Source organism: Meriones unguiculatus, chromosome 6 (genome assembly GCF_030254825.1).
Source record: "Meriones unguiculatus strain TT.TT164.6M chromosome 6, Bangor_MerUng_6.1, whole genome shotgun sequence".
Taxonomy (NCBI): domain Eukaryota; kingdom Metazoa; phylum Chordata; class Mammalia; order Rodentia; family Muridae; genus Meriones; species Meriones unguiculatus.
In genome coordinates, this window is record NC_083354.1 from 17168723 (window position 1) to 17312059 (window position 143337).

Below are 143337 nucleotides of genomic sequence, written 5' to 3' on the forward strand. Positions count from 1 at the left end.
GAGGCAAAATAATAGCCGTTCAAGTTACTGGGGGGGAAATGATACAGAGCAAGGATCCCAGTGGGTTTGGTGAAAAGCGTGAGGCCTAAAGAACAGGACACGCAGAGCCCGGACCCACAGTGTATGCAGGAAGACTGGATAGGGGGGATACGAAGAGGATGACGCTCAACTACGGGGAGAAAATGTTGCCAGACGAGTCTGGAGAACCTTCTTTGGCCCCGCCCCTCCCGGGCCCCTCCCAGACTCCTCCCCATGCCCGGCTCCAGCCCCGCGGAAGATACGGCCTCCAGTGTCTGAGCCTCCCCCGCGCAGGGTGCGCCCGCCCCGCACACTTATCCTGCCCCGGAGCAGCGCGGGCACCCAGCCCTCGCTCCACAGCCGCTGCGAGATGCTGCGCTCCACGTCCACCGTCACCCTGCTCTCAGGTGGCAGCACCAAGTCGCCCGGGACGCCTAGTAGGAGGGTGAGTAGCTAGCTGGAGGTGCTGCCGGGTCTCCTTCACCCATCCCTGTCGCCCCCTCCGTAGGGATGTGGGGAGGAGAATGCTTGCAGCTGCTGGCTGCCCACACCTCGTCTTGGCTCAAGTTTCCCGGCCAGTCCCGGACTCCACAGTGACCCTATCTCTGGGTGCAACCGGCGGCTGGAAGAGAGGGTTTAGGGGACTTTGTGGGATACCCAGAACTTTCCTCTGGTTTGTGTCTCCCCTGTTAAGTCAAGTTTGAACGTGACACCTGTTTAAAAAGGCAAGGGGGAGTGTTTCTGAGGTCTCTACCCTGAGATGCACAAGTAATGAATGTATTTGAAATGTGAACTTTCCCACGTCTCTCGGTTGGGAGCATCCGTGTGTCCACCCACCCGTGGTAGATCGCCTCTAATTCAGGAGCAGGCTCTGCTAAGGTGGCTGCTTGTGTGCAGGCCACAGCTGAAGCAGCAGATCACCCCAGAGTCCAGCCGTGCAGGCACTTTCTTCTTTGTGGCGATGGAGCCGGTCCTAAAACCCTGGGCATCATCTCCAGGGAGCTTTCCCTGAGGAAATCTGTTTAGCCTCAGTCTTGGCTGAATCTGTTCTTACCCTCCCCAGATGCTCTGGGAAAGAATGGCCAGACTTGTCAGGTTCATGTTCCATGCCCCTTCAACATTCAGGGACTCAGAGAGCAGTTAGGAGCTTGGCGTGTGGCCTTTAAAGTTCTTCTGGTATCATGGCATTGAATATGCACCTCTTCTCTAATTGTTTTCCCATGGGTCATTCTAACAGGATAAATCCTCTTCCAAAAGGCTCTTCTGTAGTCAGAAGTGTTTGACTGACTTGTAGTGTTTTCCTTACAAAGCTATCTTGCTCTAGCTATACAAGAAAGACATTTTGTGCTTTTGGGTGAGGGCCAAGGGATGGTAGTCTCCTCCCCCCCCTTCTCTCTCTCTGTCTTTCTGTGTGTGTGTTTGTATTTGTGTGTGTGTGTGTGGGAGACACATAGGCTGACAGAACTCTGGTTGCTGGATCATTGGCTTCATTTGGTAAACTTCACATTTGATTAGTGGGTTTCCAACCACAGGCCTACCCTTACTGCAAGATGGGCATTTGGCCTTTTCCTGTGGAAAGCTTTGTTAATTAGAGCAAAATTTTGGTCGAGAAAGAATGAAATCATCGAAAAGGCAGCCCTGGGCTGTGTGTAGCACCCCCACACCCAGGGGGACTCAGGTAGTTCTGGGATTTTGTGGGTGAAAACAGATGTAGCTGGTTCACTTGGTAGCATCTTTGAGATTTTCCCCTGGAATGGTGTTCGGACACGCTGTTGGGAAGGTTTTTGTCTCTTGGAAAAGACTGCCTCAAAACCTTGTGCTGAAGAACTCAGGCTTCCGAATTCAGACTGTCGGACCGCCTGGAGCATCCTAGCACTTCTTGTGGACAGATTATTTCTAAAGGCTCCAGGTGTGTGTGTGTGTGTGTGTGTGTGTGTGTGTGTGTGTGCATTGGCAGGGCATGTGTTGGGAGCTATCGTGTGTTGATTGACTAACTGACTCACTGAGTATTTATAGCTCTGTCTCTGGGTGCTACAGGGCTGAGCACTCAGCTCTGAGCTGCTCCCTGAGGCAGACACTGTAACAGAAGATATGCCGTGATGATTTTTGTAGTGAGCAGGGTGTTTCCAGGGTTCAGTGATGCTGAAAGGAAGGCTCTCCCTGAGGTGTGTGAGGCAAGCCTCTCCCTGCAGGCAAGCTGCTACTTGGTGTTCCCAGCAGGGGCAGGAGTTTGGAGGGCAGTTGACACAATTAGTTGTGAGAAGAAATCTATCATTCCTCTCAGTGGATACTTGACACAGACTGCATGATAATGTGTGCCAGACCTGTTTTGGAACAAAGCGCTTATTAAAAGAAAACTTTTAAAAAGTACAAGAAAATAAAACTATACACTAAATAAATAACCACAAGAAATGTTTCTGAAATTGAAGAGTTTTCAACAAGTCCTGCACCTTCTCACCTCTTCTCTGATGTTGGAAGGAAGATGGTCTCAAAGTGAACCTGTCGGTCCTGGGCTGCATGTGGCCAAGGGCGGCTCTGGATATAGTCAAGCTCAGAATCATAAACGTTCTTAAGACTCCGTGAGATGCCTTTGTTTGTTTTGTAACTCAATGGCATGGTTCTCAAGTGTGGACTTTGTCAGGGGCCATGCCGTGCCTCAAAGTCAAAAGGTCGGCTGGCTATTAAAATAGATCGGTTTTATCCACAGGGCTTATCAAAGTAGTGGCTGTGGGAAGAACCAGCCTGTGCTGTCTCTGAGTTCAGGCCAACCAGAAGTGTCGGTGGCGGCTGACGTTGTGCAGGAGTTGCCCTGAGTCAGCCGCAAGGGCAGTGTCTGACCAGGCTGTCACAGGTCACCCTTTGTTCAGGGACTGCCACCTGCAAATGTACTTACTTCCCTCTGGACCGAAACCATCCCAAGGGGGAGGAGGGAGAGTGATTTCTGTTAACCTACAAACAGAACTCTGAGAGGCGTTCATATACACTCATCAGTGGGAATTAAGAAAAACACAACAAAACAAAACAACAACCTGCCTTCCAACCAGTTGTGCACCAAAAACAGTTTTCTCTATGGCCACAGTGGAAAGAGAAAGTGTTTGTGGAATAGGGATGATGACCTTGAGGGGTATGGAGGTGTGACACTTGACTTCAGGATTTTGAAAGGAATTTTGTAATTGAAGGTTAATCCCACGGCACAGGCCTTCAAAGTGAAGTCAGTTGTGTGGCCGGGTTGTGTGCCTGGAGTGGAAGGCACAGGCTGTCTCCTGTAGCCAGGTACTTTGAGCTCATCACCCGGGCCGGAGCAGAATGTCACGATTCTCTGCAGCATGGTGCTCTCTTGATAAGAGCGTTGGCTGCTTGTGTCTGGGATTATGGCCCTCTGCTGCTAGCATTAGAAACCAAGTGAATGAACAACTAAAACAAAAGACAAATCCAAACAAGGCCATGGGGTAAGACTGTCCCCCGGCCAGCCCTTCCCTCGGCAAAGGCTTTCTCTCTTAAAACCCAGGACAGTCCTGCCCATCATCACTTCCTGGCTGACCTGTCCTCACCACAGTCTTATACCTTCCATGTTGGTTCAAAGTAAGGAATTCTCTGTGACTGGCATGTGAAAGGGGCTGGCAGGTGTTTTCCTAACTTCCTCTTTTCAGTGGAGGAAGCAGTCTATAGCTCTGCATCCTGTACCCTGTGGAATCCAAGGGGTGTGTGCGCATAACTCCACCTTCCCGTAGGACCGAGGAAGGGATTTTGGGGGAATTCAGCCCCTGATGGAAGGAAGCTGGTTACAGTATCCACTGGGGTAAGAGGGAAATTTTCACTGTGTTCAGAAAACTGCCTGGCTCCTGCTTGGGATCCTCCTGAGCCAATTCCTGACAGGCCAGGCTGTAGAGTTTTAGAACCATGGCATCACCAGGACTTAAGCCAAAAGCCTCTGCCACTAACACATGACAGTTACAGGCTCAGAAAAACACCAGCCTTTTTTTGTTTTGTTTTTTTTTTCTTTTGTTTCCCCATCTTGCTTTGTTCAGTGTAGGCTGGTCAGACTTGGGGCTCTGAAGGATACTTGGTTTATGGAACACTTCACGTTTATTCTACGGAGTGTATGGAAGGAGAGTCTAGCCTTGTTCCTAGGCCATCGCAAAGGCCTAAATCCGGTCCCTGCTGATGTTTCTCCATACCATGCATCCGCACTGAGCAAGGGCGTGGAGCTCTGTGTCCCCACCAAGCTTCTCGGTGGCTGGCACACCCTTCCAAGTCAGTGAGCCTCACTTGTCTGACTGAGTTCAAGAACTGGCTCGCTGGAGCTAAACCTGAGGTGCTTCAGCCGTTACCTGCTTTCTGGTTTAAAATGGCCCCGGTACTTTTCCATCATGCGGGAGAATAACCGTGGCGCTCGCCCCTTTCTCTCTTCCGATGAACTGCGTGGCTCCTAATTGTAAGCCATATTGCTGACTCACATCCATTCTTTGTGGAAAAGAATGACCTTTTCTAAACATGCAAAGTCCAGCCACCCAGTTCTGCTGCTCCAGGGGCCTCTGAAAAGCCAAACTCCTCACATAATGTCCAGGTCCTTGTCTGTCCTGTCCTCTGTCTTTCTACTCTTCCCAGGTTTTTCAAACACCTCCCTCTCCGGAGCTTCTAATGCTGTTTTTTGTTGTTGTTTGCTTGTTTGTTTTTTGTTTTGGTTTTTTCTCTTTTCTTCATGCTTCTCCCCTAATGAGAATCTGTATCTGCCCTGAACCGTCATTTCCTCTGCTTTGTGTAGCCCACAGTTGTGTGAAGCATGATTAGTTGAGAAGTTTTAGAAACCTTGGAGGTATGCTCTGTTGACATAGTGTTCCCCACACAAATACTGAGTTCAAGCCCTAGAAACCATATATATGTGATATATATATATATATTTGTATATATAGATCTCTTTCTCTTAGTCTCTCTCCCTCTGTCACACACACACACACACACACACACACACACACACACACACAGTCATGGAGGCTATGTGTGCTCATAATCTCAGCAATGGGGAGGCAGACACAATCAGATCTATGGGGATTGCCAGCCTACTGGGTGAGTTCCAGGCTAGTGAGAGACCATGTTTCAATAAAACCCAAAGTGGGTAGCAGGGCTATAATGGCAGCCAGGGTCCGAAAGAAACCTCAGTTCACATACATTTGGAAAATGAGAACTTGAGAAGAGAAGGCCCGGGATCCAGCCGGCCTGATGCCTCCATCCTACCTGGGAGGGAAGCAGGTGACAAGTGGGTGGGAACGCTGGCCCAGGTGAGAAGTTTGCGGGTTCTGGGACGGTCCCCAAGGACTCTCCGGGCCTCTTCCTCTGCCACACTTGGAATTTTATTTATTGGTTTAAGTTGGTGGTTCTCAACCTTGGTTCTACACAGAGTTACCAAGGCAGCATAAGACAGTTCCATCTGGGTCTCCCTCAGCACCAACTCAGGCTTTGAACTGTATGGAACACAGCCTGAAGACTGTTTATTGGGAACTACTCCATGTAACTGAGTATGTAACTCCATGTAACAGTTGAGGATAAGAGTGTCTATAGCCATTGCTTCCCCTTACAGATTTCTTGGAAAGGCTGATATTCTGAGGCAGCCAACAAGATCCCTTGGGCCTTGTAGATGGCCTTCAAGGTGATGGATGGGGCAGGGCCAAAGGGTCAAAACACTGCTAGATATACTGGGATCCCTGTGTGCATTTGTGGACTTATGCTTTCTTCTCAGCTCTTGGCATTTGGGCATAATACAGACGTGATCCAGAAAGAGCTGAGTGAGCAAGGGAGGCCCTGGTCTTCCTCTTGGTAAATTTTGTGAGGCAGCAGCTCCTTCCCATGAAGAGATGGAGGGGAGGCTGCATGCTGCTCCCCACGCAGATCTGGCCTGCTCTGTTTTCAATGTCTCTGAGCTAAGAGTGTATTTCACTGTGGCCTACAAAACTTGAATGGTTCAGTATATATATATACATATATATATATGTATATATATATGTATGTATGTATATATATATATATATATATATATATATATATATGTTGATCCCACCTTGATATAGATAATGAAGCTACAAGTTCAGGGTCACAGCAAGCCTTATCTACATGGTTTGTGTTCCATTCCCACCTAGCCTGGCTTGCAGGTTCCAAAGGTGGCATACTTTTGTTTCCAGCAGGGGGTTGGGGTGGGTCCTCCAGTCACACCCACCAAGGCCACACCTGCTCTTTTTCAGGGCAGCTTGGCAGGGCCCCACACTAGGAGTGGACCAGACCTGAGGGAACCATAAATGCATTTGGTTCATTTCCTTAGGGATATCCAATTTGCAAACTGATTAGCAAAACTGTCACCTCCCTGGATCATCTTCTCCAGCCCTTGAGACAGATTTCCTCTCCCCCTTTGGTGAACTGCAGTTTCAGAGGCTGAGAGCAGAAAGGTGGGTGAAAACCCCAGTGTGCCTTAAGATGAGGACCCCTGCCTCCACAAAGGGGTCACACAGAGCCCCAGAGGATGGCCTGGATTCCCCAGTGTCCTGAGCTACAAAGGCTTGATTGTACCTTTTCTTTTTTTTTTTTTTTTTAAAAAAAAGACCTGAATGCTAGCTGTTTCTCCTTTGCCTTTCCTCCCAGGAGGGTGGCTTTGAAAGCAATGGAAGAATCTCTAGGGAGTTTCAGGTCTGGTCTCCTTTGTTTGAGTTCACTCCCTCAAACAAATTCAACCCAACCACATTGATAGACTGGTAGGCCCTGGAAAGGCTATGAAAGGCATCCTGGTAAAACACTTGCCTGATCTCAACCTGTGTCTTCCTTTCCATCCATTCTGTAGTGCAGGAGACACTTCATTATTCAGTTGAATGTTGAAATGAACTCATATTTCAGTGTTAGTCTCTTTATCCATTTTCTGTTGACTGGAAGAGTTTGGCCCTTAGCTCTCTGTTTACGTTCATCTGCTAACCGGATAGCTCAGGTTGTATGTAACATGTCACTCTCTGGACATGTCAGCATCGAGCTGCACCTGGGCTATCTTGGAATATCTTGTCTTGGAGATGTCTGTTGTTTGGTGATGATGGATCTCCTAGACCTCACCGAGCCAAAAAGGACCTCTCTGTCCTTCTATACCCAGCTCATGTGGCATGTCTAGGTGCTGCCTTTCTCATAGAGTCCTGCTTCCAGTTAAGACTAAGCTTCTACTTCCTTTATCAGCACAACAAGAAACTTACACAATCTCCAACTTGTGCCAGAGACTGCTCAAAGCTCTTAACATGTGTCAGCTAAATTCACCACCACCCTTGAAGAGAATACAGCGTTGTTAGCTTTATTTCACAGCTAAGGAAACTAAAGCACTGGGGCTGAAGCCACTTTCTTAAGGTTTCACAGGTAGTGTCAAAGCCATAACCCAGGAAATGCAGATCTCCCCATGCTTTAGTCTCCAAGCTACCCTGCATCTCAGTACAATGCATTAGCTATGTCAACCATCATGTTTTTGTTTGTTTGTTTGTTTTTTAGTGGCCTTGTTTGAGAATATTAATAGCTTACAAGGTCTTGGGGTACAGCAGCTTCTTTGTCATCCTGTTCCTTTCTAGCCCTTAAAAAGTAATTTCCAAGTCGTAGGAACTCAGTGCTCAAGAGTGGAGCATGCTGTGCACAGCTCCTTTCTTTGATCCACTGCAATAGACGGTTGCTTCCTGGGCTGGATGCTGGGACACCAATAGTGTGTGAGCTGCAGTTCTCCACATTGTTCAGAACTCCAGGACTGAGCCAGCTGCTGAGGGGACACCTGGGGACGAACTGCAGTAACTACTTCTTGGCACTGTTTAGCCTGGGGAAGCTCTGGGTTCCAGGAGGCTGTAGCGATTAGTATCATAAAATACTGAGATAAGCCATGTTAGGTTGACATTACTCAGGGGAGATTCCCCATTGGGAAGATGGGTAGAGGGAGGTGGACTATCCCCAGTCACCTAATGGGCAGGGTTCAGAGATCATATCCCTTATCAGAGCTTTTATCAGGAATTCAGAATACCTCCCAGGCCTCTAGCATACTTCATTTGCTGCTCCTGAAGCTATCCACTTTAGGGAGAATGAGCTAGCACCCCGTCCACACATATCCTCTTTTAATTTTTATTATTGTTGATTGTGTGTGTGTGTGTGTGTGTGTGTTTTCAGCTATGCTCAAGCAATCCATGTGTCTCCATCCCCCTCAGTGTGGACAGGGTGCCTAGCTTGTTGCGTGGCTGCTGGCAGCTGAACTTTGGTCTTTGTGATTGGGGGAAAATGCTTCTAATCATTGAGTTGCCACTCCAGTTCCTTTATTATTTTAGTTTAAAAACTACTTGAAATGTTGCAAGCCACATAGACGCCTCTCCCCCGCCACCTTTGTGATAAACAGCATTAACAGTTGTGGTTCATTAAAGGTGTTTTTCTCCCTTTTAAATCTACATTAATTATAAGGGTGTGTCCAAAAGCAAAAATGGTACTAGTCTTAACATTTTGTTCTGCAACTTCCTTTTTCTTTCTTCTGTTTTTGTTTTTCAAGACAGGGTCACTCTGTGTAGCCCTGGCTGTCCCGAACTCGCTCTGTAGACCAGGCTGGTCTCCAACTCACAGAGATGGGTCTGCCTCTGCCTCCCAAGTGCTGGTATTACAGGCGTGCACCACCACTGTCCAGCAAGCAACTTTCTTTGTCGCTGGGACTATATATTTGCTAGGGAGGTGTGGGATCCTGCTCCAGTCTGGGGCTAAGTTGCTTACATACCATCGACAGTGGGTCATCAGCATCTATTAAGAAGAGCTGTGTTCTTTAATGTTCCCATCAAAGCGCTCTATTGATGAGAGCAGATGCTTTGGGTAGGACCCAAGGGTGTAGCTCTAGGCATCTGCTGTAACTGCTGAATGGCTTTGAAGTCAAAGCTTTTATTTTGCAGGCTCATTTCATTTTTAGCTATTGTGTTTACTGGTGGCTTTGTGCACCTCAGGGTGGCCATGGTGCAATCAGCCCAGCCTGATGGGCATGGTGTAGGTGGCCCACTATGAGAAGAGTGCATGAAGGAATGTCAGAGTTCTGGGAGGGCCAGTGGAGAAGGGGTTGAACCATACCGAAGCTCCATCTCACTTTTGGCTGAGCTAAGGCAAAGGTCTTTTTCTTTAAAATCATGGCCATTAGGAAAAATGTCTCTCTACAGCATCATCAGCCAGTGAAAAGCCATTGTTTACTATCTAGTGTCCCACATTCCATTGACCAAATAGTTTCCATGGAAATGAGGGTCAGGAAGCCAAGCGGACCTGTTTTGTTTTGGAATGCGTAGGTTGAGAGCGCAGTGATAGTATCTAGATACTAATAAAAATAGTGCTGGGGAGGTCACTCAGCCAGGAAGGCACTTGCTGAGTAAGGGTGAGGACCTGCGTCTGAATCCTAAGAACCCACTTACCAACTGTAATTCAGCAGCCTTACAGAGAGATGGGAGGCGGAGGCAGGAGGATCCCCGGAGGCCTGCTAGCCTGGCCCCTGGAGCAGCCAACAGCCAAGATGCCTCACACATGTTGGTAAAGGTTGCCTAAGTTTGTTCTCTGACTTCCACACATGTCCTGTGGCATGTGTGTGTCCATATTTTTGTACATAAATGTATGCATGTATGCGGAGACACACACATACAAACACACAATCTTAACATATTTAGATGCATGCCTTCCTTTTACTCTCGTCTTGCTACTCTTGGAATTCAGAATCCATAGCCGCATAGCCAGTGGATGTTAGAGCCTGTGTGCATGTATGCATTTGTTCACATGAACACACATACATGTGTGTACATCCCCATGTATGTATGGGATGTGGTGCAGTAAAATAAAAAAACAAAAACCTCCTTTTTCCTGCCAACAGATATGCCATGGCTCAGATTCAGCCTGACAGAAATGATCACTGGGAATCACAGATTTGCATGGTCCACCTGGCCTGGCTTATACTTTAATGTTTGTAAATGTCAGTCTGGCTTTAGCCAGGTGGGATGGGCTGCAGTTAGAAGGTTGCCTTTCTCCACAGGCAACACCCGGTTTCCCGTTACTGCTCTCTTCCATCCAGGAAGAGAGCTACCTAATAGAATGGCTTGCTCTCCTCTTAGCCAGCCTATCTGGCTGTGAGCATTGAAAGCTGTTGTAAAGTTGGTCAGGACAAAGATAACCCTGGGTGTCCAGCCAGCTACATCCTGAGGTTACTGGGTGATGAAGCTTGCCCAGAAGAAAGTAAGAATGGAAAGGCACTTGAAGCCTCATCATATGTTTAAAGAACCAAGGTAAATATAGCCATAAACAAACTCAGGGCTTTGTGCATGCTAGGAAATAAATTTTAGTTTTTTTTCTTTTCTTTTCTTTTCTTTTCTTTTCTTTTCTTTTCTTTTCTTTTCTTTTCTTTTCTTTTCTTTTCTTTTCTTTTCTTTTCTTTTCTTTTCTCTTTTCTTTTCTTTTCTTTTTTCTTTTCTTTTCTTTTCTTTCCTCCTTCCTTCCTTCCTTCCTTCCTTCCTTCCTTCCTTCCTTTCTTTCTTTCTTTTTGTTTGTTTTCAGGCAGGGTCTCACTGTGTAATCTTGGCTGGCTCGCAATTTGCTATATAGACTGGTCTTGAACTCACAAAGATACCCTACCTTTATCTTCTGGCTGCTGGGATTGAAGGCATGTGCCACCATGCTCAGCCTGGCAGTTTTTTTGAGACAAGGTCTCACTAAGTTGTTCAAGCTGGCTTTGAACTCACTTTGTCACCAAGTAGTCCTTCAGCTCGCCATACTCTTGCCTCTGCCTCCCAAGTAGCTGCAGGTATGGACCAGTACCACCATACCTGAGTTAGACGGGCACTTTCATGGTCATGAGTATTCTCCTTATCCATCTGTCTCTGAACTTTCCCTTTTTACAAGTGTCCCAATCATTTTAGATAAGGATTGCATCTGTGATCTCATTTTTACGTGATTGCCTCTGTAAAAACCCCATGCAGCTTAGGTGACAGAACTTGCCTATAGGATACACAAGGCCCTAGTGTTCTGCCCAGTTCGTGAACCCCAAAAGACCAGGAATAAACAGATTCCGCTGTAAACACATGAGGTTCTTTTTATTATAAATCATTACAAGCTGCAGCTTGGGCTCACACCCACCACCACCAAAGCTATGAGAGCCGAGAGCCCCGTGCTCAGGTTAGTTGGGTGATTTAAAGATTCTCATCCCTCCCAACATGCCCAAGGCAGGGGCGATTCCTGCCTGGCAAGCATTTATTGGTCAAAATGCTGCATTTTGAAATGATCGGCTATAGGAAGGTCCCCAAACCATTAATAATCTGGTGTCCCTCCTTAGGGGTATGGGCCAGTTTCCTAGCAACTGTATCTCTAGTGAGTGGGGAAAAAAATGCAGTACAGTGGGTTCTTCCCCTCAGGGCATTACTGGACCTCACCCAGCTAGTTCAGGCCTTAAACTTTAATAATAACAGCTGATTTTTAATCTTTTGGTCTCTCAGTAGAACTACCCAGGCAGGGTGGTGCATGCCCCATATGACTGGCACTTGGGAGGTGGAGGCTGTAAGATCTGAAGTTCAAGATTCTCCAGACCAGTCTAGGATACATGGGACCCTGTCTTGGACAAAGCAAATAAATAAACAAACAAATAAATAAATACCCTATACTAGCAGTTCTCAAACTCTGGGTCATGACCCCTTTGGAAAACCTCTATCTCCAAAAATATTTATATTAGGATTCATAACAGTGGCCAAATTAGAGTAATGAACCACAAACTAATGAACTGTATTAAAGGGTTGTGGCCTTAGGAAGGTTGTGAACCACTGACCTATACTTACATAATGAGGCCATATATTCTGAGATTAAAACAGATATAGTGGACCACAACGTAATGTATATTAGGGACAAGCAGGCCTCCTTCCCATGAGTCAGGCCTATATGGTGTTTCAGGAGCATAGTGTTGGAGAATGTGAATGGTAAGAACACAGGCTCTGCAGATCCACCAGGTTCAAATCTTAGCTCTGCTATATCCCAGTGTCACACACACACACACACACACATACACACACACGAGACTTAGCTTTCTTGTCACTCAGTGGGCCTGTTAAGAGGACCTTTTCCAAGAGGATGTGCTGAAGATTAAATTAATTTAGGGCCACTTAGCTGGTACCTGGCACACAGCTCGTATGAAATGCATGGCTCACTTAGTGTCCCTGCCTTGTCACTCGGACACCAGTCTGTGTCTTGTCTCTTTTAACTTTCAACAAACATGAGCAGCTTTTTTTTTTTTTTTTTTGGCTTCTTTTTCTTTCAGTTCCAAAACTAAAATACTTAAAACATGATATTTGTCACCGTAACTGTCCTGAAGTGCACAGGCGTGTGGCTCTCAGTGCCTTTAACACTGCTGTGGCTCCATCGCCACTGTTATTTCTCTCATCTCCTCAAACTGAAGTCCTACACCCAGGAACACCCACTCCCCACTCTCTGTGCCCTCAGCGCTTGGCAGCACCTTCTGCCCCCTCTCTTGATGAGTGTGACAGGTGTGGGTACGTCATACAAAAGAATTGCTTTGCTCTTATGTTTTTGCCTTCGGGTAGTACGTTTTCAATGCATCAGGACCACCTTCCTCTTCAAAGGCTGAGTGATATTCTATTGAATGTATGTATTGGGCCCCTCCATCGGGAAGTAGACGTTTAAATCCCTTCTTCCTGCTGTGAGTAGTGAATATGAACATGACTGACAACACTTTACGAAAGCTGTGATCGGGCTGGTGGGGTGGTGGCCAAGCAGGTAGAGGCACCTGCCGTGGCGTGCCTGGTGACCCGAGTTTGATCTCCAGGACCAGCATGAAAGGTGAAAGGAGAGAACTGATCCCACAAAGTTGTCCTCTGCCCTGCCACCTGCGTGCCGTGACATGCACACACAATGCATAAGATAAAAGCCATGTTTGCTGTAGGAAAGTTAAATACATGGGCTAGAAAAGCAGAAAATACTTCCTACCCCATCACTGGAAGACTTAGAATTTAGACAAGAAGTGACTTGCATTATATATTTTGGCATTTATCTGTGAAATGGGATCATTTTAGGCATTTTGTTATGAAACTTGAGCCACTTCTAAATGTTAGAAGGTTTTGAAGTTATTTAATAGCTTCTTGTTTGAACAGCAGGCTGCTGGTGGGTACCGTTGGTGGGTGCCTGTGCCAGGCCATGCTGGTCTTACCATGCTGACCTCCTTCTAGTGTGATCAGTATGGTACATTGAGCCCATTACTGTGGAATAGGCAGAGAGAAGTCCCAGGGCCCCTGGCTCTTTCTGCACCCAACACTCATCCTCATTGGACTTCCCTCTCCACCTCTTTTAGGCAAATGTCTGCAGACTGCGGCTGACTGTGCCCCCTGAGAGTCCGGTGCCCCAGCAAACAGAAAAGAAGATTGAGAGGAAAGATCAGGTGAGCTGTCTCTGAAGCCAGGGCCTACAGCTGGTCTTGTCTATTAACATCTTCTTCTCCATCCCTCGCCAAGGCCCTTCTCCAAGCTGTGCACTGGTTGCTGCTGCTAAAAAGGCACTCAGCCTTCCACACTGCTCTGCCAGCTGCCTCTGCAGCCTTGTGCTCCAGCCCTTGTATCCTAGGGAACACGGTGGCTCTGTGGAGCCTCCCAGCTGTGAGGACACCGGACTTTTAGTGACAGGTGCTATGGCAGGGAAGGTAGTTTTCCTGGAATGGCAGGTTCGGTGGAGTCAAAGGGCCTTTTGTGAATTGCAGGGACTGGAGCAACAGGCTGGAGGCCGCGCTCTAGCTGGCATGAAGAGCCCAGCGGGCAACTGAGCATGTTCTCTTGGCTGGTTCTAGGACGAATTCTGCAAACATTTCTGTGTTGCTTCTGAACAGAGTCCTGGCACTGTACAGATAAGCATGACCTTACCTTTGCTTTAAAGGGATTTGCAGTTTTTCAGGTGGGACCAGTGTATAAATAAACAGTGGTGATGTCATGCCCCATTTGTTCCTATCTGGGAACATAGAGATGGTGCTAAGTGACTGCAGGTGGTAGAAGGCTCAGCAAGTAAATGGGAGGGCCTGCTTACCCTGTTCCAGGTGACACCATTTTTCTCATTCCTAAGCAATGACTGGTACCTGCTAAATTTCATCCCCCAGGACTACAGCGGCGAACATAGCAGTAAACAAGGCAATGTCTGTCACCCACGGAGCTTGGATTCTAGTGGGTTGAGAATGAAAGCAAACAAAATAGTGATGTGTTTTCTGTAGGGAGAGCGTAAAAGAAAGGGATAGGCATGCCAGAGACCGGGCAGTCCTTCTGGGAGATATTTTCTGTGAACAACAACAACAACAACAAAAATGAAATAGTAGGTTATACATTTCATGGGTGGAATCAGGAGATTGTGACTTCTTGAAATGCCAACTTTAATAACCAGTGGCATAGCGAACCATAAGCAAGGAAGCCTCTTTATAGACTGGTGAGAGGCCAGTCATGCCCCAGAGTTTACTTTATATATCTATTCTTCCTTTCCCATGACACTCTTCTCTTGTTGGTTTGTGTGTGTGTGTGTATGTGTTCATGTATGCCCATGTGTGCCTGTGGTGGCCAGAGGTAGACATTGGGTGCTGCTTTCTTCCTTATTTCTTCTTTCTCTCTTTCTTCAAAAAATTTCAAATTTTATTTTACACGTATGAATGTTTTTGTCTGTATGTATGTATGGGTAACACATGAGTGCCCGGTGCCCTCAGAAGTCAGAAAAGGATGTTGGATCCCTTGGACCTGAAGTTATGGATGGTTGTGAGCCATTGTGTGGGTGTTTAGAACTGCGCTGTTGTCCCCTGCAAGAGCAACATGGCCCTGAGCCATGTCTCTGGCCTACTTTTTCCTTTTTCAGGTGGGGTCTATGTGTCTCTAACTGCCCTGGAACTCACTCTGTAGAACAATATGGCCGCGAACTCACAGAGATCTGCCAGCCGCTGGCTCCTGAGTGCTAGGATTAAAGGCGTGTGATACTGTGCCTGGCCTTATTTCTTAGTATGGTCTCTCACTGAACCCAAAGCTTACCAAGTTTGCCATGGTCTCTCTTACGGGTCATCCCAGGATTTGTCTCTCTCTCTCACCCCTGTGTTGTTTGTTGTTTGTTTAATGTGTCTGCTGACCCAAACTCAGACCCTCATGACTGCACGGCAAGCTGAGCTGTCTCCCCTGCTCCCTCTTCTCTGCTTTCTACCAAAGACAAGTCACCAGCGCTGAGGCAAGTGGCAGATGTTAGGCAGAGGAAGTAGGAAGGAAGACGAAGTTATGACTAGAGAGCTATGAGAGAATGTAAACTCACTGACCTGGTTCAAAGGAGAGGAAGCATCTCACCAACAGTACCCGGAAGAATGTTCAGGAGGGGGGCAGGCCAAGCTAGCCCTGAGACCCCTGGTTCTGGAAATCCAGGCAGTACCAGCAAGGTCCTAGCCAAGACCTTAGGAGCTGATTTTATTTTTTTATTAAAGATGTGTTTATTTTTATCTTATGTGTATGTGTGCCTTGCTGTATGTGTGTCTGTGTGCCACATGCATTTAGAGTCCATGGAGGCCAAAAGAGAGCGTCAGATCCCTGGAGCTGGAGTTACAGATGGTTGTGAGCTACCATGTGGGTATTGGAAACCTAACCTGGGTCCTCTGGAAGGGCAGGAGTTGCTCTTAACCACTGAGCCATCTCTCCAGCTCTGACAGCTCTTTCTGGTTAAAATGGACATAGCTTGAACACCAGAAAGATTAAGATCAGTACAAGTTAAATAGGCCCTATTATTATTATTATTATTATTATTATTATTATTATTATTATTTTGAGATAGGGTTACTCTGTGTTCTAGCCCGGGCTGTCCTGGAACTCACCTTGTAGTCCTGGCTAACCTTGAACTCACAGAGATCAACTTGCCTCTGTGCTGGAATTAAAGGTGTACGCCTCCACTGCCCAGATGAATAGCCCCAATTTTATAACCCTCGTAATGAGTTGGATTTGGGGACACTGTGGATTTTGAATTTTGGCAGGTTAGATATGCCTAACTGTTAAAGTCTGTACAAATATTCCCAACCAAGTATAAGGAACGCCAATATCTGAATTTCTTCCAGTCCCAAGCATTTTGAGATAAAGGACACTCAACCTACAATGGACTGTGATGTAGTGAATAATAATAATAAAATCCACAATAGTAGTAATAAGCAGAAAGGCATAGAGGGAAGGGGAAAGGCTTGGTATGGAACACTAATTAACAGTTAGCCTGGCTCTCTGCCATAAATCTGACGATATTAAAAACAAGATGAACTTCTGCTGTTGGAGAGATAGATTAAGAAACCGAACCTGAGATGTCATGAGTGAACCTTGGTTAGGTCTTGGGCCCCCAAAATTTGTCAGACATGCTGACGTGCTTTTCAGATTTGCAGTACGAGCCCCATGCTAGCTATTGGATGAGTGTGATTTTCACGTATGTGGAATGTGACCAAAGCTCTCTTTCAGCCTCCCCATAGCTGTGACCGTTCAGCAGAAGAAGTGCTTAGTGGCTGCATTCATTACTTTTTTCCTTACTGTGGCAAACTGTGACAAAAGCTACTGAAGGAAGGAAGCGTTCACTGTAGGCTGATGCCCGCTGTCATGCAGAGGCCACGGTGGCATGGACCAGAGGCGGCTGCTCACAGGGCACCCACACAGGAAGCAGGGAGACATGGAATGCTTTCTCCCTTTTCTTCAGCCCGTGGGATGCTCCCACATACAGTCAGGATGGGGATTTTTTTTTTTAACCTCCTTTTACCCAATTCAGAAACTGCCTCACAGATGTACCTAGCACCTAGTACCTAGTATTAGTGCTTCGTACTTGATGACCTAGGAACAGGGGCAGCGAGGCTTGAGCTACTGGGCTTGGGTGGTGACCAGGATTGAATGGGGTCCTCTTGTTGGGGGGCCTTTTCCCCTTTGTGTCCTTACCCTCACTTTCCCTTTTAGAACTGATGGCATCTGAGAAAGTTTAACAAAGAAGCCCAGCCCAGAGTGAGTGACTAGGCCAGGGTCATGGTAGCTGTGTCCATGCGCACGGTAGAGCAACAGGGAATGAGCTGCAATAGGGCAAGCCACCCTGGAGCGGTTATTCTCATGGGGGAACCAAACACTCCCAAGGAAAGAGCTGCAGCTATGGAGTTCATATCCAAGCTGTGTGCCCATCTTTTGTCTTGAAGAGTGCTTCCCAGATTGGTTGAGACAATGACTTTTTTTTTCTTTTACTGTAACTAAGCATCCAGCATTACTTTTATTCATGGAGAGAAAAACGTGTTAAAAGTTAAAATGAAAATCACAAATAGTTTTATGCAAATTGCTTGAGTACATATTGACAGTATCATTTTATCTGAGGTCACATGCTTATTGCTGTAACTTGCACTAGAAGCCAAAGGAATACTTTTTTTTTTTACGACAGATACTCACTCAGTGGGAGACAGGTGCTCAGGAACTCAGGCTCCAAGGAGCTCGGGAACCGTGTACCCTGACGCCTCCCACACTGGGCGCCAGGCGTGAGGTCCTGGGTGCCCATCTGTAGCAAGCTGGTGACTCACTGCGGAAGAACTGGGGTAGAGAGGAGGGTGAGGCTGGCTTTGAAACTCTTGGGTGGTGGCAGCACCCAAAGGTTCTTGTGGCAACTAGGAAGATAGTGATTTTGACACCGTGTCCTGGCTGGATTCCTGGGTGTGAGTCACTGGGAGCAAAGTTCACATACCAACTAAGGTTCCCTGAAGGAGCCACTTCTGATGTGGTTGCCGTGTGTCTGCCCCTCCCCCGGGAGCCACGGAATTGCGAGGTACCCAACATGCTGCATGATCGTTCTAGGCTCAATGACTTTGATTCCTTTGAAGGAGAACCCATGGTTTGCCAAGCCAGCAACTGGGACTGGATAGGACATGGAAGTCTGAGGATGTGAAATGGCCTGACTGACTTCTAATGAAGTGAAACTACTCAGGGAATTTCCTGGCCATTAGCGCTGCCGCTGGCCAAGGGCAGTTGGGCCTTAGTCACTGACACTGTCACAGCAGAGGTCAGTGGGCAGCTGGCCAGATGTAGACCCACTGCCTGCTGGCTATTCTTCTGTCTGTTCTCCGTTTATTATAGAGAGGAGTTCCTCACAGCTCAGAAGTACCGGAGAAAGCACACTTTGCCCTGTTGCATGGAGGTGTGTTGGGAGGATGCTCAACGCAAGTTCAATAGTGAGCACTCTTCCCGGAGTCATGGGATCCCAGGGTGTACTGGAGAGGCTTCCTTATCCTAACTCAGACGCTTGCCTTCCTGCTGCTCCTCGTCCCCTTGAGAGTTGTCTGCGGTCTGAGACTGCGTTCTGTTTTCCACCAGTCCTGGAAAGCAGACGCTGATTTCCTCTGTAAGCGGGCATGGTGATGCCCAGCTGCGAAGAGCAAATGAGCTGAGCAGGGCTGCAGAGATGGCTCACCTGGTAAAGTCCTCATGTCGCAAGCTTGAGGACCCGAGCGGAAGCCTTTTGCTCGGGTAATAGTTCTGTGCATGGAGATGGGTGCTTGTAATCAGGGCAGAGGCAGGTGGGTGCCTGGAGTTTGCTGGCCAGGCAGTCTAGCCTAATTGGTGAGCTCTGGGTCAACGAGAACACTTTTCTCACAGGCGGTAAACAGTGTTCTTGATAGTGACACACATAAGGTCATTCTCTGGCCTTTGCACACATACGCACATCCCTCTCCCCACATATATGTACATAAACATTAAAAAAATAGACTAGTGAGGAAAAGGTACCCTCCACTATGTGTGGCCTACAAGGAGTCACTGAATACCACCTCTGCCTTTTGTAGGTCAAACCCCGTGGCCTTGGCTTTGGCCTTGACCTCTCTCCTTTTAGCTGTCTTGGAGTCATACCCATCCATGAAGTGTTGTCTTGTCTCCCTTCTTCCTCTTGGGATATGCCTTCTTCATTCTTTCTAATGTCATCATTCCACTCTCCTCCAGAAATCTGAGCATCACTATACCATCACCTGGTCCAATTCCCCTGCCCCCACCTTTTTTAAAGATCTGTTGGTTCCCACCTCCCCTCTCTGAAAATATCTACCTGCCCCCTCCTCCCCTCTCTCTGTGAAGACCCAACCCTAGAGAGCTCACCTTTTTCTGGTTCGGAGACAGTCTTACCAGCTGTGGTCTCTGGATCCTATTCTGGTAAAGGCCATACTGGTTGGTGATGTGATTTCTGCCCAACGGAACAATGATAGTTTATCGGTGTTGCAGTTCTACTATTTTCAAATTTTAAAAAGTTTTAGGCAACATTGGAACTTTGAATGGGACATTCTGGCTGTAGCCCTCTGCACCTGACATTCTTGTACCCTGATCACTGGAGAGAATGGGGATTCTTTTCTTATGTTCATTCGCTGAGTGTATTTCCCTCAGAGCCAGTCTGGCTCATGCACTTCCAGGGAACCTAGTGTGGTCTGACTTGGGAATGGATCTCAGGCTATTATAGGGAATAGGAGTTGATAGGATAGTTAATGGAGGTGGGGAAGGAATGGGGGCAGGTTCCTGCCCTACTCTGAGATCTAACCATCCCCATGTTGAACAGATTCTCTCCGTCCCCTCCTCTCATACCCTGTCTCAAAAAAACCTAAATAAATAAATAGTAAATGAGTTTATGTAGTGTCCTTCTTAAAATCTGGCCTCTGAGGTGGGCTGGAGAGTCATGACACGAGGTATGAGGCTAGAAAGTGGATGGGTGATGGTGAAACCATTGCTCTTGAGTCTGTGTGTTGGTTTTGTGATTCTGCTCCTGTGTGGCATCACTGGTTGGGCCCTGCCAACTAGCTGTCACGGGCTCCTGCACCTGCTATATCCTCCCTTCTTAGAACCCCTGCTAAGGTCCGTTCTCCTACTTGCAGTATCTTCTTAACAACTGTCTCTCTACTTACCCATTCTGCCCCTCCAACAAATGGCTTCCTTCTCCATTGAGGTCTTCCCTATCTGTCCTGTGCTTCCATGACCTCCCCTTCCTTAGTCAAACTCCAGGTTCCAAACTGCCCTTACGGCTTCACCTGTAGCATCCTTTGGTCATAGGAATGGATAAACATTTCTGTAAATATTCAGATGTGAAAATAACGTTGAGTTAGTGTAGAAACACACAGGGCACAAAGGTCTGACTCTACTCTGTCCTTATAGAGCCTTGCTCTCTGCACGCAGTAGGTGTTTAATGACTGTGACGATCAGTTTCCTGTTAGTTTCAGAAGTTACCATAACAACACTGTAGACTACATGGGCTGAACAACAGAATTTTATTGTTGCTTTAGTTCTGAGTCCTAGAAGCCTTGGATGGAGGCAGGCCCATGTCCCTTTGGAGGCTCTGAGGCAGAACCCTTCTTTAACTTACCCAGAGTCTGGTGGCGCTTGTCAGTCTTTATCTTGTGGCTGTGTAACTGCAGTCTTCACAGATGGAGCTCTTCCTGTGTGCACATCTGTGTCTGTCCAAATTCCTTCCTTTTTGTAAGGACGCTGGTGATGATGGTGTTGGGCCCACTCTAATGACCCCATTTTAAGTAGATCTTGTCTCTAAGGAAGGGCAGATTTTGAGTTACTAGCAGTTAAGACTTTAACATGTCTTTTATTGAGGAGTGACACAGTTTAACCATAGCAAGTTCTTTGAAATGTGCAAGCAACCCAGGTGAATTAGCTTTTTGTTTGTTTGCTTGCTTGTTTGTTTGTTTGTCTCATGTAGCTGAAGCTGGCCTTGAATTACTGATCCTCTTGCCTCTACCTCCCTAGGGCTGGGTTTACAGGTGTGTGCCACCACCCCTGGCTTTTTGTTTACATATTAAGCATAATAATGTGGTTTCTTATGATCACAGATTTCATGGAGAGGGATTAATAAATGTGGAATGTTCTTAAGTATGGTTAAACTTTAGGAATACAATTGACAGTAGATCATTTTGAAAGTAAATACTCTTTTCTGTCATTTTCAAAGAACTCTGTAACTCTGTATACCCTGTAACCCTGTGAATAAGCACTCACAGAGAGAGGGAAAGAGAGAGGAAGAAAGAGTGTGCATCACACACACACACACGCTCACACGCTCACAGAAAGAGGGGGGGTGGAGAAGAGAGAACAATTCTAGCTATGGCAGATGCAGCACGTTGAATCGGAAATGTGGCTGCATAGTCTTATCTGGTTAGAGCTGGTTCTGTGATCTTCATCATGAGCGAAACCTTGTGCATATTAATAGACTAGCTAGAAGAAACAATATTATGAGAAGCTGCTAACACGAGGTAGGAAGGTCATTATGTGTCCTTCTGTGACCTTTAATTACTCTGAGACTTTGAGATGCTAAGTGAGTGTGTGTGTGGCTGCAGAGCCCAGGACTCCTGGAGCCAGTAGTTTGTCAGAGGAGGAAACCCTCCCTGGCAGATTTTATAGCCTCTTTCCTTTAAAAGCCTGGATGAACAAGCCTGCTGGTTCTTGTCCTTGGAGAGCCTGTTTATACAACATCCTGGCTGTTGCCAGGTGAGCGGGTATGCTCCCATAATTCACGGCTGCAGCTGGGGCTGGGCTGCCTCTGTGATAGTGCGCAGGGCCTGTGTCTGTCTCTCATTGAACCCTGAGGTTCTGATCCTGGAGCCTTCACTAACCTCTGCAGGTCTCCTGTCTCAAGCCCTCCCGAAGGGACCCAGGTTCCTCTTCTAGAACACAAGAATGTTCGCCCCTCCCTGTAGTGAGAATGCTGGAATTTTGGTTTCTTAAAAAACAAAACAAAACAAACAAAACAAAAAACAGAACTATTATAAGAACGTGCTCTTGTTTTAATCCCAGGTGTGGGGATGTGGGGCCTCTTTGGACTGTTCACAGCAGCTGACTATGATTTGCCTTGTGCTCTAGCAGAGGCGTGGTTTTTCCATGTGCAGATAGTTTCTGCAATTGTGTGATGTTTGGAATTCTGGGAACTTTTCAGAGGTATATAAATGCTAGAGCCCGGTAGGATGGGTTGGTGGTTGCTTCAGGGGGTGTTGTTTACAGTTTGTTATTAACCGGTATTAAAGAATAAGCAAAAGAAAAGAAATTAGCTTCAGAGCTCTCTCTCTCTCTCTCTCTCTCCTCCTTTTTCTCCTATCTAGTGATAGGGGGTGAAACGGGAGGGGGAGGGATAAAGGGTGGAAAACAGAACCCACAAAGTAGCAAAGACCAGCTGTACCTTCCCAAAATTTCTTCAGCTGTGGAACTCTTTATTCGCATTGGTACAGTCACATGAAATAATGTCAGAGCAGTGTCTTAAAAGAGATGAACGGTATTCCTGAGGTTGACACCCTCTCTGGCCTCTACACATGCACACACTCATGCACATGCATAAACACACTGACCTGTACCACATGTGCACCTCCCCATATATGATAGCACACAATCCTCCCCATCTTTGTTGAATGTCTCTATATGCTGGGCATTGAGGTGCAGCTGGGAGCTGTAAAGGTAATCCACCCTCTGCCTTTGTGGAGTTTGTTGTCAGATCACATGTTCTAATTTAAGAGGTGATAAATCTAGGCCCTTGTCACTAACCTAACTAATCCAATGGCCAGTGAATCCCTTAGAGAATTTTATAGGGTTTTAGACTGGGTTCCTTTTTGTGGCTTCTCATCCTTTTCCAGCCCAGGGAAAAGAGCTGTTGCCAGAGCCTGAGGTAAATCCTGAGCTGTGGGTGCTCATGGGAAATCACCGACCACAGCCTCCCTCTGTGTTACTGTGTACACCTGCTCTTATTCCTGCTACGTCTCATGTGGGGTTCATGGAATGCCAGTTTTGTGTGTTGTCTCCGCTCCCTACTGTGGTGGGAACTTTCTCTTCATCTCAGCACTTTATATGGCTTTAGTTTTCAAGGAGCTTGTGCCTGGCATTGTTTTAGGCCCAATATATCCATAATAGGTCTGACACATACATATTCTTTTTAGAAATATTTGATTTACTGTTTCTAAGTTGTGTGTGTGTGTGTGTGTGTGTATGTGTGTGTATGTGTGTGTTTTCACATGGATGCAGGTGCTCTTGGAATCAGAAGAGGGCATCAAATTTCCTAGAACTGTAGTTATAGGTGGTTGTGAGCTGCCCCAAATAGGTGGGTTCTGGGAAACAAACTTGGGCCCTCTAAAAGAGTCATTGTACACTGAGCCATCTCTCCAGCCCCAAACATATTTTAGATGTTTTTGTTTTCTACATCTATTTTGTGCACGCGCACATGCGTATGCACACACACACACATACACACTGTGTCTATCTATCTCTGTGTGTGTGTGTGTGTGTGTGTGTGATATGGCATGTGTAGAGGTCAGAAGACAAGTTGCAAGAATCAATTATTTCCTTCTGCCATGTCGATTCCCGGGATGGAACTCAGGGTTTCCGGCTAGATAGCAAGCACCTTCTGCAGCTGAGGCATCGTGCCAGCCTCCACATGTAATTTAAAACTTGCTTTTTAAAAGGTATAAAGAAAGCAGCATCCTCAAGCTTCAACAAAACAAAAGAAAACAAAACAAAAACAAACAAACAAACAAAAGAAACCCAAGACCTTTTAACCGTGGAGAGTTTGAAACTTATACCAAGGGAAACCGAAATGTGGACTAAGCTACTAGCCTTTGACTCAGTAGCCTTCCACTGTCATAAATACGTCTGGATGCTTCTCTCAAAGATAAACCCTGCCTTTTGAAACTACCACAATACTTTCATCATGCCTAAAAGTAATACTCACTTTAGGGCTGTTGTAAGAGGAGGGAAAAAAATGAACTTTAAGCATTTGCAAACATACTAGCTCTTTTTTTTTTTTTCCTCTGTGTTCTCTAGTGATCTTGAGCATGTAGCTATTTACTAAATAAACATGGTGGCCCCACCTGCCGTCCTGGGACGCCTCCAGATTCGTGCTGTGGTTGAGGTTCTGGGCTGCTGATTGCCCCTTGCTCTCCGAGGGACAAAGGGTGTTTCCTTCAGCTGGACTGTGTTTGCATGTTCGAGGTGGTTTCCCCAGCACCTCTTCTAGCTTCGAAAGCTCCTCCTGTTCATCAGTAAATATTTGCTGAGAGTCACAATGTGTCCATCGCCGCTGCCTGCTGCAGCTGAGAGTGGGAACGAGGACAGATGGGGGATTGGTGGCTGCCAGGGGAGCAGGCCTCTGATCTTACAGACACGTGCAGTCACTCAGGCCTGGCTGTGGTCGTGGGGAAGATGGGCATGAGGAGTCCTAACAGTGCTGAAGGATCAAGGAAGTAACTCTGGAGGAAGGGACATTTCAGTCTAGCAGTATGGCGGAGGGAGGAGCCTTGTAAGTGGCATGAGGTAAAAAGGGAGTTGGCAGAAGAACAGAAGGGCCAGGAGGCTAGGTGGGGAAGTGGAGAGGAGCCCCTATCTCTGGCCCGACTCTTTTAAATGGTTCTGGAACTTGAGGGCTAAGCTCCCAGCCTCTTTGTCCCCTGAGACTCTGGGATGCCACCTAGCCATCTGAGGTCCAGTTCCCTGCTGACTCTCCACTGGCTTGGAGGCATAGTGGTTGGAGAAGTTCACATTTGCAAAGACAGGGGCAGAAACCTGAATGCTCACACCAGATGAACCAATAACGTTTACACAGCAGGGTTGTGAGGACTGAAGGAGATACCGTGTAATAAAAAACACTAAATGTGCAGCAAATGTTTTCCTCTTTCTCCTCCTTCTTACGTGCCCTTCCAGCCTTTCTCTGCGTGGTCCAGCGCCTTCCCCCAGGGAGCACCATGCTGCTGGCCCTGCTTCTCAGCAGAGCCCTGTGGCCTGGCCCTTTTCCTGGAGGTCTTTTGTTTTAGATAACATTTTAATGATTTTTACTTTTACTTTCCTTTTGAAGATTGAAATAAAGGGAGACTGGAGAGATGGCTGAATGGTTAGGAATGTGTCCTGACCTTGCCGAGGACCTGAGTTCAGTTCCCAGCATCCACGCTGGGTGGCTCAGAACTGCCTGTAATTCTAACTCCAGGGGATCTGACATCCTCTTTTAGCTTCTGTGGACCCCTGTGCTTACATGTACACATACCCCTACACGGATACATGCCTATACAGATGACTAAAAACAAGTCTTTAAACTGATACTTTACTAACTTTTTGAAACTTTCACACAACGTATTCGTATCATATTCACCTCTAGATCTTCCCCTACTCATCCCCACTTCACTGTCCACTCAACTCAATGTCCTCCTTTATTAAAAAAAAAAAAAAGGCAATCCGGTCCAGTTTGTGTTGTCCAAATAGTCTTGGGTGTGGAGTTGTCTCCTGGAGCGTAGTGAGCCTACCAGGAGCCACACACCCCTAAACAAAACTGACTCTCTCGTCAGTTATCCAACGCCGAGAGCTCCAGCTAGGGGCAGGACTTCATGTCCACCTCCAAAATAAATCTTTAAAAAAGTTTACGTAAAACTGATTCAGCAATAACAACAACAGCAACAGGCCAGAGTGGAAAAGAACACAAAGGGAAAGGCGGTGTCCAATCCCCTGAGATTGTCACCAAAGGTTTGGATTGTGTCTCTGTAGAAAATCTCCGCACCCGTTCTTAAGACAAAAACAGGAATGTAGAATTGATTCTTTTCCACTCAGCGTATCTTAGACATCTTTCAACGCACATAAACCCTTTTCCTTGTTGAGTCAGGGGCTCACTCTGTAGCCCAAACAGGCCTTGAACTCACTATGCAACCCCAGTTAGTGTCAAACTCAGGTCAACGCCCCTGCCTCCGACTCCTCAGTGCTGGGATTGCAGGCCTGACCCGTCCTCATCCCCCAGGACCTCTGTGTGTGACCTCCTCTTTGCACCTTGCTGTGTTGCGCATCTCATCAGGGCCATGTGTCAGCAGCCTGTTTTTCAGGAACTGGGTGGGGCCCGGGGCTGCAAGAACAGCTTCTGTTTCCTGGTCTGTGGGGAGTTTCATTGGAGCTTTTCCTTTTCCTAATTACGTGTTAGCAAATTGGGGATATCTGAGTGCCAGAGTCACTCCACGCGACAGTCATTGGAACTGACAAACACATTTCAGACTAGTAGTAGCGCCCACGGGATCAGGATCCCAGTGCCTGGGGTGGGCATACAAGCTGTTCCCAGAAACCAAACACCAAGTGTCCCAGACCCTGACATCCCATCGCTTCCCCAGTTTGTACAGAAGAGTAAAAAGCATTGGGTGTGTCCCCTCCTTGTGGTAAAAACACTCACACAAACAAGCACAGAAGGAAGAAAAGTCACCCCTTTGTTCTCTCACCCATTTCACTGTCCCTTCCTCAGAGGTGATTGCCATTAACCATTTGTCAGGAATCTTTCTGGGTTTTATTTATTTATTTTTATTTTACAAACTTGGAATGAGCTCAACACTTGTTATTTTGTGACAATAAATAATTTAGAATGCAAATTACAGTTTCCTATTTCAAAAGAATTTTCTGAAGATCTGGGGGTGAGGGGAAACTACAAAAAGGGAATCGAAAATGTTAGCTCGAGTCTGGTGTGGTGGTTGGTACAGCCCTTTAATCCTAGCGCTCGAGAGGCAGAGGCAGGTGGATCTCTATGAGTTTGAGGCTAGCGTGGTCTACAGTGAGTTCCAGTCCAGCCAAGGCTCTGTAGCAGGACTCTTCCTCAGTAATGAGAGGAAGGAAGGACGGAAGGAAGGAAGGAAGAAAGGAAGGAAGGAAAGAAGGAAAGAAGGAAAGAAGGAAAGAAGGAAAGAAAGAAAAAGATTGTTGGAGGAGGGAGTTGCCAGGTGTAGGCTAGGTACTGGGTCATCTCCTTGTCTCTGAAGTCTTGTCTCTGGGTCTTGTTTTTTGTTTTTTTTGTTTGTTTGTTTTTTTTCCTCTTTCTTTTTTTTCTTTTAAAAGTTATTTCTTTAAAAATATTCCTGTTCCATTTTATTATTTTTTATTACTTTTGTTCGTGTGTGTGTGTGTGTGTGTACGCGCTCGTGGGTGAAACACAGTGCCCACGTAGAGATCAGAAGACAATTGTAGCAGTTAGCTCTCTCCTTCCACTGTCATGTGGATCCCGAGGATCAAACTCCCGAGCTTGGCGGCACCTTTCCTGGCGGAGCCATTTCTCCAGCACCCTCATTCTCTTCCTCTTTTTCTCTTCATTTCCTTTGTTTTAGGAGGTCCCTGCTATCTCCCCACATCTAACAAACCTGCAGTGTGAGGCGCTGGGCCCAACCCCAAACAGGGTTGGCTTAAATGTGATTGTGTGCTCATGCGCAAGCTATTTGGGCCCTTTGAACTTCCACGCCCTCCGCTATGAAGTAGACAGGAGAACTGTTGGTAAATGGCTACAAACATTACACATTTGAAGCAATTTTTTTTTTTTTTTTTTGGTGGTCAAAAAAACCCACTTTTTTTCCTGCTTCCTGAAGCCTTCATCTTCCAAAGCTGTGTCAGATTTGGACACACTACTTTTGAATTGCAGTTTGCTGATGATTCAAGCTTTGACTGCTGGAATTAAAGACCAGCTAAGTGGAATGGGAAGATTCTTCAGGGCTGGAGTCACTCCACCTCTGCTTGGCTTTTCAGAAATGTTTCGTAAATGGACACAACAGGTCGTGGGCTAACCCCACCTCTTTCCCTCAGATCTTGGCTGCAGAGTCAGCCCTGCCCTCATAGGACAGTTTTGCTACCAGATGAGGGTCAACCCCAACTTTCCACAGTTCAGGCTGTGTGGTTAGCGAGGCAGCTGAAGTCATCAGAGGAACTGGCACACTGCAGAAAACAGTGTCACCTCAAAGCACTGTCACCTCAGTGCAGAGTTTCATGGTATAATTCCTCTGGCATCTTTGTGAGTTAGAAATGGATGTCTCCTTGGGAAAATGGAGTGTGAAGGTTCTTACCAACGAGAATGGTGGGCCAAGGCTTGATAGGAGTGGGCAGTAGATGCTTTCTCCAGTCTACCTCAGCCCATGCCAGGCACGGTGTGACAGCAGACGCCAGGTTGGGGGTCTGCCCCCTCAATGCTTCTGCTGGGGTACCCAGGGCCAGGCACAGCCTGCTTAATCACACATGGGTGCCCATTATCACTGCTGGGTTTGTAGGACTTACGTTCTCTTTCCTGCCTTCTCCTAGCCTCCAGAAGTAAGCAATGGGGAATCTACCAGGAAGCTTCCTCAGGGTGTTGTCTATGGTGTGGTGCGGAGATCCGATCCCAATCAACAGAAGGAAATGGTGGTGTATGGCTGGTCCACCAGTCAGCTGAAGGAAGAGATGAACTACATCAAAGACGTGAGCGACCCGAGGACATTTTGATTTTCTGTCCTTTGAAGCAGAAGGCGGGGGGGGGGGGGGTGAGGTCAGAAGCATGGATGAGAATGCTAAGCAGGCATTTTGGAAGCCTTATTTGGGATGGAAATGTTTCTCCATTTTCTTTGTGGTGATGTTAAAGGTACAGGTATAATTTTTTTTTTTTTCAACAAGCTTCTCTTGGGTGGTTGTTACAGGCGGAGGGATCATGAGACCCAGGGCTTCTGCTGGGTGTGGTGTGGAGGCTCCTGGGTGGTTTTGCATAAGATACCAGACACACATAATGTTTAGGTTCGGGCGGTTGTATAAATGTGGGTGTTACTGGCTGCTCGTAAGAGAACCGCCAACTCAGAAAGAAATGTGTTTTCCCTGGCGATGAGTCTGGAGGTAGGGGATTCTGGGCAGGTGCAGCTAGGCTCAGATGGGCTCTGGGTCTGCTTTTCTGTATTTCTTCGGGCCCTTTCTTTCTTCAGCCTCAAGACTGGGTCTCTTCTCTACATTGGATGTTTGGAGAAAGAAAACAGGACACCCGCTTCTGTACGATTTTTGAAGTTGCCCAGCTCCAATTAGACATTCCCTTACATGCCGTCTTGGCCAGGGATGGTCACATGCCCAATCCCATACCAATCACTGACGTGGAGCATGGGCAGACTCGGCAGGATCACAGCAACGTGGTGTGGAGCGTGTCTATGTGAAAAGTGTGTGTGGATGAGTAGATTCGCTCTGAGTTCGGTGAGAGACCCTACCTCACGTCATAAGGTGTCGAGTGATCAAGGAAGACAGCTAATGTCAAACTTTTGGCCTCCAGACTTGTGCACGCATATGCACACACACAACCATACACTCATATGCACATGTGCACATGGACACACACACACACACACACACTTATACTCACACACTATGTATTACAGCCACTAGCCTTCAACACCCAGTTATCTGATCTCTTAAAGTAGTTTTTTTTTTTTTTCCTATCATGCAGAATGTTGCATCCCAGATTGTTTTAACAGTTCAGGCCTTTCTCAAGGAAATATTTAGACCTTCATTTACATGCTCCATAGAACTTGGGATTACTTTAGAAATAAACCTTCAATTTGAGAGCTCAGACTCTCAAATTGCCCAAGACAAAGGCAAATACAGCAGGTCCAGGCTATTCCTCAGCTATAAATGACATGCCCTGTGATCACAGAACTGGTTCTGACCCCGAATTCCCAACCTCCACTGACTTTGCAATACAAAGTTAATCTCTAGGCCCCACCTTCAATGGCTGGTTTCAGATCCATCCCAGCCTGCTCATTTCCTCAGCGTGTTTATGACTTTGTTGCCCCTGTTCCCTGATGGGAGACTCCCTGCCTCGTCGGCTTCCTACACTGTTCAGTGGGAGCAACACCCAGCTCAAGGTCCTGCCCATTCACCTCTGGTGACAGATAGCACAAGAGCCAGCCAGGGTGATATAGAGTCATTCGTCCTCTGGAATGAAGAGGCATGCTTTGAGGCTTGCGGTCAATAGCAAGAAAGTAGACTATTAGAATTTATCTGGGTAGGGGCTGAAGAGATGGCTTAGGGGCTAAGGTTTCCTATTACAGAGGACCCAGATTCAATTCCCAGAATCCACCCATGTCAGGTACCTCACACATGTCTGTTCTGGGGGATTCTACAACTTCTTCGCCTTCCACTGGCACTTGTGCTTACAAACACACACACACACACACACACCTACACACACACACACACACAGAGAGAGAGAGAGAGAGAGAGAGAGAGAGAGTAAATCTTAAAAAGCACAAACAAAAGAAAAACTTCCTCTGGGGAATGCCTGAGGTCTTGATTCCTCTCTTCTAACTCTCTACCAGTATCCATTCTGAAATAAAATGTACCTCAGTGTTAGAGTTCTTGCCTAGCTTGCGTGAGGCCTTGAGTTCAAATCCCTAGCACAAGAAATAGAAAACAAAATCTCAAAAGCAAACCAAGTTTTTTCTTACACAAATATACCTTCAGTATCAAGTCTTCTGGCACGGTCCCTAAACACTGACACTCAAACCAAGACTGCTTCTCATTGGTAAGCCAGACAGCCTGGAGTTGGCCTGGAGGAAGCTCCCTGGAGACTTCTTGATCTGTTGGAAGACTCCCAAGAACTTTACTACACATCTAAGAGGATGGAACACCAGAAGACAAGAAAACAGGGTTGTGGATCAGCCTCCCACTTAATACTCTTCTGATAGACACCCCACAGCCCACACTTGCACAGTGTCTGTATGAGCAAGGGTTTGGGGAGCACTTTCCCTGTTGTTACACCAGTGTGTGTTCTGTTGGTAATTACTGAGAAACTGACGTCTGAATTTATGGCCCCTTCAGGCCTTACATTTTTCCACCTTGCATTCTAGACGTTTAATTGCTTTTTGGCATTTGGAGCAGAGAGAGGGGGGGAATTAGAGGTTGCTGCTTGCTTTGAGGTGTTTTCATCCATATAGCCGTGTGTTTACAGTTGGTTAGTTAAAAACTTCCTGCTTGTAAAAACATGTGATTGGAAGGGGTAAACTTGGTTCAAGCAGGGTTTGAGGGTGATGGGTGAGTTTTAAGGAAGTGGTTGTTCTTTGGTTTACTGTTTGGATAACGGAACGTTTGTTAATCCTGATCCTCATATATGATACACATTACTGTTCAGATAGTCTCCATTGTTTTCAAGAGTGATTCTGTCACTTAATCTGCTACATGTTTTCTTAAAAAAAGAGATAGGTTTATTGATTACATTTAGTGTTCTGTCTGCATATACACCTGCGTGCCACAAAAGGGCACCAGACCTCATTATAGATGGTTGTGAGCCACCATGTGGTTGCTGGGAATTGAACTTAGGACCTTTGGAAGAATGGCCAGTGCTCTGAACCTCTGAGCCATCTCTCCAGCCCCTACATGTCTTATTCTTAAGATGTTTTTGTTGGTTTTTCTCTTATTAATAAAATTTCCAGTATCTCTCATGAAGGTATTGTAACCTAATAATTTAACTAGTGTTTTTGTGGTCGCAGGTGAGGGCCACTCTGGAGAAAGTGAGGAAGCGGATGTATGGAGACTATGACGAGATGAGACAGAAGATCCGGCAGCTCACCCAGGACCTGTCAGTAAGTCGATGCCTCAGCACCGCAGCCGTGAGAGGATCTCAGAGTTCGGGGCCCACGCTCAGTGGCCTGGAGATGTTTGAATGGCTCAGGCTTTTTATGAGTGGAGCCGTATGTTAATCGAACTGAGAGGACAGACATCTTCTGAGTCACAGCTTGAACTTCACTGTTTAAAGGGAAATGTCTGGCAGTCTTCCTTGGAGTTGCATTACAAGAGCGGTGCACACTCTTAACTGCTGAGCCATCTCTCCTGCCCCTACCCGGGCGAGTTGTAGATAATGTTCTACTTACACAAAAGAGTTTTACTTTTAAGAAAGATGGAGTCTTGTGTAGTCCGGGTGGCCTCAAACTCGCATAACCTTGAACTCGTCGTGCTCCTGGTCTGGCCTCCCCAGCGAAGGGATTATAGGCGCGCACCACCATGCTTGGTTAATGGGGTGCTAAGGAGCAAACCCAAGGCCTTCTGCATGTCCTGCCGACTGAGCCGCTCCCAGCCCTCAAATTCTATTCTTAAGAATTTATTCTACAGACAAGCTCCCTACATGCAAAATGACTCATGGATGAGCTAGTGTTTTGTTTGTTTGTTTTTTGTTCTTTAAGATTATTTGTAATAGTTTTTTTTTTAAATGGAACTTGAAATACACATCAAGAGTAAGAAAGTAGGTTCTCTCTCTCCCTCTCTCTCTCTCTCTCTCTCTCTCTCTCTCTCTCTCTCTCTCTGTCTCTCTCTCTCCTGGCAAACACTTTACCAACTAAGCTAGCTCCTTGGTCCCGGATGTTGGTGTGTAATCTATAGTTTTACTGTAAATATCCCTGAAGATGATGTGGCTGCTCCCTGGAGTCAGTGGGGTGTGGATTGGCTTTGAGTGACTGTCTTCCTCTCTCCAGGTATCCCATGCTCAGCAGGACTATCTAGACAGTCACATCCAAACCCAGTCATCAGCTCTGGACAGCTTCAATGCCATGAACTCGGCGTTGGCATCAGATTCCATTGGCCTGCAGGTAGTCCGCTGCTTCCTCTTATCTGGGAACTGTCCCTTACAGGGCAGCTGGGTATAACCAGGAGTGGGGCCTATTTGCAGAGAAGTCACAGAACTTCCCGTGGCCAGTCATGGTCCTTTAAGCACAGCCACGGCAATAGTAGTTTCTGGAAGGCGGGGAGGAAATGCTTCCAGCTAAGATGCTGTGCTTCTGTCAGGTGCCCTTGTCAATGGGGCTTTAGATTCAGCTCTAGGAAGGAGATGTTTCCTGCTCCTTGGGTACCTGAGTGGTCCACAGTGTTTGTGTCCTTATCCTTATATCTCTGGGGCTTCAGGAAGTACCACTTGGTTACAGAAGAGACACATTTACCCAAAGACAAAATGTAACCTTTCATGGGAGGTGGCTCTCACAGAAGCACCTTTTCCTGATTTAGAAAAAGAGCCTACATTGGAAAAAGTCATGTGTGATCTGGAGAATGAAGACATTCTTAATTAAGACATGCTACCAGAGACTGGCTCTGCGCTAACCACTAAAGGGCTCTCACTCTTTATCCTCCCAGCTGAGCGGTCCCCTGCCCAGCATGCAAGTTCACTTGAAGGTGTTCAGAGCAGGCCTCTTGGTCTTTTCAAATACACAAACAATCCTTTCTGCCATCCTCGAGTTTGTCTGGCTTATCATTTTATGTCCTCTTAAAAATTCAACCCACTCATTTTTGATCCTTTCTGGTCCTATGGAAATAGTTTTGTGGATAAGCAGACAGACCGCCATACTGGGCTCCCCCGCTTCCCATAGAATTTAGCATTCACCAGCCACAGCTGCCGGGGCTCCAGAGGCAACAAAGCTCGGCTAGCTTCCAGCAGTAGGTGGGGCGGGGCTGTGTTTGGGTTTGTCTGGGATGCCCATTTCTGGTTGGGCAGCAGTCCCATGCTTTTCCTGGCTCACTTTTGTGTATGCCAGCTTCCCCCTGGCCTCTGGCCAAGCCCCTGCTTTATTCAGGAGCCCTTTATTCCCTTTCTCCCGACACCAAGGGGACTTGACAAGGCTCACTTTCCTTCCCTCTTGGAAACCACTTCAGCTCCCCAGCCTACCAAGGGGGGCTTTGCCCCACCTGAGTTTAGACCTGCTTGTACCTGTCCTATGTCTCCGGGTTTTCTACCCAGAACAACAGTATATTTTTAGGCAAATTCTACTCATGTGCCAGTTAGCCGACGATGTAGGCATTTACCCCATAGGTCACTTATTAGAAGAGTGTTAGCCCTAACCCAAGGACCCTTAGTCTCTTAGTCTTAGGCTACAGAGCAGAGCCACGCAACTAGAAGAGGACAGCATTGGTCATATCTGAAGGTCTTTGGCTTCTTGCTTATGCAAGATCCTAGCGTCTGCTCGTTTGTTATTATTGCAAAGACCAGACTCTTGGCTTCGTTTCTTAGAGCAGCAGAAATAGACAAACTGTGGAGATGGTCTCCAAATCCTGACTTTGGTGGGTAAACTAAGGCCAGCAGAGAGCAGAGACAGGAAGTGTCTAGCTAGTGGCAGAGGTAGGATTAGACGCATCTGGTCTCCTGTTCAAGGCTAAGTGTTTGTGCATCTGTTTTCTCCCAGAAGGATTTGGGCATTAGGCTAGATGTCTCTTCATATCCTTTCACCTCCACTGATGGCTTCTAAAGTGGTTCAAGTAGGCTTAGGGACAAGAGGCATGCTGTCCAATGAGTCCTTCAGAGGCCAGTCGTCCACCAGAGAGGATAGAGGAGATACAAACGCCTTCTGGGACCACGTTCTGAGTCTTGAAGTTGTAGCTAATGTCCATTGTGTCCAGTGGTGAGAGTCTGGGGATTATGGGAATCATTTCTCTTTAATTAAGTAGAAATGGAAGCAATAAACAGGAGCATCATTACTTTAATTAGTTCTGACCACCTGTCTGACCTGGAGCAGCAGGCAGTCAGTCAACAGCATCTCCCTCTCCAGCGGGGAGCTCATTACGTACCCCAGGATGACCTTGAACTTGGTCTTCCTGACTCCTTCTTTGTTGAGTGCTGGGATCACAGGCCTGCTGGGCTACCACATGTCACATATGCGGTGCTTCCGATGGAACCCTGGGCTACATGCACGCCAGGTTCTCTCGTTGTTTGTTTGTTTGTTTTTTGTTGTTTTTTTTTTTTTTTTCTATTGCTGGGATGAAACATCCTGACCAGAAGCAACTTGGGGAAGAAAGGGTTCATTTGGTTTACTCTTCCACAGCACAGTCCCGTCATCAAAAGAAATCAGGGCAGGAACTCAAGCAGGGCAGGAGCCTGGAGGCAGGGGCTTAGGCAGAGGCCATGGAGGAATGCTGCTTACTGGCTTGTTCCTCATGGCTTGCTCAGCCTGCTTTCTTATAGAACTCAGGACTACCTGCCTGAGGGGTAGGGGTGGTACAGCTCACAGTGAGCTGGGAGCCCTCACCTCAGTTATCAACCAAAAAGAATTCACCACAGGCTTGCCCCTAGGCCAGTCTGATGGAGGCATGTTCTCTGCTGAGGGTCCCCTTTCCTAGATGAACTTGGCTGGTGTCAAGTTGACTAAGCAACGCACGAGCTAAGCACTTCAGCATCTGAGCCAGATCCCCAGCTGCCTCCACAGGCTGGTGATACTTGTCAGGCCGTACTGTTGGAATGTATCTTTATTCTGTAAAATACTTTGGTCCACTAAACTGTAGTGAGGCAGCCGCTATCCCCGGGGGCTCCCATCAGGGAGCTGCTACAGCATGACACACAATGCAGCTATGTGTCTGGGTTTTTCATTTTCCCCCCTAATAGAAAACCCTTGTGGACGTGACCTTGGAAAATAGCAACATCAAGGATCAAATCAGACATTTGCAGCAGACCTATGAAGCGTCCATGGACAAGCTCCGGGAGAAGCAGAGGCAGTTAGAGGCTGCTCAGATGGAAAACCAGCTGCTGAAAATGAAGGTAAAGCCACCAGACCTGTTCCCACTGACCCTCTCTCTTTAATTCATCTCCCTTTCCCCGTTCTCTTTCTCCCCAGACTTTCTCACCCACAGGCATGGTCTGAAGGTGCTGCGGAGGTGTCTGCTCACAGCTTCCCCCTAGGGTTGGGATGCTGCGCAAACGCCCCTTTGGGGCATGCCTTTCTCAGCCTACAGTGGCCTCAAGGGCTTCCTAGAAGTCACTGTGACATTGTGATCATGCTATTGGGAAGGCCAGCAGGTTGCTTCCTGGGTCTAGAATACACTTTCGAGCCTTGGTGAGCTCTCCCTTCACTGTGTGTGTGCTCTTTAATGTCCCAAGGACTGCCTCTGCCCTACACATGTGCATGCATATGCTCTCTCTCTCTCTCATACTCATACATCAAAGATCTGTCCCTTTCAACCACTGGACTAGGTGTAGGCTTAAGCTAGACTTCTAAAACCTTGAAATCCAGTTGGCCCTCCCAAAGTTTTCACTCAGGCCTGTGGGGTTCGGTTTTTAAGTTTTCAAAAGTGCCCGTTACATAACAATGGTTTCCATGTGACATTTTCATACATGTATGTGTGTATTTTGATCCCTTCCTTACTCTTTCTTATCACCCTCCCTCAACTCTCACTGATTGCCTTCCTTGTCCTAGCTGGTCCTCCTTTTGCTTTTATGTCTTTTTGTGTATATGAGTGTAATTAGACTTACCTATAGGAGTATGGGTGAGGGATTATTTTTGAGAGCACGAGTAATTTACCAGTGGCTACACCACTGAAGAAAATGTCTCTCCCAGCCACCATCAACTGCCTACAAGAAAGGGTGTGGCCTCAAAAGTCTCTCCTCTAAGACTGTGGTTTTCAAATTGTGTTCTATACAGCCTTAAGCCATTCTGTGGATCATGAATAACTTATTGCCTAAACCACAGTATGCTAGTGAAAAGCGGAGCTGCTAATAATTCAGTCAGGAAAATCATCCCGCAGTGCATCTTTCCTCACAGATGCCATGCTGTGCTGTAGACTCTCTGTCATCCTCCTCTGGGCTCCTGCTGTTACAGCCACCCTGGAGTTAGGCTTGGGCAAAATATCTCAGCCCTTCTTTGCTCTCTCTTCAAATAAAGCATTATTTTTAATTATGTGTATATGTGTGTAGCTGAGTGTGGGTTTGTGCACCTGAGTGCAGTGCCCACAGAGGCCAGAAGGGGGCATCAGCTTCCTCCAAGGTGATTGTGAGCCACTTGGTGTCGGGACAGGGAACTGAACTCAGGTCCTCTAGAAGATCAAGTGCTCTTACTCTCTTCAGCCCTAAGTCAGTCTTTCTTTTTACAATTTTATATATCCTATTGCTCACTAGGAGTTAGTTTGAAAATTAAAAAGATTGTTGTGGAAGAAGTCAGAAGTTCCTGAATTGAACCTTTGTATACCTATTTACTCCACAAGCACTTATAGAGCATACTGTTTGGGTCTGTCCTGTGTGTTCCTGTTTGCTATTGGGGTGGTATGTCACTAGGCATGACAAGGTAGCCTGAAAGTCCAGATCTTTTGTGTCCAGCCTACAGTGGCCAGTTTTAGAGAGTAATGATGAGTTTGGTCCTGACCACTGGAGCTCAAAAGGTTTATTTATTTATTTTTTCCCCACTCTCCCCTTTATTTTCATCCTTCAAATTAAACATGAAAGAAGTTGTAGAGATTCAAGAAGCCTCACATGACTGGAATGCAGCATGGACAGGTCAAGGGTAGAACTCATTTCCATGACCCCTGTGCGGTAGAAATGGAGTATGGAGTTGACCTGGATTCTAAGTTAATGATAACCCTTGCCCGGGAATGTCCATCCTGTGGCTTTTCAGTACTGACATTTGCCTAGTGATGAGCATTCAAAGGTGTCAAAAGGGACTTGTTCTATCTGTGGAGTAAACACTACACAATTTATTTAGGCCAGAGGGTTCCTCCCTTTCCCAGAGGTGAGGTTCTTGCAAGCTCAGTGCCTTAGATAAGCAGAAGCCTGGAAGGAGGGGCAAGGACGCGCCCGCAGCTGCATCGGGTCAGTGGTCTGAGGTCCTTGCTGAAAGTCGGAAAGGGAACACCATCCCTGGAGCCTCGCCCCACCCCCCTTAGCTCCAAAGACTCTCTCAAGCTGCCACAGGCTCCAAGTAGCCACTAAAAGCTCTCAGTACAGTGGCCCCACTAGGCCAAGATGCTTCCTAAGACAACAGTTTGGAAAGCACAGAGTGTGGGAAAGATGAATATAGATTTCTTATTTGTGCTTAACGAGGCCTGACTCCGATGTGGTCGGTCAGTGCCATGAATGGGATTGAATGGAGAATCGATCTTGAAAATAAATTAAATCTGTGCACGTATGGGCACATAGCTTGTGTGTGTGTGTGTGTGTTTGTGTGTGTACCGCACTTGTGTCTACGTATGGGTGTAGGTCCGAGGTCAACTCTGAGTGTAGGTTACTCAGGAGCTGTCCATCTTATCTGCTGAGACAGTCTCTCACTGGGACCCACACTTCCTGTTTTAAGGTGGTCGGTGAGTGAGCTCCAGGGAACATCTACCTATCTGTGTCTATTTAGTGCTGGGAGTTCAAAGACAGCCACCGCACCTGGCTCCCCTTCCATTCTTCCTTCCTTCCCTTCTCTTTCTCCATCTCTTCCTCCTCCTCTTCCTCCTTCTTCTTACATAAGTTCTGAAAAAAAATGTTGCCAACTAAGCCCATCTCCCCAGCCTCAAGATGTCATCTTCTGAAAAGTTTCCTCTCTGAAACACCTTGTCCCAGTCATCCTGGATAACTTAGTGTTCTGTGCCACACTGGTGTATGTGCTCTACCCTCTCTCTCTCTCCCTGCCCTCCTGCCTGCTGCTTCCCCCTGGGGGTCATGCTCTGACCTCTGTGGATAGAGATGCCAGAGGAGCAAGGCTCAGGCTGCAGTTCTGCAATGAGACTCTTTGCAGGTGGAGTCATCGCAAGAAGCCAACGCTGAGGTGATGCGGGAGATGACGAGGAAGCTGTACAGCCAGTATGAAGAAAAATTGCAGGAGGCCCAGCGCAAGCACAGTGCGGAGAAGGAGGCCCTCCTGGTACGTGTGTGCCCCAAAACAGAACGCATAAGATGTGGCTGGCAGATATAATAGGAGGGTTTTGTCCTTGAAGGGAGTCACGAGGTTGGATATAAAGAGGAATCAGGGGATCTATCCATCCATCCATCCATCACCTATTTCATTTGTTTATGTGTGTGTGCAGGTACTCACAGAGGTGAGAGGTTAATGCTGGCAGCAGGCTTCCGCCATTGTCCACCTTCTTTACTATTTCCTTATTGGGAAACAGTCTTTTCCCTTGCCATTTAGTCTAGGCTGCTGGCCAGCAGTTTCCCAGGCTTCTCCCACCCCCCCCCCCCTGGCTCCACATTAGCCCCTGAAATGCTGGGGTCACAGGCATGCACTGTCATGCCCAGCTCTTACTTGCATGCTGGGATCTGAACTCAGCTCCTCCTGCTTGCACGGCAAGGTCTTCATCCACTGAGCTGTCTCCCTGGCCCAGCGGATTTATTTTATTATTCATTCTGTCTGTTTTCCCTCCTTCTGGAATAACCTGCTGTCTCTGCCTCAAAAATCACATTTCCCCAGCTGATAGGACCATTCACCCAATCCATGTAGATCCTGTGTTTGTTTACTCCACTTGTTTCTCCTTCTGAAACTTCCCACTTCCCATCCTGGATTATACCATTGCTTCCAGCCCCCAGCCTTGAAAGCTCCACCCTCCCCATCCTGATGTCTGCCATTCCCACATCTAGAACTGACCTTTATCCCTTCCTCTTCCTGGCTGTGGGGTTGCACCTGTGCCTCTGTCCAGAGGTGAACTCACAGTGTGGCCTCTCTAAGGCAGGACAGGGTCATTGAAGGAGTCCCTCTGTTTGACTGGTTTTTCTGTGTCCTTAAAGGTTTAATCAAGGCACCAGATGTTCCGGTTTTCCCTTAAGTTTGTGCATTGCATTGTGGGAGGAAGATCTGGGATTTCCTCATTCTACTTCAGTTGTATGTTGGTCCACACATTGACACTTTAGTGCAATGTTATTTAAACCTTCACAGGCTGTTTTGTTTTCTTTCTTTTTTTCTCTTTTTTTTTTTTTTTCTTACACCTTTGGAAAATAATCTCTCAGGAGAGACCGTTAGTAGGCCCATTGAAAAGCCACACTAGGGGGCTAGTGAGATTGCTTAGCACAGTGGTTCTCAATCTGTGGGTTATGACCTCCTCTGGGGGGGGTTGAAAGACCCTTTCACAGAGGTCACATATCAAATATCCTGCATATCATATACTTATGATTAAGTCCTAACAGTAGCAAAATTATAATTAGGAGGTAGCAATGAAAATAATTTTATGGTTGGGGGTCACCATAACATGAGGAACTGGATTAAAGGGTCACAGCATTAGGTAGCGGGTAAAGATGCTTTATTGCCAAGATAAGCTGAGCTCAGTCCCAAAGCCCACATGGTGGAAGGAGAGAACAGACATATGAAAGCTCTCTTCTCACCTCCACACGTGTCCCCTCAACACACAAAGTAAAATACATGTACATATTTAAATAAGGTTAAGGAGGAACAGCTACTCGAGGTGCTTTGTGAGTTCACTCTGTGCGAGGCACACGGGTCCCAGGGTCATGCTTTCCCAGGGAGAGCATGGCGCAGTGCGGCGCTGTCTGGGCTTAGACGGCTGGCCTGGGTATCCGGGCCATGCTGAGGGGAGTGTGTGCCTGTTGCAGGAAGAAACCAATAGCTTTCTGAAAGCTATCGAAGAGGCCAATAAAAAGATGGAGGCAGCTGAGCTCAGCCTGGAGGAGAAGGACCAAAGGATCGGGGAGCTGGACAGACTGATTGAACGCATGGAGAAGGTAACAGATGCAGACTGGGCCTATTGCCTGCCTGCCTGGTCTCTGGCCCCACAGTTCCCCTGAATGCCTCCCTAAAGGGTCAGAGGCCTCAGGACTGACTCCTCTCAGCTTCTCAGTTTGCAGTTGAAACACATCCTGTAAAGTAACACAAAAGGGAGCTGAACAAAGTTCTTGCCTTCCTCTCTGGTAACTATTTTTTATTGTTGTTTGTTTCCATAGTGCTGGCAGTTGAACCCATGGTCTTGAGCGTGTCAGGCAAGCCATTAGCTCCAAACCCATTAAGCCAGGCCCATCAAAATTATTTTGATACATTTAAAAGAATGTCACATGTGACATTCTTTCTGTAAATTGATATTGCAGCAGCCAGCTTTGTGGGTGCTCTGGATGTGTTCTTTATTTAACCCGATGAGGCAATGTGTCTAGAGGCTCTATCAGCACCCCACCCCACCTTTTTCTGGGGCATGTGTCTGGGGCAGGGTGACTTTTCCATGATACGCCTGGGGCCTGAATGTGGGGAGGAGGCAAACTCCTGTGTGTGTGTAGAAAACAGGCTGGTCATGGGGCAGGGGCTTACAGGGCTGGCAAGCCAGTCTAGAGGCAGGGACAGGAAGTGGAAGAGAAAATACAGGAAGGAAAGACCATTGAGCAGTTGACAGATGACTTTTAGGTAGGCTTACTGGAGTTGAGGGCCAAAGCTAGGTCTAGTTTCTGGGAAACAGCTCTCTAGCTTCACTGTGGTCAAAGCTAGCATGGACCCACCACAGACTCGCCATCATTAGCACCCAGTGCCAGGCTCTGCATGCTGGAAACCTCCAGCTTAGATAGAGCAAGGCCCTGTCTGGACTTCAGGTAGATCCGAGGATGGCCTCTGGCCTCTCCCTGCTAGCTCACCATCCAGGTCTTCAGACCTCTGGAGAGGATGCTTAGAGGTTCCTTTCCCACTGGTGTCCTCTCTCCCCGCTTGGAAAACAGAAGCTCACCATTTAGGTTTGGAGCCTGTATAACTTGTACAATTTGGGGGGTATATTTGCTGAGAGTAGAGATGAGGAACAGCCCTTTCAGAAGTGAGCACCCAAAGCAACATTCCCCCCCGCCACCTTAGCTGGCAGGGCTCAGCAGACGTGTTTTAAGGGATTTCACTATATTAATATCTGTAATGTATGTCTACTCCAAGTCAAGTGATGACAGATGCTGTGCTTTTATTAACATTTTCCTTAAGTGTTAATAAACTAAATAAATGTTAAATTGAACTTCTATGTTCAGTGAAGTGTACGAAGCATATAGCTTGACACACACGTTTCTTATTGTTACCAAAATAAGTTGCCATGGTCAGCGGCTTTCAGTAATGTGAATTTGTTTCTTTTGGTTCTGGAGGTGAGAAGTCCCACAGTGAAGATGTTAGCAGGTTTTTGGGTTGGTCCATAGGACATCACCAGAATTGCAGAGCCTCTCTTTGCTGGATGATTTTGAAAACAACTAGGAATTTTAAAAGACCAAGGGCCACTGATTTGTGACGTGGATTATCATTATTTAGAACTCTTAAGTAAGACACGTGAGCCTGGGCTGGCACTCATGTGCTTTGACTAGAGTGCTTTGTCTAATCCGTAAGCGTGTCTGTGCATTGGGCCCCTTTGAGTAAGTTAAGTATTAAGCTCTGGGCTAGTGGATGTGTGAAATCGAGGGAGTGATGTACAGACTTGGACACACCGGAGCTGGGTGTGCCAGTCTTCTGTCTGGCCGAGTCTGGATCCATTGATTATGTCTGTTTTAGGAACGGCATCAACTCCAGCTGCAGCTCCTTGAGCATGAAACAGAAATGTCAGGGGAGATCGCAGATTCTGACAAGGACAGGTGAGGCGAGCTGACCTGGACTTACAACAACTCAGAGGTGGATAAGACATTCTTGAATGTGTGTGTGTGTGTGTGTGTGTGTGTGTGTGTGTTCTTGCACACAGAGGCTGGAGGACGATGTCTGGTATCTTTCTCTTATAACTTTCTACCTTATTCTCTTGCTCCACGGTCTCTCACTGAAACTCCAGCTAGGCTGGAAGCTAGTAAACCTCGGTCATCCTCCTGCCTCCCCTCCCCCAACACCCTACACCACAGCTATGCCCAAGTTTTTTAAATGGGTATTGGGAATTTGAACTCATGTCTTCATGCTTGCCTAATAAATCCTCTTAGCTATGGAGCCATCTCCCCAACCCTGTGTGCCCTGTTCGGATAGCTCGTTTGACTCTCGTGTTTTCATTCACGTGGTCTTTACTTAGTACCAGCCTGTGTATCGTGACACTGGCTGAGAGCACCCAGTGTGGATCCAGTTTCTTTGGGAGTTTGCAGTCACACCTCGCTGCTGGCTGTTAGTTCAGCGGGACACGCCAAAGACGGCCACAGCACGGAAGATCAGCCTGTATGTGCGCACAGTCCCGAGAGCCACAGGGTGCCCCTTGTTAATGAGATAACTCATCAGTGGTGACTGACACCATTTGTCGTGGAAACTAATCTTAAAATGTTGCTTGTTTCCAGGCCTCGCTCGCATTGCCCTTTGGCCGTGAGCCTGTGAAACCCTGGATGGAAAAGACAGCAGTCATATATGGTCTTTTCTAGAAATCAAAAGGCAGAGAGGAAGGAAAGCAAGGCTGGGCTGATTGCAGCCCTTGGGCAAGTTACCTGACCCCTGACCCTCTTTGCCTAACTGGGATGGAAACTCTTTGTTTCTTTATGTGGATCAGGTGCCCATCCCTTTGGTTCACACTGTAAGGGAACTTTGACCTATGGCCTGGTATACAGTATACGGTGGGGAAAAGAATCCATTTTTCTTCTATTTAAAACATTTTGTTTATTTATTGTGCAGGTGTGTGTAAGTGTTTCAGGCGTTCCATGGCACGGCATGACAACTTTCAGAAATTCTTTCTTTCTTTTCATCCTGTGGGTCATGTGGGGAGTCAAACTTAGGTCATCATGCTTGGCAGCAAGCACCCTTACCTGCCGAGCCATTGTGTTGGCTGTTCTTCTATAACTTGAGGGTTTCCAAAGTCGTAGGGTTCCTCGGCAGTTTCTACCTTGGTGCTAATGAGGGCCCTGGTATTGCCAGGAAATGGGACGGAGACACTGAACATTTCTTCCAGTGTCATCCACTAGCTCCTTTGGTTGGTTTGAGCCAAGCCAAGACAGAATAATGTCTCTAAGGAAGCTCAGAGATGTTCCGTGGTGCGGCGCAGTGGTGCAGTGAAGGGCTTTTCTTACGTGCTTGTTTGTCCAGTAAGTAATGAATGCAGCAGCTTTCCCGGATTCCACCCTTGATTTCAGGGGCTCCTGTGCTCCTAGACCCTTCTCTGCCCCTCTCCCCCCATTAAGGTCATTGACTGCAGGTTTCAGCCTGTGTTAACCCCCAAGGAAGCCTCTTGTACTTGTCAGTGGAGGAAAACTTTCTCATTCTGCCCCTGGGAAGTACAGACATGTCATATGCAGACTGAACTCAACGAGGGGCCTGGGGAAGCCTGTGCTCTCTCTGGGGTGACAGTGACCCCGAGTTAACCCCTACATTCCAACGAGAAGAGCTCGTGGCTTCAGTTTGAGTTTTTGTTCTGGCTTCTGTAAAGCTGTGGCAGTTCCTGCTGCCAGGTTCTTCTAAGTCAGTGCTCAGAGCCCTCTCCTCTGCCGTAGGTACCAGCAGCTGGAGGAGGCATCAGCCAGCCTTCGAGAGCGGATCAGACACCTGGATGACATGGTGCATTGCCAGCAGAAGAAGGTGAAGCAGATGGTAGAGGAGGTAAGCTCTTGCAGAAGGCCCGCCAGGACAGCATCCTGTGGTGGGGAAAAGATAGCACTCTAGTCCTCATGTCACTTTGCCCCAGCCACTGTCACCATAGCCCAGAGGGATAGCTCCTCTTGTGGACTGTGTGGACCAATGGTTGTTCCCCCCAAAGGAGGCTGTCCTCTAGGCCAGACGGTTGGTCAAGTATACAGTTCACAGAGCACACACTGTCAAGGGACAGTGGGGCCACATGACAACGTGAGTCCTGTTGTTTAGGGGACAAAAGGTGACAGAGGTAACCTTAGGCCCTGTGCCCTCATCTCCTGCACCAGCCTCTGTGCCCTTGCTCTGCTTCTGGGTGCACCTCTCTCTTCTGCCCCTTTCATTCCTTTCCCATGATGCTCTGCTCCGTGTCCTCTGTCCTTCCTCTCTCTTCATCTCTCACTCTTGTTTCTCCTCCATCTTTTCCCTCCTCTACATCCTTCCTCTCCTTAACCGTATATGTAATATGAAAAGTTATATATTTAATCTTCTGGGATAGTTTATCAATCTATTTTTTTTTTTTTCTGAAGGAGAAGAAAATCAGGTAGGTTGGACATTTGCTTCTCTAAGAAGAAAAAGAATGATTTTTTTTCTTTGGCTTAATGTGGTCTGCCTCTCTTTCTTGCAATACACAGTAGGAAAAAAAATCCATGTGTGGTTAAAGCTGGGCACATCGTCACTGTAGATGGTTCTTACTTAATTTTAAAAATTGGTAGAAAAATCTGATAGAAAAAAATAACAGACTTATAAGAATATCTAGGTTCTAATTCTCTAACTTGAATGAAGCCAAATGAATTAAAATATTGGTTGACAGAAGAAAATAAGAAAAAAACCTTTTCCTTATAATAATCACTACTTTAAAATATGCTTATTTTTCATATGCCTGTGTATGTGTGTGCTCATGTATGTGAATATTCCATGCATGTGTGCATGTGCGTGGAGGCCTGGAGGCTTGGCTGTTTTGCCTCATTTTGCCATATTTTTGGAGACAGGGTCTCTCACTGGCCTGAAGCTTGCCAACTAGGCCAGGCTGGCTGGCCAGTGAACCCCGGAGCAGGGATTTTAAGTGTGTACCAGCACACCTAGCCTTTTTCGTAGGTTCTGAGATAGAATTCTGATCCTTACACTTGCAGGAAAATCACATTACCAACGAACTGAGCGTCTCCCCAGCTCTATGACTATTTCAAAAGGAATCATTAATATTTAAAGTATATGTATTTCCAAGAAGTTGTACACATGATAGGTGATGGAAGTAAAAGCATATCTACTTTAGCAGTCTAAGAAATGCCGGGGTAGTAAGGGTAAGGTCGGGGGATTATGAGGATGGGAGGGACACTGTTTTTTTAGGTCTAGGGTAAACATTCACAGTAGATAAAATCTTGTCTCCAAAATCTTGTCTCGTGTTGAGTCTTGTACGGCTTGCACATGAGTATCTAGGAAGTGGGACCACAAGCTGGGGAGGAGCCAGGCTGCACCTTTCCAGACTCACTCATGTTGGGAGCACCAGCGGCCGATAGTGACGGGTGGACTCATCGGAGCAACAGTGATGAGTGGAAGTGTGTTTGCCAAGGGGAGGCGAGGTTCATGTCCAAGGAAGCTTGGCTATCAGAGCACACCTTCTCCACCACTGGGTTTCCCACATTTGAAGTTGGAGGCAGGGGGATGCCTTAATTTATGTGATTCTAACTGGGGCCGCCATTTCTCCTTCCTTACAGCAGGGGTGTTTGTATGACTCATGTCTAGTGTAAGAGACAGAATACTGTCTTTTATATTGTATTTTCAGAGTGTAATAAATGTTCCTAACAAAAGGGAGTGAAGGAAACACACACACACACACACACACACACACACACACACACGTGCCCTATAGGAGTTCACTATTTGTTTTGATCAGTAGAGGACATCAGATCCCCTGGAACTGGAATTACACGTGGCTGTGAGCCACTGGGCATGAGGTCCCCTGGACGAGCAGCAAGTGCTCTTCACTGCTGAACCCCTCCAGGCTGGCTTCTGTGTTTTAACTCACTTCTAGATTACGTGTAATACTAAATACAGCGTACATTATTGTATTCTGCATAAAGGTGAGGGAGAAATCTGTACATGCTCAGCACAGATGTCATTTTTTAAAAACTGTTTTTAATCTGAAGGTGGTTGACTCAGAGAGGGCTAACCCTGCGTGTGGGGGGTAGTGTTTAAGCCAGGAAGTGTGCAAAGACTGATGTCCAAGCCTCTGATTTCTCGTTTCCCACGCTCAAGCTTCTCAGAGTGTAGACCAGCGCTGTGAGTGGCACTAGTGCCACCTACCGGCTGCCTGGGTTTTAACAGCAAAAGGAGATTTTTTTGTCGTTTGTTTTTTTTTTAAGTCTGTATTCTGAATGCAAGATCTTTTAAAGAGTGACGTGGACAAGTGAGTGTGTCCAGAGGAGCCAGCAGGCTAGAGAAGAGGTAGGAGCTGTAGGAATTCAGAGGGAGTTGGGGGGGGGGGGCGGGGAGGACGTGGCCACGGAGGGGAGAGGGAGCTGACGGGTTCTTGTAGAACAAGGGGGTCTTGTTCTGGTGCAAGGCCAGGCCAGGGCCACCGGGTGGCGCCCTCGGTGAGTCGCGTTCCGTAGAGAGACAGCGTTTCTGGTGTTGGCTGCTCTGAGGAAGCCCTTTGCCACAGGCCCCAGGTGCACCCCTTACAAAGGGAGGCGGGTGCGCCCAGAGCTGGCTGGCGTTGCTGCAGCAGCATTCCGTGGGCTCCAGGGATCGAGTCCAGGTCTCCAGGCTTGGACAGCACGGTGTCTTCATCCACAGAGCCATCTCACCGGCCCCACCGTGTTCTTACTAAGGAACTCTCTTTTTGTCTGTTGTGTCTGTTACTGGGACCTCAGCTTCGTCGTTACTTACGTAATAAGAGTTCACACAAAAACACCTCAAAGCCATGGTTCGGATGGCCAGGGCCTGGAAACATGCATACACCAAATGCTATGTTGCAATGTGGTTGTTACGGTTTGGTGAAGTTTTTATAGTTACAGGACCAAAGGAAGTCATGAATCAAGGCACTTTTCACATGTATTGTTAGGAACCTCGGACAGGCAAGGAAGTCTCTGCTGTATGATCCAGGTACCATCTGATGACGCTTGGAGCTTTGGGCTGTTGAAAGCCAATGGTCAGTTAAGTTAATATACCTCAGAAGGTTTCACACGGTAGTCACAAGGACTTTAGGTCAGACACAGCTGGGCAATTAATAATAGCCCAAGATAGTCTGGCTCCGGATCTGCAGCATTCCTACTCTCCGCAATCAGCATGTTCTCATCAGCCTCGCAGGGGCTTTAACATGGGTGTGGCTTTTTCTGAGAACTCCGGTTCCCTGTACAAAATGAACAGCATCTCAAGTCAATCACCCCAGCTCACCCGGGCCTCGTTTTGAAAGCTTACCTACTGAATAAGTCACCAAGGAATGCTGAATTCCCACTTGAGTGGAGAAGTGTATTTTTATCTGTCAGCGCCTGGTACCCAGAGAGAGAGGCACAATGGAGCTAGACTAGGGCCAGCTGGTAGGTGCAGCCAGGCCTGTTTTCTCCTCTTTCCCCTGAAGTTCAGAAGCTTTGCCTGTGTCACAGCTCCACCTTCCCCAAGGCTGGGACTCTTGGGTGATGGCTCCTGCCTTTTTTTTTAAATAAGAGTGTCTTCTTGAGAGGCTGTTGTGGGCTAGAATTAAATGAGATTAAATTAAATTAAATAAATGTACATATATATATGAGATTTTATATTTCTATCTATCACTTATTATATTCATTGAAGCAACATGGAAAATACTCAGTGAATACTAGCTACTATTAATGTTACTGCTCTTAATAACTGGTTGCCTGTGGTACAGACACACAGAAGGTAAGTGATCAAGATATTTGGTTGATGGCATCCGCCATACTCAGGGCTAGCCTTCTCTGTGGGAGTCTTGGGAACCAAATTGGATCTTTGGGCATGCCTCTCTTCTTTTCTATGCTGTGTACTACTCTGTAGCTAAGCCGTTAAAATACTTCTTTGGTTTTTTGTTTGTTTGTTTGTTTGTTTGTTTGTTTTTGAGCAGGGGCAGGGTCTCAGGTTGTCCAGGCTAGCCTCAAACTCATTATGTAGCCAAGGATGACCTTGAACTTTGGATCCTCCTGCCTCCACTTCCCAAGTTCTGGGATTGCATGTATGTAATCACACATGTGTGCGTCACTTTGCCCACTTTATTTAGTGCTGGGGATTGAACCCAGGGTCTCATGCGTGCTAGGCAAGCACTTTGCCAGCTGAGCTACTTCCCTCATCAGGTTCTTGAGTAGAATAGCCAAATTTCTCCAGCTGGAGAATCTTCCATTTTAAGTGGATTAGCTAGTTGCTGGCACACAGTCCGCCTCAAAACCGTCGGGAGATGCGCTGAGGTGGGCAACACAGAAGGGTGCTCTGGGCAAGTGGCCTGCGTCCCCAGCACTTCCCATAGCTGGTAGTTAGGCCCGCGGGGAAAAAGCCCTGAGCCCTGGAGCCTCAACCCTAACCCACTCGATTGCACTGTCCCCAGATCATGTCGCACGAGCTGTTCTCCACATTTAGTCTCCGGCTCTTTGGAAGATGATCAGATGGTAGAGGCAGAGGTGGCCGCATCTCACACTCTGCGGGGAAGAGCTGGTGCTTATCTGTGCTGAGCCTTGGAACAAACAGGAAAGACACGCTATTCAGAGGAAACCTTGGCCCCTGTGGGGCCCTCGTTTGTGAAAACACTCTCAGACAGTAGCCTCCATACATGTAACCTCAAACTGCGGATCAAAGAGACCTCAGAGATCCACAGGATAATTTTTTTTTTTTTTGAACTTGGGTTTCTAGACATCAGAGCAAGAACTGCACTGACAAAAAACAAAACAAAACAAAAAAAAGACTATTAAAAATGATTCAGGAAGTGCCAGGTGCAACAGCCGCAGAAGATGAGGAAGAGAGTCGAAGAGCGTCAGAGCTCTGGGAAGGAGGCGCCCCTCCCTGGATCACAATCCCCCAAACGCAGATGAGACCAAACGTCCTCATGGTTTGGTTGTATTTGTATATGGTGGACCTCACATTTGGAGATGGCGTTCTGGGTGTCCTTTCCGAATGACTGTCTGTAGTCAATGTCAGTTCTTGTCTCCCTCTTCTTGTTTAAGGAGAGTTCAGTTTGTCCCTCTGGGCATTTTGCCTGCACAGAAATGGCTCAACCCACTTCAGGGAAAGTGGGAGTATGCCCAGTGAAAAGAGAAATACACCTAGCCAGCATGTATGGAAGTGGGATGGTCCAGGAGCGCTTTGCAAATGGTTTATCTTCATAGAGCCCTTTGCTCGTAACCAGTATGCTGTTATTTCATCAGAAAGGGGTGCTGGACACTAGTGGGTGGCATGGTAACAGTTTTAGTTAAGGGTGGTATTAACTTCCCTAAGCCAGTAGATTGGGGTGATGGAGTGAGTGAGTATCCCTCTAACCTTGGCATTTCTGCAAGTGTTTTGTAAGAAAGTGTGTTTGTTGGGGGCATGGAGGGAGCTCCTGTCCCATCAGTGTTTGCCCTTGTTTTTCCATGTTGGTGCTCTGGTCAATTCCAGCAAATGAGACAATTCCATGCCTTGGTGGAATGAACATGAATGTGGCCCATTTAGAGACAAACCGCACATACTCAGGAGGAATTTGGGGGGAGCTGGAGTCAGAGTGGAAAATCACACATCCCCCTCATGACAGAGGTGGTGACTTGCCTGCACTGTGCCTAGGGACTCAGCCTTTGGCATGTCTTCTGGAACAAATCATTACCCAGTTTCAGAAGGGGAAAATCACAGGGCTGAAGGGAGTGGCCTGGAACCTCAGAGAAGGTGGGTGTGCTTTTGTCTGTCTGAAGTTTCTCATCTTGGGCTGTGGTCAGTCCCTGGAAGCCAGAGGTGCCTTGTTCTTCGGAGCAGATGTGCTGTGAACACCACTCTCCACATGTTTTGTGAAGGCTGCTCTCTCCTCCTGTCCTGCCCCTGGCTGTAGGCTAATCGGTCATCTTAGATCTGGGTCCTTTGCTTCTCAAGGACTTCTTACTTCCCTGTCTTCCTACCTAGGTTGGCATGGTATCAACTTTGACCTAACTCACTACCACACCTGACTCATATTCGAACCTTTATCACCCTATTCCCTTCTTTCCTTCCCGGGGTCTTATTTGGACCTTTTGCCTGGACTCCTAAGGCTGCATCTTGTCTCCTGGCTGCTCTCCATCCCATCCAAAGGAGGTACTGCTTAAGACTTGAAGCAGGATTTATTTATAGCTGGTGTTATTGTTTCAAAGTCTGGTGGTTAGCATAGTATAGTCACTTCTTTATTTTAAAATATTAATACTTTATTAAAACATGAACTTTGTAGAAGTGTCACAAAGAGCACAGTTGGGTCAGCCTTTCTTCCCTAGGTATTCTAGAAAATGAAAACAAAAACAAACACAAGAGCAGACAGGTCGGGCATGGTCAGAGCATTTAGGGCATCATCTTTGTCATCTGGTAAATGCTCCCTGTGGATGGGAGGCAGAGTGTTGTTCTCTGCTGGCCGGCCAGGCTACTTCGGGAACAAATGCTCATTTCCTTCACTGAGTTTTTAAATCAGTTTCTTTATCGCCCCTCCTGGTAATTTGTACAAACTCTCTGTATTGTTGTCATGGAGCGTTTATTGAAAAAATACTTGGGCAACGTTATCACCCGCTGCCAGTCAGTGGGATTCGTTTGTGACATCTCTTACATAAATGCTGAGTTTTTCTAGGCTTATAGTTACCGATTTTTCCACTGTGTTGTATTTCTTGTTTGTCATTTTCTGTAATAGTTTTAGAGTTTGTTTGTCGTCTTTATCTTTTATTGCAACCCACGTGTCTGTCCCTCCCCCTTTCCATCCACATTTTTTGTCTATGGCGCTTATACCATATTTGGTGTGTTTTGCCCTTGTTCCTCTGTTGCCGTTCTACTTGTTTTGTTTGTGTCTCTCTCCTTCTTGTAGAATGGAAGCTCTGTGAGGGCAGGATCTTTGGTCTGTTTTGTTCATGACTGTATTCCTAATATGTAGAATGATCACTGGTATCCAGTAGGTGCTCAATAAATATTATTTTTGGACAAATAAAGGCTAAGCCATCTGGAATTTATTTTTGTGTCTCTGATGTGACCAGGGCTCATTTTTTTCTCTCTTTCTGGCTCATGAGAAGCTTGGTTTTCATCATCATTATTCACTGATTTTTTTTTTTTTAATATATCACCCTTGTCAAGCTGGAGTACTTTCCCCTGTACTATTGTCTTTGAATATTCTTGTTCTGCACCTCTGCCAGAGCCTATAAGAAAGCCCAGTCTTTAGACTTAGGAGTTGGGCATGGAGAGGAGGGAGAGCCAGGGCCAACCTGTCAATGGCTCCTACAAAGATCATCAGTGAGCGTGCAAGAAGAGCCTTCTGTAAATCAGGTGGAAACATGGGCCAGGTTCCTGCTCTCAAGGGATTTTCTGAGTGACATCCAAACTCATCAGAGGCTGAGGGAGAATGTGGTAAATGACACATCCAGTTCTAAGCCGTGTGCTCTGGGCAGCATATCCTAGACTCTGAGGAAAATTCTGATTCCTTTTCAGTAAAAGGAGTCACAATGGCGCCTGCCAGGAGGTGGTGGCACAGGCTGACTGATCTCACGAGTGCCAAGTGCTTTTCCCACAGGGCCTCCGAATGTGGACTCATTCTCCTGCAGGGAGGAGGCAGCGTCTGATGGGCGTCTTGCAGGATGGGTTGAGATTGAATGGGTGGAAGAGGTCATGCCAGATAAGATACAGGGTAAATAAAACTGAAAACATGAAGACCGGAAGGGACGGGGTGAGCCCAGGCATGGGTCTCGTTTGACTGGATTAGACGAGGGAGTGGCAGATGGAGAGGCTGGCAAATGTGGGTTGAGACTCACTGTGGTGGGTGGTGGGCACTAAGCCAAGGATGAGGTCATTACCGCTCATTCCTCAGTGACTCCTACTGCTTGAATGGGTCTGAACCTCGGAGTGCTATCCCGGATGCTGGGCTAACAGCAAGGAAGAAAGAGGGCTGGGAAGGTAGCATGGCCAGGGTGGGCAGGGTTCATATTCACAACACATAAGGTTTAGGGATATTTTGAAAGGCCCATTTTTAGCGTCAGTTTTGTGCCAGCTGTGACTAGATGCTCTTTGCCCTACTCTGAGTCAGCCTCCCTCCCAGATACTCCTGTTCAGCTTCTGGGTTTTTTCTGTTTTTCTCTGAAAGTTTATCCATCCAGGAAAGCTCAGGAACAGATAAGCAAACTATTGCTTCCTTTCTCTGTCTCGATTTCCTCCCAGTGGCTAAAAGGGACAGCTTAAAGCATCAGGGCCCCTTCTGGGCATGGTGGCACGTATTGCGGCCTGTAACCCCAGAACTTGGTATACGGAGGCAGGAGGATCTGAAGTGTCGGGTCACCATCCTCAGCCTGGGCTGATGCGACCCTGTCTCAGGAAACAGTCAGTGGGGGTTCCCGGGGAGATGGTTCAGTTGGCACAGTGCTTGCCGTGAAAGAATGAGGACCCGTGTTCAGATTCCCCAGCCCTGACAAAGAGCTGGGTGTGGCAGTACCAGGCAACACCAAGGAAGATCCCTTGAGCTTGCTAGCCAGCCAGTCTGGCCTAATTGGTGAGATCCAATTGGTGTGAGGAAGACATCTGGCATCAACTTCTGTATGTACACATATATGTGTGTGTGCACCAACACACATATGTACATACAACATAGACAATACACACATACACCCCCACACACACCTGAGAGCCCCAACAGGTCCTTTGTAAAGGCAAATCCCACAACACCATTTTCTCCGGTCCACCCTCTTCCCCAGGCCAAGGACCCAGTGCCCACAGGTATGGGCCTCAGGACAGCAGCAGATGAATCCCCAAAGAGCAGGATGTAAATGAGAAGAGCCCAGGCCTCAGCATGAAGGAGGCTGGGGCCGAGATCTCAGCTCTTGCCGGCAGCATCTTGAACCTTGGTTTCCTGTTGGCGGTGATACCCACATGGGGTTGTCTGCACGCATACCTGTGAAGCCACCCAAGGCCTGATGGCCACACAGTGCAGCTGCCATATTCGTCCTTCCCTGACATTTCAAAGACTAAGTCATTCGTAGGTACCCAGGAGCATCTGCACGCTATTCTAACTCCTGAGAAGTCGAGGATAGAAATCAAACCAAATACGATTATGTTAGCTCAGGGGCCCATTTCAACTGATCCTTTTGACTAGCATAGTTCTATTATTATATATTACTTCAAACTTAATAGAAAAAAATTGATTAAAATATGCACCCTGTTCGTATCCAGCCTGGCTGAATGCCACAAGACACATTAATTGAAAGTGGATTTCCTCTGCCTACTCAAGCCCCATGAAGATGAAAAATGTGCCTTTCTCCTCTGGGCCTTCATTGATTTTTCATTTTCTCCACTCAGAGCTTCATTTAGCAATTTTTCAGTTTCATTTGGTTGGGGCCTTGATTCATCCCATCCCATGAGGTAATGCACCCTCTTCTTCATCCTCACGAAGCCATTCTTCCTGGCTGTGTTAGTGCTCAGAAAGTCTGATCTTGCCAAATTGCCCTGTGCATCATTATTTTCAGGCTAACTAAGCTTTATCGTTTTTACCTTTGTATTTCTTAGCAGTGGCTTTTCCTTTGTCAAGGAGAAAGAAGTTTACATTTATAACTGAAAGAGGTAGAGATGTAGCTTGGAGGCAGAATGACTACCCACAAGGCTCGAGGTTTCAGCCTCATCATTGTAAATAAACCAAACCAAACCAAACCAAACCAAACTCCGAAATATGACAAGGAAATGCCAGCATGACAAAACTTCCAAACTAGAATCATGGGGAATTGTGCCAAACTCTTCAGAAGAAGGGTGTAAAATGCTAACTGGGTTCACGTTTTCCTGGTGTGGTAGAGGGGATCAAACGTGACTCCTGCTTTGCTGAGGGTGTGGGTAGTGAGTGACTCTGTCAGATCCTGGAGCAAGAAACTGGGTTGAAAACAAGGAAGGCTCTCTCAGGACAAAAGGAAGCAGAAGAGAGGGGTGGAGGCTTGAGTAGATTCTAGAAGGTTCTTCCCTGTCCTGTCCCATTCTTGTTCTGTAAGATCCCTGACTCAATGGATCCCTAGTGGTCTTGAAGACGGTATTGGTGTAGGGGAGGCGAGATAACTGGAGAGATGGTTCAGTGAAGAACTTGCTGCTTTTGCATAGAATCAGGGTTCAATTCCCAGAGCTCACAACTACCCTCAACTCCAACTCCCTCTTCTGGCCTCACGGGGCACCCGCATACATAGGGCGCACTTAAAACCCATGCAGTCGCTACACATAAAAATAATACATTATGAAAACGGTACTGAGGGTCTGAGTGAGTTCCCTGTGGAAGTTTTAAGTTTTTTTGACAACATTCATTTTCCATGAGAAGGCTGTAGGGACTCATAATAAGGTTTCGTGTTATTTTATTTTGACTCAGAATTCAATTTCTGAGTACTTAGAGACACGGAATAGCACTTACACATCCTTAACAAATGTTTCGGTGAGAGAGCGAACAAAGTTTAAAGTCAGAAGCCCTGGTTTGGGGGGCGCGGGTATCCTCAGGAAGGAAGGGATAGCACAGCAGTGCGTTGCTGATGGCAGGTGTGGCTTCTCCCTTGACTGCATTCCTCACAGCCCTTCAATCCCCGCTCTTAAATACCTGCGCCTGTAGGCCTTGTGGCTGTTCCTAAATTGAAAAACAAACATCCAATAAAACAGATTTTAAAGGAAATAGAAAAAAAAATGCCATAAACAAAGCCTGGGTTCTTTCAAGAACTTAAAACAGTTGAATCAATGCGACTATTGATTTTTGTTTTGTTTTGTTTTGTTTTGTATTGTTTTGTTTCCAGCTCTGAGAAAGCTGTCATTCATTAATTAGGTAGCAATGTTAGGCAAGTGTTTCAGTCCAGGGCTTCATGAGGAACACGGGAGAAACGTTCTCGAGGTTGTCGGAAGCAAGACAAAGGAAATATTGAGACGTGGGGATGTAGTTTTGTTCCTAGACTGTCTGCCTAGTGTACACGAAGACCTGGGTTTGATCCCCAGGGTCAACCAGGCTTGGGGGAGCACTCTCTTAAGTGGAGGCAGAGGTCAAGTTCAAAGCCTTTCTCAGTTACCTAGGGAGGCCAAGACCAGCCTGGGGTCTGTGAGGCCTTGAACCAAATTAAAAATAAAGTGTGTGTGTGTGTGTGTGTGTGTGTGTGTGTGTGTGTGTATGTGTGTGTGTGTTCTGTGCGCACATGAGAGAAAGAGTTTGGTTAAATTAGAAAGTGCATAGTTAGAAGTCAGTTGGGGGTTTCAGATCTCTGAAGCCCCTAGCTATAGGTTCTGTGTGGGTTCTGGTGGAGAACTTGCTTCTGATGGGTAATGCTCCTAATTAAAGGTAGGCCGTTGGCTCTCGATTAAATTAGAGTTTCTTTTTCTTAAAACGATCTTGACGGGCAACTCTTCAGGAGGCTGTATTTGCTTGGATCAGAGTGGCAGGCATCAAGCCCTGATTATTTCAATACTTTCCCGGTTTGCAACCTCTCCTCTGTAGGAGTTTCACCCAAACCTTGCTGTCCATCACCATGGTGGCCGCTTTAGCTTTGTCTCAGTGTAGGACCGCTAATTATGCCCAGCAGGGTGCTTATCCTTGTTAACTAATGGGGCCTTCCGCTGTAGCTGGTCTGGAATTCACTATGTGGACTCTGCTGGCCTGGATCATGTGACAATCCTCCTGCCTGGGTCTCGAGGGCTGGGATCGCAAGTGTGAGCCGCTGTACCTCCCCTTGACTGCGGCTGTTGTTTGAGGGAGACTCATGTAGTTCAGAGGTGCTACAGACTTACCGTGTAGCTGAAGAGAACCTTGAACTTCAGATCCTCCTTCGGGTCAGTACCCCCAGTATGGGGATTACAGGTGTGCACCACAACCCAGTTTTATGAGGTTCTGGTGATCAGACACAGGGCTTCATGCATGTTAGGCAAACCTGCTACCAATAAGCTGCATCCCAGCCCCTGACCACCAGTTTTAACATGACTTTGAGAGCAATGACTGTGCACGGGGCTCTGGGACATGTCATCCAGCTGGTAGGAACCCTGTATGCACTCTGCTTCCGTGTGCTTCCTCTCTTATGAGGCATTTTCCACAGATGTTATCATTTCCCAGCTGGGATAAGAAAGTACCCAGGGAATAGTTCTCAACAGCCTGTGTCGATTGTGTCTGATATCAAATGCTTATTTGAGGCTGTATTTCTTCTCTAGTTTCTCCTCACAGTTCTCAAGTTCCATATTGAGTTATGCTTCCTGAGCCTTGAACAGCTGGGTATTGGTCGCATAAATCCAGCTATGGAGGGTGTCATTTTCCATCATCTAACATAAAATGACCTGTATCCTACATAGAATCTGCTCTAAACTGTGTCTGGGGTTGTGTGTGTGCTGTGTGCATGTGTGTGTGTGTGCTTTGTGCATGTGTGTGTGTGTGCTGTGTGCATGTGTGTGGTGTGCGGTATTTGTATGCATGTGTGGTATATGTTTATTTGTGTGCTCTGTGTGTGGTGTTTATATATGCTTATATGTTTTTGTGGTGTGTGTGTGTGTGTGTGTGTGTGTGTGTGTGTAAGAGTGAATATTGTGTGGGTGTACATCTCTATGTGCATGTTTATGGAGACCAGAGTAAAACCTCTAATTTCAATGTCATTCATTCCTCAAGAGCCGTCCACTTTCATCTGTCTGTCTGTCTGCTGAGACAAAGTCTCTCACTAGCCTGAAGCTTGCTGACTAGGCTGGGCTTGCTGGTCGCTAAGCCCCAGGAATCTGCTATCTCCTGCTTCCCAGCACTAGCCTTACACAGCTCAGCACCGGCCCTGACTCTTTAAAAGCACACTCTACGGATCCAGCTCAGCTTTGTAACTACTTGACTGACTGAACTATCTCCCGGACCCTGTTCCTAAGTTTTTGCATAATTTCTTCTTAGTCTTGTTGGTAACTCTTTTTTGAGGAAAACAGGGAGGGATCCTTTCACGACAGTAATCTGTTTCCATAGCAGCTCATGAAACCGTGCACTTTGTGAGCCCTGCCTCCCCAGCAATGCCAGTATGTGGCTGTGCTTAAGAGTGATGGCTTAGCTCAAACTACAGGTGCAAGTGTCTCAGCTGCTGCTACAGGGAAGAAAAGTGATGATCAGTTATAACCAGCTACAACTGTTATTTCCCTTCTCTTAAAAAATAACATTTTTGTGTATGTGTGCCTGCTTGTCTGTGTGTGCACCACTGTGTGCAGTACCCACATAGCCCAGAAGAGGGCATCAGATCCCTCGGAGCTGGAATTCCAGGCAGTTGTAAGCCACCCAGTGTGGGTGCTGGACACTGAATCCTGGTCCTCTACTAGAGCAGTCGCTGCTCTTAACCATGGAGTTATCTCCTCACCTCTCAAATTACTCTACAGGAATAGAAACTTGGCATCTTGAAAGATCTCATTAGTGTAAATCATCTGTTCAGTGTGGTGCAGAGCCATGCTGGTAGAGACAGGGGTTAGAAAGCAGGACTTTAACCTCAGATTAAAATTTCAAGATACCAAGTAAGATTATCTCCAGAAGGCCTAGAACTGGACCTCAGTATGGCATTTAAATCCAGCTAATATAACAAGAGTAGGTCTTGTGGAAGTCACCTATGAAAGTGGAAAGTGAGTTGCCCTGACTTCCCACAGCTTAGTACCCTGACTTGAGCCCAGTATTTTGGGTCATTAAATGCAGCTTTTCTGAAGAATAATTTAACCTCCTGAGGGTTAAGTTACAAATGGGAATAAGTCACAGAAGGCCTTGGATGGTAGAGCAGGTCTGTAATCTCAGCACTCAGGGGCTGGAGGCAGGGGGATCAAGAGGAGTTCAAGGTCTTTGGCACCTAGTTCCTAGCCAGTCTGGGCTATGTGAAACCTTGCTCCAAAAGATAAGTAGTGACAGAAAAGAGGGGCGAAGTTGGTAGAGTGCTTACACAACATCCAAATAAGCCGAGGTCTGTCTGTCTGCTGAGACAAAGTCTCTCACTAGCCTGAAGCTTGCATAAGCCTAGTTTGGCTGCATATGAAGAGGGTTCAGTTAGCATGGTATCACCATCACTGCAGGAAGCACTCTGCCAATGTCAGAGGCCTCTGCAGCCCCTGAATCCTTCTCACCCTCTCTTCTTTCTCTTCCAAACCAAAGGCCTCCCCAGCGTGACATCAGCCTTCATCTTTCTCAAAAAATAGCTCCCAGAACATTTTCTGATAGTATCTTTGCCATTAATTGATTTACAGCCAATGTTCCATATCTGTGAGCGTCTGGTTCTGGAATCCCCCATGCAGACTCCAAATCCCAGAATTCCAAGTTCTGTTAGGAAACGGTGTAGTAGTTATGCAGAGTCTGTACCCACCTAATAAAATACCAACAGAATGTGAATAGTTTCTATGTATCATTTTGTGTTATGTTATATTTGGAATATTAGCAAGAAAACAATCTGTCCACATTTAACCCCAAACACTTAAAAAACAAAACAAAACTATTTCTGGCCTATAGTTTGAATCTGAGACCCATGGGATATGGAAATCTGATGTCATCAGGGTGGTCTGTATCTTCCCGTTAGCTCTTCATGCCCCAAAGTCCTGCTGTTCCCCAGGGCCTGATTTTAGTGCTCAAAGAAACCACATCTCTTATTTCCTTATTCCCCCAAGCCATTCAAGAGTCCTTCAGAGGCAGGAAGGCTGGGTGTTTGAAGTCGCTTTTTATGTTTTTTAATGGAATTTTTCTCCTTACCATAATTAGGCCCTCAGGTCTCATTTTGACGGTCCCCTAAAGGCTTTACTCATTTTAGGACCAGGAATGTAGCTCAGTAGTAGAATGCTTGCTAGCACGTACAAAGCCCTGGGTTCAATACCTAATACCACCAGAAAGGGAAAAACAGAACAAAACAACAACAACAAATAAAACTGGCTAAAGGTTCACTTAAAAAATCCTAAGGGCTATGAAGCCAGTTGGTAAAATACTTTCCCTGAAGGCATGAGGACATGAGTTTGAATTCCTGCCACCGGTGAAAAAGCTGGCCACGATGGACCGGGCTTGAAGTCCCAGCTGGGATGAGATGGGAAGCCTGTCCAGTGCAGTCAGTAAGCTCCAAGCTCAGTGAGAGATCATGTCTGAAAACGGTGGAAGGTAACAGAGAAGACACTCAGTGTCAACCTCAGGCCTCTGCGTGGATGTGCACACACAAAGTCCGTATGTCGATACGCAAAACAATCTTACTACTGTAGTAAGGAAAGACAAACGAGCATTGTGGGGTGATTTTTGTAAGCCATTCCTTTACAAAATGGAGAAAAATTACACAGTTTTTTTCCCCCTGGGGGAGGGGCCACTATCCTACGCCAACCTCAACACATATTTTTCTTCCCTAATTTCTTCAATGACTTTCATTTTCACTTTGGTGAACTTTTGTTTTTCTGTCCCTCGAGGCTTTTATATATATACACAGCTCCCCACTTTGCAATGTGTTTGTTTCTGGCGTTCGTGTAATACACTCCATCATGCTGGTATCTCGTAATTTATGGCCAGTTCCTTTAGTGCGAGGCATTAACGTTATTTCCATTTTCTCTCTATTATAAATAATGGAAGCAAGAACATCTCTCTACATGCAGCTTTTTTCCTGTGTTTGAGTTATATCTTTAGGACAAATTCCCAGGAGTGGGATTAGCGGGTCAAAGGGTCTGAGCAGCTTTATGGCTCTTAATATTTATTGCTAAATTGCCTGAAGGGTCATTCTAATTTACAGTGCCACCTGCAGCACAGGAGAGCCTGTCCCTCCCAGGCTTGCCAACATTGGCCTCTTCAGGCTCTGCTCTGGGGCAGATTTCAGAGGCATTAAGGTAACTTGTTACTCTCTTTAATTTCTATAGTTATTAAAAACGCTGGCCATTTTACCTTAGTTATACTTACTTGGTTCTATTTTATATGGCTGGCTTTTCTTCCCGTACGGCGATATATCTTGATATCACACGAAATTTAAAGTATCCTGTAATAAAATGCCAAACGCAGGCCTAGGATATAGGTCGGTTGACAGGCTGATCACCAACCGGGTATGCAGGAGGTCCTGGGTTCGATCCCCCGCACAGCATAAAACCAAGTGTGATGGTGCAGTCTGTCACCCTAGCGGGGGGGCTAGGGGTGTGAGGTTATAAGCTACCTAGAGAGTTTGAGGTCAGCCTGGGTTAGAGACTTGGTCTCTCACTGAATACGTGCTCAGTCCACCCAGCACGAAGCTAAAAAAAATCAGCAAAGCCGGCTAGGCTCATTCCAAGCTCAGCAAATGGCCGTTCAGCCACATTGGTTTCTTTACTCCTCTTCTCTCCTTTCCTGTTTCCATGTTAAAGCAAATCCTACTTCGTGCATTTCCTGCACACTGCACAGTGCCTGTCTAAAGCGTGCACTTGTTTCAAGATAACCATTACACCATCATCACGAACAAAATGACAGTGCCTTCGTATCAGTAAATACCAGGCTCTAATACAATTTTCCAAAGTATCTTTTTTTTTCCTGTTGCTTTGTGCCAGCCATCACGCACATTCTTACATTTCTTCTTTTTCTTCTTCTCCTCCGCCTTCTCCTCCTCTTCTTCCCCCTCTTCTCTTTCTTCTTCTCCTTCTCCTCCTTTTTATTTTTTTGTTTGTTTTGTGTTTTGAGACAGGGTTTCTCTGTGTAACAGCCCTGGTTATCCTGAAACTTTCGGTTAGACTAGGCTGGCCTCGAACTCACAGAGAACCACCTGCCTCTGCCTCCGAGTGCTAGGAATAAAGGCACGCATCACCATCTCCTGGCTATATTCTGATTTATTTTTTTTTCAAGTTGGGGCTAGAGAATGGGCTTAGCAGTTAGAGCACTGGCTGCTCTTGCAGAGGACCCAGGTTCAATTTTGAGCAGTTCACCTTGTGTAACTCCAGTCCCAGGAGATCGACGCCCTCTTCTGGCCTTCTTGGAGAGGCCACATATGTGGTACACACATACATACATTTCAGGCAAAACACCCAGACAATATAAAATTAAATTTTAAGAAGTTTCTCATATCAGTGATCTTTACTTTTGAAGGGTATCTAGACCTCCACTGGCAGGGGATAGTATAGGTTGTTCAACTAGCCACTTACTGATGGAGTTGGTTTCGTGTTTTCTAAAAACAAAAAAACGTATGTCCACGTTAGTTTATATTTTGTCCAATGTATCTTTGGGATCTATGTCTAGAAACAGAATTTCTGGATCGAATGATCAACATGTTTATGCTTCCGGGTGTCACTGGGTCCCCTTGCATGGGAACTGGATCAGTTTGCACTGAGGGATTTTTATGAGTGGATGTCTGAATGCTCAGATGCACAAGCTTGCTGGAAAAGTCGCATACCATTGACTGACTCTGCATACTGATCTCACTTTTGTTCAAGACATAACCAGGCACAAAGTACCCTGGTTTTCGCTTTTGGAGAACCTCTGTTCCGTCCTAGGAAACATGATGTCGGAATGAAAAGCCAAGAGGAATCCAGGGTGTTGCATGATGTTACAAAGGTGGCAGTGCAGCCCAGGTCTGCTCAGGGAGCTGGTGCTGCTTGCTGTGGTCCTCAGGATCCTTAGCCCCTGAATTCCATGAAAACATTTATGATCCTCAACCCCACACAAACTCTTGACACCTGATTGGCCAGTACTAATATATTAAGAGAAGTAACCAAAGGTTTGAAGTGCCTGTGCTTTATCAGTCCATGAAAGATAACTAATCTCTCTTTTCGTCTACCCTGAAGCACACTCACTCCCTGAATGAGAACTCAATAACCCTGTTATCAAGGCCCATTATCAGGGTCCACAGTCAGTGTATCGAGGTTGGCTAGAGGACATCCCTGGGTCTCAGAATCCCCTGCTATCAAAGATTCTGAGGTCAGCAGTGATCTAGGAAACAGAAAAATCCCCATAGAAAGGCTGGGAGGTAGCCCAGTGGAGTAGAATGTTTGCCTAACGTGCACAAAGCCCCAAGTCCAGAATTTCTGGATCGAATGATCAACATGTTTATGCTTCCGGGTGTCACTGGGTCCCCTTGCATGGGAACTGGATCAGTTTGCACTGAGGGATTTTTATGAGTGGATGTCTGAATGCTCAGATGCACAAGCTTGCTGGAAAAGTCGCATACCATTGACTGACTCTGCATACTGATCTCACTTTTGTTCAAGACATAACCAGGCACAAAGGTTCCATGCAAACAAGCAAAGCTATTTCTGCCCACTGATTGGTCACCCTGAAGTTGTATTTCTACCTTGCAGTTCTGCATTTTTGTCTGACCGAAATCCCTCTTGTCTCTTTCTAGATTGAATCATTAAAGAAAAAAGTGCAACAGAAGCAGCTCCTAATATTACAGCTTTTAGAAAAAATCTCTTTCCTGGAAGGAGAGGTAAGAGGGTATGGCTCTTTCAAGCTGGTGTCTTCCCTGCCATTAAATTTTATGTTGCTGATCGTGCTGTGGACACTTAATTAAAAATATGGCTATTTCCTGGCCTTATAAAATTGATTGAAGGTTAACTGCCAGCTCTGCAAAGGATCTCTTGACAGCTCTATTTTCTCTACCCTCTCCCTCTCCATGCTCCAGCCTGCTGCTGGGGTCTGTGCTTTCAAAGGTCTAACGTGTCTTCCTCAGGAATTCTCCCAGCAAGTCTAACAAATTCTCATGTGTATAGGGCTTTTTAATTTGTGAATGGTCTATGTGTATGTCCCTCGCACAGTTACTCGGCAACTTTTAAAATGACTCAGGAAGGATTGTGATCACTGTGAAAAGGGAAGACAGAGGCAGAGAAGGGAGGTGGTATCGCCCAGGCTCATCCAGCCTAGGAAAACCCAGAGCCCCGGTGGAGAAGAGATGTCCAGTCCAACATTTGCCTTCTGTTACTTTGAGGAAACCTGTTTTCGAGGTGACTTAGTTTCTCCAGCAACCTGGAGTTGCCCCATAGTCTTGCCTCTGACCTTTTGAAAGGCTTTTGGGGGATTTTGTGGCAGTTCCAGGGAAAGAAATTATGCGTTGGAAGAATCTTAGGGGGCTGGGTGTTAATAGAAGGAGCTGAAATCCATTTTCCCTGTAGGTTCTTTATTAAGAACTTGGCATTGAGCCTTGGCCACCGCTGGCACCAGGAAGAGCTGGTTTGCCAAGCACCTGTCCTTGTCAGTGTCCCTCTGTGCAGCCCTTCCCCCATGAGACAGCCTGGGACACGACAGTGAAGCAAGGAGAAAACTAGGGTGGCATTTGCTGAGTGCCTAGCGCGTGCTGGGCATCGCTGGTTCCTTTCCATATGTTCTGTATAACATAGGTAAAAGGGTGGGTTCTAGCTCAATGGAGCCCTGGGGCTGCCTATTGACTGACCTGTCAGGAAGGTTCCTTATCTTTATAAAGGAACCATAACCACACCTGTGTGGGACAGTGTAGGACAGTCCCACGAGAGCACCCCGGGAACATCTGGCATGGGCTGGAGGGATGGCTCAGCTGTGAAAGGCAAGGCTCACAACCCAAAATATAAGGAAATGCGTGGCATACTGAGTGAGCGCTCTGCTCTTGGCTTATTGAAAGGGCGACCCTCGGAATAAAGGGTATCCCTCCCATTTTAAATATAAGGGACTGAGTTTCAAGAACACCATTTCCTGTCCATGCTGATGGTAGAGACGCTGAGTCTGAATCCAGGGCCTACCCTTTCGCTGCATGCTTACAGGCGTGGCGAGCCAGGCCATCATCTGCTTTGATGGAGAGACTGCCTCCAGCTGCCATCACCAGGAGCCTTTGTGGCCTCGAGGGACCTGGTTTCAGATTCAAAACTTTCCCATAAGTCTTGGAGCTGAGTAAATGGATAATTTTCTGTTCCCACTTATGTCTTCCCTTCCTAGATCACTGAGCCCAGCACCAGCTTTTCATTTTATTTTATTTTGGAAGACAATATCTCTAGTATCCCAGGCTGCCCTCAAACTCACTATGGAGCCAAAGGTGACTTTGAATATCTGCTCTGTAGGCTTAGATTTCCCAAACACCTACTTTATTTAAGGTTCTTAGACACCTTTACCTTCCTTCCAATCCCCCAACCTTAGGTAGAAGATCAGTAGGCAAAAGGGCTGTAGACCTCTTTTACCTACCTCCTGCTGGTTAAGGTTGACCAGAGAAGGATGCAACTGTTGCAGAGGGCTGTAATGCAAAAGCATAGAGGTGCAGAACTCATAATCTTGCTGTCTGTGGGCTTCTAACTCTTCTTAAAGTCTACACAAGGATGTTTTGCAAAACTCACAAAAACCAGGCCCCTCTCATGAGGTAGCTTTCAGCTGACCAACATCATTTGCCCTCTTAGGAAGGCTTTTTCCCACAAAGGAAAAATATTCTCACATGCCACACTTGAGACCAAAACAAACAAACAAACAAACAAATTCACATGACACAGCTGAGTTTCTAAGGAAACCGGAAACTTCCACTTCTCTGCTCTCCTGTCTCCACCTCACAATGACAGGGTTACAGGTACCTGCTGCCTCCCTGGTTTCCAGCACTCATTTCTAAGATTTCCTCCTAAAATCACAGCCCTTTGTGTACTGGGGGCGGAAGTGTGATTGTGCAACTTCCAGTGACAGTCCAGAATCCATGGAAGGGGTCTAAGGGTCCAAAGAGAAGGCGTTTTCAGAAGAGAGGGACAAGATGCTGACAGAGACAGGAACTCACCCCAGAGGGCCCTCCCCCCGTGTTTCTGTCTGCAGCACTCCCAAGCTTTCTAGGAGCTTCCAGGGACTATTGTGCATGGGAGGCGCTTGAGAACATATGCTTCGATGATTCGGCCCATGTTCCGGGTTGTGGGTATGAGTTAATGCTATGAGGTGATTCCAGGAGATGAGACTGGGAGAGGAAGCTCACGTCTGTGGGCAGCCGGGACCCATGGCACGTGGGGTCTCCGGGATTTGGTGTGGGACTAGCCTGGATTATCTCCAGAACACTGAGCAGGTACATTCCACCAGACAGTGGCTGGCATCTGCTCCTGGGGTTCCGGCCATTTGGCCACCTAGACTTTTCCCGTGGTGCTCACAGAAAGCCCCTTGTGAAGACTGAGGGAGTGATGTGTCAGGAGGCCGTGAGCAAAGCAGGAGGGTGCTACAGTGACAGCTATGTCCATCTCAGAACAAGACTGGAGTCTAGTCTTTGAAGCATTTAGACAGTGATTATAAAGCTGATTTAGCCTTCCTTAAATTATTTAAATCCAGGGCAAAGATGGCCAGTTGCTCTGGACCACTTTCCACATTGACTTTAAACAGCAGGCAAACAAAAAAAAAAATTAATGCTGTTAGACTTAAATATTCTAAAATATTAAATATCAGGATTTGGGGGGAATTTTTGTTGTTGTTTGTTTTTGTTTGTTTGTTTGTTTTGTTTTTCAAGGCTGAGTTTCTCTATGTAACCCTGGCTGTACTGGACTTACTTTATAGACCAGGCTGGCCTCAAACTCACAAAGATCTCCCTTCCTCTGGAATTACAGGTAATTCCTGGTAATTTACCCAGCTGAATATCAGGAATTTAACTCATTATGTCCTTTTTTTTTTTTTTAAACTTCCTAAGGGTACTGTTTTATTTGTTTCAGTGTGTCAGTGCACGTGTGTGTGTGTGTGTGTGTGTGTGTGTGTGTGTGTGTGTGTGCTCTTCAGGACAACAACCTGAGTCATTCCTCAGGAGACAGTTTACCTTTTTTGAGACCCTGGAAAGGAGTGTGGCAAGTTAGGCTGGTTGCCCAGTGAGCCCCGGGGATCATCCTGTCTCCACCTTTCCAGAGTTGAGGCAGCAGGCTCGTCCCATGATGCCAAGCTTTTGGCCAGCATGCACACGCATGCATGAGTGCAAGCACACAGACACACATATGCATGTATAATGTATATGTTCTCTACTGACGTGTTCCTGGCTGGCTGTGTGACTTCTGACACCAATGAACTGCCACCCCTCTTTCCAGCTGCTGTGTGACCAATGGTTCTGAGCCATCTTGTAGACTGTGATGTCACTCGACTCTGTTATTTTTAGCACGGAGGTGCAATAGACAGGCATATAATCTATACACAGGAAACTGCACTGCTTTATAAAAAGTCCCATAGGTTAAAAGATAAATGACGTTTCTCACGTAGCTTACGATCACCTTACTCTTCTGTTATAAAATTATCTTGGATGCTCATATAAAAAGATCTACTAATACTCCTTACACAATGTATATTAATTTTGCCTTTGAATGGCGTGATGAACAAAAGGCGTTTCTCGGACTCAGCTTCCGTATCATAACAATTTTTCATCCTCTGCTTGTAAGCAGTTTGGATGACTGAGGAGCCTTGGTGCTTACACACATCTTTGCTCACTTTCGTAGCGTCCTTAGGTGTGTGGCAAGGGTGTAGCGGTGAGCTAGAGAGGACCACGGGAGTTAACTGTGTGCGCCTGCGTATATCTTAGCTCTTCCGGCACCGGATAGGTTCGGCCTGCTGCTTCAGGTAGCTGTGGTAGCTGTGGATGATGGCGCCATCTCCCTAAAGCGTAATGAGCCCTGGGGGAAGCTCACTTGGGAAAGTAGCAGTAGCCGTGCGAGCAGGAGGACTCCGTCCAGACCCCAGAGCCTATGCAGGGAGTGCCGGCGTGCTCCAAGACCGCTGATCCTGGCGGCTTTCTGTCCAGCCAGCCTAGTCTGCTTAGTGAGCTCCAGGGCCCACGAGAGGCCGTGTCTCAAAAGACAAGATGGATAATGCCTGAGGAGTGATAGCTGAAGCTGGTCTCTCACCTCCACATGTGTGCACACGCACACACACACATACACACAAACACACTATACATACATGAACACACACAAAACTGATGTTTATTTTGTGATTTTTTTTGGGGGGGGGTTCACTGCATGGCCTAGTTCTCAAGCTTGAACTTGGCAGGTAACAGTATTCGGTTGCTTGAGCCTGATGGGACGCTAGAGTCTGACCCGTGTTTCATCATTATCTGTGTATGAGCGTGACCGGATTATCCCGCTCCCGCCCTCCACCCAGGGACTCCATCTTTTAAAAAGGCAGGAGGGGCAGAGGGGACTCAGGTCACCTCTGAGATTGCTTGTATTTTTAATGTTTGAAGTCTTGCTGTCCCAACCCCCCCCCCAACCAAATCACACCAAGACATTAGACCAACAGTCCAGGGGGACGTGCAGTGAGCCCTGATCCCGGGGTTCATAGGTGCTGGTGTGGAATCTTCCTTCCCTTTCACATAGAGGGTATCGATTACTCCTTGGTTTTATCACTTACCCGTAACTGATGTTTAAAGTTATTAGGTTTTACGTGCACACATACCTCAAAAATACACACCAGATTCTCAAATGCTCCCTTTTGCCTGGCTCTATTCCATTCTCCACCCCGCCCTCCCCCACAACATTTTTTTTTTGTTTATTAATCCTCTGGAGAAGAGACATTCCATTCCCTGTTTCTGACATTTGAAAACTTAAGTAACTCGAGCTCCAGGGGATCTGATGTCCTCTTCTGGCGTTCTTGGGTGTCCACATGCACACATGTATACATACATGTAGACATATACAGTACTCATAAATAAGCATTTTAAGTGTTTTGAGTCCGCACGAGTGTCAGTGGGTAAAAGTGCTTCTCTGAGAGCCGCATTGTAGAAGGAGGCCTCTTATCCCGCAGGTTGTCTCTGACACCCACAGGTACACATTCGCACACCCATGCACACACGCATTCACGCACGCAAGCACGCACACACGTGCACACACAGAAAGGAATGTAATTAAAAAAAAAACACTTTAAAAATAGTCCCAAGATGATGGAGCTGTGGTGGTTAAGAGCAGTGGCTGCTCTTGCAGAGGACACAGGTTCAATTCCCCGCACCCACCTGGTGGCTGCAGCAGAATAGAACTCCAGTTCCAGGGTACCCAGCACCCTCCTCTGGCCTCCTTGGGCACCAGGGACACACTCGAATGCAGAGGCGTGCAGGCAAACACTCATACACATAAAATAGAAGTGAGCCAATCTCTAAAAGAATGTCCTAAAGTAAAATTAGAGGCCTGGCTCCAATGAGTGGCTAAGTCTTCTGGACTGGATTTTGTTTCTTCTTGCTGAAAATCTTGAGCTTACAGTGACACTGAAGAGTTGCAGGAAATGAACATACACAGGGCAGGGCGCTTGCCTCTGTGTGTGTGTGTGTGTGTGTGTGTGTGTGTGTGTGTGTGTGTCTGTGGAACTCTGCTGCGCCTCTCACTAAGTTTCCTGGGGGCGGGGGGATCCTGTGGCTGCAGCACGTGGCACACAGATCCCCACATCCATTTTTTTGGACATGCCCTTGTCTAGGTGTGTGAGTCAGCTCCTGGCTGCTGGCTTCCTGGGGCCTGAGGGGAGCTGGGAGAGGAGGTGACTGCGGTGACTGTGTGAATTCCCCTCCCCCCCCCATGCCCATGCCCGGTTCTTCCTTCCTGGAATGCACACGAGCCTCCGTGTCCACACAGTGATACTCATTACACATACAAACATAAGGTGGTGGTATGTGAAAGCAGGAAAAACAGCACATCATCTCCCCCCCCCCCCTCAGTCCCAGGAGCTTCCTGGTGACAGACTGAGCTGTCCAGTCATTTCACTGCAATTGGCTCTCACTTTTACCATTCTTTCCAGCTTAGTGCAACAATGTTATCAACGAATATACCGTTAATTCACAATAAGCTGCGCAGCCTTAGCGATGCCCCTGGCTTAAAACTCAGCAAACTGTTAACATATCTTGCTCTCACGCTACCTTTCTATGATAAGATGACTTGGGACTATTTCCTACTTTTTTCTCCTTGAGGCAGGTGCCCATGTAGCCCAGGATGCTCTTGAACTTCTGATTCCCGTCTCTGCCCTCAATGTGCTGGGACTGGAAGTTTGTGCTGCCTTGCTGGTTTTAAATTGGCCGCCTTTGTTTTCCTCTTCTTGCTTTCTGTGGTCCCAGCAGCACTAGCAGGCTTTTAACAACGCCATCGAGAGTCCATGAAGCTCTGCTAATTGTTCTCTGTCTTTAACTCAAGCACAAGCTCATGTGTGTGTGTGTTTATATACAGTTGTGTGCATTCTGTGAAGGCCAGATGCCCATGTTGGATGTCTTCCTCCAGCTTCCATTTTATTTTATTTTATTTTTATCTATTCTATTTTATTATTTTATGTTATGACAGGGATTTTCAGTGATCTAGATCTCACTGGCCCCAGTCTCACTGATTTGGCGAGACTAGCTGGCTGGTGAGCCCTTTGGCCTCGGCCATATTTGTTTCTAGCACTGGCCTTTCTTATGTGGATTCTGGGGACCAAACCCAGGTCTTCTTGCTTACAAGGAAAACACTTCATTGACTGAGCCATCTCCCCAGCCTTACCTTCCTTTAATTGGATAATTTCTATTAATTACTTTTAGATGTGCTTCCCCTAAATCTACCTAAGAAAATAATAATAATAATAGTTTTACTTCTCTATTCTAAAATTCCCAGTTGACTCTTCCATGGCTCTATTTTTTCTTCATTAGTTCCTTACTAATAAGGAACTAATGTTTCCCACTATCTCTGGATCACAGTTATGATGGAATTCAAATCCTTACCTTCAGATCCTCACATCTAGGTCACAGCAGGACTATTTTCTGTCTATCCCTGTTCTTCCAAGAACAGGTCACATCTTCCTAGTTTTCCATAGGCCACTTGACTTTGGATTCTAAGCCAGGCATTGTGAACCCCTTCATGTGGAGACTGTAGATCAGCAGTCCTCAACCTGAGGGTCACAACCCCGTTAGGGGTCAAAGCACCCTTTCACAGGGTTCGCTTAAGACCGTCAAAAATCACAGGTATTTACATTGTGGTTCCTAACGGTAGCAAAATTACAGTTGTGAAGTATCGAGGAAAGTAATTTTATGGTTGAGGGTCACCACAGCATGTGCCACTGTGTTGAAGGATGGAGGCAGAACCACAGCTTTAGATTCCATCTCATTATCGGAAACACAGCAGTGAGTATTTTTTTCCCTTAAAGGTAAATAAACTTGTTTAGGCCAGCTACCCCCACCCCACGTGACTGCTCAGACTCAGTTCGCTCCCTTCCCACTCAGTTCACACTTCTTTTAGCTCACCCCTCATGAGCGTGCTTCAAAGGTCTGCTGGAGACCTCTACTGAATCCAGAACACAATTTGGGGGTTCCTCCTGCTCTGATTCTCATCATCCTGCTTGTTTCACTGCCTTGGCGGTTTAAGGCTCCCTTTCTTGGCCAGAAGAGGGCTTCCGGTCTCCTGGAGTGAAGTTACAGGTGGTTGTGAGCTGCTCAGTACTCTTTGCTCTTCTGACTCTCTCAAGTGACTTCATTCCCTCTCCTCGTTCTGATATAGCCCCTCTGGGTTTACCCTCATGCTTTGTGAATGTTTCTGTAGTGTTCTGCTAGTTCTGCTTAGTTATCTGTTCCCCGGCAAGACTGAGATCAGCAGGGACACAGTCATGCTGCCTTTCCTGAACTGTTCACGGCCTTCCTCCACACTGTCTGCTGTACAGAAGATGCACGAGATTTTTAAAAACTGATTTTATCCCACTTTCATAAATGTTAATTTTTAACTTCTCTGGGTATTTAATAGTATACACAGAATACCTGTGTAATTAAACAAAACATTTTGGGGACACATGTTCACCCTTCCCTAAATGCCAGTCCAGGCAAACTTCCTAACTCCCTCTCTTACGCCCCCTGATGGTATATCCTGGCCTGGTACTCCGTGAAACCTTCCAGATTAAAGCCCTTTGCACTAGAGAGGGACAGGCCACAAGGGCTGGCGTTGCTAGCAAGAAACTAGCAGGAAACTTTTCTCTTTTCTTGTAAATAGGAGACTACAGTAGAATGTGCCCCGCCCCTAGTAAACCAGCACCTTTCTTTCATTCTAAAGATTGGGTGACAAAGCGCACAGTTAGTCTGTCATAGCTCACTCGTTGCCGGGGCATGGTTGAACGCATTCTCTCTCCACGGTCAGGACCTCATGCAGACCAAGATTTTACACAACAGCTCTTGGCACTGCTCATTCAGATGAGAGCCAGAGTGGCAACCCACATCCCTTCAAACCAAATAACCTTCTGTGTGCCTGGGACCTCTTTTTAAAAAACCCTTCCTGATTTTAAGCTTTATTTATTTATTTTTTTATGTATGAGTGATTTGCCTGCATTCCTCTCTAGGCACCATAAGTGTTGAGTGCCCTGAAGGCACTAGAACCCGTAGACCTGGAGTTACAGACAGTGGTTAGCCGCTCATGTAGGGGTAGGAAGCAACCTTGGTTCCTCCATAAGAGCAGCTGGCCCTCTTAACAGTGAACTGTCTGTCCAGGTCCTTCCACAGGACATTGAAACGTCCATGTGACATTTAGTATCGGAGACCAGTACTTCAGCTCAGCTCAAACTTGGAAAAAGAGAGAGAGAGAGAGAGAGAGAGAGAGAGAGAGAGAGAGAGACATATGCTGTACATTTTTTCTGGTTATATACATAACATGTTCATTGTATTTATTTATACATTCATTCAGTAAATTTTATCTTGTGTATGTTACCCATCAAGCTTCAGGAATCTAGCCAAGAAAATCGATAAGGGCCTTTACGGTTTTAAAATTGAGTTTTATCATTACAAAAAAAATACATAAAAGAGACTGTTAAAAATTAATTAAGGAGTTGGAGAGATGGCTCAGCTGTTAAGACACTTGCTACTCCTGCAGAGGACTCAGGTTCAGTTCTCAGCACCCATGTCAGATAGTTCACAGCTGCCTATAACGTCAGCTCCAGGGATCTCACACCCCTTGGAGGCCAGAAGAGGGGGCTGGATCTGCTAGATCTCGGGGGAAGCTGAGCCAACCTCATCCTCAGCTTTCTTGCCCCTTTGCCCTTCATTTTCCCCGTGGGGCACATTTCCAATTCCTGGGCATCTAATCATCAGCTTATGCAATGTTTGGCTCCAGTTTTAAAAAAAAAAATCATGAGAAGTATATAGAATGCTAATTTTAATCCCAAGGAGCTCATTCTAGTTTATATGTTTGAGATTCTGAATTTTTCCACACCTATGAAATACTAATTATTCAGTTATAGAGGCATTTCCCACTAAATTAAATTAATAGACTTACTCATTTTATAGCTTAGTAAGGGAGTGTTAAAAGTTGAGTTGCACCTTATTTATAATGCAAAAAATGTGATAAATATCTAACTGGCCATCATATAAGACTAGTTAAAGAAATACTGTACATCCACACAATGGGATACTGTGTTTCAGTTACCGTAGTTCGCTGACACAAAAAGAAAACTATTATGTTTGGGGAGATATCTGTGACACATTGGTGTGTGTGTGTGTGTGTGTGTGTGTGTGTGTGTTCACAGACATGTGACAGAGCTCATGTGGAGGTTATAATTCAACTTGTCCGGTTCAGTTCTTTCCTTCTACCTTGTGAGTCCTGGGGTTCAAACTCAGGTCATCAGCTTTGGCAGCAATCACCTTGACACAGTGAGCTATCTTAACATCCCCATGACAAATCGCTGATCGAAAGAAAAGCAGATTACGTGACAGACCCTCATGTGTTGTTTTCGTCTATGTACAGCTTTATGTGCATGTGTGCACACACATGGAGAGCTTTGTATTGTGGTAGAATCGCTGTATTTCGTTGACACCCACTCTGTAAGACACACCTTACGATGAATGTCGGTGCTGCAGGCTTGCGTTACTAAAACTGCTTTCCTCTCGTCTCTAGAATAATGAACTACAAAGCAGGTTGGACTATTTGACAGAAACCCAGCCCAAGACTGAAGTGGAAACCAGGGAAATTGGAGTGGGCTGCGATCTTCTACCCAGGTATTTAGGAATTTCCTGTTTTTCTGACAAAAATCCTTCCTTGACTGAAGAGAAAATATTTTACTGGGCTGTGACGAACATAATCCAATCCTTCCTATAACAATACAGCTCTCAAGCTAAGTGGTGACTTCTCAGTAGGCAGAGGAATTGTGGGAGGTGGAGGAGACAGTGAAGGAGGGGACTGAAGAAGCCATGGCTGTCAGTTACTGCATGCCTTTGCTCATTCATTCACTTATTCAGCAAAATGTGCTAGACAGTTAGGTTGCACAGAGAAGTGAGATTGATTCCTGCTCCATTGCAGAGAATGGAGAGGGGGACAAATGAGGAACAAAACCCAACTGTTTCTTAGTACTGTAACTGAGTTCATTCAAATGTCTGGTTTGAATCTGGTTCATCATAATGATCTTCTTAGAATGTGTCCTGGCCAGTTTTATGTCAGCTTGCCAGAAGCCAGTGTCATCTGAGGGGAGAGAGCCTCAGTTGAGAAAATACCTCCATAAGATCCAACTGTAGGGCGTTCTCTTAATTAGTGATTGGTGAGGGAGGGCCCAGCCCACTGTGGGTGGTTCTATCTCTGGGCTGATGGTCCCTGGTTTCTATAAGCAAGCAGGCTGAGCAAGATATGGAGAGCAAGCCAGTGAGCAGCGCTCCTCCATGGCCTCTGTATCAGCTCCTGCCTCCAGGTTCTTGACTTGCGTGAGCTCCTGTCCTGACTTCCTTCAATGATGAACAGTGATGTGGAAATATAAGCCAAATAAACCCTTTCCTGTCCAAATTTCATCACAGCAATGATAACCCTAAGACAGTCTATAACTCTAGCTCTGTTACCAAGCTAGATGGCTGGCCTGTTCATTGTTCAGCTGCTCCCCACATAGGTCTGTGTCCTGCTGAGAGCCTGTGATTTAGTGTCCTGCCTCTAACTGAAACAAATTTGCCATGGCTAGGTCTTCAATTGTGCTCAGCCCAGAGGATGTGAGACAGTATGTAACATGGCTACTAATGTAGCGTGTGTTGTGATTTAGGTCATCAAAGTCATGAAGTACCAGGTCCTGGTGTCATGAGAGCAAGAAAGGACTCTTTACATGCATGTGCATTTGTGTGTGCTGTGCTACGCTAGACAAACAGTGATCCAGAAAAAATGTGTCAGATCCTGGGGACCTTTAATAGTAACATCTGGTGGGAACGAGTGATCAGCCCATTGCTCAGCTGCGGTGTGAAATGCCTGGGTCTGGTCTGGCTAAGCACCTGCAGCCTGGCGTCTAGGGAGTCTCTCCACGCTGAGGCCTTGGCCTCCCCGTCTGTAAAGTCAATGGTTTTACCGAGTCTCCAGCATCACTGATGTGCTACAGTGAGACCTCATTTCCCTGTTTTAAGTCTGAGACTGATGGGCTCTTGAGGATTCAATCCAGCCACTTGCCGTTGTCAGAAGGACTGACTAACGACATTGTTGAACTTTCTTTGCCAGTTTTCTGATCTTCAGGCAAACAAGGCAATTTCACCACTTTGAACAGAATTAACAGAAAATGCTTTTTTGAAGAAAGATAACAATACATAAAGTAGACTCAGTGTCTCACCAGCGTATGACACAACTTACTCGATGAAAATATAAGCAAAAGAATGACTGATTGTGTTTGGGGACCCTTTTTGAAATATAAGTAATTTGGCCATTTCCCTCTTTCTCAGGCTTTTCAGAAATCAAGTGTCTCAACTCACTCTAATTCCCCACATCATAAATCTTGTTTGGCCAAGACGGGCACAAAACCATGTCTGAAACCAATAAATTGTTTGTTTTCTGATTCCCACATTTTGGCTTAAAACAAGCTTTTCAATTTGTACACCCGAGGATAGCCGGAGGCAAACTTTTATGGCTGCGTTATGAAACCACAAAACAGTTTTCATAATGGAAGTGCTGACAGACCTTTAACTTATGGCCACAGTGAACCTGGAAGGCATGTCAGAATCGAAAGGCAGCTTTTCCATAAATGTAACATTTGGGTCTCCCTCAGGATCCATTGCGGCAGTTTGACTGCTTAGGTCAGTCAGCGGAGGAAATGAAAACTACATAACCACATTTCCGAAAGGGCAGAATAATATTTCACCCATTTCCTCTCAAATATTTATGAAGTGCCTACTATGTGAAAAGCACCCCAGGTCATAGGGGCGAGGAGAGCTCCTGAGCTATCCCCAGGCAGGGTTTCCACTTGGCTTCTTACAAACGCTTTGCCCTGCTGCTGGAGCTTCTGAGGAGCCGTGGGGGATGGAGGGAGAGGTGGATTATTTAAGTGCTCCCTGGGCATCCTTCTTAGCACCAACTAACCTAACCCAGCACGTAGTTTTGAATGTCGGAATCTAAGTAAGACTGGCTTAAATAGAGGCCCCGGGGGCAAAAACAGACCAGAACCCGATAGTCTAGAAGAACCCCTGCTTTTCAAAGGAAGCGAACCTGAGGTCCAGAGAAAACAGAAACTCACTGGAAGCTGCCCAGCCTGGGGGAAGGCAGGTTTCCGAGGCTGGGTGCCGCCGTTTGTAACCGGAAATGGCTCCATTAAGTTGAGGGTTCCTGGGCTGGCAGCAAGGCTCAGTGGGTAAAGGTGCCTGCCACCAACCCTGACGACCTGAGTTTGATTCCTGAGACCCACGTGGTGGAAGGATCCTGTGACCTCTCTGTGCACATGCAGACACACACAAGAAAGGGAAGGAAAAGCCATGTTCTATGTGTTGACAAAAGCCTTTTTTCTTACATGGACTTCACACTTATATCCAAAAAGTGAATTAATTATTCTGTGTTATTTTCCAGAATTGTTTTTAATGATTTGTATTCTGGTTTGGTTGAGACGGGTGACCCATGTTATCTGTGTTGGTCAAGAGCTCACTGTGTAACTGAGGAAGACATTCAGCTCCTGAGCCTCCTGCCTCTACCTCCCAAGCGCCATCCCCCCCCCCGCACCTGGCCTGCAGTGCTTTTACACAGACCCCTCCCCCACAGTGTCTCTGATCAGAAAGGACTGAATCTAGCCTCCGTTAGACAGAAGCGTTTTGTTCATTCTCCTGCTACAAAGAGCTTGGTGGTGTAGCGCCGTTGAGTATGGGTGCCCTGCCTTACCAGCTGCTCGCTGATTACAGCCTTGTGCAGGGGGATGACGCTTTCTGAAACTGGGACACGTTCATCCTCAAACTGGGAAGGAGGATGACAGTTTTGAGTCTTGATGGGTTGCTGTGAGGATTAGATGAAAAGATGTCTAAAGCAGGTAACTTAATAATAATAAAATAGCCATTAAGGGGCAGGAGCGACAGCTCAGCAGTTAAGAGTACTTACTGCTCCTGCAGAGGGCCGGTGTTTGGTTCCTGGCACCCTTGTTGGGTGACTCACAACCACCACTAACTCTTGCTCCAAGGACTTCAGTGACCTCATCTGCCTCTGTAAGAACCGCACTCGTGTGTGAAAAACCCAGACACACAATTGTTTTTAAATAGCCACTGCTCTATTAACTAAACACCAGTTTTGATTTTTATATGTTGGACAGTGTATCCAACATAAATGAGCTTGGGTTTGCTAAGGTGGTTTTTGTTAACTTGGTTTTACAGGTAGTTATCATGGATAGGTAGCCTAGTCAAGTATACAGAGCTTCAGCGTGCCTGGACGGCCTCAGTTAAACCCTCGGTGGCTTTAGAGTAGCCTCCAGACAGTGTGTCAGAGAGTGGAGCCCCTGCGGAGCACGCACGATGTCAGCTGAGACCCAGAAGTGAGCCTTGTGTGTTCCAGCCATTGGATACCACAGACGTTCACCATGGGGAGCAGGAGCCCTCCCACTCTCTTCTCACACCTGCAGGCCCTGGAGTATAACTCACAACCAGGGCTGCCCCGGAAAGTTGTCATGCTGAAAAGCAAAACTTCGTTGACCTCTTTAGTCATAATGGCAGTAACCTCCCTCTTCCAACACACCCCTTCACATTGCCCCCTTCCCTGCCAGCATCGTGAATGCCTGGGAATGGGGGTCCAGGGTTCCTCTCACCGAGGGCATTAGTCTCCTGACTACTAATGAAATGAATGTAATGAAATAGCAAGGCCAGTTAGAAAGAGAAATGTGTATTGTGTTACCGTTTTTTCCAAGATCTTTTGGTGAAGGCACTGCATGGTGGAGCAAAAACTGTTTACACCATGATCCAGGAAGCAGAAATAGAATAACTTAGGGTAGGGTTCCACAACACCCTTAAAACACCTCCCCCTGCCCCATTGCCTAAGACTTCCCTGTGAGGCCACCTCTTATGGGTCCCACCACCTTCTAGTGCCCCAGGGGGGCCCAAGCTTTTGATTCCTGAACCTCTTTGGAAAGCAGGCATCCAGACTCTTGAATCTGGCATCTAGTTGTTGCTCAATAAGCATTTTTTTTTTTTTAAATGAGTGAGAGATCTACAGCAAGTGGGGATTTAGGCAGCTGACCTGTGTTAGGGCCTAACTTAGAAGAATCGGCACGGGCTTGTGCTTTGCAGCTTGTGCTTGTCATCATGCGAGCAGAAGGTTTTGTTCCTTTTTTGAGTCCCCGTCTCCCCGAGACACGCTCAGAACGGTGCCTGTGAAATAGGTGTTCAGCCCATCCTTGTGCTGTACGGCCTCTTCTAGTCTTCAACGGTCCTTCCTAGGCAGGACAATGCTTGCCTCTTGTTATAGGCTGTTCCTTCTCTAGCTCTCTCTTGATCCCCCTGGACTTGATCCTCCTTCTCTCACATGCCTCTCTCTCCTCAGAGCACCTCGTTTCTGCAGGGACCACACCGGTCCGTAGCACTGCCTTTCTTCCCTGTGGCCAAGCCTTTTTGGAACACAAGCCTGCATTCCTTCCAGCCTCTGGCCCCTGCAGTCCTCCAGCTAGGGGTTTTGGTCCTCTATAGGCCATTTCCAGGCTACCTGTATCAGCCTTTTCTCCAGTCAGTTCTTGAAAATGGTTAAGATGCCTGCTTGTGGGTTAGACCTGAATCTGTGTCTGGGATCTACCTCTTGCCTTTTGTGTGGCTTTGAGTGAATTTTGAATCCTCTGACTTTTTGCTTCCTCACCTTGAAAAGAAAATTTTGACTGGGGAGGCTGATGCAGGAGGATCAATGTTTACAAAAGGAAGAAAGGGAGATTTGGGGATCGGCCCTTCTGTTTCACGAATTTTCTCTGCTGGGGAGGGGCTGAGGCTACAATATACACCCTCCCAATAAGGTTCCAAGGACAATCTGTTTTACCAAAGTTCCTCTGGGGAACCAGTGAGTTTGTTGGACTTGCTTGCAGGGCATGGGGGAGGGGTTACTGACAGGAGCAAGGGGGACCCCAAACAGCAACCCTAGAAACTCATCACCTAGCATATGTGATAACTTCCCCCACAGCCACACAGATAGAGCCCCCTCCTCCTACTTCTCCCAAGCCTGTATACTCTAGCCCCAACCCCAAGACCCCGAGGACACTATCAGTTAGGAAGACTGAATACAACTGGCTAGGAAAATGGTTGGATACTCAGGGCCTATGGCCCTCCCTGCCCTCCCCTCCTGTAAGGCCAGTAGCAAGCCAGCCCAGCTGTGATGACCGTGTGCCAGGAGGCTCACGTGGCTGCTTTGCTGGGAGGAGTTTCCTGTACACCACTGCCAAAGCTTCCTTCCAAGTGGACAGCACAGGGTACCCAGCCTGAATACTCGCATGGTCATAATCCGTGGGTGTTTCCACCATTCTTCTGTGACCTTTAGCACAGCCATAGCTCAGCCATGATTGCTTTGCCCGTGAAGTCGCTTACTTTCCTGGGCTATCGCTTTCCTTCCTGACTCCTTATTCTCTTCAGTCGTCCCGACACCCATCTTCCCTCCTTGTCTCCAGTTTCCTGTCCTTGTGCTCCTCCTCTGTCTCATCTTTTCATTGTGTTTATTTCTAGTGAGCCAGCATCTCATACAGTGAGAACCTGAGGAGTGACTTGCTCTGAGCACAAGGGGTTCAAACACCTGTTCTTGTGTTTTAAGAAAGAGTTCGGTTTGCAAGCATGATACATCTTAATTGGTCATTGAGAGTAACTTAAGGTTATCTGGCCTCTGAGTACAGAGAAAGATTAAAGTGAGAGAAAGGAGACTTCTCTCTTCTGCTCCTTAATGAATTGTAAACTCATATCTTTGGGGGGAAAATTAGATTTTCTTTTAATGTTCTGGATATGCATGAGTGTTTTGCCTGCATATATGTGCACCACCTATGCTTGGTGCCAACGGGGGCCAGGAAAGGGCATCCAATCTGAAACTGGAGTTACTAGGTCATCTGCAAGAGCAGCAAGCACTCTCAACTGCTGAGCCATCTCTTCAACCCGTCTTAGTAGGTGCAATTTGGTGGCAGATATCCCCCATGGCCATTAGTGCCCTACACGTAGTAAGTGCTTTACAGGCTTGTATTTTCACATTTCTGTTGTAGAGATCGAAATATAAGATAGCTCTTTACCAAAGCTTTGGGGATTTTTGGTTCTGGTAGTGGCCCTGCCTCCAGCGAAACTGCTCCTCTGTGGATTCACAGAAGGTTAGTGGGACCCCAACTGTGTTCCAGAACACAGGCAAATTTCAGTGCTGCAATTGAAAAGACTTAGGCTCTTGAAGTCCTACTGCTTCCTAGTGATCAGTTTAATAAAATGCCCCCACCTCTTGCATTTTTGAAAGGTTTGGATATGAGCGCCTGTTTTTGAAACCCAGAAGGTTCACCTTTATAAATATTTCTGCATTTTATGAGCTTTTAGGATATTGTCACAGGAGACCATTTCTGTTGCATGGAATTTTCATAGGAGTTGGCACACAAGGCCATCTGGTTTCTGCCCCTGCTGTTCTTCTAATCTGCCCAGCCAGGTCACCAGGGACTTCTTGTAGTGCCAACCCCAGGGATGCCTGTCTGTGGGCAGTGACACTGGGACCACCCCCTCCTCAAACTCACTCTGGTCTCCATCCTTATGTCTACGTGGACCGAAAGCTCAGCCTTTGGGAGCTGCTGAGGTCACAAAGATCAATGAGATGTGGTTTTCACTCTCAGAGAAATGAGACCTAGTGATGGACACAGATGCCAATTAGTGTGATAGCAGACACTGCCACTAATGTGTCAGAGCCTGGGCAGCTGTTATTCTCGGTGTGCCCGGGGAGTGTGATGTATGGAAAAAGATACTGGATCTCTGTTGCGTGGCACGGTACCTGGGGAGATAGGGAACCGATGACAGAACAAAGTAGGGATACCATCAAAATCCAACTTAGTGAACCAATGAGTTTTATTGGGATTACTTTTGGGATTACTTACGGGAGCTAAAGGGGTTGAAAGACAGGTATATGAACAGAAGCCCACCCCAGTGTGGGTAAAAGCTGTGGAGCTGGAGCACACTGCCCAGGTAGCTCAACAGGTTGGAGAGTTCTTTCCAAGTAGCTCACATGGTCTGAGCCTTTTTCAGGCAACTGGCCTGGTCTTCCCCTCCTCCCCTTCTTTTAGTTCTTTGAGACAGGATCTCACTGGATAGTTTTGGCTGATCTGGGACTTGCTATGTAGAATAGGCTGCCCTTGAACTTGCAGAGATCTGCCTGCCTCTGCCTCTTGAGTAGATTAAAGCCGAGATTAAAGGCACGTGCCACCACTCCTAGCTTTGGTCCCTGCCTCTCTCAAGAAGCTTAGCTGATCTGCAAGTGCCTTTCAGCTGTCTTTACTTGCTTAAATATGCTTGTGGAGTGATCTTGGATCTGGATCTGACAGGCAGTGGTGATCCCAGCACTTGGGAGGCAGACACAGGAGGATCTCTGAGTTCAAGGCCAGCCTGGTCTACAGAGTGAGTTCCAGGACAGCCAAGGTTACACAGAGAAACCAACTTAAAAAAAAAAATCTGACACCCCTGACCCTCACCCGTCTGTTACAGCCTGAATCACTTTTCGATAACTGGATGTGGGAAGTTAGTGTGGAGGACGCTAACTGTTATGCTTCCTGCTGTGTACTTGTGAACTGTGTCATTGTGTTGTTGGGGTAAAGAATGTAGCTGTGGTACCTTTAAGCCTTGGTGGCTCACTTTCATATCTCCATATCACACACAGTTCAAGGCAGGTTGGGTCGGGCCTCAGGATTCTAGGATTCCTTGTGCACTGGAGTTCTCTTGGACCTCCCCTCCTCACCCAAACTCCTCCATAAAAGAGAACGTGGACATGCAAGATAACATGCATGGTTGTACCAGTTAAACCCCAAGTGTTGTGAATCTTTTCTGCCCATTCAGTATCATTTCATGACAGTTCTGCTCGTGGTTCACCTAATTGCAAAGGAGGCTGGGAAATGTAGTTAGATAGTTGGCCAAAATGGACTAGGAGCTAAAGGGGCAAACGTTCACTTCTTGTGCTGGCGGCCAGTCCAAGATGAACGCAGCAACAGATTCAGTATCTGGCTAGAATGTGCTTTGTGGCTCACAGAGTACCTTTTCTGTGTCCTCACTTGAAGCTCTCTGAGACCTCTTGAAAGAGCACTAATCCTTATCATGAGGCTTCCGTCCTCATGTTCTCATCACCTGTCGTCACAGCTCTGGGGGGTTAGGATCTTCGCTCCGAATTTGCAGGGACAAAAATATTCAATCCAGGGCAAATCCCTTTTATAGCGTTTCTGTGAAGCGCTCAACTGCATTATCAATCACCACGTTTTTAGTTTTCAGTGCTGAGGTCTTAACCACATGAAGCGTGCAGAGGGCTTTATCTCATTTTCCTCTTCTTCTTTTTGTCATTTCTCAGCCCCACAGGCAGGACTCGTGAAATCACAATGCCTTCCAGGAGTTACACCCCGTATACAAGAGTCCTGGAATTAACCTCAAAGAAAACGCTGACTTAGGCACTCGGAGACACGCGCCTTCGTGCAGATGCTGAAAGGCCCTGGAACCCTGTGACTTAAAAAGTCTGGAGAGAGTGATGATTGCTGCCTCGTAGACATGGTGTAAGGCAGAATGGAAATCTCGGGCAAGTGGAGGCAGAGAGAATGAGCAAGCGCTGGTTCGCGAGGTCGTCTTTCAGATACATACCCAACCCTGTCTACACAGAGTCGTCATTTGTATTCCGAGTGGAGGCTGAAGTCCAGGTTCCACAGTCTATTTTCTGTTTCACTCGATTTTGATTTGGAGGGACAAGGGCATTAGTTAGAAAGGTCCCGTTTGTTACAGCGTAAAGGGCTTTGTTTACCCATAAAGTATTAGCAGCAGTATTTCTCCTACGTGGAGAAGCCTGTGCACAGCCAGCATGGGTTCCTGGAGAAACTTGAACCTGGAGGGAAAGATTCCCAGCATGCAGTGCTCTCTCCTGTGGCGAGGAGGATGTGTGCCGGGTTATGGGAGCCACGTTCAGAGTAGCTACATTCTGATTTGCTAATTCCTTGTTTTAATTTGTGCCTTATGCCTTGATTGGGCCAGCTGAGATCACTATATTTATTCAAGCTGTGATTCTTTTCTTTCTCACTTCAACTTTAAAAAGAATTTTGTATGTTGTGGCATTTAATCATTTCATGTCCAGTAACAATTGATATTTTTGTTAAACAACGAGGAGTCTAGTCGAGCACGCTTTACTTTGATATTAAGACCCACATGACGTATATTTAATAAATGCTATCTATTTTGTTCTAATACTGTCTCTGTTCTGTTTCATCTGTGAGAAGGGATGGACCCCCAGCAGCCCAGGCTCTGAAATGGGGGTCAGGGTCAGATGCTGTGGTTGTTCATCAGTTGGTCCATAGACTGGTGAGGTATAAGATTGTATTCCTTTTCAAATCCTGAAATTCATTTTCTTAACATACCTTCTGAGAAGAACAAGATATATCTATGATCACAAAGAACTGGATCTTTCTTTTTAAGATAGACCTCCAGAACAATACTCACAGTAAAAATAAGTGGCATCAGGTTGTAGAGCTGCCTCAGTGGTTAAGAATGCACACTGTACCAGGCACAGTGGCTTGTTCCTTTAGTCTTCAGGGAAGCAGAGGCAGGTGGATCTCTGTGAGTTCTTGGCCAGCCTGGTCTACAAAGCTAGTCCAGGACAGCTAAGGCTACACAGAGAAACCCTGTCTCAAAAAACCAAAATAAGTAAGTAAGTAAGTAAGTAAGTAAATAAATAAATAAATAGCCCTCCAGGCCTGGAGTGATTGCTCAGCAGTTAAGACCAACTAACATTCTTGAAGAGGTTCTCTTCCTAGAATCCGTGTGGCAGCTCACAACTGCCTGTAACTCCAGTTTCAGGTGATCTGATGCACACATATATACATGTAAAAATAGAAAATAAACAAAAATGTGAAATCCCCCTTCCTTCAAAGCCTCTCTTACTTCATCCAGTTTGGGAATTGCAAGCAAACCAAGTAGTTCTGTTGAATAAATCATGCTAAGTCAGGATAAAGTGAAAAAAAAAAATCTGTGTGTATGTGCATGTTTCTACATGTGTATGTATGTGCCATGTATGTGTGTACATGTATGTACATGTGTGTATAAGTGTATGAGTGCACACATAAGTGTCACACACACACACAAACCAGAGAACTATGTCAACTATCCTTCCTCAGGTACCATCTGCCTTATTGTTTTATGAGACAGAATCTCTCATTGGCCTGGAACAGGCCTAGTAGGCCAGACTTGCTCCCAGAGAGCCCAAAGATCCTCTCCTTACCAACTCCAGTGTGGGATTACAAGTGCATGGTAGTACACTCAGTTTCTCTCTCTCTCTCTCTCTCTCTCTCTCTCTCTCTCTCTCTCTCTCTCTCTGTTTTACAATGGATTCCAGGAGATCCAGCTCAGATCCTTGTGGTTGCACAGCAAATACTTCACCACCTGAGGTATTACCAAAAATGTGCACTCTTGTGGCCAAATTTGTGTTTAAACTCTGCCTGAAGGACCTTAGGTTAGTCATAAAAGCTCTGTGAAGGACATCTCCTCCTCTAACGTTAGACGGTCACAGCAACTTGCTAGGCTGACATACGTGGAAACGAAGTTTGCACAGGAAGTGTTCACAGGCCTGGGTGCCTGGGCAGTAGCTACTGTCACTCTGGAGGTCTGTTTTAGAGCATTGATGGCTTCTGTGTGGCCATCTTGGGGGTAATGAGGAACCCTGCCCTCTGGGAATCAAGGAGTGTGTCCAGGAGAGGCGTCATTAGGATAGCAGATAGGGAAGCTGGATCCACAGGGAGAACGGGGTCATCCTCAGAAGTCGGTGTCCCTGGAAAAACTGGCCTGGAAGAAGATTCAAAGGGAAAAGCAGGGATTCGAAGAAAGCCATTGTTAATGAGGCCAAAGGCAGCAATGGAAACCATCTGCAAGCAGCTCCATATTCCCCAGTTTCTCTCTTTTAAAACAAGCATGAAGAAGAAAGAGAGGCAGGCAGGTAGACAGGCAGACAGATGGACATGTTTAAAGCATCATGCTGCTGTCGGGGCCTTCATGTGTTTCATAGATCAACATGCAGTGAATTCTAGTGGCTAAACTATCCAGGAAGACTACTAAAGAGAGTTGCTGCGTTGTGCGGACTGAAAAACCTTTTTAGATTCTTGGATAAAAATCACATCTAGGGAAAGCCAATGAAATGACTCCACCATTAAAGGCACTTGCTATGTAGGTAAGCCTGATGGACAGAGTTTGGTCTCTGGTGGTTTGCATCTGTGTTCTAGCCCCTGTGTGGAGAGAAGAGAGGCAAAGAGATGGGAGAATCATCTAGAAGCTTTCAGGCCAGCGGAACGCTACTCTCTACAGTGGGCAGATAGAGAAAGAAACCCTGCCTCAAAAACAAGGTGGAAGGAAAGAGCTGACTTGCGAAAGTTGTTTTCTCCTCTGACCTCCACATACACTGTGGCGTGCATGGGCCCACGTTCCCACAAAGAGCATGAGTATTGTGTAGGATGGGGGTGGTGGTGGAGGATTCTAATATTAACACAGGAAATTCACTTCTCCAGAATGAAGAACAACAGTCCATATGAGGGCTTCAAAACAATGAACGAGTTTTATGATGGTGCTTTAAGTTGATATTTTCATTTCATTCCTCCCTGGCTTTCTCAGCGACACACAAGAACATATAACGTTTACCTGTTCTATTTTCAAAATACGTATGAACTTCCACGGAGAAGCAGAATACATGGTCTTTAGTAATATAGGCTCTGCGGTCCCACTGCCCGAGGGTACTCCTGGTGTGTGCCTATGTAAGTCATGTGACCTGCCAGAGCCCCTGGAAACCGGACGGAGGCAGTTGCTTCCCGATGGAGTTGATGTGTGGAACGACTAAGCCAGTGCGTGGACAAGTCTAGAATAGTAGCCTGTACACAGTAAGTGTTTAATAGATGCTACCAGCATCATTACATGTCCCATAAGCATCTTGGCTTCTTGTGGTTAAGGTCTATGTGTACATACAATACAGAACATATCATATAGAACCTATACCATTACATTTCTTTTTATTTTTATTTTCTTTCTTTCTTTTTTTTATCCTAAAGTGGCCTTAAACTCTTTTGTAACCAGAGATGACCTTGAACTCCCGATCCTCCTGCCTCTGCCACTCAGTGCTGGGATTGCAGGTGTGTACCTCTGTGTCCAGTTATGCAGTGCTGGGGATAGAGCCCAGGGCTTTATGCATGCTAGGCAACAGTCTATCAGCTGAGCTGCATCCCTAACCCTTGCACCATTGTGTCTTTGTAAAAAGATGTGTGTGTGCGTGCGCACATGTGCGTGCATGCGTGTGCGTGTGCACATGCGCGTGCCTGTGGCTGTGTGTCAATATATGTACATATGTGTGTGCAGGTGCCCGCCAGGAGAGGGCGTTAGGTTTCTTGGAGCTAGAAGTAGTTGTGAGTTGCTTGCTGTGGGTGCTGGACTCAGCTCCTTATGATTAAGCAGCAAGTGCTCTTAACTTCTGGGCCCTCTCTCCAGCTCAACCATTTTTTTTCAATATAATTAATTGAATTCTATTTCATTCAAGCCACCATGATTCAATTAACCTATCCTGTCACACTGGAATTTCAAAGGCTGTTTTTACTCCTTCTTAAGGAATTCATCTTCTGCTCACATCCTTGGACATTCCCCTAATTGTTTTCTCAGGTTAAATTGCTCAAAGAAGAATTGCCAGTCCTGACAGTATGCAAGCTTTAAATCTTTCAGTGCACAGGGTCTAATTTGTTCTGTGGAAATTTGTGTTTGCTGAAATCCACCGCTACTATGAGGGTGTGGCTTCCCGAGCTCTGTCGACCTTTGCAATGACAAGTGGAATATATAAAGAGTTTCTTTCTTTCGGTTGACTTGTCCTTCTAAAAGAGAGCAAGAAAACTTCCCGTAGAACATTGCCCTTGGATAGCTGATCTCACAAGCTTACGCTTGTGGGTTGTTCTGTGAAGGTCCAGAAGGGCCTCAGCAGCTGATAGGAAAGAAGAGGACTCAGAGGGAGTACTCCCCTGTAATCCCAGACCTGCTGCTCAGTGAGGCAGCACTGTGTCAGAACCCATCATGGCTTTATAACATGGTAAGGGCATGTGGGAAAGGCAGATGCCACGAGACGCACTAGGAAGTCAGGGAGACTGTGGGGCCAGCCCCACCCATTTCGGATCTGCTCTCCTGAGAACTGAAGGGACATACAGAAATATGTCAGTTGCTTCTATTCTTAATGATGTAACCACCTTCCCTCAGGCCTCCGTCCTTCAAGTATTCCATCCAGCTCTCTCCACACCACCCTGGGGACCAAGATTCCAGCAAATGAACTTTCAGGGGACAATCCAACCCTCAGTGACAGGAGATGTGGTTGGGTAAGCAGGCAGGTAAAAAGCATGCCTCCTTTTCCTCAGACTTGAAGATGAGAATATATCCAGTGGATTCTGTTCGGGAAGAAAAGAGGAGACCGAGATGTGTTTATAGGAGGAGAGGTCAGAAACAAGGGGATCAGAACAAGACATCTGCTAAACAAAGCCTTGAAGTAATTCATGAGGCAGAATTAGCTAATACCCGGTGAACTGTATGTGTCAAAGCACATAGGGCCTGTTTTTCTCTTTTCTTTCCTTCCTGCATCCTCTTTCTCCCTCCCTCCCTTCCTTCCCCTTCCTCTTCTTTGCATGTAGGTATCTGATTGTCTCCCGCAGTTGCTGAGAACACAACTCAATTGCTGTTGCCTTTCCCTTGCTCAATTCTTGAACCTTAGCTGACTCCAGAGGCCTGAGTTCAATGCTATGCTCTTGGTTCTGCTATCGTGACCCGGTTGCCTGGATTGACCTGATGACAGTAGCTTTGTCATAGGCCGTTAAGGTCAGGTGGCATCTACTCTCCAATCCATTTCACAATTGTCCCCATTCTAGGTCCTGTGCATGTTCACACTGATTACCCAGTCTGTGCATTCTCTACAGGGGGAGGGGCTAGGACACTGACTGACACTGCTAGGGCTCACCCTGGATGAACACCCAGCCCCAGCGCTGTCAGTCGGGCTAGGACACTCCACCATCAGACAAGAGCCCGGGGTAGCTTCAGGCTGTCAAGGCTGCTGCTTCCTCAGTTGGGAAGCTAGTAGGAATATAACTTCCACTGGGTATTTTGATAACTATATAGTTTAATCTTTGTGGAATTCTGAATAAAATATTATAAAAAAAAGCCCAAAATTTTGCCCAAGGGCCATAAAACTGGTGTAATTTGAATGTAATAAAATATAAGCAAGCACCAAACAGTTCTTGTGGGCTTTCTCTTAATTTTTCAACACATACTTCAGAGTTTTAAGATGGAGCGTTTACAGCATTCACCTTCCTGAATTAGGGGTGGGGGGTGCTGGGAAATAATTAGTAGGCAATTTTTTGGCCCTGGGGCTTTTCTTGTAAATGTTTTTGTTGGCAGGCACACTCTTGAGAACAGGAAGTCAGTCTCTTGTTACAGATTTAAGACTTTTCTGAGCCAAATAACAGAAAACTGGGTTAGTTCCGAAATGACAGCTGAGGCAGGCAGGCGTGGGGGCAGGGTGGACTGTCCTGGGCTTCTGGAGATGAATAACATCTTGCAAATATTTTAATTCTCTCTTTTCCTCTTAACTTGCCACCTCCCAAACAAAACATACTCAGACTGAAAACAACCTAGCTGATCATTTTGTAGCCCTACCTTAAAAAGGAAAGATCTTTACAGTACCCACAGATCTATTTTAAAACTTGTGGAGAGCTTCTGGAAAGAAAATCAGGGTTGTCGCAAGTTGACAGGGGTTTCTTTTTATTGTTTTGTTTTTCTTTCTACAAAATCCTCAATATGAAATTTAAAGTGTTAGACCTGGTAGTAAAGATACTATTTCCACAGTAATTGTAAAGATTCCCACTTTTCTTTGAATTTTTTCAGATAGCTTTTGTTTCTGAGTAGAGTATTAATGCAAGATTTGTAAGCAGTACTGATATGTTGTTGAGCTGATTGCAATCACAGCGATTGTTTGAAATGGCGAGACTGGACGTTTGACCAGGGCACTTGGGTGTTGGATTATAAGGCAAGGAAACTGGTGCTGTCCTCCAAAGCCGGAGACTCTTACTTATGAATCGGAAAGGCAGAAAAGGAATTAAAGTTCAATTTCTACAAGTGATGCTAAAAATTGTAATCTTAGCAAAGTTTGTAATCTGGAGGAGGGCTAGTCTTACACATTGAGAACCATTGTAATGATTCAGTATGATACAGAAAAGAAAGATTATTTATAAATATTTACATGTGTATATATATGTATATGTTAAACCATGTTATAAGCAACATATAGTAAAGCAGGAGATAGAGAGAAGAAGAGAGAGAGACAGAGAGAGACCAATAACATTGGTCTGATTTGACTTTGGCTTCTGCTACGCCTTCAATACTGGATCCTCACTGGGACTCCTCGTGGACATCCTGCTGTGGCCCTGTGTCATGGAGAACCTGCAGCTTTGGCTCCTTCATGCAGTCCAGCATGGGTAGTCACAGACGGGTAGATGTTGCAGCAGGCCAACCCAAAGCCTGAATCTGGACCTGGGTGGTAGCTGAGCTGGTCAGCCTGCCAGCTCACACCCACCTCACCAGGGTGAGCTCTCCAGCACTGCCCTGGCTAGCTCACCCAATACCGCAGCTGGCAGGGGTCAGGCCAGCTCTCCCTCTTTCATGCCATCGGGGTGACTCAGCATACCTATGCCACTGGGGCCAGTTCTGCTGTGTTGCCCAGGTGAGGTTCGAGGCCTGCTTTCTCAAATGCTGCAGCTGGTGAGGGATGGGGCTAACTCTCTTGCTCTCACATCATGAGGGGATCAGCTCTCTCGCCTGCTGCAGATGTTGAGGGGCAAGGGGGAGGCATCTCTCCCTCATGCATGCTTTCACATGGCAGATGAGGGGCAGGGCAGATCTCCGGCTCTCATGCCTTGGGGCCAGCTCACCTGTGAATCCTGTGAGCATCTATACTGGGACATACGTAAACCGTCTTCTTTTCTGAGAGGCTGGAGTATCACGGAAACTTCTAGATTATCAGCACCATATTTATAGTCGTTACAGCAAAGTGATCTTTGCCTCAAAACTCTCAAAGTTTTATAAAGCTTTTGTGTTTTAAAACTATCACTGGGCCAATAAGAGCTCAGCAGGTAGACAAGCTTGCCTCACAAGCCTAACAAACTGAATTCAACCTCAGGACCAGGTAAAGACTGAAGTAGAGAACTTATAGCACAAAGTTGCCTTCTGACCTCCACACACATACTGTGGCATGTATATCCCCCGGTAATATTGATAAATAATCTCATTTTTAAAAGAATCCTTGCAAATGACCCATTCTGTGGTATACATAAAAATATGCAATCTCAGGAAGGCGACTATGTCAGTTACCTGAGGCTTGCAGGCTAGCTAGCACAGACTGACTAGCTTGGAGCAGCAACAAGAGACCCTGCTCTTGTGGAAGAGGAAAACCAAAAGCTGTTCTTTGGTATCCACACTCATGTCATGATACACAGGTTCTCTCTCTCTCTCTCTCTCTCTCTCTCTCTCTCTCTCTCTCTCTCTCAAATGAACATTTCCAAGTCAAGATGTGTGGACAGAAGGGTATACTGTGGCGCTGTGTACGCTCACTACAGCTTCCACAATGAGACGTTTGTTGTTGGTAGTGGTGGTGGTTTGGTTCGGTTTTATTTTTATGGTTTTTATTTTTATTTTCTTTGGGGAGGGGTTTGCAAGGGCAGAGGGTGGATATGAAGGGATGCAAAGATAAATGGAATTGGGATGCATGATGTGAAATTCACAAAGAATCAATAAAAAGTTTCGAAAATTAAATACCTCATCCTAACACGGGGTTTCCCCTTGTGCCTATAAAAGCCGCCATTTTCCTATGTGCCACATCTGTCTCCTCTCTGTCCACAGGCAGTTCTTGGTCCCCCAGCAATAAATACCTTTCCTCCCTCCCCCTTGTTCCCTTCCCTTTCTCTCTCATCCTCTGTCTCCTGTCTTTGTCTCTTATTCCTTGCCCTCTGTCCCTCTGGGGCAAATAAATCTGCTTTGCGCTGAGAACTTGGTCTTGGGGATCCTGAGCCAATACTTTTTCTTTCAAATGGTACACATTCAATAACCACTGAGCAATCTCTCCAACTCTTAACTTTATACAACACTGTGCTTTCATCTGAAGAATGAATGTGTCCAGAGAAGCACAATTTGCAACCCTTGGCTCACATGAACGGTTTCCTTTCTTATCAAGAAACTGTTTATTCCTTCCAAATGACCTCTCCAGCCCTTTCAAAGTGGCATCCCTCCCACACCATTTATTATAATTTACTTGTCTTCTGCTATTTTGACAAATTTAGAATTTTTTTAACCCTATAAATAATCTTAAAGTACTCAAAGCTGTCATCCACTAGATACGGAAATTAAATTACGCTCAAGAATTCTAGGTGATGGAAAACATTATCCAGTCCCATAAGATACGGAAGACGTTGGGAGTGGGACAGAGCTGATAGACCTGGAACTTCATCAACGCTGGAGGAGTGTTTATTTAAAGGAGATACCTGCTTCCTGGTTTTAAAACATACCAAGTATTTCTTCTCTACATTTATGAGCTTAAATAGATGCAGATGTTGCCAAAGAATGTATTGTAACATCAGCCATCTTAGAATTACACAGTTTGAGCACTGAGAGGTGAGCTGGAGCATGGCCCCCGCATCCTCCTCTTAGGGAGGAAGCTGAGGGTTAGCACCAGGGAATGGTATACAAACCGTTTCCCCTGAAGTCCTAGCTGTAGATTATTTTTTTCTTGTTAGTATGTGTGTGTGTATCTGTGTGTTTGTCTGTCTGTGTATCAGTATCAGAGGACTACTGTGGAATTGCTTCTCTCATTCCACCTATATGTGGGTCCCAGGGATTAAACTCAGGTCACCAGGCTTATACTCAAGGGTCTTCACACACTGAGTCATCTTCCTGGCCTGAGATTGACTCATTTTCTCAAGATTGACTTTACTTTCCTATCTGGATTACCTTGTGTCATGTTTCTCTCATTTGGGGGATTTCTGTTGTTGCTGTTCTTTCTTCTGTTTTTCTTTTCTGAACAATTCTCCTGACTGTATACTTCATAGGCAGCCCATACTCCCCCTCCTCTTTTTCAGCCCTTGGTTGGCATGGTTCAGAGCTTTTCTTTTTCATGTAAAAGTGACCAAACAGGATTCTGGCCAGGGCTGGCGAGAGGATAGAGTGGTCAGTTTTCTCCTGTGCTAGGCTATAGAGCACCAGTTTCTTCATTTCACTGGCCTCTGATCTCCATCCAGAGAGTAATGGCTGTGGGCAGGAAAGGTGGCTCAGTGGTTAGGAATGTGTGCTGACTGCTATTGCAGAGAACGCAAGCTCAGGTCCCAGCATCCATGTCAGTGGCTTAAAAACTTGTAACTCTGGCTCCAGGGGATCCAACACCCTCTCCTGGATTTCTTGGGCAATTCCAACACGTTCATATGCCATACATGTACATGTAATTAAAAATAAAATAAATATTTTTAAAAGAGTGATAGATGTGACCATAATGAAAACTCATATATTTCCAGTCACTAAAGGGACCACAGTCTCCCTGTGAAACCTGGGAGGAAGGCTGAAATTTCTTGCCATGGAGACTTGGCAAACTACCACTCTTAGACCAGTATAGTTCATATGATCCTATTCTGTTATTTAAATACTCCTTTAAGGTTTGTTTATTTTTAGTTTATGTGTATGAGTGTTTTGCCTACATGTATGCATGTATGTGCAAGCCTGGTGCCCAGAGAGGCCAGAAGATGGCATTATGAGCATTGGAAAGTGAACTGGGTCCTCTGAAGGAGCAGCCAGTGCTTTTAAATACTGAGCCATCTCTCCACCCTAAAATAAATTTTTTTGCCAGATTTATGATCTTTTCTTTAGTACATAGGACATCTATGTACTAGAAAAACAACGACAAAAACCGCACTCAATGAGGATCTTTACACATAAGGGTCCTCCGTGCATTCAAGCAGCAAGCAGCTTGAATGACTCCTAAACAAAGCATGGTCTTCACTGTCTTCCTACTTCTCTTTGCCTGCTGCTCCCCATTCCTCAAGATAAGAACCCCTGAGGCTCTTATCCTGCTCCCCTAAACTCTGGGATGCCCTCTCTGATGTGTCCTCCTCACAGGGTCTAAACTCTTCTGCATTGCTCTCCTTTCCTGTTAAGTTCCGCTCTGGAGGCTGACATCTCAACTGATGCCCATCATCAGCTGAGCTTTTAGGAGCAGACCACTTGGAACTAACACGTGTTCCGATGCAGATGACTGACAGCCCACAGAGGTTCCAGAAGGATGTAAGCCCTCAAGAGAAAAATCTTTGTTAAGCAAATTGTCTTTTTATTGGTAAAATTTCAGCCAATGTGTCAAAGGGAATAAAATACAACAAAGGAAGAAGGCATTTGAGATCTCCCCTAAGACTCTCTGACTTGAAGGAAAAGCTGGGGACAGAGCTAGAATGCCTCTACAGTTTGTACCAAAGATAAGGGCACGGATGTGTTCCAGGATATTCTTATTTCTGGTTAATGAGTTTATTCATAGAAAAAAAAATCTTACCATTTAGTGTCCATAAATGGCCATGTTTTTAAAGCTAAGAATCGTCCTTAGACTTTCTGATTAAAAAGTAAAATTAAATGAAAATTCAAAGAGCCTTAATTTGGCAATCCTTCCCCCACTGTCCAGCTCCTAAAGCACACTGGTGGGCCGGGATGAACAAGTCCTCACTGAACAGCATTCAACCACGCACAGTTCTGAAGAGAAAAGGAGTCCTTTCCTCCGACTTGAAACTTACTTGGTCGAAGATTTTTCTCACTAGAGTCCTTATATTTTCCCCCTATGGGCAACTGCCCCTTAATTAATCCCATTTCCCCCAGTTCTGGTTTGTCCAAGCAGCTGAGCAAACAAAGACTTGGGCAGACATTTTAATGTGCTTCCTCTCCTAGACCCTCTGGGATGGGTGGGCTGTTCATCTTGGCCGTAAACTTGGGCCTGGATGGGCCTGAAGAAAGCAAGGAGGGACTTCTGTCAGGATTAATTTTAATAGACTGTAGGCTGCCACCCAGGAACCATAACCCAGCAGATGGCTTTAAATTACTATTTGCTGATAAAAAGGGAGATAAGAGCTGAGCATTCAGTCCCACATCTCAGACAGTTTGGATAACTAATGCAAGGATTTACTTTCTTCGTGGAGTGCCTACTCTTTACAACTCAAACCCTGGGGTAGCTCAGCAAAGCAGCTCAGTGTCCTAGATCTCAAGGAAATTAGCTGGGGGCTAGGGGTGACATTTTGTAGAAGTTTTGGATTTGAGCCGGATCAAAAATGACTCTATCTGAATTCCTTTGGACCTACGGTGCTCTCCATTCCTAATCTTTGTTACTGCTCTTCTGCCTTCTGCTGCTTTGTCTCCTGTTAGCCAGGGCCATGCCATTTTCTAAAATGCCTCCGTTTTAGTTAAATAATAACAATCCGCCAAACTAATTTGATTCTTATAAAAATAGCTTGTTTTTCTAGATTCTTTTTTTCCTTCCCACTGTATTGATCCCAGTGCCTGACCACGAGAGAGAGAGAGAGTTTATCAATCACCTGACATTCTTCAGCTCACCTTATTTCTCTAGTTACCCTAGCAATGGCCACCCAGGCCCCAAAACATCTCCTCTCTTCTTTCTCCTTGTCAGGTCTCAAACCCAGGACAAGTCTCACTCAGCACTTCTCACCCTGCCCCCTACCCTGAAGTTCTCCCTCCCAGGGGCTGGGCTTCCGCTTCCCTTACCGCAGCTATGTAACTCAGACATTTTGGCTACACTGATCTTTTGGTCCCTCGGCCCTGACTGCCTTTCTTGGTCGGTGGCTTCTCACAGTCTGGTTTCCTCTGCTAGCTGTGTTCAGCCTGGCCTCTTCCCTCTCCCTACTTTTTCCATTATATCCACAATAAAAATCTACTCTATACTCCAAGAAGTATTTCATTTTTTTCATTTTTCTTCATTATCTGGTGCTGAGACCGTAGGAGTGACATAAATGAGCTCTCTTCCAGGGCACTTAGCCTCCCTGAACCAAGTTGCTGTTTTAACTCTCCTAAGGTGTGTTTGGATCGTTGGTTTCTGCTGGGCTTTTCCCACCCACCATATCTGATTCCAAATCCTGGAGTCTGCCTCTCCAGCCACTTCTCACCTCTCTCTGCTCTACCCACTCGTTTCTCCTCAGCTTCATGGTAAGTATCTTTTCTCCGGCTCCTGGAGCCTACTACACTCTCCAGCGTGCCCTTCACCTGGGCATCTCTCTGGCTCTCTGGCTCCTGGATCCTACTCTGTCCTCTGGGACCCACCACCTTAGTAAGTAACTCTCCACTTGCTAAGCATGTGGCTTCCCCATGTCCTCATGGCCTCTATGGGAGAGCAACTTCCCACAGGTGGAGTTCCTGCTTGTTTCTCCCTCACAGCTATACTGTTCTGTCTCTCAGCTCCCTTTTGGAGGGAATTGGAACCCTCCCTGTGGTAGAGTTCATTTCTTGTCCCTTCTTCCTCTTCTCTCAGACTCAATCCCTTCCTCAGACTCAGAGATTTATTACAGCCTCACTGTCTTACTGCAAATGGCTTGGCTTCAGTACAGCTCAATGGCCAAAGATGGCACACTCCGAGTTCCAAATTCTCACAGATTGTAACAATTTCTGTCACCATGCAAGCAAATGATGTCAAAGTCTCTTATTGCTAAGATTTTTCCATTTTCCATTCCTGAAAATTTTTTGTCTCTACAATTTCTTTGTACTTTGGTCTCAAGAAACTGTTTAAGACAATTATTTGAACAGTCTTTATCACAGGATTTTTAAGTTCATTGGGTGCGGTTAAAGAATCTGTAAAATCTGTTACAGAATCTGGCTTAAAACTTTTAACACAAGTTTTATAATTAAAAACCTATACATAGGCAATTTAAATTTGCTACAACATATGATATATGTGATTCAACTTTTATTTAGAATATACTATGTATGTAACTTGGAGTCAACCCTTATTTAGGAAAATAGATGTTTTAAAATAACAATCATGTGACTTCCCTCCATTTTGGCTGATGATATCATCAAGATGGAAGGAACCATGTGGCTGCCAGCCATTTACTAAGTTAAGGGTACATGCCATGTGACTTTACTACCACCTTGATTTAGATGACCATGTGACATTAAGCAACAATTATAAAACTTTTTTGTTCTGCTGAGCTCTCTGCTTATCATTGTATTTTCCATTTAGACTAAGACAACAGCATGCCTCCAGAATAGATTAGGATGATTAAATATAATCAAGGTTTATAAATTTCTAAGGTTGTAAAGGTCTACTCAAATTATCAAAGGCTGACTTAGAGATGTGTCTAACTACTTATGTCTTTGCCAACTGTATTTGATACCAGGCTTCTAGAAATTTAAGATAAGAAACAACATAAGAATCAGAAAATTAAAGTTCGCAGTCTTCCTATGGACTGCATTTATGATTTAAAATTTTATTTTGATGCTAAAGGATCTTTAATTAAAATTTTCAACTTAAGTTTTTAAGGTTCAAACTTAGCAGGGATAAAGCTGTAAAATCCTAATATTATAAAGCTACTAACTTATAAACTGTTATGTAATTCACTTACAGAGACAAGCTTTATTTAGCCTCCTGTGTTTTCAAGGTTAAGCCTAACAAGTAAAGTTTATTTAACTCAGGTATACTTAATAGATATGGCCCTCAAATTCTACAGAGATTTGCTGAATATGACATTTAAAGTGTTTAATGAGGAAAACTTCCCATGATAGACAGGTATGTTGGCTCCTAGAGTCAACCCTAAGGTCTCTGAAGATGGCAGATGGGACACTGATGACTCAACTTGGATTGTCGTACTAGTAACCCTGGGAAAAACTGCCCTATGCCTTGTCTACTGCCAGGGCATGGCCCAAACTGTGGACACTATTGGAGTGGCTGCCATACTTTGCCTTGTCAAAGTGAGGTCAGTTTCCCCAGGTTTCATCTCCACAGGAAACTCTCTCAAACCTTCTGGGTCTGGTAGCCAAAGGCTGATGCTGTCTTGTGCAACAGGTAAAGATTTTATGCTGTCCTGTATGACAGCCAAAACCAACCACTGCCCCAGTGAAGCCATCAAGGCCACAGAAACCTAGGGTAACCACCCAGGTAGCAGTAAGTCTCTGTCATTTTAATCGATACAGAAGCCATTTGGATTATACTTCCTGCTACAGTTCATCCTTCTTAGAGCTCTGATAGCATGGATGGCTAGGCTAACTGTGGCTTTGTCAGTTTAACAACAACAAACCTACCACCTCCTTCCCCAAGGCTGCAGCTGCCTTCTCTGTTCATTTCATATGTAGAATTGAGCCACCCTTTTTCTAGAGCTACTAAGAATCCAGCTAAGAAAGACAGAATCTACCTTGCCGACAGAGATAAAATTCACAAAACAGGTTTCAAATGTTTCAGAGGGTTTTTCCCCCTCTCCAGACTATTGTTATACTAAGACTTCAAAAGCTCAGAGTTTCAGAGTTCTGATAACACAAGCTCAAATTTTTAAATTCCTTTAGTTGTCTTCTAAGTGTATACTTAAAAGCGCTTCTCAATCTCGCTAACAAAAACACCTTTGTTCAATCTATATATCCAGCCCCCTGGAAAGAGTGTTGATGCTTTAGCTTGGAATCTCTTTTGGGTCCTTAAGCTATGACTCAAAGGCATCAGTTTCCTGATGTTTCTACAATGTGGATTTAAGTACACATTATAAACAGTGGTAATGCTAAGATCTCTAAAATTTTTTATCTCTTTTTGTAAACTTAAAAGAAATATTAAGCTCCAGGAAGTCAGCTGGATCTACCTCTGGCAGGACAAACAGACTACAGAGAAGTTACTCATAAGGACCCCAACAGCCTATTCTTGAGGGTGAAATAGATTTTTCCTCCCTGGTCTTGGGACTCTTCTCTCCCAAATACCAGGACCATGGGCCTGGAAGTTTCAAATATATGCCCCCAAATTTTTTCCTAAACTCCCTAACTTTACCTTCTGTTCCTAATCTATATCTGTTCCATCAGATTTCTAGATCTCAAACCCAGAACAAGTCTCACTCAGCATATCACACCCCACCCCCTACCCCAAATCTCTCCCTGCCAGGACCTGGATGCCTCCCTTTCCCAGCCTGATCCCCTATATTAACTCAGCGTTACATTGGCTACACCATTCTCTTTGTCTCTTGGCCTGGGCTGCCTCTTTGATCAGGGGCTCCTCTTTTGCTTTTCTTCCCCATCTCTTCTCATGGCCCAGTTCAGTGTGCTGGCCTGGGCTCTAACCTCTGCCTGTTTTCTCCTTTATATTGACAATAACATCTTCATACTTTAGGAAGAAGCATGCTCTCCTTTTCTTTCACTCTTTCATCCACTCCTTGTCCCTTCTGTTTCCTCCTTGTTCTCTTTCCTGCTTTCTCCTTCTCTGCCCCATGACTACCCAGGCTATAAGTAGACAACCAACTCTCTAGATCTCTCACTAGAGATGCCCCTGAGAGGTCTTTTCTAAAATAAAGCATGTGTTCTTATTCAGTCATTCCCTTGTCTTTATTTTCTTGTATCTTTTTCTTTCCTTCTCTGTTTTCTTCATGTTTCAGTTCTAGTTCTCTGCTCCTTCCCTTACTCTCTCTTCTATATATTTGTGAGGCTATGACAGGGAAGAGGGTGAGAGTGGCCTGTTGACAGAAGAGTCATAATGAGCTTGGCCCCCACAGATGTGGAGGAGGCAACTTGGGGTACTGACTGACAAAGGAGGTTTGGTTGAAGTGGTGTGTGGATAGCAGCCATTGTTCAAAAGTCACTGTTTTTCATTAGGTACAGCTGATGTTTGGGTTTTTTTTGACAATTCAGTATGTTCTACTCCCATTGGAAACTTTGGTGGGAAAAATCAAGTAAATCACAGAAAAAAAAATTGAATTTGCTTCATACTTCTTAATGACCCTTGCCAACTTTGAGTTCATCTTCTATTCCTATGATCCCCTCAGTCTTCATGGATTATGCCAATTGTTCCTGGAGAGAATATTTTCCATGATATGATTTTCCTGACAGCAGCAAATTCAAGAGAAGGTTAGCTTCTCTTTTTCATTCAGCCCTAGACCCCAGCCTATGTGACGTGCTGCCCACAGTTAAAATGGGTCTTTCCACTCCATTTAACCCAATCTAAAAACTCCCTCACAAACATGCTCAGAAGTTTGTGTCAAGCCTGTTAAGTTGAAAATATTAACTATCACAACACAGTAAAAATGTTTAATGCAAGTTCTGTGATATTTCTTAAGTGTGGCCAAGCCAGGGCACTTGGGCAGAGGGCTAGTGGCTAAAATTTTACAAGCAAAATGAAACAAAAATAAACGGGTGAGGAAGATCTGGAACAACTGGAGCTTGTAGACATTGCCTGTGGAGTGAAAAATGATAGGGACACTTTGTAAACAGTTTGGCGGCTTCTCAGAAGTTAAACATTCACTTATCCCACGGCGTCTTAAGAAGTTAAACATTCATTTACCCCATATTGAGGCAGGATAGAAAAATGGGGAAAACTAGGGGGATGCAGGAAGGAACAGGGTCCCCTCACCCCAGAGTCTGGCTGAAGTCTCTTACCAGCTGGGAAGCAGGAACTCTAGCACATCTGCTGCAAAGGCTGCCGGCCTTTCACATAGAGAGACTCTATGTTAAAATAGCAGCGAATCAGGCTTAAGTCCTGGCTGTGTCCACCTTGAGCAAGTCCTTATTCCTTCCCTAGACATTTTCTGGGAATCTCAAGCAAGGCAGTTAACTCTGTTTGCAGTGAAGGTGTTCTACCTTCCTGCATCCCTCTGATCTATATTTTTACCTTATTAGTTATAATCTTGTCAGCGTATGTGAGGGAGCACAATAAGGATTGCCAACATGACTGCTCCATTATTAGGGACAAGGTTTTTCTATTTTAATTATATTGTGAATAACAGAGAGAAACTATCCAGAGGCAGGCACCTGGAAGAATTCAGAGCAGAGAGAAAAAGCAGACTGGACATGTCCAGGGTTAGGGATGCAGGAGAGGGGAAGAGAGTAATGGAAAGAGCAAGAGCTAGGGCATACTGAGAGAGCAAGAGAGAAGTGTGGAGTGGACAAATTACGTGGGTTATAAGCAGGATGGGTAGCTATAGAGCGGTACTACTTCTGAAGATGGTAAAGCCATCTCACAAGTTCTTGAAGCATGTTGGTTTTTATCTAGCCACCAGGAATCCTTACATAGTCCAGATTGATTCATTTGAGTTCATTTCTGGATATATGGGCTTCCTGAGACCTAATGGTCAGGAGCCACACTCTATGGACTCTTTTAGATTTCTTAGCAGTGTTTGAAAATAATTGCTTCAAAGCCCATCAAGTATTATTATTGTAAGAACAATTGAAGTACAACCCTCCCTTGAGAATCTGATGTCCACATCTGGGTATGCCATACATTTCATGTGAGTACCTCTCTGTCTCTTAACACTTTGAAATTAAGCCTATATTAAAATATTTTATTAGAGTCCTACTCTGCTAGTCCTGAATATATATATATATATATATATATATATATATATCCTGAATATATATATATATGCATTAAAGCTACAAACCTTTGGTTTGGCCTGTGTTAAGTCCCCAAAAGATTAGGGGAACATCTCAGACTTCTGAAGGCTACAGAGTGGAGCAGTTCTTTCTTCCTGTTCCCTTTGATAATATGGCCTAATAAGCCTTCTCTTAGGAGAAATGAGTTTATGTTGACATGAACACCTATACAAAAATGCTGACAATGACTTGATTTGTGATCATTAATAATTGAAAACGAAACTATTCTTCAGTATAAACAAACTTCCACAGTGCAATACTTCTTAGCAATACAGAGGAACAGTGGCGTAGATGAACCTCGAGATAAGTACACTAAGCATTAACAAAGCCAGACGCAGAAACTGTCAAACTCTTTTCCAAAGAGTTTATACTATTTTGCACCCCCTGGCCCTCTCTTTAAAATCCCTCCCATGAGAATCTCAGTTGCTCTTCATTTTTTTTTCCAACAGTAAACAATGTCTTTCTAATTCCTGATATTCTGACTTGTCCAAATAGTCAAATCTGGTTTTGAGACAGGATCTCACTATATAGCCTTGACTGGCCTCAGACTCACTATGTAGATAAGGCCTTGTACTCACAGAGTCAGCCTGACTCTGCCTCCTAAGTGCTGAGATTAAAAGGCATGCACCCCCGCACCTGGTCATACTAAGTTTCTAATATGCATTTTAGCTAATTCTATTGGTCAATTTTTGATGATTTGTTTTATTATAATTTTTTAAAAGATCTGTTTATTACTTACAGTGTTTTATCTTCACACCAGAAGAGGGCGCCAGATCTCAGTATAGATGGTTATGAACCACCATGTGGTTGCTGGGAATTGAACTCAGGACCTCTGGAAGAGCAGCCAGTGCTCTAAACCTCTGAGCCACCTCTCCATTCCTGTTTAAATTCTTTGTGTGTGTGGTACATGTGTTCACAGGCACAGATGCCTGCAGAAGCAAGAGTCCATGAGATGCCCAGGAGTTGCAGTTAAAGGCCTTTGTGAGCTACCCTACAGGGGTGCTGGTACCCAAACTCTGGTCCTCTGTAAAATCAATATGCACTTTACAGCCCGGTCATTTACTTTCACTGTGATTATTGTTCGATCGAGAATCAGCGTAAAATGTTTGACAGTCTACTACTTCTGCCATGTCTTATTTATTATAAGTGAGTCAAACAGTCTCTGGCCTGGATGTCCTATACTTTCTTAAAGCGCAGCCGAAAAGCCCGAGAAGGACTCACATCCAGAAAAAGCCCGCCAAACTCGGGCACCTCTGCGCTGATGTAACTTCCGCCCCTGCGCGCTTCCTCGGGCGCCCCCTGCCTCTGGCCCTGTCCGTTTCCGGCATTTCAATAAAGCTCCCTTCGGCTCGAAGAAGCCTTGCTCTTCCGGGAAAATGGCGACTCCCGCTCGCGCGCCAGAGTCGCCGCCGGCCGCGGAGCCTGCGCCCGCCGTGGGCCCCGCCGGGGAGCCCTGCCCGCCGCGCCAGCCGCAGCCCGTGCACAATGTGCTCGCTGCCCCGCGGCTTCGAGCCCCCAGCTCCCGAGGACTTGGGGCAGCGGAGTTCGGCGGAGCTGCGGGAGAGGTTGAGGCGCCAGGAGAGACTTTTGCGCAACGAGTAAGCGGTGGCCCGGGGGTCGCGGATCCGGGATAGGGCTCAGGGAGCCAGGCTCTCGACAGTGGGGGTCCGGGACAGGCCTCTCGCTCCCCGCCGCGGCCTTTCGCGCGAAGGTGACCTTGCGTGATCGGGCCTCCTGGCCAGGCCCGCTCCTGCGCGCTGCATGGCTCCATGCTGCCCGGCTTCGCTAGCCGCCGCGCGTGCTCGGTTCCATGTTCCCAATGCAGCTGTACCAAATCCCCTGAGCAGAACGTGTTGGGTTCCTCTTCTCAGTCGAAAGTCGCACGCTTTGCCGAACCGTAGGAGATGGGGAGAGCGAGCTGCACAGAGTGGCTGATTGGGCCTAGAAAGGTTTCGCTCCCCCGTAGTAGGGTAGATGATGATAGCTAATTTTTAAAGGCAGCTTGTTGAGGAACGGGGTTGGCAGAATAAGAGGCAGAAGACACCAGAAGAATGTTTTCGGAGAGATTTTTAGCTAGGGCGGGGGGAGGGGATGAACTATGAAGGAATCGAGGGACTGGGTAAACTTAAATACTGGTGGAATAATTAGGAGCAAATATGTAGTAACAGTTAACAGGTGGTTGAAATTGAAATTTCCGGGGAGTCACAAAGGATAATGGGGAAATTGGGAGGAGGGAATGGATTCAAGGTTAATTTTTATTTAGGGTGTATTTAGTTGAGGGGAGTAATGGCAGGCATCTAGTTAACTAAAAGCCAGCTGATTAAAACCCTGAGGAACGGGTACTAGGCTCAAGAGAGAAGGCTGAAAAAGTTGAGGAAGCTCAAGGTATTAATACTGCTGAAAACATGCGAATGAATGTGGTATCAGGAAGAGTACAGGCCCTGAGGTTTAGTCCCCTTCTCCGTTTGTTATATAACCAAGGGAAAGAACCAGAAAGGGAATTTCTGTCACTGAGTGAAAGGAGCCAGTGACCACTTGGGAGGAGTTAGTATTGGAATCGGGTAGGTGATTTGACGTCTCAGAATGGGTTGTTAACCTTTTGGTCTTGGGACATTTTTAGATATTTTTAAGAATTAGTGGGTATCCCAAAGAGCTCCTGTTCGTTTTTTTTTTTTTTTACTCAGACTGTATCAGTTTCAAAGTATAAGAAAACAGTGATAAACAGAAATTTGCCCTTTTTTCCATAAAAAAACCTTTTTTTTACATTTTTTAAATTCTTTATTAATTACACTTTATTCACTTTGTATCCCCCCTCCCCCCGTGCTTCCCTCCTCCCATCCCAATCTCTCCCTTCCTCCACCTCTGCATGCATGCCCCTCCCCAAGTCCACTGATAGGGGAGGTTTTCTTTTCCTTCCTTCTGATCCTAGTCAATTAGGTCTCATCAGGAGTGGCTGCATTGTCTTCTTCTCTGGCCTGGTAATGCTGCTTCCCCCTCAGGGGGAGGTAATTAAAGAGCAGACCAATCAGTTCAAGTCACAGACAGTCCCTGTTCCTGTGGGTTACAATGGAACCCACTTGGATACTGAACTGCCATGGGCTACATCTGTGCAGGGGTCTTAGGTTATCTCCATGCATAGTCCTTGGTTGGAGTATCAGTCTCCAAGTCACAGGAAAGACCCCTGTGCTCAGATTTTTTGGTTCTGTTGCTCTCCTTGTGGAGTTCCTGTCCTCTCCAGATCTTACTGTTTCCCACTTCTTTCATAAGATTCCCTGCACTTTGCCCAAAGGTTGCCCATAAGTCTCAGCATCTGCATTGATAGTCTGCAGGGCAGAGCCTTTCAGAGGTCCTCTGTGTCAGGCTTCTGACTTGTTCCCTCTTTTCTCCTTCTTCTGATGTCCATCCTCTTTGCCTTTCTGGATAGGAATTGAGCGTTTTAGCAAGAGTCCTCCCTCTTGATTAGTTTCTTTAAGTGTACAGATTTTAGTAGATTTATCCTATGTTATATGTCTATATGAATGAGTATATACCATGTGCATCTTTCTGCTTCTGGGATAGCTCACTCAGGATGACCTTTTCCAGATCCCACCATTTACCTGCAAATTTCATGGTTTCTGTGTTTTTTTTATTTTTATTTTTTTTTATTGCTGAGTAATATTCCACTGTGTAGATATACCACAATTTGTGCATCCATTCCTCCACTGAGGGGCATCTGGGCTGTTTGAGCTCCTGTTTTTATATGCTGATTCTAGAAATAATCTCAGAAGCAACATGTAAGTCTATCTTCATTTGCAAGATAGTGATGCTGTCCTATTACATGACCTCTGGGAAACGTTTGGCCCAATAAAGCCATTTCTCAGCCCCATTAGGGTTCAGAGACCGTATTTTTTAAACCTCTGGTCTTTATCATCTGTTTATTGTACAGGCTAAGTGTCTGTTTTTTTAAGTGCTTAGGACCAGAATTTAATTTTTAGAGGGCTTGGAGTAGGTGTGGGTGTGTGGTTGAGACCCATATCTAACCATGAATTTCAGTTATTTCTTATAAGTGGCTTGGAGATAATTTTATACCATGTTCTTGGGTTTTGACTGCAACTCATCCTGGGGTCAGGTGTGCAATTTTCCATGGGGGAGTCAATGTCCAGGTTTAAAGAATTTCAGTTTTAGATTAGGAAGACAAACTTTTATTCCTGAAATTCTGATCTGATGAAATTTTTCATTCAGAGCACACCCTTGATTAGGGTGGGATAAGACTAATTTCATCTGTTTGGTTCCTGTCTTAGGTCAGATAAAAATCAGATTTTTTTTTTTAACTTAAAAGCCAGCTTTTCTTTGAGGATTACATTTTTTCCTTTAAAGGCTGTGTTTTTGTGTTTAAAAACATGACTGTAATGTGTACATATTGGTTTCTTTTTTCCACTCAACAGAAAATTCATTTGCAAATTGCCCGACAAAGGTAAAAAGATCTCCGACACCATTGCCAAACTGAAAGCTGCCATTGCAGATCGTGAAGAGGTTGGAGGGAGAAGTAAACTGTTTCATCCTGTTAGTGTAGACTGTAAGCTAAGGCAACAAGCAACCACAAGAGTCGATACGGACATAGACCAGCCCCAGAATTCTGACCTGATGCTTGATACGTCATTATTAGTTCCTGAATGTTCCTCTGTAGACACTGAATCATCTAAAGCAACCTCAGCATCTCCGGGACCTGCACATCTCACTCAGTCTCACAAAGGCAATGAAGAGACTTTAGAGGCTGGCTGTACACTGAACACAGGCCCAGCTCCCAGCAGCAAAGCCAGGCCATCCTCATCTGAAGTTAACGAACATCTCCCCCAGCGCCCTGTTTCAAGTCAAGAGGGAGATATTTCCAGCAGCATTGACAGTCTGTTTATCACTAAATTGCAAAAGATCACAATCACAGACCAGAGTGAACCCTCAGAAGAAAACACCAGTGCTGACAACCTTCCAGGACTCCAGAGCGAGACTCCCAAGAAGCCTCATTACATGGAAGTGCTAGAAATGCGAGCCAGAAACCCAGTGCCCCCTCCTCATAAGTTTAAGACCAATGTGTAAGTGTCACAGGGACAGGCTTGTCCTGAGAATGTGGTGTGTGGTGCTCAAGTACAGAGTTCACAGAGTTATCAGCTCAGAGAGCATCACGTGAGGAGCTGTAGGCTGGAGTGATCATGCTGTGAAAATAGACCAGTATGCTAACATGAAGAACTGCTTTTGAAAAAAATGTTAGTTTTTGAAGGCGAGACATTAGAAGGGTTTTAAATAGCAGATGGGAGTAGTGTGTTTCAGGATACTTAGCCAGTATTTCCTAACAAACAGTGGGAGGGCAAATGTATTGGGACTTTTCAGTACCATTTGCTGGTGTGCCGCTCCCCCTCAATTGCTGTGTTAGCCGAGAGAAGCAATTGCAGGAGCTAATGGGCCATTCCGCAGCCAAACAAAAAACCTGTGTACTCACTCAGGTAGGCAGCAGAGCTGTGGGGGCACAATGAGGTGAAGATTCTGCTCCTCAAAGAGGTTGGAATCTAAAGGAACACCCAGAGTTTCCAAACTAGATAATAGCAGTTTCCAGGGACGAGATAAAGGGATTTATTTTAAAAATATAACCTAAAAATAGATTTGGGGAGAATGTCATTGGAGGGGGGAGCGATCTTGTCTCTGAGTTCTTTGCCATGTTTCCGAGATCACCCAAACAATTACAGTTTTTTTGAGGAGAAAATAATTGTGTTTGTAGCAATTAGGGCAACGATACAAGGAAGTGGCGGCTAACTGTCGGCTTTATAGAGGAGATGCCAGACGCAAAGGAGGAACGTGAGAACTGAAGCTTCAGAAGACCCCCGTCACCTTTGTCCTTGCAGAGGCTTAAGCCCAATTATTATTTTAACCTTAAGTGCTTGGTTCCATTTATAAATCCAGGTCATAGTGCATTACTTTTTAGCTAGAAAAGTTAACCTTCGATAAAGGCATCTGGATGAGGTGATCTCAACTTCCGTGCGGCGCGGTGTCTGTCTCCCTTCTAAGACATTACATTAGGAAGCCAGAAGTGTGTCAGAAAGAGTAAGGTGGCCAGGAACAGGGACAGTGAGGAATGAGCAGTGAGGGCTACCAGGATTAGTGTGTTAGAGAGAGGGCAGCCTGAGCACAGAAGAGACCAGGAGAGGCTGCATCTGACCACGGGCACATGGCATTGGGCTTGTGGTAAGTGGAGCTTTGAGCATGCAGTGAGATGAGCAGTGGCTCTCAGCCCCTTTCACAGGGGACGCACGTTAGATATCCTGCATATCCGGTATTTACATTATGATTCATAACAGCAAAAGTAGTTACGAAAAGTACAGCAACAAGCAGTTTTATGGTTGTGGGTCCCTATAGTATGAGGGACTATCTTAAAGGGTCATAGCTTTAGGAAGGTTGAGAGCCACTGTGAAGTTAATGGTGACCACTGTCATACACAGCACCATCTCCCGTCTGTGACCTACGCGGGCTTTCCTAGGTCTCCCTATTGTCCTCTTCGAAGGAGAAAGGGTCTTATCTCTGGGGCTAGAATTGTCAGTTCCTCCCTTTCCCTCAACTTCCAGATCCTTTTCCTCCAAAGCTGTTCAGTCCGACAGCGTCTGTGTTGTATTCCACTGAAGCAGTACTATAGTTACTCCCCTTTATGCCCAAGCTCTGTTACAAGTGTTCTCTGAACAGAGTATGAGGTGTGTGTCTGTGTATGTACCCACTGTCAGCAGTGAAATGGAGGCCTGCTTTCTCTTAATCTTGAACAAGCAGTAGGATCCTGGCTTAGAGGCCAGCTTTGTGCCTGTTTGTGGTTTGATTATAGCTGCTTTTCCTTTTTCAGCTTACCCACACAACAGAGTGACTCACCAAGTCATTGTCAGAGGGGTCAGTCTCCTGTTTCCTCAGAAGAGCGGCGACGCAGGGCTAGGCAGCACCTTGATGACATCACAGCAGCACGCCTCCTTCCGCTCCATCACCTGCCCGCCCAGCTGCTCTCTATAGAAGAGTCACTGGCCCTGCAGAAAGAGCAGAAGCAGAATTACGAGGTAATTCTGGAGTCTTGGGTTTTTTTGTCTCTGTTGGCTGCTGCTTTAGAAGTCAATTTACTTTGCCTGAATAGAAGGATTAGATTCTAGAGATGTGGTTGGCTGAGCTCTTAGACTTGTGCTACTAGTTGTCAGTCGTGAAGTTGCTAGAGCCATAGGAAACCTCAGTAGTGATTCACCAATAGATGTGGGGAGAGGATTGGAAGGAAACGGGTCGGCCTGGTGCTTCTGGGACAGCATCTGCTTCTCTCCTGTGTGGCGGCTTCTTGGTGGCAAGACCTCACTCTGGCTTAGATGAGTGGGGTGATGGTTTCTGTTCCATCTCCTACAGGACAGCGGCCAGTACAGAAGGGCAGGAGGCCATAATTGATGGCCTATTCAGAGGTTCCTCTACTTTGGGTCTTAATCAGTTTAATTGCATAGACTTTTTTTAAAAAAATGTATATTGTCCAGATGTTGCAGTGCACACTTTGAATCCTAGCATTTTAAATTCCAGCAGTTGGGAGGTAAAGGTAGGTAGACCTCTGAGTTTGAGGCTAGCCTGGGCTATGTTAGTAGGTTCTAGGCCAGCCAAAGTTACAGATGGTGAGACCCTGTCTATAAATGTATACTATTGATAAAGTTTGTGTTCAAGTTAGCAGATGGGTGAAGTAAGTGTGGGGACCGTTGGGAGAAGAGGAAGGATTATTTATGCTTAGATTGTAACACTGAGTTTCTGGAAAACACTTCTCTCTCTCTGAATTACTTAGGTGGGTTTTAGTCAGGTGCCTGCGTCTTCTAAAGTCCAACTAGCTGGATCTCTGCCTTGGTGTTCCCTAAGCCTTCAACTTGCTCAGACAAACCTTCAAACCTAAAGAAACATGATTTAATCTAGAAAAGAAAGTCTTGTCCGTTGGGAGACGTCAGCACCACATTTGGTGATTTCTAACAGGCAGGTGACTCAGTGTGCGTGACATACCTAGTGTGTCTGGTAATAGCCGTAGTGCCAAGGTGATTTCTCAGTTTCTTGTGCAGAGAGATAAACTGATTTGATTGCAACCTTGCTTGCTAATGTAAGTCACTAGCAGCTGCAGCAGGCTGACCGTCCGCAGAGACATCACCCCATGCCTGACAGGACACAGCTCTCAGCTTCTTATATTGCCACAGACGGGGAGTTAACATTCGTTTTTCTTTGTGCTGTTGAAATACTGTAGGGGAGTTGTGGAAGTGTAACTTGGTCTTTGTTCATTGTTTTAAAGGAGATGCAGGCAAAGCTCGCAGCACAGAAACTAGCCGAAAGACTGAACATTAAAATGCAGAGCTACAATCCAGAAGGGGAGTCGGGGAGATACCGAGAAGTGAGGGATGAAGATGATGCCCAGTCCTCGGATGAGTGCTGAAGATGAGCGCTGGGAGAGCTCAAACGCTGACTGTTGAGCTGCTACTGTCTCACATCGAACTTCCTAACAAGTATCAAGATCAGTGTCAGACCTTGTTGAGGGACAACATTTTTTAAAGTTACACAAAGCTAGCTACAAAATAAGAGCCTGGTTTGTCTTTCAGAAGAAGATCTTCACATGCTTGAACAGTTTAATATTTGAACATGTGTTTGACTGTATTGTACTACAGTTTTGCAGTATGTTGTGCATTGGTCTGATATTTAGTGTGGGTAGAGCACACTTTTTCTTTAAGATAGCTGCTTTTTTCCCCCCTTACTCTTACTTATAACAAATAGTATTGCTTACATCCCTTCTGGTGAAATACTTTGTTATCCCAGGCACCTAAAATGAAGTAGGGAGACCTGGCCTGGTCCCCCCACTCTTAAGAAATGGAGGGAACAGTCTAAGAATGGTACGCATGATTGCATGGCGTTCCTGAGATGCTGGATGTGAAATACTGGATGTGGGAGACACTCAGAAATGGACAAGTGTTTTCTCCAGTCTTCTTTTGGGCTGACTGCTGTTTTCCTGTGATGAGGATAAAGAGCCCTTTAAAGAGGTGCTGGATGGGAGAGGGTCTTCTGAGCTGGTGTGGGGAGCTGCTCTTGGCTTCCCCTGGCTTGAGCTCATTGCTGTCTTGGATGATAGGTCCCTGTACAGAATGCTCATATTTGGTAAGGAAACTGGTGTTTTTCTAAGAGTTACAGTTGAATTGTCAGTATATTGCTCTTTCCCTTTTTAAACCCAAGGAGGTGTTTATAGGCTACAGAAACGTCAGTCTCATGTATGTATACATTTGTCTTGTTTTAAATGATTATATGATCATTTCCAGCAAAGATAACAATATGTTATCAAAAAACCCTTTGTCTATTATGTGGAACTTGTAAAGGAGAAATAAAATATCAATCAGAGCAACTTTTCATGCTAATGTTGGTATTTTCTTGGTACTTGTGTGAATTTTACTTCTTTAAAAGCAATGTCCATACATGAAATTGGACTGAAAAGGCATATAGGTGAGTTACATATACACTAGGAAGGGCTTGTTTCCATAGTGGATGAGTCTCGCTGTAATAAGCATGTTCCACGTCTCTCCTACTAAGGAAGGGCTGCTGTAAGAACAATAGGGAACCTGTGGCTTTAAAAGTCCAGTGGATGATTTCAAAATAGATTGATGTTCTCTGTCTGTGGAAGGAACCAGCATTTCTGGAGGGCTGGTAAAGGAGAAATCATGCATGAAGTCACACAGTCCACTGTGAGCGGCCGTTAATATCAAGGGTTTGTACTTTGACTTACTTTTTTTATTCAGTCATTTTATGTGTACGGTTTGTAGACATTTCCTGAATTGTTTCAGATCTCAGCCACAATATGCTTTTCATGGTTCTCTGTAGCTTTTCAAACAATTGCTAAATAATGATTGTATCACTAAATGATTGTATAATCAGTGAATGGTGATGTGATCAACACCTTCAAAGGCTATCACATCTTGCTTATTCCCAGACTTTTTCTAGAAATGAACTTGTTCTTTTTCCTGAAGCTGGTGGTGGAACTGAGGGCCTCGTATAGGCTGAGCAAGTTCTCTAATAGTTACAGCACCAACCTCAGGTGACTTGATTCTTTTCTTTTTTTCTTTTTCTTTTTTTTTTTTTTTTTTTGTTTTGTTTTTCTGTGTAGCCATGGCTGTCCTGGAACTTGCTCCGTTTTTCTGAGACAAGTTTCATCAAGTTGCCCAGGCTGGTTTTGAACTTGCTTTCCTCCTGCTTCAATCTCTGAGGTAGTTGGGATTACAGGCCTGAACCAGCAGGTACAGTTTAGTGAACTTTTAAGTGAAAATGCATAGTGTATGAGGGTTTTCATGTATGTTCACTGCAGAGGTTGTAGTTGTACCAGAAATAAGCACAACTTAAAATTTATACTTAAAGACCTTGGCAAATTAGTGGAAAAGGCTACATTTAAAATGCATCTTTTTTTTTAATGAAGGTTAGGTTTTTTTTTTTTAATGTTATTAGCTCACTAGGATAGTAACTACTATTTTGAAGAGTTCCCCCCTCCTCCCCAAGAATGGCTTTAATCCATACCTTTGCAGTTTTTGGACAGTTTGCCTGTTTTTCTTGGCTTACAAGTTTTGAATGAAGAAATACTATACACCCTTTCACCCTTTGTCATGCTTTTTTTTTTTTTTTTAGTGGGCCATTTACCATTTAATATAGTTTATGATGTTTGATTTTGGCTTTATCCAGGAGCCTGCCTTTGCTTGTTTGCTTCAAAAGATTGTGGTTTTGGTCAGGTCCTCTCATATGTCATCCCTCCACTTTCCATGCCCTCACTGTGTAGATGTCTGTTCTGGAGCTCACTACATAGACGTCGAAGTTAAGAGATAGGCCTGCCTCTGCCTCCTGAGTGCTAGGATTGAAGACATGTGCCACTATTCCCGCTTTCCCACAGACTTCTTAAGCCAGCACTGGATATGTGTTTTCCTTCTAGTGTCTCCCCCACCCCCATTTTTTAGATTTTTAAAAATCTTTTTTTGATTTTGTATATATGTGTGTTCTGTGAGGGAGTATATGCATACAAGTGCAGGTGCCTGTGGAAGCCAGAAGAGGGCATCCATTCCCTGCCTGCTGAAGCTGCAGGCAGCTGTGGGTGTTGGGAATAGAACTGGCATCCTTTGCAAGAGCAGTATGGGGACTGAGCCATCTTTCTAGTTCCTTTATTCATTGTTGTAGAGTTAGCCTTTCACTCAGAAGGGATGTTAATTTTTTTTTTCCATGCATCAACTCATTTAGTCTGTACAACCTTGGGGTGAAAGGGAAATGTTTGCTCCATGTCAGGTTTCTCCTGTGGATACTGGAGGAGGGAAGAGTTGCATGTCACTTCTTGCAGAGTGATTTAACAATTGGTCCAGTCCCAGAAGCCACCATTCTCTCTGTTCTGTAAGGCCGTTTTAATGGGATAGTAAAGTCCTGTAAAAGTGCCTTTTGTGTCTTGGGCCTATTTCTGAAACCTTAATATTTTCAAACTGTTAATCACTGTGGCTTTAACTGCCATCAATACTCAGTAGACCAAGACCTCCTTAAGTTCTGTGACACATAACTTACAAGAAAGTGTATAAAATACAAGCACTTTAATGGATAAAGCAACAGTGACAGCTGTGTGATCAAAGCAGAGGCAGAGATGCTGCTGCCAACCCTCGTGTCCTTATGGGTGTCCCTCCTGGCGCACTCTCCTCCCCAGAGAAATCACTGCTCTCCTGACCTTGCCAGCATCTGATCCTTTCTATTATTTACCATCTTTGTAGGTCCCCTTCTGGCTTCTACAAAGGCTCAGTCATTCTCTGTTGCGCCCGGCACTTTTCACTCAACATTGTTTAGGAAATTGATGTTGTGTGGTTGATTAATTTTTGCAATTAGTATATCTTGTATTTAGCATGTGGTTTCTTCTGTGATTGACATCATTTCAGTTTGGGAATGGAAAGCAGCAACACAGTCCCTTCGCACACCTGAACACAGTCTCTAGGCCGGCTGGCCTGGAACTCACTACACAGACCTGGCTTGAACTCATAGTGATGGGTCTGCTTTTGTCTTCCCAAGGCTGGGATTAGAGGTGTGCGCCTCTGAACACATTTGTAGAGGATGTAAACCAGGAGTGGAGTTGTTGGGTTATGGTGTGGACCTGCCTTTATCACTTTATACCCATCACCTCTTGATAGTGTAAGAATTCCGCCTGCCCGCATTTGGCACTGCCAGGCTGTAGGTTATTTCAGTATTCCTTGTGGCTGTATTTGTTACTTTTCTGTTGTGGTAGAAAACCCTGACAAAAAGCAGTTTTGGGGAGAGAGGGTTTCCTTGGTTTACAGTTCCGGAGGGATGCATTCTATCCTGGGGCAGGAATGTGAGGCTGGCCAATCATGTTGTACAGGAAGTGGAGTCAGGATGCGAAACCTCAACGCCCATCCCCGGTGACTCACTTCTTCAAACAAGTCTCTGCCTTCTACAGGTTCTACACCCTCCCCAGACAGTGGTCCCAGCCTGGGACCAAACGTTCAAACACATGGACACAAGGCTGGGTTTATTCTGCATTGCCCTAATTAGGAATGGCGCTGAGGCATCATCACACACTTAGCTCTCTTCAGAAGTACCTAGTTGCGTATTGCCCACATTTTAAACTGTGTACTATTAGCTCTCCTTATTTCCTTATTGGTACGTACACAAGACTCGTGGATCTTAATTTTTGGTAATCAGTCAAAAAGCTTTAATATTTGTGTAGTTATATTTGCTATAAATATCCTGAATTTGGGGGTATTTTATCCTTTTTGTGGTGTATTGATTTAAAAAAAAAAACAGTTTTGATGGCAAATCTATTCAAATTTATTTGGTGGAGGTTTAAAAATTTTTATTTTTAGTGTGTGTGGTCTCTTAAAAGGAATCTTTCCTGTCCTGAACTTAACAACTTGTAGTCTTTTTCTAACGGTTTATTTTTATCTTGTGTCTGTAGGTGTTCTCTTTGCATGTATGTTGGCCCCACATGTGTGCATTGTCCACAGAAGCCAGGAGAGGGCGTTGGTGCCTGCACTTGCTTTTCTGTTTCTGTGATGAAGCACTGTGACCAGGGTAACCTAAAGAAGAATTTATCTGGGCTCACGATTCCCGGGAGATAAGAGTCCATCGTGGTGGGGAGGCATGGCGGCAAATGGCAGGCATGGCGGCCAGCGCAGGGCACTGAGAGCTGGGATCCTTAACTGCCAGCTGAAGCAGAGGGAACTGCACCCCGGACGAGATCGCCAACACCGGAAGCCTGCTCCAGCAGCATACGAACTCAAGCCTCGAGCCACACTTAAGCCTCCCCAGACAGCGCCACTCACTGCGGACCAAGCTGATGGGGGACCTGCTTACTCAAATCTCCTTACATTCCACATGCTGGTCCAACAACCATCTATGACTCCACTTCCTCTTGTGTGCATGTGGTGTGTGCGCACGCGCGTGTGTGTAGGGTGAGAGTGACTTGTCTTCCTTATTCCTTTGAGCTGGTGTCTCTCCCTGAATCAAGAGTTCATATTCTTTCAGCAAGGTTGGCATTCAATAGGTCCTTCCTGGCCCTGGCCTCCTCATCGCTGGAATTACAAGCAGGCATGGGACCTCATTCAGCCTGTTACGTGGTGCTGGGATCTGGATTCTGGCCTCACACTAGGGCAGCGTGCACTCTAACCACTGAGCCATCTCCCTAGCACCTTAAAAATATCTTCATGGTTAGAGATTGCTTTAGACTTTTGTCTTTTGCCTTAGGTCTTTATTTCGCCTGGAGTAAGTTATCATTGTGTGAATGGGGAGAGTGGGGCCCAGGTAGCCACCTGCCCTGGCATTGTGGGATGCAAACACAGTCCTCCCCTGTCCCCTGCATGCCTCTGCTACATATGCCTGGCATTTGGGCATTCTCTCTTCATTCTTATTAATCTTTTTGTATTAACAATGTATTGCCTTGTTGGCTGGAGCAAGGCCTCTGTCTTGTTCTTCAAGTTGATTGGTTATTTTTTAAAAGCTTTATTATTTTTATGTTATGTATATGAGTATTTTGCCTGCATGTGCGTATATGTACCATGTATGTGCCTGGTGCTGGAGGAGACTAAAAGAGGGCATCAGATCCCTTGGGATGCTTATTAGCTGCCATGTGAGTGCTGGGAATTGAACCAGGGTCCTCTGTTAGGACAACCAGTTGCTTTTAACCAGGGAGACACCTCTCCAGCCCCTGCTTTGTTATTTGTAAATGGCTCTTCCCATCTTCATAAAAACACAGACATTTAGGAACCATTTGTCGTCATGGTCTACAAACAATGAATCGGAGAAAGAAGATCCCTGGGGTTCTGGCCAGCTAGTCTAGCCCAATAGGTAAGCCCCAGACACTGTCAAGAAGGTGGAGAGTAACTGAGGAAGGCAACATCAGCCTCGGGTGTGTGTGTGTGTGTGTGTGTGTGTGTGTGTGTGTGTGTGTGTGTGCAGGCATACGGGTATGCATGTGTCACACAAGAAAACATTCTAGGCAGAAAAGTCCCCAGAGCGAAACCCTTTGGTAGTATCACAGGCAAGACAAAGACCTCAGGTTATCTGAAGACCTTGCCCAAGATTCACACCTTCCAAAGCACACTGCAGCCTTGACTGGTGTTCACCTGCATCACCATGTCCTAGGTCCCCGGGTTCATGAGAACTGGGTTCCTTTCTTGGCGGCCTCTGAGGGCCCTGGACACTCACACCCCTTATAGGCAGGAGAGTTAATCCCACCAGCTACCATCTGCTTCTGCCTGGGTTTGCAGCGATCATCCCGGCTCCCTGGGAATGCCGTGCAGATTACAGAGAGGCCCGTGAAAACGAAAAATTAGTACTATTGACAACTATTATGTGAAGAGATTACTGTTGTGCCTTCCACCGTCCAGATTAAGCCCAAGCTTTAGTATTTCCTTTTTTTTTTTTGATGTAGTCACTTAAAAATGGAAACTGCTTCAGACTCAGTCCCTCTTTCAGTTCAAGCCCCTATCTGACTTTTAAAAATAGTTTCACCATTTGTCTCTTCTTAACCAAAACTACACACCAGTAGATATTAACACAAATGCAGCATTCTGAAATGATTTCTTATACTTCCCATAAAAAGCTAGAAATACACTTACAGGCACTGTGCCTGGTTTTACCTCGCTGCTGGGGACCTGAAGGCCACTCATACTTGCTTGCGAGCACTTTCTCAGTGCTGTCTCCCCAGCCCTCTGGGATACTTTCTTTTTAATCATTCTTTGACTAATTGTTTTAGCTACAGTCGGTAGCTTTCTCCTCCCCCATAATAATTTGCCACACAAAACGTTTCAGAAGAGCATTGAGGAGTGACGTGGGCGTCGTAGACTCTGTTCAGACAACAAGGTAGGCCCGACAGTTTACTCCTTGTGGGCTCAATGGCACAGGCTGTGATGTTACAAGAAAGGAGCTTTGTTACAAGATAGAAAAAGGTTGTCTCTGTACAGGAGAAGTGGAATGCCTGAACTCAATAAAAGGATTATATTTCCTAGCTTTTTATGGGAAGCATGAAAAATCATTTTTTGAAGCACAGCGAGTCTCGTTATTGACCAGCTGCCTGACAGCAGGGAGAAACCTAAAGCTATTATTTTAATTTCTGGCTAAAGTGAGGGAGCTTTGATACCGGGCCGATGAAATAAACCTCGCACAGGATAATACTGAAGTACAGCCAGGCCACAAATCAGACCCGATTCTGAAAGCACAGCACGAAAGCCTGTACAATTAACCATGATCTATTACTTCCCAGATAACTTCAGAAAACTGGGGGTTGGAGGGCGGGAGCAAAAGAAAGTGAGCCACTGGAATAGCATTAGGTTATTAGGTTCAGGACTTAAGTGCCGCTATTTCCTTTTAATCCAGTGAGAAGCTGTGGGCTCTCCCAGCTACAAAGCCTGTAAGATGAAGTCAGTCACCCCTTATCTAATCCATGGGGTATGTTTGGGAGGAACACAGTTTCAAAGCGTGGTCCTTATGGAGCACTTTGAAGGCAGAAACGTAGTAGATGAAAACCTTATTGTAACGATGGTTAACGATTAGGACTGAAGTAGGTTAGGCAGGACCTTAGGCCCTGTGAAGCAAAATGTTTTTAAAAGACCACTGCAGGAAGCTTTAAATGGGAGGCTAGTAAGATGGCTGGTGGTGGGAGGGGTAAAGCCACCAAGCATGACTGGACTCCCAGCCCTAGAACCCAAGCGGCAGAAGGAGAGAACACACTCCCACAGGCTGCACTCTGACCTCCACGTGGGGGTGCACACGTGAGCTCTCCCATGCACAGACACCTTAAGGAATAGTCAAAGAGGAAATGCAAAATGCAAAAACAGAAACCGCCAATGCAAAGAAAAACGTGAACTTTAAATTGAGTGTTAAGGTCCATTGAGGAGGGGAGGAGGCCTCACGAGGCTTCACCCCTCCCTGAGCATATGTGGACGGTTAATAGTTGCTGGCGGAGGAAAGACTTTTGGGGTTTTTTTTGAGGTATGTAATTAAGAGCAAGGTGTTCCTGGAAGCAAGCTTAGTGAAGCTCACTGGGCCATAAAACATAGACGTGAAATAGAAGAGGTTGTGATGAGTTGAATAACAATGCTCACCCCCCCCCCATAAGCTCACATATTTGAACACTTGGCTGGGCGTGCTGTTTGGGGAGGTTTAGATGATGGAGCCTCAGAGAAAGTATGTTACTGAGGGAGTAGCTGGGAGAGTTTACAGCGTCTGCCCACTTCCAGTGTCTCTCTGTTTCCTGTTGGTGGCGGAGGTGTGATCTCTCAGCGTCCTGTTCCTTTTGTCATGCCTGTCACCACTGCCACACCTTCCCCACTGTGATGGACCCTCCCAGGAACTACAAGTCTGAATAAACACTTTCCAATAAATACTTTCCGCTACAAAAATCTCAATCATTCCATTTTACCAGTGAAGACTCAGGAGCCAGATGCTGGGGTGAAAGCCTGCTAGCTTCAGAGAGGCAGAGAAAGCACCCAGCTGATCTTCCCCCTCGGCCGATGTAGCAGAAGGAATACCCCTGTCCCATGCCATCTCACACAACCTCCAACTGAATGTCCCTCCCTCCTACTTTCTGTGTCTCTCTATCCATCATTCTGACTTCCTCTTACTCTCCATGGTGTTTTTTTTTTTTTTAAAGATTTATTATGTATATAGTGCTCTGCCTGCATGTACACCTGCATGCCAGAAGAGGGCACCAGATCTCATTATAGATGGTTGTGAGTTACCATGTGGTTGCTGGGAATTGAACTCAGGACCTTTGGAGGAACAACCAGTGCACTTAACTCTGAGCCATCTCTCCAGCCCCTCCATGTTTTTTTTTTTTTCTTAATAATCTTATGTTCACTTCCTTTCAACTGGTTGCTTGCTCTGCCTCTTGACCTATGGTTGACTTTATTTAATCCTGTTCACAGGGGATTCAAGCAGAAAGGGCTTGTATTAAAGGTGTGTGCTAGGGCTGAGCCACACCACAACTAGAAACAGGTTTTTCTAGTAAATAATACAATCTTGGGGTTCACAGTGTGCTCAAATATCCTAAAACATTTCTATAAGTTGCCTTAATCACAGCATTTTATCACAGCCACAGTATCTAATGCAGGGATTTATTTGAGAAGAGGATGGTGATCAACGGAAATGAGAGGTAAACAAGAGGGGGTAATGGAGGCAAATGTGATCAAACTATACTATATACACGCATGAGAATGTCATAATGAAACCCATTATCATGTATGGTAGTTTATGCTGAGAAAAGCATAAGTTAATTGAGAACAAGTGGGGAGTTTCTATAACAGCTATTTGGATAAAAGGGAAAGGAGAGCATGAGGTAAAGAGAGCCCATGCTTCACATGGAAACACTTCACTTAGGCAAAACAGTAAGGGCAAAACATTTTGAGCACGTGGTTGTGTTCCTTAAGCGTTGTGGAGCTGTCGGATTTGTGTATATTTTGCCTAAAAATGTTGCTAGGAAATACATAAATCTTCCTTTTTAGGGCCATATGTGTGTTCCACACTGCACAGATGAGGAAACTGAGACACAACAGACCAGCATGAAGCCTTGCTTGTGGCTGTACAGCCGCGTTGGAGCCTGCTCCCTACGTCCCTTTTGCTCCGTGCCTTTGCCTACTATGAGTCATCTCACAATTAAGTTAACACTTTTTTTTCCTTACAGTTACAGAAAAATTGCAGTGCCAGAAGCCTCTTTTCTAATGTAAAAACCGCAAACGTGATTACGTTTATTACATAGCTTTAACGATTGCAGGTGAGTCTAGTTACTAACAAGTTTCCGGTCTGGGTGATGTGCTGACTGTTAGTACCATTTACAAATATAGTCTCGTTCCTTTTGTTGCCTGACCTGGTGTTTTGAATGAGCCCAGCTTCAAGACACCGTCTCCCGTAGGTTTTCCGCAGCCTGAATTGCATGGCCTAACTGGGTGGCTTACCCACCCTTCTGCGATGTTTGCATCACTCACTACCTTTTGGAGCATCTAAACATTATTGATCTTACCAATGTCCTGGTGCAGATTAGTTTTCTCTGGTGGCTTTCTGAGGGAAAGTCAGGCTTATATGGGACTCGAAGCTGGCAGGTTTTACGGGACTAGATAGTTAAAAGAGGAGAAGTGGAAAACGGAAAGTTGAGAAGGGTAATGATGGCATTGACTGAGTTTCACATTAATCATCAGTTTGACACAGCCTAAAGAGGAGAAGTCTCAAGTGAGGAATTGCCTACATCAAACTGGCCTGGGGGTTGTTGGTACTTTGATTACTAATAGCTGTGAAAGGGCCTAGTCCACTGTGGGCAGCTCCATCCCTAGGCAGGTGGTCCTGGGCTGAATAAGAAAGCTAGCTGAGCCTGAGCCAGCAAGCATATGTGTGTTCCTTAAGTTCTTTCTCCTTAATTCCTTAGTCAATTTTCCTCAGTGATGGACTACAACCTAGAATTGTGTACTAAAATAAACCATTCCACACACAGTTGCTCTTTATTGAAACAGAATGAAACTAAGGGTTTTATGCTAAACACAAACCCCCAGATTTGGCTAGACTGGCCAGGCAGCAAGAGGGATCTTCCTCTCTCAACCTCCCCAGAGCTGGGATCTGGGCACAAGCCACTGTGCCTAGCTTTTTACATGGATGTTAGTGATTAAACTCAGGTCCTCATGTTTACACTTTACTGACCAATTCATATCTCTAGTCCCTCCCCCATTTTTTTTTAAATATTTGAATCAAATATTGCTGTTCCAGGGGATTGAAATGCATGCTGTGATTACACTCTGAAGTATGAGCAGTTGGCAGGGTGTTTGTTAGGGAGAGGACCAGGCAGAATGCAAAGGAGAGAAGTGGGGTTGAAGGAAGATCACAGGGCTGAGATGAGGTCTCTGCAAAGGCCTCAGGTGATCTCCTGGAGATGAGACAGAACTTCAACTCAGGCTCCCTGTAGGGAGTGGAAAGCATAACCCTCAGTACCTGTGAATGTAGCGTCAGGACACTGGATTTCTGCAGGCATAATCAAATGAAACGTTTCCTGGCATAACCGCTATGTTTAGAGTTGTGTCTTAAACATGATGGAGGTGGACCTCCTAGGAGAAAGGAGAGGGAGGTCTGGAGTGACATCACAATGAGTAAAATGCTTGCCAAGGACTTGAATTTAGATCCGTAGCACCCACATACAAGCAGAGTGTGGCACTGTGCACCTGTAATCCAAGAGCTGGAAAGGCAAAGTCAGGAGGATTCCCAGAGCTCACTGGCCAGCCAGTCTAGCTAACCAGTGAGCATCAGCTTCAGGGAGAGACCCTGTCTCTAAAGTGGAGAGTCAGTGAGGAAGACACTGAGTTTGACCTCTGGCCTCCATATGCACACTTGCACAAATGTGCACACACATGGAGAGAGAGAGAGAGAGTGAGAGAGAGAGAGAGAGGCAGGCTGGACACTCATCAGGCTGGCATGGAAGACCAGAAGAAGTCAGAAGCAGGGACCAGAATGAATCATCTACCAGCTGGAGTGTCAAGGGTGACCTGCTGCCCCCAGGAGATTTGGAGAGGCAAAGATTAATTCATTTAGAGCCTCTGGAAGGAGCAAGCCTTCCAACAACTGGACTTAAGGCCTTGGTACTCGTAGCTTTGAGGAAATACCTTTCTGCTGTTTTAAGCCACCCAGTTTGTGGTAATTTGTTATGGCAGCTCCGGGAAACTAATACAGGAAGCCAGACCCTTTTACCATGTCTGACCAATCACTGCATGTAGACATCATGATCCTGGCAGGAAGCATGACCTTGAGTGAGTCAGCCTTCTTCAGCTGAAGCAGTCTCCGAAGATGGCTGACAGGGTCTTGGTCTGGCAGCATTCCCAGCAGCTGAGGGAATGTACTCTATTCTGGAAGAGCTCTGGGCAGAGCAGTAGACAGCCACGCCTCAGCCCCTAGTTTTTCACAATGGGACTAAGACCCTCTGCACAGACACAAGGAGATTAAATTATTTAATCATACAGATAGCTAGCATTTATGGAGGACTTACTCCTGCGGGTACCACGCATGCCAGCACGGGGATGAAATCACAAATGCGAAATGCCCAGCATAGCATAGGCCTCCAGTAAACAAGAGGTGCTATCTAAGGAAAGCCTTCCCCAGGTCGCTTCTCCCCCAGAGCCATGACGGAGCCATCCACATTTTCCAACTCTTGAGCAGACGCTTCTATAGCACACCTTCCAATGTGTGCATACGCATGGCTTGATTTCACAAGAATATTTTTGTGCAGTTGAAATGTGAAAGTAAAGAAATGTTACTTTGCTTCACTTTGTCAGGGGAAGACTGAAATTGTATGCAGCTCAGTGAGCTTTCTCCGGCAGACCCTGTGTGACCAAAAGCATTGATTTATGAGACAGTCTGCGGCGTGAGGGCAGCTGGGGCTGGGCACAGCTCTTGGCTGACTGCAGTTACTTGGCCATTGGCACTCCACATCCCCAGCCTCTGCTGACGTGGCATTCCTGAGAAGTGGGAGAGGCCAGATCCTATCGTTTTCAAGAGGATGAAGTGAAGGACAGATTAGCCGAGTTGGCCCCTTAATTCTGCAGTGAGCTGGAGCTGGAGCCCAGAATTGGATCCAGATTTCCGAGGTCTCAGATGGGATTTCTCTTCAGGAGGCCCTGCCACATTCCTTCCCTGGGATCCTTCCCGACTCTGGATCTCAGGACGCACACCTGAGCTGAGCTCGTGGGTGGCTGCTCTTGAGTGTCCCTGGGTTAACTGTCCCACTGACTCTTAAAAGAAAGGAAAAGAAAAGAAATTTCTTACCCTTAGACAAGTGGTCACTTTATCAAGAATAACAATGATGAGATACAGCTGGCTTAAATGCTCTTAAACAAATTTATTTTGTCAAGAATTTTTGGCATGACACAGTTAGAACCAGGAGAGAAGTCTCTTTCAGACTGGGCCTGCACATTTCTTTGCAGAAGAATCTACATATAGAAAGAAGCATTAGCCAAATTATGAATGTTAAAGAGAATTTCCTCCCTGAACAAAACTCTTGGATAAAATTTATGTTGATACAATCTGTCAATGTAAAACAGATTGTCAATGGAACAGGAAGGGCGGTGGCCATCCAGAAATTTCCATTGGCAACTCTTTCACTAGAGGATACTTTGGGAACCATGCTGTGAGTTTTCACCACTAGAAGGCTAGACCAAATTATACATTATGTCCCGAGTACAGTCATTAATAATTTAGGTTTTTTAGGCAAAGCCAGCTTTCTAACAGGGTACCTTGCCTTGAGACTGTTGCCACTACTGACCTTGGATACATTCCCTGGTTATGTGCTTTCAATTCTGTTCTGTATTTTAAAAGAATGAGTAACACAAAAAGCCAGTTTGCAAACTTCCTTTATTTTATGAGTGCCTGCATATATGTGTACCATGTGGGTGCAGTGCCTAGAGAGGCCAGAGGAGGGAGGTAGATCCCCGGGAACTGGAGCTGCAGACGTTGTGAACCATGCTACATGGATGTTGGGCTCTGAGTCCGTGTCCTCTGTAAGAAGAGCTGTGCTCTAAACTACTCATTTCTCCAGCCTAAGTGAACAATTTTTTTTCATATTTTTTATTAGTTACAGTTTATTCACTTTACAATGTGCAAATTTTTATTTGGTTGGTACCAACTGCATTGTTCCTGTCTAGATATGCTTTGTGAAATCTCTAAGGTCAATACTCCTTAGCCATTGACCTGCTTAGTGTATGGGCCAAGCCCCTGTATCATCATTGGAAACAGAATTTTTTATTTTTTTTAATATCATCTAGAGCTGTGGCACTGGGTTTTCTTCAAAGAGCTGAGAAGTCCCTCCCTCACCCCTTAGAGAAAGGGTTCATTTTGGCTTACAGTTCCAGATAGGATACAGTGTACTTAGATTCACAAGAGGTGGTGCTAGCCTATCATGTTATTTTGGCAGCCTTGAAGAGAGTGAGACCTTTGAGGCCCTATCATCTATCTATCTATCTATCTATCTATCTATCTATCTATCTATCTATCATCTATCTATTTATTTATACAGCATTCTGCCTGCAAGTGTGCCTGTGTACCACGAGAGTGCACCAGATCTCACTGAAGATTGTTATGGATTGAACTCAGGACCTTTAGAAGAGCAGCCAGTGCTCTTAACCTGTGAGCCATCTCTCCAGTTCCGAGGCCTTCTTTAAAGCAAGACTCTTCATGTCGGTTTGCTCAGTTGGATCTGTCCATCATGCATGCAACCTGGTTTGCTTAATTGGCCATCCATACGTCTGTCCATCCACTCATCAATCCATCCATCTATCCACCCAGCCAGTTAGCCAGCCAGCTAGCTCCCTGCCTGCCCATTGCTGCTCGCCAAATATATTACATGCCATACAACAAACTATACATTTCATTCCTTTATTTCTTAAAAAAAATCAGTAGTCCAGTGGAAAACACAATAGTTAATAGAATATAATAAAACGATGCAGTGGAAACAGGGATTCTATTCAACATTCCTCCATGTGCTTCTGTTCACTTTCTTCCAGATTCCAAGTACTTCAGTCATTCTAAGGTCCACATTCACAGCGCTAAGGCACATCACCTGGTAATGCTGTGTTACCTCAAGTGCTGTTTTGAAAAGTGTCTCCCTTGGCTATCGAAATGGCTTAGCAGGTAAAGGGTTGGCAGTGCAAGTCTGGAAACCAGAGTTAGTTCCCTGGAGCCTGCACGAAGGTGGAAGGAGACCTCTGACCTCCACGCTACGCTGAGGCACACATGCCCTCCCCTGGCCCCCATCATGCACACACACACACTAAAAATAAAAGTTAAGGTTCCACGTGGGCTCACCCCGAAGTGGAAATGAAGCTGATAGCCCGAGAGCAAAGACAGTGCTCCCAGGCAGGGCTCTGGGCTCTCAGGTACGAATCAAGACAGACCGGGTGATGGAGGTAAAGGTGGGGGCAGGCAGAGCTCCGGATGTGCTGTTAACAAACGAGTGCTTGGCCGAGGCAGTTAATTTCTGGAGATTGGCTCATCACTTGGTAAATGGAAGGGCTGGCCCCGATCACGTCTCCAAATGGCTCTCTCAAAACAGAAATGCAGAGACAATTGGAATTTGGTGGGGAAATTCACTTGGGAAACATAGCATAATTTCTGCCTTCCTCTCCCAGTGGAAATTCATAAACATGTTAATCTATTAGGAGGCTTGAAAGCCTTGGGGTAAAGAACCCATTTAACTTCATTTCACAGCCCAGAATTTCACAGACATTTGCCTACACACCCAATGTTACATAACAGCTATCAATATAGAAACGTTGGGCTATGTGTTCAGTGGGAAGCAGATAAATGTTTATTGTACTTGAGTTTTTGACAATTTAATCATGTCCTCTAGTTAACCTGCCTACAGGAGTAACCCCCTGCTCTCCAGGGGCTTTTAAACACCAGTGCCTAACTTTCATTCTTTCAACCAGAGATGAGTGGGGGATAAATTGGGTTTACCTCAAGGTGCTCCTAGCTTTCTATGTCATCCTGCTTTAGGGGACGGGACCAGCCTTTAGAGGCACCGGGCTCTTTTGAGGGTTCATGCAAACTTCATTTACTCATTTTATTTGCGTCTTCCTTTCTTTGGGTTTTAGGCGCTTCGACAATTTAGATAAAATCCGATTCATCTTGGGAAGGGAAAACTGGAGTACACGTTTTCATCCGGTCAGCCTCCAAACAGACTCACTTTGTCTTTTGCAGTTTCATCCCAAGAGAAGGCACACCCGAGATACATTTTAAAAACATGCTCCCAGGTGTCATATTCTGCAGAAGTCTATGGGAAGGGAGTTGGGACAGAGAAGCCTGGTTTCCTTTAGTTTAAAATCATCTGACTTCTGATTTTCAAAAGAAGACATGGAATGTGAGAGTGAGGGGAAAATTCGCACTTGGGCTGAGGGTGTGGGATCTCACCAGCAGGACATGGGGGGGGGAAGGAGGATTATGAGCTCTCTCAGAAACCAAGGCATTCAAAAATCCTGGTTCTGAGCTCTTGTTCATCCTGAAGCTGACCCGTCGCTGCTGGTGGTGATGACTGACTGATAACGACTGATACATATATATTATCTTTGTGGAGATGCAGGGCATCCTTGGATGACAAAGCAGCAGACTGATTTTTATGCAAGCTCAGCAGATTGTGTGTGTGTGTGTGTGTGTGTGTGTGTGTGTGGCTCTAGGCCAGGAATTTTAATGAAAGAAAACATCAAAGATGCAGGAGAGATGAGAATGTTAGTCAGGGAAGATACACAGCGATGCTCGCTGATAACCCCTGGTACTGACATTAGAACTCTGTGGGAGCCACTTAAATAAGCATCTGGACACTGAGTTTAGACATTTTCGGTGACAAACCCCAGGCAGATCTTTCGACTTGCAATAATAAATATTTCAGAGGCTATATGAATCAACCGAAAAATCCTGTTTTCAATTACTCCAGTTTTATAAGTAGAGCATGGTTAATTACTTGAGTATAGAATTTCTTTTGAAGATTAGGTGAATTCTGTATTTCCTTTGTCCATGCTATACTTGTTTTATTATTCATATCAAATTTATGTCCGTGTGTTCAAAAATAATACAGTTATCCTGCCAGATGCTGTTAAATCAGAACCCAGCTTGATTTTTTTTTTTTTTTCCGGGATAAGGATTCTTACAGCTCGGAGCACTCTATGAAGTTGTTGGGTACGGCCATTGCCCAGCCAGGGACCCTCAGGTGTCTGAGAAAGGGGGACAGTCCACTCCCTGCTCTTCCCGGCAGTCTCTGCTTGTTTGGAGTACTTTTGGTCTCAGCGGGAGAAGCAGCAGAGTGGCGTGCTGTGCTCTGCAGAGCTCACGAAGAGAACCGCAGTCTGGGCCGTTTGGCTGATCCTGTCGATTGCTGCTACACATTTTCAAAGTTGAGCCAATAAGAGGTCAGTGCTTGCCTTGCAAAACATGAGTTTGGATCTTCAGAACCTAAGCTGACAAAACTAAGAAGCAAACAAACAAAACTCCCAGCTGGGCATGCGGCTCAGGCTTTCAATCGGAGTGCTTGGGTGGCCTAGGTAGGCAGAGCCTGGTGCTTGCTGACCACCACTGGTGTAGTCAGTGAGCAACAGCCCACAGAGCCGCCCTCTCTGGGAAAAAAAAAATGGTGATGGAGTTCATGAGGAAGGGTCCCTGTGGTTGCCCTCTGGTTTCCATATGCATGAGAACACACGTGCATTTGCACCCTCCTCCCCCAGAATCACACACACACACACACACACACACACACACACACACACACACACACCTGTGCACGCACCAAAAATCAGTTTAAAATGTGAATACAGGATTTCCACTTAAAATTGAAAACAATAGGAAAATGTGATGAATTGCATACATTGCTCCCAGAGAGCCCAAGGATTCATTGATTAAACGTTAGCAATATTTATGACCCACTCTGGCCTTGAGATTGTGATGTGAACGGAACATCTCGTTCCTAAACCAGACTGTTGGGACCTTGTTACCCGAGGAGGCTTGATGAAGTTACTTGGTAAAGTAGTTATGTGTGTGCTGGCTCCTCTCCCCAGCCCCGGAGCAAATTGCACACCCATGAACAGGTGTACCTCACCCCCGGATCTAACCCAGATGTGCTTTGACGGTGCTCTGAATGTAGAAGAATCCAGGAGGAAGCCAGACTTAGGCAAGCCACAATGCCTCCATTTTGTCCAAATTTAAATCCAGGATGTGGCATGGGTTGAGCATTCACTTATTTGTATATGCTCTGTGCTTACCTGTGTTAGTGTTTGTGTGTGTGTGAGTTTATTGTGTGCTCGTGCGTGGGAAGGCCAAAGGTTAATCTTAGGTGTTGTTTCTCAGGATGGCCATCCACCTTGTTTATTGAGACAGTCTCTCCACGGCCTGGAGCTCACCAAGAGGGCTAGGCTGGCTGACCAGCAAACCCCAAGGGTCTCCCTGTCTGTCTTCACAGTTCTGAGATTGCAGATACACACTACTGTAACCAGCTTTTCTTTTTCATTGGGGGAGGGTGTAGGGAGCAGGGGAGGGCAGGGTCTTACTTATGCCTGGCCTGGACTCCCTAGATAGATCAAGCTGGTCTCGAGATCCACCTGCCTTTTTCTCCTGAGTGCTGGGATTAAAGGCACGCGCCACCACACCCAGTGAGCGACTCTTCCCCCTCTTTTTAAGTCACGATTTTTAGGGCTCAGGCTGAACCCCACATTCTTATGCAGCAGTAGTCCTTTTACCTACCGAGCCAGGAACTTTTAGCTCAGGCACGAGATTATTAAATATCGTATAAAAAAACCTTCAGCTAAGGTATATATGAAGCACGAGTGATTCGATGCCTGCACTTGAAGTCCATCCCCCACAAACTTGTCATTTGTGATATGTATATATTCAAAATCCCCACAAAAGCCCTGAATTTGAAACACTTTTGATCCCACGCATCTCAGATACTCCAGAACACTTTTTTTTTGTTAGGTTGAGGGCTGGAGAGATAGCACAATAACTAAAAGCACTGGGTGCTCTTGTAGAGGACCTAGGCTCAGACCCCAGCACCCACATAACAGCTCGCAGGCATCTGTAACTTCAATTCCAAAGGATACAATGTCCTCTTTTGGCCACTGTGGGTACTCAGACATCCATACACATAATAATTTTTAAAAAATTGTGTGGAGGTTGGCCATACACTCCTTGTATGAACCACAGTGAATCATCCAGGTTTAGCCCTCTTCTCAAGCTGACTGGTAGAGTAGTCCCCTGCTTCCATTTCTGAACCTTACTGGGGATTCAGCAGTATAAACCTGCTTGTATGATACTTTGCCTTGGAAAGCTGGACTTTAGAGTCCCCCAAGCAGAGGTCCTCTTATCTGTGACTGACACGAGACCCACCATTAGTCTGGTGAAAGTTGTGAGATGCAGACTGAAGAATTAGCTGCGATTTCTCAGATACTGAAAGAACCTGAAGCAATGGGCACCCATGAATGTTCAAAACTTCACCTAGCTCTCTTTGCATAGCACACACAAAAACGACACCAAATAAGCATGTAATGATTAATTACAAGATGTAATTAGCTCAACAGTGCTCCTGTTTCCAGAACACATGGGGGCAGGGCAGCTTTGATCAGGACACAGCCAGTCTTTAGGTCCTCGTGTCTCCGGGCTCTTCTGGACACTGCCTAGAACGACTGGGTGTAGAGAGGCTGATCCCACCTTCCTGGCTCTTCCATCAGCGGCCCTTCCCGCTTGCCCAGTCTGGGGTCTCTAAGGGTTTGTGACCCCTCCCACCGGATGCCCTAGTGTCTGCGTCGTTGTCTCGGCCCTGCCTTTTTAGTCAGCATCTAAGTTCGGCCCAGAAGAACACAAAGTTTAGGCCACCCAGGTAGGGGGGTGTGTCTCACAGCCTTGGGTAGCTGTGTTTTGTCCACTTGCCTCATCCACTGCACGGACCTCTGGGGCGTTGCCAGCACAGAGAAGCGTGTGAAACACAGACTTGAGGTGCGCAAAAGGTTCTCTAAACAAGGTATTAAATGGGGGAAATGATTTCTGTGCCTTCTGCGAGAAAGTGTATGGAACAGGGGGATAGAGGTCAATGCCGGTTGTTTTCTTCAATTATTCTCCATCTTTTTTCTTTTTCTTTTCTTTTTTTTTGAGACAAGGCTTTTCATTAAACAGAGAATTTCAGAGAGACTCCTGTTTCTGCCTCCCCAGTGCCAGGGTTACAGCTGCACACCATGGTACTGGCCTTTCTATGTAGGTACCGGGGATAGAACTTAGAACTCAGGCCCTCATGCTCCTGCAGCAAGCACTCTAGTGACTGAGCAATCTCCCCAACCCCTGGCATGTGTCATAAGTTAGAACTAATATATATCTCTGTGTGTATATATACCTGTCTTTCTGTCTCTCCATCTAGTCTGTTAAGATTGTCTTTTCTCCAAAAAGAAAAAAAATAATCACTAACTTTATTGTATTGTCTTTATTAGAAAGAGGGCCACTGATGGCCTCAACTGGCTGTTTCTGTGGAGAGCCCTGGAGCTTGCAGGCCATAGTCCCTTGTCTGTAAGATGATGGGGCTCTGAAGCAATAACCACTAGGACCTTCTGGATTTTAAGACGCCTGTCATTCCTCCATCTTAGCGTTTAATTTCCTATTAAACTGGCAATTACCTCCTACAAAGTATCAAATCTATTTCTATTCCGGGTATCTCTCTGGGTTCATCACTTAAAAAAGTCTCTGCCGCATATCTTGCTAGACTGCTTTGTCTAAAAACCCATATTTTAATTTTTAAAGCAATTTATCCTTTATAACTCTTTTTCACATCCCATAAAAATGACGGATGAGGGAAGGTAGATAAAACTACAGATCAATCTTAGAGTCTGATAATCTAATAAATGCTTTGAGCACCAATCTTGCAGTTTACGACCTCTTGCCAATTGATTTACGGCTCCATAGTAAATTTTCTCTCCCACTTATCCAGTATTTATTGGAACATCTTGTTCTTAACAGACAAAGTACTGTATAAAACATCTGTCAAAACAAAAGCCAATTCAATTAAATATCTTTTATTTCCAAATTGACTCTGCTTCTCTCGGCATCCAGATTGCAAAACAACACAACATGTTCTGTACAGCCTTCTGGAAGGTTTAGGAACATAAACTAGACTTGAAATGCATTGAAAAAAAAAAGTTAACCTGAATGAAGTGAGGGATCCCTACTAACTCCACAGGGAGGGCTGGCTCTGCTCACATCCGTGCAGCCCACCCAGTGTTCCTGTTCTCTTTCTCAGCGATGCTCTGAGACTCACAATCCACCCTCACAGGCCCTGTGGCTAAGATTTTTCCTCAGATACAATCTTTACTTATTTGATAGTAATTTTGTTACCCACTGGTTATACTACCAGCTCCTGCCATTGTGACATTCATACTCACTTACGAGATACATATTCTAGTCCATACAAAAAAAAGTATATGCATTTTCTTCAGGCTTTTTGAGCTATTAAGGATAAAAAAGGGAAGCGTCTATCCATTGCTATCTTTGAAGGAACCAGCAAACAAATATAAGCTGAGAAAAATCTTTACCCATGTGTACCCTATTTTTCTTACCATTGAGTCCTACCAAATTTTCTTCATATTTTGCCTGTTTGTTTCAATTCATTAATTTCTGCTCTGGTTGTAGTTGTTTCTCCCATCTACCACTTTTGGGTGTGGTTTGTTGTTTGTCTGATGGCTTAATGTGCATCATTAGGTTGTTTGAGCTCTCCCTGCTTTTCTTTTTGTAATGTAGGCATTTAGAGCTGTAAACTTCCCTGTTAGGATGTCTTCATTGTCTTTCATAGATTTGGGTATTTTCTCTAGGAACTGCAGTGGTGAGAAGGAAGCCCCCCACCCCCACCTAACATTCTAACATTTCCTTTGCGGAAGAGTGAGAAATGCTCAGATTAACATCTCTGACCCCTCTTTTTGACTTTCAGACCTCCTCGATCTGTCTTGAAGGTTAGTTTATGGAAGCTGTGATGTGTGGCTTAGGGAATCCTGACTCACAACATTCCCAGACATTTTCTCAGGTTCAAGGTTCCAATTTTGTGGTTGTTGCTAAACGTTTTCCAAATGTAACATGGATCAATGGCATATTGGAAGCATATGTGTGCTTACCTTCACATTCATGTCATTTCTGATATCCCTGAGAATTACAAGTGTAAGGTGAAAGTGGGGGAACCTGAGCCATGGAGGCTAGTGATAAATGCATCTCAGGCCATTTGTTTGGGACACTTGATGATGAAAACAGCAATAGATTCTCATCCCAAGAGGACAAGAGATTCTGCTGAAGGATATCAAGAATGCTGGAGCTGTGTATGAAAATCTCTTTTTTTTCTAGACAGTTTTAGAAACAGTATTAAGTAGAGACTCATGTCAACTGTGACTCCAATGGCTGTTTTTCACCTGCGTGTAACCCTTCAATAGTGAGTAAGGTAGAAAAGACAGCTTTCATAACGGACTTTTAAACTTGTTCCCTTCTGGATCTTTTACATGAGTTTACACCTTAGAAGATGAAGAGGAAGAGATAGATTATAGTAATAATGGAGTGACATTCTGAAGTTGATTGAGTTTTGCCATCACTGCCCTGGGCTCTCCTAGGTACTTTATATATTAAGACCATTCTTTAAAACTCAGCCATAGATGACCCTAAGTGTTTTCTTTCTTTTTTTAAAAAAATAATTTACTTACTTTTATTTTATTTACATTAGTGTTTTGCCTGCATGTATGTCTGTATGAGGTGTCAGATGCCCTGAACAGGTGTCACAGGCAGTTGTGAGCTGCCATGTGGGTGCTAGGAACTGGACCTGGGTCCTCTGAAAAAGCATCCAGTGCTTTTAACCACTGAGCCATCTCTCCAGCCCCTGTATTGTTGTTGTTGTTTTGTTTTGAAAAAACAAAACAATAATAAAATAATAAAAATAATAAAATAAATAAAAAATAAAAAAATAAAATAATAAAATAATAAAAAGTGTGTGTGTGTGCGTGTGTGCGTGCATGTGTGTGTGTATATGTGCCTATGTGTGTGTGCGTGTTCCTGAATGTGCCTCCATGTGGAGGGCAGAGAACAACATGGAGTAGTTGGTTCCATCCTTCCACCATGTGGGTCCTGGGGGAAGAACTCAGGTTGGCAGCAAAGCGCGTCTCTACCCACTGAGCCATTTCTCCGGCCCCCAAAGTGGAGTTCTTACAAATTACCCATGGGCATTTTAGCAGTTAGCCTAGAGATGAACTACTGGGAGCAGGAGGAGTTGTAAGGCTCCCCACGAGACTCCCTTGTCCCCATTCTTCCCAGCCACGCTCTGCCTACCCTGATGGTGCCAGAGGCCAGAGCCTAGAGGCCCAGGGTCTAGCTGTGAGGAGGCATTTGGTGCTGGGAGATCTCCAAGTCCAGGCTTGTTAGGCTTTCATTTCCATGCCTTCTTCTTCTTGGTAAGGCGCGGCTGCACCCCAGACCCTGTCTCCTGCCTTGGTCCCGGCTGCCTGCACCGGCGGCTCCCCTGCCTCTCCCTGGCCTTACCCAGGTCTCCCTCCCACGCAGGATTCCAGGAAAACCACTAGCCTCTGGTACCGGCTGAGTGCGACCAGTTGGGCTCTGCACGCCTCAGTTCACCTATCTGTGAGGTCCGGTTTGTATGGCTAGGTAAGATGTACTCAGAGTGCTCAGTCCAGCACTTGAGGGTGCTGGGTTGGCCTGAGTTACTATTTGGGACACTTGAGGAAGCCGTGGGCCTAATCCTTTCAACTCAGGGGATCGCGACTTTAATGCCCAGGTGAGGAGAGGTCTGAGGCTCCTTGTGAAAGCAAGAGCTTCAAGACAGGCAGAGTACAAAAGGCCACAAGATGGCGGTGAACTACACCAAAGAGGACTCAGATCCCGCAGCTCTTGCTAAATGCAGAACCTGAGGCTTTACTGGGGCAAGATAAAGCTGCCTCCATGGAGTGGAGCATCAGAATGGTGGCTGCAGAAGCTAGGGGAACTTGTTTCTTCTGCTTTCTCCCTCTCCCTATCTGCCCCCCTCCTCCCTTTCTCTGTCTCTTTCTGTCTCCCCTTCCTCTCCCCTTCTCCCAAGGGTCTCCTGTAGCTCAGGCTCACCTCAAATTCACTATGTGATAAAATAACCTTGTCTCCCGCCTCTACCTCCCAACCAGGTGTGTGCAGGATCACACACCTGTTTCACGCAGTACTGGGGATCAAACCCAGGGTTCACGCACACTAGGCAAGTGCTCTGTCAACCGAGCTATATCCCAGCCCTACACTACCTTTTCTGTTTTGCTTTATACACGCACTGCCTCTTTCTCCACACTGGCACTTCTGGACATGTCTCTCCGAATGTCTCCCTGTCCTACGTCCCCACTCACCATTCAGCCTGGTCCTTAAGCTCACAGTCCCACTTGGCTCAGCTTGGTTCATGCAGTCATGGCTGAATCAGCCCAGCCACTGATGTAGAAAGAGCAGCGAGAATCTGCTTATCTGGCAGATTCTTATTGAGCTGTCTCAGTGTAGATACCTCGTTTCTTCAAGTCATGACCAACGGGGACGGTTCTCAGAGAAACGTCATGTCTCTAATGTTCCTGCGGGTTCAGTAGCTCAGAGTGTGATGATCAGACTCTCAGCATTAGAGGCACCGTGTTAAGCTGTTGGTGTGCATGGCCCCACCTTGCTCTCTAATCAACTTTAAAAATCAATATAATCGCCCTGATCACAAAGGCGAGGCTAACACAGGTTAAAGAACGCCCAGAGGCCAGTGTCTGAGCTGCAGCTGGGATCCGAATGTTTCATGTTCTAATTCTTCTGCTATCCAGCTTCCATAGAGCACATGAGTGCTTCTTTTCTTTTTTCTTTTTCTCTTCTGTCCTTCCTTCCTTCCTTCCTTCCTTCCTTCCTTCCTTCCTTCCTTCCTTCCTTCCTTCCTTCCTTCCTTCCTTCCATGCTGAGGTTTTCTGGCATTCAGCTTCTAGCCCATCCAAAGCCTTGTTCATTCACATGGCCTTCAAGCTCTTCCTCAGCCAGGGCTCAGTCAGCCCTCAGCAGTCAACTGACTCCTGGGAGTTTCCCCTCCCCCATCCCTCACTTCTACCCCACTGCTGGCCTCCAGCTGGAGGCCCCGGTTCTATCTCCATCAAAGATCCCTGCATCTTCAAGAAGTGACTCAAATGGCTCTTCCCCTAGGCTCTGCAGGACGGTGCCTCCGTGTCCTGCTGGGGTGCCTGCAACATTCAGATCCACACAGGCGTCACCCCTCATCTGAAGGACCAGGTCCTAGTTAGCTCCTTCTCCCATGACTCCTGGCACTGAGCACTCCACAGGCCCAGAGTCCGCCTTTGCGTTCAGTGGACAGGCTAGAAAAGCTCAGTTATACGCAGGCAATTAATCTAGCCATAGTGAGTTTCAACCACTTGCTTGCTTGGTTCTATCACTGAATAAACACCAGGAGTTGGCTATCAATCTGGCCACAGTGAGTCCTGACCATTTGCTTGCTGGCATGTTGACCACTCTGAGTAAACCCCAGGAGTTGCCTGACAAGCCCTGTCAGATCTTGCTTTGGCAAAGTCACCAAATATTCAAACGTTGCTTGCCTTACCTCTTGTCATTGTGCCTTTGTGAGCCTAATGGCCTGATCCTTATCTTTGGACTGTGCTCCAGAACCTGCTTGCAGAGCTTGTCTTCACCCCTAAAAAACTCACCTTCAGTGTTCTTGGGTGGTACAACTTGTTCTGACTGGAACACAGCCCAAGAAGGATGGAGGCATCTTAGGCAAGGAGGACTTTGCTTTGTCTCCCAAAATCACCTCAAGCTATCCAAGTTCATGCCCATCTTGACTTCCTGTTTTTCCCTGTGGGATTGTCTTCTGCAGAGAGCTCTAGTGATGGGGTGGGGGTTGGGCCTCTGGCTTTGAAAGTTCCGTTACCAGCTGATAAGAATGTCTGTCAGCTCCAAAGAAGGGGCTGCCCTCTAGCCTGCCCTTGCCTTCTTCTCCCCTTACCTCCTCGGCCACTCCTTCCCAGTCTGCTCTCGGCTCCTCTGTCTTCTCCAACAATGGGCTGCTTTCAGGCCCTGCCCCTTCTCACTGCCTTTTGCCTCTCTCTGAGCTTGTCCATTCTCATGGTTTCATTAACACCTCCCTTGCAGATGACCTCCTCAGCTATGACCCTTTCCTGTGCCCCAGACAGCCGGTTTGGTTTCAATCGTTGACAGGACATCTCCCCTGCAGGCCCCTCCACCTCAGAGGGCTCTGTCCCCTTCACACTCTGTAAGGTGGCTTGCTCTTCTGGGTGTCCATTTCCCTGTAGCCCTCCTGCCTTGGCTGTAGCTAGAAACTTCTGAGTCCATCATATGTTTGCTCTGTATGGGGAAGCAAGCTGGGCTCGGGCAAGAGGATCAAAAACGCCATCAAGAAAACTTGAGGAACTCACTCTAGAGAAGAGAAAGACACACTTGCATCTCAAGGCAAGCAGGGGAATGGTATTTAGGCTGCTGTGCACAGAGCCTTAGAGATGCTTCCCGCAAAGTTCTAGGCCTGGGCCAGCCTTGCCTTTTCTTCTCATTCCTATTGCCACAGTGTGGTTCCACGAGATAGTAGTAATAACTAGATCACCGCTGCGGTCTCCTCTGTTTCTTTGGGTGTGAGTTCCTGTCCATCACTACCTTATACTCCCCACCCCCACCCACCACAAATACTACACTCACCAGGTTATACCAGCTCTTAAAAAAACAAAACAAAACAAAACCATCTGGTGCCCTGTCCTGCCCGACTGGCATTGTCTGAACGCCATGCTTAGAATGTAGTGTCAGGCTCCGCTCTGCTAGACTCCTAACTGTTACTAATTCCTGCACGACCTTAGCAAGCTGTACAAACTTTGTGCCTCCTCCGCCAGCTGAGGATAACGCGGTGAGGACAGAATGAATTCAGATAGGTACAAACTATAACAAACACCCGGTAAACGGCAGCTGCCGTGACTGCTCCCGTATATTTGGGGTTCTGTGTCCTCGGAGGCTGGCTCACAGGCCTCAGCGAGTTCGTGCCATCTAATGATGCCTCTTACGACAGACACTAGTTTCTCAGATTATGCCACGGTAGCCTGGCTATCACATCCGTCTCAGTTCCCTTAACCTTCACTGAGTGTTTCTGGCGCCCCTGCTCTTGGTCACCCCTTCTCTCATTAGGCCTGGGATGCAACAAAAGCAGTTCCCTGTCATAGGTAAGGATGGCGTTCCTGAAGAACTTTCCAGAATCTTCCGATGGGCCACACTCCGCTTCCGGACGCTGTTGGCGGTAGACAAACCCCGCCCCGCAGTGGTGAGCTTTCCTGATTTTTCCTCAAAAGATCAGTCCAAGCTTTTGTTGCCGGGACTCCGGACCACCTCAGAAAAGGTGCAAGCGGCCTAGGGTTCTAAGGTGAGTGAGCTCCAGGTCTGAAAGCTTTGTTCCTGAGATCAGCCAGGGCCAGGGAGGGTGAGACCCAGGGGCCTCCAGCCGTTTAAGAAAAAGAAAAGCAGATTTTCCCTCCATCCCCTTCTTCCTCCCTAACCCGTAGCACATTCACATGACCCTCGGCCCAGTCCCAGAGGTAAATAAATACACATTTTATAACCACCTCGGACAGATTTTTGTTATTAAGGAAGGAAATTAAAAGTCTCTTAAGTGTAGATAATGTGGAGCTTGCTAGACAAATTGACAATAGCCAGGAAATTTGAAACACAGAGCTGCACCCTCCTCCTCCGCTGGAGCGTCTGTAGTGGGCTCCCCAGGCCTAGCTTCAGGGCGTGGCAGGGCAGTCACACCGGTATCTCGGTGGGTCGCATCTGTGAGTTGTTCTGTGCCACCAAGCATCAATTTGGCGATTGCGAGGCTCTTACCTGCTTTTAACCTGCGTCCTTCCATCTGCATCTTGAGGGGTGGCCGGCAGGAACGGCATAAGAATCCCACCCACGAGTCCCAAGTGACCTCGTCTTAATGGGATCCTCCTTTCAGAGAGAAAGAGAAAAACATTTCTGTCTGGGGACTGTCCTAACCCCGTTGGCCTCTCTAACCCCGTTGGCTGTCACCAGGGGAGTAATTATGATGTAAATGGGAGGGTGCTGGAGGGAAGGTGAGCTATTTGCCCTTCCCTAGCACTTGAGCACAATGAAAGGTGACTTTGTATATTTATTGAGCTATTATGGCTTAGTGCTAAGAGGAGCTCATGCCAAGAACTGAAAGAAACCTCCACTTTTTTTTGGGGGGGGGGTTATATCTTTAAGCACAAATTGTTTTGTTCCTGGTCAATATTTGTGGGATTTGTGGGAAAAAAATCCGTCGAAAGCCACACTCGTTTGATATTTCGTACATTTTTCCTGTATCTCGCAGGGCATGCTGAAAGTAAATCCCTTCTCCGATACTTCCCACATCTGGTCTTAATATTACAAAGTCTTTGTCTCATGTACTTTTGATAGACAACATCTTTGTGGAGCATTTTGTTATTAGACTCTATGAAATGTTGATATTAATCTGAGCTGCCCTGATCTTCATGGAACACGAGGCTAGTCAAAAACTATCCTTGGAAGCATCTTTGGGGGAGGAGTATTTGGGGATCAAGAGATGTATTTTGACATCCTTCCAAGAGCGTTTGACTTTGTTTCGTGGGAACGCTGCGTGCATTTAACCCAGAGGACCTCCAGGCAAGGTTGCTGCTTGCTTCGGTTCTCCATAACCAGTGCCTGTTGCCCTCCATGCCGGGAACCTTGGCAGGGAAAAAGACGGATGTCAGGTTCACCTCCTCCACCCTGGGACTAAGGAAATTGAAGCTGTATGGGTAGAGAGCCTGTTATTTCCTAGGGACCATCAATCCTTTCTGCTCTGAGCGGGCTTGAAACCTGAAGCTCAAGGCTAGGCAGATGCCTTGCCATAGGAGCAAAATACCCTGAGCTGGATCTCCAGGACCTCATGTAAGGCTTCGGGTGGCAGTGTGTGTCTGTAATCCCAGCACCGGGAGGCAGAGACAGGAGGATCACTAGGACTTTTTGGCCCGGCAGGCTAGCTAAATTAGTGAGCTCCAGGTTCAGTGAGAGACCCTGCCTCAAAACAATAACATAGAGTCACTGAGAAAAACACCCAACATCAGTTTCTGCCTCCATCTGGATGTACACACACACAGACACCTGCATTTTTCTTGAATGCCTTTTTTTGTAATATAGACTTACTGAACAGTTTGAAAGGAACCAAGACCAGCGTGTTGAAGAGCTCAGGGGTTACACCTGTGTTGGTTTCTGCATTCTAGGTCCTCAGACTTGCCTCTGCTCTCCCATCCTCTACAGCACCTGTCTGTCCCCCTATACACACACACACACACACACACACACACACACACACACACCCAATGAGTACTGCCAGCTTTTAAATTAAACCTTGTCAAAGTCTCCTTGGAACTGAACGCAAATCAAGATGCTCTCTTCTTTAGTTCACCGAAGAAGAAAACTACATTGAAATGTATACAAGTGAGATGTGTTAGCCAGTCTCATAAAGGAGGGTTAAGATGAGAAGCTTCAAGAGGAGAAAATTCCCAGAGCATTTCCAGACCTGGGTTGCTGGCCCCTCCAAAGAGAAAAAGATCTTTTAATCCCAAGAGCAAACAATCATCTGGCAACTATGTTTTAGGCTTACAGGTGCTCTCGGAGATGCAGTGCCTGGTACTGCTGGTTCAGTTCTGTGTATGGACAGGAGGCACCCTGAGCTGTAGGATCAAGACAGAGGAGCAGCGTGAAAAGCAGGCTGTGTAGTAGTCTCTGTGTTTAAAAGCTGAAATGAAGCCCTGCGGGGAAGCAGAGGAAGCGTCGCAAAGGCTAAAAGCTGGCAAGGTTGCACCAGGGCTCATGACTAGGTGGCCCAGAGGAAGAGAAGGACATGGTCTGTACCGTAAGGTCCTTTTTCTCTTTTGAAATTTATACTGTGCACCTGCATCGCCAGTTCATGAGATTAGCAAAAACCAGCCAAGTCCTCTATTTATTCTGCTTAATCTTTTGGAACCCAGCTAAATCTGTCTGTCTATCTGTCTCTCTCTCCACCCCCCTCCATCTTTCTGACAGGGACTCGTACAGCTTGGGCTAGCCCCCAGTTCTGTTCATAGCTGAGTGTGACCTCTACCTCCGGATTCTTCTGCTTCCAGCTCCCGATTGCTGGGATTACAGACAGGCAGCGGCACTCCAGGCTATGTGGTGCTAGCGATGGGATCCAGGACTTAGTATGCCAGGCAAGCGCTCCATCAAAGGGGATTCGTCGTCACCAGGCCTGGAACACAACTTCTTAAAATAAAGCAAAATCTAATGACCTGTAGACATGCACATTCTCTGGTCTAGATCCGTTCTAGTCGGTGAATTGCTGTACCTTGTACTATGATTTAGAACAAAACAAAACAACACACACAACCCCAACCAAAATCTCTCATAAGTCTGTCCCAACTTCCCTTTTATTTAAGCAACCTGAATTTAGAAAAGAGCCTACAGTATGATAGACCTTGAAAACGGTTTTGAATTTGGGCTGATGGCTTCTAATGCCCACAAACATGCTGTAAGCGTGCACAGGAGTCAGGTTCCAGCCTTTGGGGCCTACCTGCAGAGAGACAAGCTTGCTTACAGAGGCCTGCGCTCAAACAGAGCCTGCACTGGAGACAACCAGGGTTGAAACATATGTCTAAATGTTAAAATAGGTGAACTTTTAAAAATTGTCACAGGGAGAAGGGAATGAAGGTGAAGGAAAACTGGTCCCTATAACCCTTCAATATTCCACCTATAATTGCCAACGGACTTGGATCTTCCCAAAGGTTAGAATGCAGAGGCTACTTTTTTTTAGTGGCATATCTTTCTCATTAAATAAATAATAACCTGGAGGAAATGATGTCACCTTGGAGTTTTAAATTCCTTAGCAACTGTCTCATTTTCTTCGGTAGGTCCCTAAGGAACTCTGGGAAGTGGCGCCGATGCATTTCCTAGGTTCGTCGGACGGGGGCGGACTTGGTTTGTATCCACTGGGGTTGCTCTCTCGGGAACAGTTAACTATGCAGAGGGCCGGGAAGCAGGGAACCTGGCAGTTCACATCTGATTCCTCTTCAGCCCCTTACTGCTTCAGACAGACCAGAGGACACTTGTGCCTGGTAGTTTTCTCACCGGTACAATGGTGTTTCTGATACCGAGTGGGAAGGGCTCCTGGGGTAGGCCTTGCCGGCTTGAGATCAGCACCCAGGAAAGCTTTATAAGAGCTTTGTGGCTGGCCATCACCGCTCCCAAGCTGGCTGCAGCTTTTAGTTTTGATCCAAGCTGCCTGGGTGAGTCTTCCAGCACCCGCCTCCGCCCCCAAGAAAATGGAAACATTTGCCAAAGCGTTCACCGCGTGCCCACCGAGGGTCATAGTTAACCATCAGGCAGCGTTCTCAGAGGGCCTGGAAGTTCCTTTACTCAATTTCTTTATTCTTTATTCAATTTCACAATCTCTCGGTAGACATCAGCAGCCCAGCAAACATGCCTAGACCATGGGAGGAATAGAGAAGTTTAAAAACAACTTTCTTATTTAAAGAAGGGGGGAAAAAAGTAAAATGGATTTTTCCCTTCGCAGTTCTCTTGGAAATCTCAGGATTAAAATAGCGAGTTCTCCCACCCCCTACTACCTGGAGATTGTTGAGAGAGCTGCCAAGGTGTGTCTGTCTGAATTTAAAGGCTGACCTTTTATTGTCTGTAATGAAAACATCATCCCCTAGTCCCTGGGGATTAAAGCAGCCTTTTAAGAATTTTCTGCAAGTTTCTCTCTCATTTACCCTCCAGGCAAGAGTGAAATAATAGAAGATGTCCAATATTTTGCCTCTTCCTGTAAAAGTAAATCAAAACCGTGGGAATGCTTCCTCCTAATTTAATATACTGCTGTCTCCTCAAATCTATCTCCGATTGTGTTCAATTAACCCTCTGATTGCTACCACAGACAACCACGATGAGGTCAAAGAATGAGGCAGAGTTTTCTTGTTAGAATAGCTGGTGACAAGAGCCTGGAGACCAGTAATGTTATAACATGGCCGTCTATCCAGGCACTACTTTTCCTATCTCAGGTGACTCTCTCTCCCGCTCTTGTTCTTCTGCATGCCCACTCTCAGGGCCCATGCAAGCTAGCACAGCTTTCCTGAGATGTGGGAGTGTCTCTGAGTACATATTCTCTTGTCCTCAGTAATACATAATTTTACTGTAACACCTCATTGTCAAACCAGGTTGGTTCTTGGGTTTTATATTTACCATGTTTCTCATCGCCCAGCTTGACACGGAGGACAGCCCACAGTGGTTTCCCGCCATGCCTTGAACAACGTTTTTGGTTAGAGGGAAATGTGGCAGGGCCTAGTGGTAGTTGTCTATGGGTTCAAAGACTGAATGCTGGGAAAGAAAGAAGACCAAGGGGCAGAGAAAGGAAAAGTAACCGGAAGGTAGAGGCCCGAGACTGGGAGTTCCCAAATAGTAACTGGCTTGGTGTTTTATAGGGCTGCTGGGTGCTCTGCTCTCCCCAATTGGTGCAGTTTACAAGCCTAATCCATGCCTTCCCACCATTTTTTCCCCTCCCAATGTCTGCCCAGAACAAGAAGCCACCATCGCAGAGGATCGGCTTTCATTTTCTGTATCTACCTATGTCCCTCTAACCATTTCAGGGAAGTGGATGTTTCCAGGGTTGGGGGATGCACAGCGGTGTTTATTCACCACCGGGTCTCTGTCAGGCCCCCACACAGAGAAACAGAATTTGAGGGAACATCCACTCCAAATTGCCTTGGACTGTCTCAGCTTTACGTTGTGAAAATCCCATGTCCTGGGGCACAGTTTTTTCTTTGGAGCAAACTAAGATGCATTGCCACTTCCAGATGCTGGGTACCACTTCCAGATTTGAGATTCCCCGATGAGATCAGTAATTAAAATAGGTATTTTTGGCTACAGCCAGGATACAAAATGAATAAACTGTAATTAATAAAAAATTAATTAAAAAAAGAAAAAATATGTATTTTAATTTTTTTTAAATCAAATTCAGTGTAAAACCTCCATGCTGAGCCAAGCAAACTGTAGGTAAGCACTAGTACCATGAACCATATTGACATGTGAGTGGGCACCCGTGAAAATCAGAGCACAACTTTGTGGACTCAGGAAACAATCAGGATCGCCCATTCTGTCTCCAGTTTTGTGCATTAATGTCCACGTTGCCTTTAAGTCCTATGTGCTTTAAGTCCTATGTGACTGAGTTCTTCCCCATGGCCCCTTAAGAGTTGGCTGTCTTGCCTTCCCTCAATTCTAGAGCCGGGAAGAATGCTTTTCCAGAGTCCTGCCTAGCAAAAAGGGGCCCCTTGAATTTCTCAGAGGTCCCGTGGTCTCACAGAGGCTGTGTCTTTTTCCACAGAGGTCAGAAGTAGGTAGGCTTCTTGGGATAAGGCTGAAGTGGGGGTGGGACTCAGTGCAATTCACAGAGCCCAGGGGTAAGGGTGGGGACCAAGGGGAATGAAGGAGGGGGGTGGGGGATGGGGTCAGAGAGGACTGAAGTCCTGTCTGGTTGGCAGGCACAGTTACTTGAATCACGCATCGAAGGGAAGGCTAGGCGACTCGCCTGTAGCCTTTTGGGTAAGAGACAAGAAGATTGTTTCTTTATTGCTAGTCCAGATCTTTCCTTTTTAGAGTAGAACAGAAGCAAAGGAATAAGGTGGGCAGCTCCTGAGGAGTGATATCCAGGGCCATCCTCTGCCATCTACATGCATGTAAACACATGTGCACACATGTGTATCCACACACAGGGGAGTATAAACATGCGCACATACCGTACACACAATGGTATTTTGTACATCCATGTGATAGCTAATCTGGTTTGTTCACTTGATTACATCTGCAATTATCTAAGACCTGAGCATCTGGACACGCTGTGAGGGGTTTTTCTTGGGTGGATTATGGATTATTCAAGGTAGGAAGACCCCACTTCATCTATGGACCACTGCATTCTACTCCTGGTAGAAGCATAAATACAAGGATGTGGGAGAAGGAAAGTTTTGCTTTTTACCGTGCTTGTCATCACCCTGGCTGGCGAGTTCATCTGCCTTTTGCTGGTGTTAGAACCTACTGTTGCAGGATGCTAGCGCAGACCGGAAAACCTACAGCTCTTTGGGACCTCCCTAGGAATCCAGCATCAGACTCTCACTGCTGAGGCATCCGGTCTTGTAAACTGAACAACTTTAGGATCCCCGGCTTTTCTGTTAGGAGACAGCCATTGCTGGACTACTTGGACCACAGCTTGCGAGCCACTCTGATACATACACAAATAAAATATAATAATATTCATATGTATTTATGTATATTATATGTATATCATATGCATATACAGCCCACATTGGCTTTGTTCTTTCAGAGAACCCTGACTAAAACAATCACATTATAACAATTTGAGCAGATGAGCTCCACTGGCTCTCTTATCTCTCATGGACCTGTTAAAACTTTACTTTTCATAGCCCTCATTTCGTTAGGCTCTCAGGGCTCTCTTCATCCTCCCCCTCCACCCTTCTGCTAGCTCTCCTCCCTTTCTCCCAGCCCAGCCCTTTCCTAGCCTGAAGGATCCGACAGAGGCACAGCAGTGCCAGTAATCATCTTGTTCCCACAGATATCCATGAAGTGAAAACGTCTTTTCTTCACCCTCTCCATTTACTCTGAACTCAACCAAGTAAAGACCTTTCCTAAAGGAGGATCAGTTTTGTTTGGGCTAAGATGATTCTGGAAATGTATACACAGCCTGAACCTCCAGGAGGAAATGCCAGCATGTTCCTAATACTATTCAAAATATATACCGTCACACAGATTTTCCAACTCATAATAGTGTGTGTCAGTTTACCGAATTGCTGGGTGACACACGGGATCACGTCTCTCATGATTCTTTGTATAGTATTGCAGTCAGAATAAATTACAATCGAAGACTGGTAGTCATTTTGGGTCGTGATTCTAAATCAAAGCTAGCCTACGAAGAGATTTGGTTATATACGTGACCAAGTCAACTGTTCTCTTTTTTTCATTGTATGTAGGGGTGTGTATGTGTGTGTGTGTGTGTGTGTGTGTGTGTGTGTGTGTGCGCACATGAATGCAGGTGCCTGCAGAAGCCTGAAGAGGTACTGGATCTCCTGGAGCCAGTTATAGGAGTTGTGAGCTACCTGATCTGGGTCTCGGGAACTGAACTTCCGCCCTCCACAGGAGCAGCAAGAGCTCTTAACAGCTGAATCATTATCCCGGCCTCAGTGTTTTCCTCTTATGTGGACATTTTGGAGTGAAAAATGCTGATAAATATTGATGATTAAGACTGAGCACCAG

General features: G+C 45.9%; 2 protein-coding genes across 3 annotated transcripts; both read left to right on the forward strand.

Moving 5' to 3' along the window:
- The first annotated feature begins 285 nt into the window (after window positions 1-285).
- Window positions 286-82524, forward strand: Myzap (myocardial zonula adherens protein). 2 transcript variants are annotated; one of them, XM_021645460.2, is made up of 13 exons: window positions 286-463; window positions 13364-13450; window positions 28089-28244; window positions 31286-31378; window positions 32264-32377; window positions 35152-35304; window positions 38255-38380; window positions 40060-40188; window positions 41960-42039; window positions 43852-43957; window positions 62392-62475; window positions 72809-72909; window positions 81647-82524. In XM_021645460.2, the coding sequence occupies exons 1-13, from the start codon at window positions 389-391 to the stop codon at window positions 81741-81743; spliced, it is 1401 nt and encodes a 466-aa protein (XP_021501135.1). In that variant the 5' UTR covers window positions 286-388; the 3' UTR covers window positions 81744-82524. The 2 variants fall into 2 exon arrangements, with proteins under 2 accessions (XP_021501135.1, XP_021501136.1); XM_021645461.2 differs by lacking the exons at window positions 62392-62475; window positions 72809-72909; window positions 81647-82524 and adding an exon at window positions 48531-51123.
- An 18743-nt stretch (window positions 82525-101267) lies between these two features.
- On the forward strand, window positions 101268-109357 carry Polr2m (RNA polymerase II subunit M). Its single transcript, XM_021645462.2, has 4 exons — window positions 101268-101561; window positions 104388-105032; window positions 106820-107024; window positions 108263-109357. The coding sequence occupies exons 1-4, from the start codon at window positions 101449-101451 to the stop codon at window positions 108401-108403; spliced, it is 1104 nt and encodes a 367-aa protein (XP_021501137.2). The 5' UTR covers window positions 101268-101448; the 3' UTR covers window positions 108404-109357.
- Window positions 109358-143337: the final 33980 nt, after the last annotated feature.

Coding starts and splice junctions, on each gene's coding strand:
- Polr2m (XM_021645462.2), top strand. CDS start 101,449: ATGTGCTCGCTGCCCCGCGGCTTCGAGCCCCCAGCTCCCGAGGACTTG. Junction 105,033..106,819: donor CATAAGTTTAAGACCAATGT/GTAAGTGTCACA, acceptor TTCCTTTTTCAG/CTTACCCACACAACAGAGTG. Junction 107,025..108,262: donor AGCAGAAGCAGAATTACGAG/GTAATTCTGGAG, acceptor ATTGTTTTAAAG/GAGATGCAGGCAAAGCTCGC.
- Myzap (XM_021645460.2), top strand. CDS start 389: ATGCTGCGCTCCACGTCCACCGTCACCCTGCTCTCAGGTGGCAGCACC. Junction 31,379..32,263: donor AGCTCACCCAGGACCTGTCA/GTAAGTCGATGC, acceptor TCCTCTCTCCAG/GTATCCCATGCTCAGCAGGA. Junction 40,189..41,959: donor TGATTGAACGCATGGAGAAG/GTAACAGATGCA, acceptor TGTCTGTTTTAG/GAACGGCATCAACTCCAGCT.